At 41.8% G+C, this 131,396-nt stretch overlaps 3 protein-coding genes across 8 annotated transcripts in view; all 3 read right to left on the bottom strand.

Annotated features, from left to right (window-relative positions):
- TAGLN3 (transgelin 3) overlaps positions 1–3,207 on the bottom strand; it is a 10,151-nt gene extending 6,944 nt beyond the window's left edge. The window contains exons 1-3 of the mRNA XM_072340076.1: positions 2,776–3,207; positions 2,159–2,340; positions 1,123–1,297 (exon numbers count right to left, since the gene is read on the bottom strand). Coding sequence (XP_072196177.1) covers positions 1,123–1,297; positions 2,159–2,338 — 355 coding nt within the window. The 5' untranslated portion in view covers positions 2,339–2,340; positions 2,776–3,207. The remainder of the gene's footprint in view (positions 1–1,122; positions 1,298–2,158; positions 2,341–2,775) is intronic.
- Positions 3,208–10,510: 7,303 nt separating this feature from the next.
- Positions 10,511–16,838, bottom strand: ABHD10 (abhydrolase domain containing 10, depalmitoylase; the record flags this gene model as incomplete). Its single annotated transcript, XM_072337650.1, has 5 exons — positions 10,511–11,336; positions 11,799–11,936; positions 13,039–13,150; positions 13,921–14,097; positions 16,639–16,838. Coding segments are annotated over 5 exons (969 nt in total), but the record flags the coding sequence as incomplete, so codon positions are not given.
- A 1,098-nt stretch (positions 16,839–17,936) lies between these two features.
- PHLDB2 (pleckstrin homology like domain family B member 2) lies at positions 17,937–82,389 on the bottom strand. Of its 6 annotated transcripts, XM_072351294.1 has the most exons (20): positions 82,277–82,389; positions 74,642–74,732; positions 70,062–71,410; positions 61,585–61,968; positions 59,427–59,570; positions 58,450–58,587; positions 47,922–48,050; positions 42,433–42,588; positions 41,544–41,654; positions 40,980–41,069; positions 38,271–38,414; positions 37,309–37,482; positions 36,485–36,625; positions 35,832–35,931; positions 29,103–29,310; positions 26,838–26,928; positions 25,254–25,400; positions 22,886–23,105; positions 20,527–20,612; positions 17,937–19,836 (listed from the first exon to the last, which is right to left on the bottom strand). In XM_072351294.1, the coding sequence occupies exons 2-20, from the start codon at positions 74,688–74,690 to the stop codon at positions 19,696–19,698; spliced, it is 4,002 nt and encodes a 1,333-aa protein (XP_072207395.1). In that variant the 5' UTR covers positions 74,691–74,732; positions 82,277–82,389; the 3' UTR covers positions 17,937–19,695. The 6 variants fall into 6 exon arrangements, with proteins under 6 accessions (XP_072207395.1, XP_072207414.1, XP_072207404.1 ...); XM_072351313.1 differs by lacking the exon at positions 37,309–37,482; XM_072351303.1 differs by lacking the exon at positions 47,922–48,050.
- Between the last annotated feature and the right edge of the window lie 49,007 nt (positions 82,390–131,396).

The raw sequence follows: 131,396 nt of genomic DNA, 5'->3' as shown, positions 1-131,396 counted from the left end.
TACAGATGGAGCTTATGACCTGGAAGAAACAACCCAGCTCTTACATCCAAAGGTGAGATATGCCCAGTAAACCCAGTACCTGAGAGCCTAGTAATAGTCTGTCAGCACATCCTCCTATTCTAACCTATCTGCAAAGAGCTCCCTCGTGTTTTAAGCCTCAAGCTGTCCCTGAGAGAAGTGATCTCTTCCACGTATCCCAACAGCCTGTGAAAACATATCACAGTGTTTTCACTCCACCTGTGTTCCTACACAAAAGATACTGATTGGCTCTCTCAATAGACTGCTCTCCTTCCACCTTTTCATTCTCACAACAGATTTTTGACCCTTCCAGTTCTCTGCATACCTGCCTTTCGCTATCCTGGCACTGTCTTTGCTTTGAGTCCCTGCATTTTGTCCTGAGAGGTGCAGGATACACACTGCATTTCACAAGAGCACCAGGAAGGGTGCATCACCACAGAGGTGGCAAAAGCAGCCATGCAAACACTCAAATGACTCAGCTCTTCGGCAGCTGCAATGCACAGTGTCCACTATGAGCCTGGGATGGAGAGTGTTCACCTCCACTTGAATATACAGGGCACTCAGATTTTTGCTGTTGCCATAGTGACTTTTCTTGGCAAGACTGTATTGTTGCAGAGAGATGCTCAGCTAACACACTAGCAGTGAGCTCTGCTGTCATAAAGGAGCTCATCTGCTCTACAGAGGCATGTATGCTCCTGGGAATGCGCTTTATGGCTCTAATTTAAGCTTTGCTTATAATTTGAAAACTGTAATAAAAGCTCGTCATCGCAGAATAAGGGTTTCCCCTCTTTGCTCTTAGAAGCTATTTACTTGCAAATAATTAGAATAGAGAGCAGTTGTTTTATTATGTCTGTGGATTTCTGTCAAAATGATGGGCTTTTGGATAACACATGAGCTTGGAAAAGCTCCACTATGCCCTCAGGGTAATATAAATCCCTCAGAGGAGATAATGCACCACCAGAAGAACATGGTAATGAGATAAGGCAAACAGAAACAAAAGATAATTACATTAGAGAATATGCCTTAGACAAAATGCACTATTACAACACATCAAAGCAGAGTAAAATGAAGACTGCAAGCTGACTTCCAGTTTATTATCTTTACCTTCCCATAAATCCACTGTCTGGAAAATATCTGTTGTTCTTACTCCGTAGATTTCAGCAGCTTTTAAGAACTGAGAAATTTGTTCCATCTGCTTGAAAGCCATTTTTGATTCAGAGATCTTTGCAATGGGTTCGTTCCCCTTTGGATGTAAACTGTTTATTAACTTGCATAACAGCTGGAAGAGAAACACAGAAACAAAATGAGAAAGCAATCACCAAACTAGAAGGCAATTTCTGCACATGAAACGATGCTGTAAAATGCTTTCAATATAGACAGTTTCTGTCAGGGACGTAATTCCTTCTATCAGGAACAAATAAGAGATTGATAACAGTCAAAGCATGTTAGAAAGGTATTTGAGCTTTCATTAACCAATGGCAATAGCCTGACTGAATAAATCCTCATCTGCTAGAAGCAACAAAGCAATCACTGGTAGGTTATGTAACAACCGACAGAGAAGAAACCACATGCTCGAGCCAAAAAAATAAGCAACGTCAATTGAAATATTGTTGAAGTCACTTTGGCAGAGAGTCAATGATTAGCGTATTCCTACAGCCCTCTGCAAACAGCAGCATCTGCCTGTTGTTCAATAAACCAAAAGGGTACAACGTTGTAGCCACAGAAAGATTTGCAAGAAGAAAACAGCTTTTCAGCACCTGTCCTCCTTTTTTTCTTTTCCTGTAAACGCTGATTATTTCTTAGAGAGAAAATTATACACCTAATTTTAAAAGCAGATCTCATTTAACTGCATGAAGAAAGGCACCGAAGGAATGAGTCATAGCCATATATAATGTGCATGACTCATAAGAATCATAAGCACAGCACTAATTCCAGTGCCCCAGCAGAATAATTATTTTCTGAGATTAGGATTCACAGGCAAAAGGAAATCAGTCAGATGCTAGGTCACCTCTTTCTGTACTGCCCATGAGCTCTGACCAATCTTGCCGGATGGAGACAGAAAACAAGGACATGTAGTAATATATACTAAGTCACTGCATGCATAAAGATACCCAAGCACAGAGTTAAACAGATAGCTCACCGTTCCATCCATCAGCCAGGTCTGGAAATGCTGCCTTCCAGGAGGAGGGGGTTCGATCTGTTCCTCACACTGCACGATAATCCAGTTCGCCAGCCTAGACTCTAATTCCGGGTCATATTTCTGCTCAATCTTTTCCTGAACTTCTCGGCTTAAGCCATAGCTTGGTCCTCTGTTAGCCATCTCTGGAAGCAGAGCAGAACTTGGTTAGTGGGGAAGGTCTTGGTGCGCAGCTGTCAGGTAGACACCGGAAAATTAGAGAATAAAGGAGAGAGCAGCCTGCCTTATACATTAGGCAGTTGAGCAGATGTTCATCAACACTGAAAGTCACTGTATGGCACTGCTTATAGCTGTTCTGCAGAGCAGGGGAGGGATCAGCGGGGGAATATCATTTTCCAAAAGCATACATCAGCCACAACATTTCTTGCTTTTAAAAGAAGAGGGAAAAACAGAAATACCCTCCCCTAGCCCAGTGACAAAAACAGAAGGTGAAAATGAAGATTTAAAACAAAATAGGTTTCAGAGGGCGGCTTCTGCTGTGATTACAGAGAATATAATAGAGTTCTCAGGTCAATGTTACAAGCTGCCTGCAAATCCAGAAGCGCTTTAAAATTGCCTACCTAATGCTTGCCAGTAAGAAGAAGGTTATACATGGGAGAGCTCCGGGAATCCTTTTGAGATGCAGTCAGGTTCTTCTTCAGCAGAGATGCAGGGATGGATATCCAGATCAGCAACCAGAAAAGCGTCAATGGATTTAAGAGACAGAGGCTGCCACAATGCCCTGCTGCCGCTGCAGCATCGTGGTTTGAAGAACAGTGTATTGATTTGATTTTCCTCACATGTGAGGAGGGTCAGAGCAGGGGCGTTGCTAAGAGCCATTAAAGAGGCCTGCCTCCTCCGTTTCAGCAGGGAGATCTGTTTATCTCACTCATCTGCAGGCTGCTCTCAGGCATGTTTTCTCAGTCCTGTGCTGTTCATCCTGCAGATTCAGCTTTACTCCACCTAGTCTGCATCACCCCAAACTACAGCAAGCATCCCAGCTCCCGATAGTTAGCAATGCGAACAGAGGGGAATGTTTCATTATATACCCGGTTACACAAAGGTAACACAAATTACCACACGTCTCATTTATTTTTAATTGTGAAGCAAAAAAAAACCCCTTTTTTCTCCCTGTTCTGCAGCATGATGCTGGCAGGCTTACAGCATGAAACATAATTTCTCCTTCACTCTCCCAAGTGGTCAAAAAAGTTTCAGTTTGGGGAAAATAAGATAGAAAGCCAATGAAGAGAAAGCAGGCAGCAGAGTGTTACCATCACCCTATCAGTGATATACAATAGGCTACCACATATCATCCCAAGAAAATAACTTGAGCCACTAAAAACAAGGGGGAATCACTGAAAATTAACTACACTGTAAAGCACAGAGACTGTGCTTTCTGTGGGTGTGAGTCAGCATACCTCCAGCAATAGCAAGGGAGTCACGGCCATGTACGGAGGTTTAATTTTGATTGTACCACTGCAGTGGTGGGAGGAAATGAGAAGACAGGAAAGAGAAGAGACTCTCCATCAGATGTCATTTGCACAGGTCTACTCTTTGTTAAACAGCGTCATTTCACTCCAGTCTGAGTTGCATCAGCCCTGCTACGAAACAGCTCCCATTTGGCAAATGAATTGCGATCAGCTGGATCTGAAAGGAGGCTGATAAACCCAAGATGGATTCACAGTCAGCATTACCAGCAAAACTCTTTCTTCTACAGCCTTGAAAAGGAAAGGAGTGCAGCTGCTTGTATATCTGTCTCATAATGGTCTCCTCATCCATTATTTCCTTATTTTAAGACCACAAATTCTCAGATTTATACTGCTCAGGGTGCTCCTGGGCATGAAAGGACTCAAGAGATGAAAAATTTAATAGATGACCTGATTTACCGTTGTCTTCCACAGGCATTTCATTTAGTGCTTTCTCTTCTGTGCACTGGTAGTTTTAAACCCCCATGAAATATTGGATTACATAACTCAGAGCCTGCTACGTGACAAGGCCATTACTTGAACACTTTCCGTTCCAGAGAACACGCTGTTGGATGCAAAGCAAATGTGCAGGACCAAGAGTGCAAACCAGGCCTAAGGACTGGAGTAGGAGCAAATTGCGGCTGCAACAGTAAAATGCAGCACAAGGCAGCTAAGGACCTTACACTCTTTGGTCAGTCCCACAAAAAATAAGAAACTACATTTTGTACTATAAGATCTTTTTGTATTCTTCTGTTTAAAATAGAGCTCCCACGACCGCTTATCTGTTTCTGGTCACATCAGGGTGCTGCGTGCTTAGCAGCAATGGGATTTCACTAAAGCCATGCTTCTTTGCACAAGCCTCTGACCTTCTTTCTGTCTAGGGGGCAGCAGCAGGTAATTGAACCCCTCTGAGCTGCAGAGCAAAGGTCTCTCCCTTCACAGATGCTGGCTCTGCAACATGTTCTCGAGGGATCATTCCATGCCAAGGAAGATGAAAAGCCATCCTGTCCTTCAAGATCAATTTTTAATAAGGCTTTGAAACCCAGGAAAGCTGCAGAAGATTGGAAAAACACCAGACTCATACCAATGTTTTCAAAGCACAAGTAATCAAATTGTAAGCCTGCTATTGTGTCATCGAGCCACAGAAAAACAACGGAATGAGTTTGGCTTGAAAAGAGATAATGATGATACAACTCACCAAGAGCTCTGCAATTCAGCATTAGTGACGGCACACTATTGATCAGGGAGCTAAACTGATTCTGAAGCAACACGACACAGTAAAGAAATTAAAGCTAACTGTAATGGCTGTAATTGAGAAATTAATTATCAGGTGTATTTTCATTGAGTTTGTACAGTTTCCAGGCCTGAGCTATTCAGTGTGTTATCAGCAAACACAAAAGCAGCCCAAACTCTTAGTAACATAAGCTTCACAAGCTTCAATGGCTAAACAACAAAAATAATGAAAACTCCTTGAAAACAGTCTACCTGGAAGCGGATAAAATGGTGTCTCAACATAGCCAGAGCCAGGAAAGTGCTTTATAGACTGTAGCACTGTTCTGCGGAGCAGCAGATGCTGAAGTGCAGAGGGTGTTGGAAGATCACCAGGTGGGCACAAGCTCTGGGTAAGACACTGTGACCAAAGGATTCCACTGAGCAAAGTGAGGAAGGTGCAGCAGCAATGAGAAACACTACAGCTGGTTCGGACAACCACTACCCACAGAAAGTGCTGAAAGAATGCAGGAAATTCAAATAGTCACTCCAATGACCAGGGGACTGAAAAGGGGACTTTGCAGTAAATAGGGAGTAAGAAGAATTACCTGCTTAGCTCACCAAAACTAGAGGAAACAGCAGGCACACGTTGTTTCAAAGCAAAGGAGAACTTAAGTTTCTTCTCTTGGACAGATGCATACAACAGACTGATGGTCAGAATCATGACATGGAAGAAAGGGTCAGACTTTCAGCAGCAAAGGCATTACCATTAGAACATCCCACTTACAGTTTCAAATAGGTTTTATCTCATTTATTTTTCCTTGGTAACCCAAGGTTGGAACTTACAACTAAAACAGAATTCTATTTAACGAATGGAGATAGAGCTTGAAGACTTGTAATGCCTGTAAACCCCACGGTTCATCTTATGCTTCAAATAATACAGATAATCACAATGTTCCAAGTTTCAAAATCTTCATAAATCTGTGAATGGCTGCCAGCAATGGTAAAGCCAACATTACTTCCCTCACTGCCCATGTTTAGACTCATAGCTTTCAATGCCTTTTAACTGGGACACAAAGAGAAAAGTATACCTTGCTTTCCCAAAAAGCAACCCTCAACTTTTGTTAGATTTGCTCTTTGTCAATTCATTCCATAGAAAGAGTCCGGTTGTTTCAGCCATCCCCAGCTGCTGTCTGTCAAAAGTATGATGGATCAACTCCTATCAGATAAAGCAATCCAGCAATTAGAATTAAAATTAAAAAATCCCTCAAATACACATTCTCTTCTTACTATTAGTGATTTCACTTTGCTGTTAGGGACTTCAAGAATTAGCATCTGAGGAGGAGAACACCCTGGCACGTGTTCTGCCCTGCAAACCGTGCTCAGAACAGAAGCAATGCAAAGGATCCTCCTAAGGCCCAACCAGCCCCAAGACAGCCCATGTCCCCCAAGTACTGCTTTCCCAGGCAGAAGGCCTGGGTGGCCCATTAACATCCCTTTAGCCCTCAGGCGTGCTGCTCCCCAGCATACCTTTACCCAGAGGCAGCACCTGCTCCCAGCCAACAGGCAGCACTGACCTTCTCACATTGCCACGTGGGAGGCAAGCAGGCCTCTTGGTGCAGGTCAGAAGGCTCAAGAAGAATACAACCTCTGAAGTGTCAGTCTAAAAACAATTTAAATCTGTATTTTTGTTTCAGAACCAAGCGACTGGAAGTTTTAGCAGCTGCCATTTGCTTTTTGTTTCAGATATAAGCATAGAGCCAGCCAGAGCTCCTTGCCAAACAAAAAGCAAGGCACTGCAGCAGGCTGGGAACATGCCTTTTCCTTGCGAGCAGATCACAAGTCACAGCTACCAACCATACAGAGGATAACCACTTCTCTTTAATAAGGCAGAAGCACTGGACCGTGTAACATAGAAATGCAGGGCTTGAAAGAGAAATACAAGGACAAGCCTACAACAAGGCTGCAATAGGTCCTGTAATTTAGATTTATGCCTAACATGTCCAAGGCTCTAACTTTTTTTTTTGTTCTGAAGGACAGTCAGCTGAATAAGAGCCAGCAGTGTGCCCAGGTGGCCAAGAAGGCCAATGGCATCCTGGCTTGTATCAGGAATGGTGTGGTGAGCAGGACTGGGGAAGGGCTATTAAGTACTGGAATAGGCTCCCCAGGGAGGTTGTTGAGCCACCACCTCTGAACGTGTTTAAAATCTATCTGGATGCAGTGCTCAGGGACATGATTTAGCAGAGGGTTGTTAGAGTTCAGGTAGTATGGTTAGGCTGCGGTTGGACTTGGTGATGTCTAAGGTCTTTTCCAACCCTGGGCTATTCTGTGATTCTATAAATACATACCGAACAGAGATGAGATGCTGCAGCAACGAAGTCAACTGGATGAACTGACCTACGAGGCCATAAAGCTTTAACATAATTGTTTACTTTCTTTTTTTTTCTTTTATAAATAATTCTGAAGTGGAAGGCACAACTGAGTAACACTTAACAATCAGCTTCACATCTTAGTATTCCCCAAGGCAGTTTTCCTTCCGCTCTCGCACTCGTTCAGAAAATGCTTTAGCCATCTATGGCGGTACAACCAGAGCACTAAAAACATGAGAGCAGCTGTGAACATCACTAGTTGAAAGTTGATATGAAAATCAGTGTACCATACATCTCTTTGTTCCATGGAGTAACCATGTCCAAGGGAAAGCACGTAATCAAAATTAACATAAGAAAGAAGCAGCAGGAGGCAGTTCCTCTCTCTCAGGCCTGTCCAGCTAGGATGTTTTTGTACTCAGTGTTTGTGCAAGAGAAAATAAACTGCCTACACTGGACCTATATGGTACACTTCATAACATGGAACTCAAGCAAGAAAGAAAATAAGAGGCTGCTGCATGTACTACAAATCCGAACAACAGAAGGCACAGAACAAGTGGAATACAAGACAAGATAAGAAGTTACATTAGCACAGCTCAATAAACAGAGGCTAAGAGCACTTGCCTGATAGGAAACCAGTTTAATATGCTTTATAGACTTTTTCAGTACATAATGGTCTATTGCAGGGCTTAATCACACACTCACGCAAACAAATCCACCACTTCCCTCCCTTCAGAAAACAGAATAATCTGTGGTTTCACACCATTCAAGTAGCTCCACAGATTTTCCTGCAGCAAATTGGGAACAAAAATATCTTTAAGGAGCAGGGACAACTGAAGTCAGGTGGTTAATGCTTCTGTTTCTTTTGGTGACATCTATCACTTGCTTCTTTGGTATCATATGGTAATCAAGCTTCTGTGACTTGCTATAATAAAGGCTTTTTGTTACTTACTCATGAAACTTGATTCCTTGGCGGGAGTTAATGATCTGTATGTTAAGCTTTACATAGAAGAAAAACACCCCAGGTGCTTATTCAGTGAGTACTGCTTGATCAAGATCAACAAGATGCTCTGTTTGTGTCCAGAGCTTCCATGTACTGTGGCAGCTGTATCACTCCCAGCATCTGTATAACACTCAGTGATGGACGAGGCCAGAAACCATTTTCAGACCTGCTGAAAGTGAAGGATAATGAAGACGCTAACAGCTTAACCTACGGGTACTAGCAAAAATCATTAAGGATAGATTAAGGTACTCAGAGAAAACCAATGCTCCAAGAGCCACAAGACAGAGCTGTTTACATTGATAAATCTGAAAGCATAAAAGACCCCGTTTAAATGTGCATAACACACATCCATAAAATACACTTTGTACTTGGCAGCAAATTAGATGTATGTAAAAAATAAAGAGGCTAACAATTCATTACAAAAGATTCCTCTTCCCAAATGCGTGATACCCTAGTTTAATAGAGCATTCCCACAAAAGTTTATTTGTACTTATTTTTTACTTAGTATACTTACTTTTAAACATGACTAACATTGAAAACAATTCACTATCCAGACATCTACTGGCAAAGATGAAGGAGATGCCACATGCAGTAATTCTGGGGACAGATACAGGATAGAAAATAAAATGACAACACTCTAACATACAAATATTGCATTACTTAAGATTGTCAAGACTTCCTGAGAGGTCAAGAGCTGGCCATGTGTAGGATGTAAATCTCTGGTTTCAGGAGTGCTACAGCATTTGGAAAGCTATGCCATAATGTTGTTTTCCTTCAGACTTTCTGTTATTGCAATTAGCAGCAGAGCTTTGACAACATCAGCATGGCAACAGAGAACGTGTTGGAGCTTATTGGTTATCATCTATCCCTTCTTCCTGGCATCTGAACATATGCTGGCAGTGATCAAAATGCTGGCAGTTTCCAGCATGAACACAAGGATAAATGCAGTGCCTGCAATGAGAACAGAACTATGGTGGTAAATTCAGAGGAAAAAACATCTGTCTACAAAAAGTCTGCCTCTTCGTATGTATGGGAATACATACCGAATTAATAAAGTGGTAAGGGAGTACAGAGAGGGGCACTAGTGTTCACTGATTCTCAACACACTGTCTGGAATACTATCTCTATTAAGGAAGTACAACCCGTCTTTGCATTTACACTGTACATAATAAGTTGGGGCTGTAACTGTAAAGAAAATGACAACACTAACCGCCATTTAGCAAGGAGAAAGGTAAAGAAAACAGGCAAATCAACCAAACAACTAGCACAAAAATACCCCTATCATTACCCTTTGGTAACGCTGACATTAAGGCAACTGATGCTGCAATTTCATATCCTCAACAATTATGCTCACCCGCCTTCTCTCACCAAAAAGCCGCTATAAGAGAACAGCGGATAGACAAAAACACACTCTCCAAAGCACTCACACAACAGCCCCTTTCACACCTGTTTTCCACTGTCTTGCTCAGAGGAACCACAACTACTACAGTTGAACTGAATGTTTATAGGCGTAAGCCTCAATTCAAAACCAACCAACCAACAAAACCCTAAAAGACACCCATCATAATTGCTAATTTTAGGCCTTAATTGACATTAACTATTCCTGAATTCCTGCACTGCACCTTTTTCAGCTTTTTCTTCTCTTAAGAAACAAAGCAATCTAACTGATGTGACAGAAACACAATTAAAGAAATAATCATGGGTAATCGACAAGCAGAAAGTTTTGAATCAACTTAATCCTGATTTCCCTCCATCTTCATAACTCACAAAACTTTTATTATGTGCAACAGTCCCATGAGTACACATAGATGGCAAGTGCTCAACAATACATAAACACACTGAGCCTTCAGGATGGAATGGGCTGAGCAATTTGCACATGTTGTCTTTGCTCATTTTCCTCAAAAGTACATCTTCAAGAGGTTGGAAAGCTCCAAAACTTAAGGAAGACATGAAATCGCTGACTTTACACCAAGATCATGTATTATTCCCTTAAAAGTAGTCCCATAAATTATTTCTTAAGAAAGACATGAAGAGGTAAGTAGTTCTCATGAGCATATATAAAAGAGTTCTACCTGTACTTTCAGGCTGCGTGTCCTTAAGCTCTTAAAACCTTTGCAACAGGAGCGGGGGCATTCATCTTTCTTAAGCTTAGTCTTAACCTACTATAAGGGAATCCCAAATTAACACATTCCTTATGCATCACCCGAAGCGCACTATCAGGCTGTGCCTTTCATTTCACAATTTAAACACTGCTTAAGAACACTGCCATCAGTTATGAGGAAGCTGTTTACTTCACAGTGTTTGCTATTTCTAACATAAGTAACTTTAGTAAACGCTTATACTGTGCACTGCCTTGCACAGGTGGATGAAGTACAACAACATTATAGCAAAACGACTGTACTGAAACAGCATAAAAAAACATGGGAGATTGAAGCTGTACTATACAAGGTCAGCAGTAACAAAACTGAAGGAATATTTCAGTACAAAAGGGTAGGAAGCTCATGGGAAAAAAAAGAGATTTAAGAGGTAAAGCAGAGGTTCTACATCCAGCACTTCCTTACATTTTGGTCTATCTGTACAAACGCAGCATTAAAAAAATACCTGTATTTACGAAACAGAGGTAAGGAAAGAGCAGACTGAGCTCCGCTCCTACTGTGATAGTCACACTGCTAGAATAATCTCATTAAGAACAGCGTTTCTGCTACTGATGGAAAAGAGTCAGGTGTAGGCTTCATCTATTTATGCTGCTCTGCAGATTATGTTAGCGTTGCCAACTTGTCAATTAAATCATCGACAGTATTCACAAGAAGTTTTGTGTCTTCCTTCTCACTCATTCGATGCTGGCCAGTTTTGCGGAGAATAACATCCACATCTTTGCTCAGAACACGATCAGCGACTTGCATAGAGATCTGCCAAGGGACATCACTATCCTTCATGCCGTGGATAAGACGGATGGGACACGTTACAGGGATAGGGCTATTTAGCAGACAGTGATTTTCTGCTTCTCTAATGAAGTCATAGGTCAAGGAGTAATATCCTTCCTCGTTATGCTTCGTTGGAAACTTCCATTCACCTTTCTCTTCTATTTCTTTTTGTGCCTGTAAAAAGTGCAAAGTATACAAGACAGAAGTTACTGTGGGTTTTTTTTAGAATGTTTTGATTTATTCCTGCTCTAAACTCACTAAAACTTTGCCCCTTGAAAGCATGATCCTATTCAAAATATATACAGTTAGCTGAATAGGATTCAACCCAATTTCAATGCAAATATAAGATATTTTAACACTGAAATCTAATAAGACTGTTGAACTACAGCAATCTGACTTCACATCCCATATGCCACAGTAACATAAACATACTGTAGATTCACACCAGCATCACAGTAGAAGCACAGTATTTTTCAGACACTTCAATAATCATAAATTTTCTGCTTACCTCCACCACAAACATAAAGAAATACTGGGAAGTCTTGAAGGGAAAGTACAGCTTGAACAACAGAATTTTTTTCAAGCGTTTACCTTGCCAAATGTTTTGATTGCACAACAGACAACCATCAGCTTTACCTCAATGGAAAGCCTCTTAAAGGCTGTTACAAGATGGTCTGCTGCTACAGCTACTCCAACTAGAGCAGCTACTTTATCAGGGCGTGCTATCGCGGCATGGAGCATCAGCCATCCTCCCATGCTGGAGCCCACCAGAATCTTAAAAGAGAAGAAATCAGATGTTATTTTATAGGAAACAGATTTTATTTTCTATTTACAAAGTGTCGGCTTTCATCTCATTTAACTACTTAAACCTTGGACATAATCCTGCTGTCCTTACCCAGGCAGAACTGTTGTCACCTCCAGTGGAAATTTTGCCTGAGTAAGCACTGCAGAATCTGGAATGTTATTACTCTTTCTGTTTGACACGGCTGGCTATTGCTCTCTGAGACTGAAACACTGCAAACAAAATGAGAGTTGAAACAATTCAGTATCGCTTCCATACTTTTCTTAAAATAAAGGCCCATCACAAAGGCTCTGTGCTGCAAGAGGTCAACAAAAGCAACTCAGAATATAAAATGTTTTTCAAATACAATAGTAGGTTTTTCTGGGATGCAGACTGACTTTCTGACGGTCATTTCAAAAGTAAATGAAGAAGCCAAACACCATTTCTGCTCGCTTTTGTTAAGCTATTTTATTATATAGAGCATCTTAACTTCCAACATTCCTGCAAATCCTTCAGTTAGTGCATCAGCAGTGGGACAAAGCCTCACTCTTCCATGAGGAGAACTGCAAAGCACTGAACAGCTCCTTGTCATCATCATCATCATAGAATCACAAGGTTGGATAGGATCTACAAGATCATCTAGTCCATCCATCCTCCCTTTACCACACCTACAGAAAAACCCCTAAACCATATCTCCTAGATCCCTATCCAGACACTTCTTGAATACTGCCAGGGATGGCGACTCCACCACCTCCCTGGGCAGGCTTGTCCCTCATTAGGTGGAACCTCCTCCACAAGCCTTTCCCAAACCTCTTGGGACCGGGCCAGGGCTCATGTAACCTAGTGCCAGTGACAGCTCTGCTCTACTGAACCATCTCCTGCCAACCCACGCCTTCACAAAGTTGTGATCGACCTATTTGCAAAAGAAGCCCTACAAATAATGTCATTTCAAATAGGCCTGCTTGACAGCTAGCAGGTGCAAACTGTTAAACAGAAGCTACTCTAGGCAGGATCTACTACAGTGTATTTTTCATTACACAATATTCCACCTTCAGGAAAAAAAAAAAAGTTTTCTATTTAAGGATGAAATACAACCTGTGGTCCATCTGTAAGTTCATCCAGTATAGACAGAACATCTTTCCTCCACTTCCCAATCGTACACTCCTCAAAGTTCCCCTGTGAACTTCCACATCCTGTATAATCAAATCTGAAAAAGCAATCATCAAAAAGTTGTGGTACTACCTATACAACACAGAAACTAAGCAGCATTGCTGAACACAAATTAAACAGAGGACAATATGCTGCACTGCATATTTTCTTCCTTGGTCCCACATATCACTAGCAACGTTAAGTCACATGAAAAGAAGTTTATATACATTAACAACTATTCAATCACTTCACGTAGCCACGTCCAAATTTATCTGGGTGTTTCCCAAACAAGGAATCTGACAAATTCCGTTACAACTAAAAAACCAACATACTTCAATATGAAAGGTACTTTAGAAGTGTGAAAGCTCTTCTAAATGCTATATGTCGTCAGGAAGACTTAGAAAGCTCAGCATTCAGCTGGAATAATCAAAACACATTACGAAGCATGTGTATGTTTCTCTACAGTGACAGAAGGCATGGGACAGCTCAGTTCAATTCAGCAATTAAAAACCACGCTTACAGTCATAATTTAGAAACAGAATAGTATTCCACATGCTAAAATGAACATTTCTAAATGTTTTCTTTCTTTTCCTTTGTTGTCCCCTTAGCTTTAACATGCAACACTGGCCAGACCACAGAAATTTAGACAGATTTCTTTCAAGATACATTGTCCTGACATACCTCAGCCCAACAGACTGAAGTTCTATGTCTGAAATGCAAGGGAGACACTCATTAGCTTGCATACAGAACAGCAAACACTTCATATCAAACACCCAACTCTACATATGATGCCTATTTCATATTCTCAAGAACAACGCTTCTATGTACCTGACAAAGGCATGACCTAGAGAGCTGCAGAAATCTTCAAGGGCAGTTGCTTTCTGACCATTCATATTTGACTGGAAGCCTGGAAGGAAAACAACCCCTGGATTCCTGCCTTTCAGCTTACGGTAGGCTAGATTTGGTCGATCTGGTCGAGTAAGAAAGCTGACTGATGACTTCCACCTGCAAACTAATAAAGAGAGCTATGAAGTACCACTGCCAAGACAGCTCTGGCAGAAATAATAGCATTTTATAAAATGAGAATTCAGTAAATATATGTATGTTATGTGAAATTACAGTACTTAGGCTCAGGAGAAAAGAAAAATAGAATTGTCTTCTATACTCTTCAATACCGTAATGTAATGATTTGAAGGCACTCAACAGTAACATCAGTCATGTAAAGAGTCCACTCAGCAACGAACAAAGTGGCGGACAGAAACCGAGCACTAAGATATTCTATGCTTCATCTGTCCTCACGTTGTATATCATCTGGAATATTTACTTATTGCTCATAAAATGACAGCTTCTTCATCAGCTTAACTTAGTTGTGTGTGTGTTTGAAAGGTGAATGTCAAATAATTTCCATGCTGAACCTAAAGCACCGCATGCGATGAAATATATAACACACATAACACACAGCCTCTCTCACCGTGCCACTCACGGCTATTGCTGCTTGAAGACTATTGTCAGTAACACTGAAAATTAGCAGGGTGATAAGCTCTGAGTCAAGATCCTCAGAACTGTTTCATCTTAACAGCACTCTCTTCCTTAGACACAAAACACAGGAGGTTAAAAAAAACAAAGCTGTGTTTTCTGTAAATCCAGAAAAAAAAATGTATTAAATACAACTCACATGGAGAAAGAGTTGACTGTTGTAGAAATATACATTTCTCATGCATCTCCTAAAGAGGCAAAGATCTGCTGAACTCAGCAGCCAGTTGTACCTCTACTGTGGATGAAGATAAGTGGTTTGTAGAGGCTTTATAAGGAATTAATCCACTCTATTATCCCTCTCAGCAAGATCATGTGTTAAACTGAAAGCTTGGGCAAGACTTCTGATAAGACTCTAACCCTCTTAATCTTTAGATTAGAGGAGGACTGGTTCTTGAATACTATTAACCAACAGTGGAGGACAAAAACTACACAACCCCCCAAAAACACATCAGGACACCTTGGTGGTATAACTGCTGGTCAACACACTGCAAAAACCAGCCTTGAGAATGCCACAACACGTAGCTATTCTATTGCTTCCTCTCACAAAGATATTATATTCAAGCCTTTTATCTCAATTTGCATGTGCATGAGTAAAAGAGCCATTTTATCTCTCATAAAAAGATGGGACAAATCTTTATCCCACTGATGCACGAAGTGGAATAGACACCACATTTGTTTAGATACATTCACACTATGCACTGTCTCTATCAGTAAGGCAAACAGTTCTTTGCCTGTCAGTAAGAGATGCACCACTAACTGCTAAACTTCATAGAAAGAAGTGAGGAGTATGTTGCTCCCATAGGTACTCATAACCATCTTCCAGACCATTACATTTCCATCCTAGCATCCTACAGTGCTCCAGAACTGACCTCAAGCTGCCTAAGGCAAGGCAGTTTAAACTGAGCCACAAGAGAATTAAACTCCATGAATGAGTCCCGTGCAATCCGCGAGTTACTGCACATGCACCAGCAGCAATCTGAACTCAAATAATCCAAAAGCCTATAGAAACCACCTCAGCCAGACAACTACAATGCATACTTCCCTGGAGTCACATACTAGGACTTCTCTTTCAGCAGCTGAGAACATAATTATCTGCACAGCTACCCCAGTACTTTCTTCTCCTTATTTCATAGAATCATCACCGTTGAATCACTGAAGACCACTAAGGCTATCTAGTTCAACCATCAGCTCCTAAACATGCCCGCTAACCATGTTCCTCAGTGCCACATGCACACAGCTCTTGAACGCCCCCAGGGATGGTGACCCCACCACCTCCCTGGGCAGCCTGTGCTAATGCTTCACCGCTCCTCCTGAAACGTTTCCTAATGTCCAGCCTGAACCCCCCCTGCTGCAACATAAGGCCATTCTCTCTCATCCTATCACTGTTATATGGGAGAAGAGGCTGACTCTACCTTACCACGTCCTCCTTTCAGGCAGCTGTAGAGGGCAATAAGGTCTCTCCTGAGTCTCCTCGAGACTGAACAATCCCAGTTCCCTCAGCTGCTCTCCTTAAGACTTGTGCTCCACACCCTTCACAGCTTTGTTGCCCTTCTCTATACACACTCCAGGGCACTGATGTTTTTCTTATAGTGAGGATCCCAAAACTGAACAGAGTACTTGAGATGCGGCCTGACCAGAGCTGAGTACAGGGGAACCATCACCTCTCTGCTCCTGCTGGCTGCACTATTTCTGATATAAGCCAGCATTCCGTTAGCCGCAGCCACCCGGGCACTCAGCCGGCGCACACTCCGCTCTCAATAACACCCCCAGCCCCTTTTACCCCGCGCAGCTTTCCAGCAGCTCCGCCCGCAGCCTGCAGCAATGCACGCGGCTGCAGTGCCCCAAGCGTGGGACCCCCCAAAGGAACACATCCACCCCCTCCTCTTCGCGCTTCCTCAGGCAGCGAAGCGGCTCCATTCCCACCCCAGGAAACGGCGACTAGACACCCCTATCTCGCCCGGGCTGGTGGCAAAGGAGCGCCAGCAGGGCAGCCCCGGGGCCCCTCCTTACCCGGGAGCCCCAGAGCCGCGCTCAGCAGCGGCAACCCCAACAGCGGGACTGAGGCGCGGCCACCGCTTCGCCGCAACCCCAACGCCGCCGCCATGTCCGCATCCACGCGCATGCGCCTCCGCGGCGCTGAATGGCGGACGCTTGAGGAGGGGCGTCCGACGCTTCATGGGCTGCTGTGGTGAGCGGGTGCAGTACGGATATCAGGGCTGCCCCGGCCGAGCTGCGTTTTGTCGAGACCTGGATGTAGCTCGTAGACCGATAGCTCTGGAAATAAGATGTTTGAATAATAAACCTTTTCAGTTGTCACGTCCTTTTAGTCCTTCACTCGTTCATTCATTTAATGGTGAAATCGCAGATTGAATTTTATCTCTCAGAAGGGAGTTGAAACAGCAGTACTAACATCAATTTAATGGCTTTCTATTTCAGTCAGGCTCTGGATAATTAGCCATAGAGAGTGAAAGACTGGATGATGTTGTTTTAGGAATGTGAAACGCTCTGTAATTAAGCAAACCAAGCAGATAAGAGCCTCTTTGGAACGAAGGACAATGGCTGAAACTGAAATATGGAGGGCATGGCCGGAGGGTGATATCACACTCCCCCAAACTCACCATGTGCTTACCATGGTGGAAGCAACCACCAGGTGGCTGAAAACGTATCCCATACTCCACACAACTGCCCCAAATCCTATCCTGGGCCTTGAAATGCAAGTCTTGTGGTGACAAGGCACCCCGGAACAAGCTGAGTCAGGCAATAGGATGCGTTTCCAAAATAACCTCCTGGAAGCTTTAAGCCAAGGAGCGTGGCACTGAGTGGGTATATCACATGTGCTATCATGCACCGGCCTCTGGGAAAGTCAGACAATACAATGAACTGTCAGGGCCTACACTGAGGACAATCATTACTATGGTTGTTGTGTGCCTTATCAACAGTACTGCAGTAAGAACCACCCAGATTAAAGAATAATGAATTCTATTGGAACCAGAACTATATCCCAGCATGCAGTAGACCAACACCATCCATCATTCCACCTGCCCTGAGAGACTTTTATGGCAAGAGACTATGGAGCCCAAAGTCATGGACTAGCGAACTCCACGGACATTACAATGGGATGGCCTGTAGACCACAAGAATGCTATGTGTGTTTATACATCAAAAAGCAAGATAGGTGATGGCAGTTAGTTGGGATGTATGGGAAACTGTGGGACCACGCAACATTTCTTGCACAAGTGTATAAAATAACAAAAAGACAAGCAGAAACGCATCAAGAATGGAGCGAACATTTAAAACAAGTGTATTTTTAAAAACATTTATTGAAATGCCTTCATTGCATCATGCAGGATACAAAAATCATGATTAGAAAACCTTTATAACTATGCTAAGAAGTAAAATCAAGATACGTCAGGGAAAAAGAATAATTACAGATACCAAAGCAATTTATTCTGATAGTGTTTTTAAATCGCTGGATTATAAGATGTGATCTGCACAGATGATAACAGTTACCTTGTGATAACTGTCCCTCCTTTCATTGATTCAAGTCAAAACTGACCGATGTCATGCTAGTAGAGCAACCATATCACCTGTGTGTACCACACAAGGAAGAATGCATCCCCTTCTTTACAGATATGGGGAGTACAACAAAAATATTTTGCCAGCAAACTTGTTTTGCTTTCAGTTTCTCATCTGCTTCATCAAAAGCCATTAGCTTTTCATCGTGAAAAAGGCCTAATGTGCTTTCTCTTATTACACAAATTACATAGCACAAGTATTGACTACTGAAATAGAACCTCATTAAAGTCAAAGAATAAGAGACTTTCTTGAAGTTCAATTCACTTAAGCTTCGCAGTATTTCTCAAGGATTTGGAATTTGGGATTTTTAAATAGGAGACCATTGAATCCTCCTTATTTTCATTGTTTTAGGAATCTCAGTCCCTGATGCTTAAAATTTTCATGCTTTTTTACCCATACGCTGCTCAGTGTAAACCCTCAGAGCCTGCCTTTCTATTTTAATTCTGATAGCGTTATTCTGAGTAGATACACTTCTCCTTGGCTAAAAACAAAGAATTTAGACAGGTAGATACTTCAGTCTTTGCTTCATGGAGAACCAACATTTGAGGTTTCAGCAAAGTGTTCGTTTGGCACAGAGAAAGATCAGAACCACATCAGGTGGGACCTGACTACATAAAATCGCTGCAGGGTCCAGAATCAGCTCAGTCCATTCAGCACAGAAAATGACAAGAGTCCTCCTAATGACAAAGTTAATCCTTGTTTCCATTTCGTATCCTTGTGGATAAATCCATCTGTATAAGGCTCTCCTTTTCTCGTTGAGCTTCATAGATACAGACTTTAAACTTAACAGTCGGTATCACTGGGTGGTTTAACACAGTTGTGTAAAAATTTAATTGCTTTACAAGTCATGAAGAGTTTTGGCACTGTCCCCTTATAGGAAGTTAAATACACCTAACAATCTGAAATATTACAATAAGGGAGTCATATAACTCTTTGGCTCTGTTGTAATACTTAACTACTAAGGCAAGGACCGTGTGTACCTTAGGGCAGCTGTTTAATTCATACTTTCATAAAATACTTGACTAAAAGTTTTTTAAAAGTCACCTACTCACCTATAAACATCAATTGCTGCATATTAAAATATATGCCATTACACCTTTTTGTTCCGTTACTAGAGTTTCTGCATACCGATGAGAGCACAGGCATTCGTCAACTGTTGATGAAGACATTCTCTGTTTAAGTGAATTGGTACAAAATCAGCGTTGAATCCTGATGTTGTCATGTTAAATGGCCGGTTTATTTGTTTCGGAGCACTTTGACTCTCTCAACAGCTTTAGCTCTTTTGTCTCTACAAAGATCAACTAAAATAAGTAGCAAGTCCCCCTTTTCAATGCATTTAGAAAACCCTTCTGTTCCGAGGCTTTGGCTGCACATCATAAGGAGGATATTTCCAGAGTGTTCACTGGTATTTCATGTGGCTTTTCAGATTTTACTACATATGGCTAACTTCATACGTTAACGTTATTGCAGTATGCCCTATTGCCCCATTTTGTTATAACATGAAGTGGGTGTAGCCTTCCGCGCCTGTAACAATAACATCCATCCATATCCTCATGGCTTCCGGTGTAGGAGCGACCATGTAGTATATTCGGTCATGTGTCTTAACACTGAAAGTGAGTAGTGGGTTGGGACTCTAAAAGAAGAAAGAAGCAGAAAGAAGGATGTCAAGACAAAGGAAAATCAAATTGGCAACAGAAATAAAATTACTTACAGGGAGATTTAAAGCAGGGTTAGGGGGGGGGAAAGGCACCATATCCTACACTGCAGCACTGGGAACAAAGATGTGTTTATCGCATATGCATCCAGTATAAATGTTTTAATATTTCCATTAGACTGTCACGTAGCAATACAGGTGTCCCAACTTCATACCCAAACAAGTCCTCTCGAGCAGGGATTATGTCCAGTGGTCAAAACCGCTTTGGCTTTCACAAATCCACGTATTGAAGATAATCAGATTGTTCATATTCAGACTGACATCTCAATTACAGATGTGACCAGCAGGTAGCAGGTACCTCCCTCCCTATGATAGTCGCATGCAGCCACCCCTTACTTTGCCAGAGCTACTGATTTTAGTGGTCTTGGCAGCAGACGATGGAACTCCTCACAGCAGATACCAATGTGGGTCCATCATGTGGCAGGAAGGCTCTTTCTTATTTCCACTTCACCAGTATAAACAAACAGTGCTTGTCACTGCTCTGGCCTCATCTCCACTTTGTTTTTTGTTTGTTGTTTTTATAATGTCAACTCCCTTTGATTTTACTGCAGTTACTGCACTCAGAGTACTGCCATATGACTGATACTCAGTCAAAATAACAAAGCTTACCTTATACGCATTCTTTAGATGATCATAATAGACCTCTTCAATAGCTTGAAAATAAATTACACCTTTTAATTTAGTTTCATGTTTGTCTGAAATGGAAAAGAGAGAACAGCTCTTGAAAACTGAAATGAATGGTACTTCAAGAGGCAAAATGTTATTCTGCATTTTCACACACGTTCAGCAGGTAAGTAACTGGATTAACACTTCTGCTTGTGAAATACCCCACAAATCTTCACTCTCAAGAGATGCATTTCCTGCTTGCTCTTCTTTTCTGGCTGCTTTCTGAGAAAACAAGGCTTCTGCAATTTGACTGTTTTCAAGGCAGATCCTCACTGAAGCACTTAAACCTTGCAGCCAGCAATAGCCAATAGATGGAGAGATGTTCCTGGGATGCATCCAGTCTTCCAGTTCCAAGAACACCAGACAGACTTCAGATACTGCTGAAGTCTTACAACACAGCTAGCAGGCTAAAGTCTACAGTTTTCCTTCAGAGTAATGCTATGGAAAGCAAATTTGAAATACAGTTTGACAGCAAAAGCCTTACATTCAGTTAGCATTTACTCTTGCAATTTAAAATGCTTCTTCCTGTTACAATTCTCCCTCAGTGTCTTCTGCTTTACTGCAACGTTAAGTATTCCCAGAGGGTGTCCTGGAGCATCAGAACTGCATGCAATACTGGAGGGCAAACTTCCTCCCATGCCCACTACTCTTGTACATGGGGACTGTAATGCCCTGTGATGCCATGTTAGTATCGCCTTAGCACTGACCAATCAAACAGAACATCTTAATTAGTCACATGAGAGATTCTGCTGTCACTGTGAATGCTCCTGGCCTCAGCTTACACCCTATCAGTAACTGCCATCAGTTTCCAAAGCTTTAGATGATTAATAGCAAAAAGAAATGCTAGGTACCAAATGATGCTATGCTGGGAATCCCCCTGACAGCCCCCAAGAGAGGCCGACAGAAGTACTGAGGTATAAGACTGTGACATTATAGCATATGCTATGAAAAGCTAAATACAATACTATACAGCAAAATATATTATTTATGCAGCATAGGCAACTGCACTAGATTTTAGGGCAAGCACTTGGTTTAAGTAGACTCGTGGAACTAAAACAACCTACCAGTACTTAGAATTCAATTACACTGAATTTACAGCACCAAAATTTATATTGGAAGTCTACTGTATAATTAAGGTCTGGGCAGATCCTCACTCATACAAGCAGCTGCATTTTTGCTTAGCTGGTACAGAATTCTCATGAAAGTGTTTGTTGAGACTTAGGAGAAGTTTTCTTTAGTAGCTGAAGTTGCATTATGGCAGCTGTGCTGCACTCAAAACCAAAACTATTAACTATTTAAGAAAAAAAAGTAATCAGTACCTGACGGGGATGGTACTGTATGTTATAGGCCTTGCTAACCAATAAAGCAGATGTTAAGAACAAAGTAAAATAGCATGTTTGCTCATCACATTCTTCCAAGTATTACTGCAGATTTGTAAGGAATCGACACTGGATATCTAGTTAATTCCAACGATGTATTTTTAAGATGACATGCAATTCATTACTCTGCCATCAAATTTAAGTTCCTCATGACTTGTTGGAAAGCAACAATGTCATAAAATGAAATGGAACAGCTTGGGTGGTTTTTTTTTGGTACTAGATGTTTTCTTGTGATGCTTAGAAATCAACATACCCCTGTCTGGTGTCTTTTAACAGCAAAAAATTAGAACGTAACATCATTTTTCCACCTTCCTCTGAAGCTCAGAAATTAAACTGTATGTAGATTCACACAGCAAGCTGTCAGACATGTGCCTAAATTCCAAATCTGGTCTTAACCTAAGGTAACAGTGCAACGTCTGTATAATGGCTCCAGATACCATAACACATTTTTGCCTACTCAAAACGTGGCAAATGCTAAGTCTATTCTTGTGTATTAAATACCTTGAAACCCTTCTTAGCACATCAAATGAGGGGACTGCAGAAACATTCAGTTTAATTGTAATGGTAAATATCACAACTGTTACTCTTTTACAAAGGATACAATAAATCGCTCTGTCATTAGGGGGAGTATATAACATTTAAAAATAAATTAGGTGGAGCTACTATACTGTGTACTAGAAATCCGGTGATCTTTTTTTCCTCCTCTTGCCTATCCACATCTCCTTTTGACTGCTAGGCACTACTGCATCATTAGGTTTAAACTCTATAGGAAAGCAATTGCACCAGCCCCAAGAGTGTTAGTAAAATACTCAATAAAATGGAATTATAAGTTTTACTTGGGACTCCACACATGCTCATATCACAGCTGAGTTGAGAGTGAAATAGAGAGACAGATGTAGCCTAACAGCGATCCTGCAACCTACCTGCATAATATGTAAAAGTTCTCTTGTTTCTGTCAAAAACAAACCATCGTTTTTTCCATGTTTTAATTTTCCCTCCCATCTTAATCAGAAAGCCTCGGCAGGTCTTCTCTGTGAGGGAGACGTGGTAACAGGTCTCTATGTTGTGACCAGCTGTTTCAATATGACTTCGTAGATCAAAGTCTTCCTTTCTAATAGGCAAATAGCGAGTCAGTGGACGAGCCTGAAACGAAGAAAAGAAAACCTTATTATTTTAATGGAAGCCTTCACTTCTCTTTCACTCTTTCTGCTACAAGGACATACGTGTCAACTGCCTGTACATTCTCACAATGAAGATAACAGAAAGAACCTTTAAAAATGCAACTTTATAGAAGTGGATTTAGGGTATGGAAATTTCTTGAAATCATTGGTTGATGAGCTGGCAAATCAGAATGGCTGCTTTAGAACTAAAACACGAATTAAATGTGAAAGGAGCGTTACTGATTTAGATGGAACGTGAGAACTTCACTGGCATGAGGTTAAGCAAACCCATCACCTCCCTGGGCTAGATGTATCTACATTTAAGTATTATGGTATCTTCATGTAAAATATAAATACTAAGAACATACTGTTACAGGAAAATTCGGAAGAAAGAGTGAACTGTAACCTAACAAATACTGCTGTAAACAAAACAGAATTGCTTACAAACTAGTTAAACATGGTATCTGGTTTGCAGTCAGCTATACAGTATGGATAACTGAAGTGTATCCCTCTGCAAGAAACAGCAGAGCAGCACAGGAAATGGTGCCTCAATTTTGGTCACAGTGCAGGACAATGTTGGCATTAAGACAGATAGGATAAACTTGGAAAACAAATTGGAGCAACTTGAAATCTCTGCCCACTAAAGAGAGCGTGCCTGTTTTCTGTACCTAGAGGGACTAGGCACAGAAATTCATTTTAAATGCAGAAGACCACTTGTCTCCCAAGGTTTGTGCTACAGCCAAGGCAGACAGGCTACAACATAGGGCTATTCAGAACAGAAGCTTAGGTTAGCTGCCCTGAATGACCCATGGAAGCAGTTTCTCACTCAACAGTGACTTCACAGAACATGGATAACATAATCTGCCCCTGCTCCATGTCTAAAGTTAGCATTTTAAATACCACCGTGAGTCACAAATCTAAGGGACTTTCTCTCGCTGCATTCTCAAGAAATCTCTCTGAGCAATGGGAGATGTGTTGCTTGCGAGAACACCCTTCTAAAATTATGCAGTCCTGTACGATACAAGTTGGAACTAGCTTTGGCAAGCGTGAAGATGGAATTCCTTCCCCTAGTTGACATTTCTAAGCATCAGGAAGTACAGGAGGGGAAAAGTCTGGAAATTGGGTCTCACTGTATAAAAGAAAGAAAAAAAAGCAAAGAAAATGATCACTGTTTCTGACAGGTAGGGTTTGTCTTCCTGCCAATCCAGTCTACAGTCTTGCTGCTAAGTCTCCCAATTAGCAGCACCCAATAGGGCATTTTATTACAACACATGGCACGCTCCAACTTCAGATATTGATATCAGCATGAGATTGTTGATTATGTCATTCTTGAGTTATCATTAAACTCTCAGAGATAAAGAAGAAATTATGCATACCATTTAATATTCTTCTATTACATTTTATTATGAAAACAAAGGAATAAGCTGTTTCAGGTTAAGAATCTTTAAAGTTCCTTTGGGGTTGCTCTGGTGTTATCAGTTAAATTTAGATTAAAAAAACCAACAACACATAGTAACTCATAAAACAACGATTTAGCAAAAGCAGCACCAATGAAAGCAGAAATGTATTCAAATATGGCATGAGATCTTCTGTACTCATCTAATTAAGATGGAGACATTGTCTTGCTATACTAACAATAAAATGTCTGAATAGTCTATTTGCTGTACCATGAAGATCCCCTTAGCTGTAGCAGAATAAAGAAACAGGTAAGAAAGAAAGCTCAAACATGTCTAAATCCTAACCTGAAACAAAGATGTCAGAGATAATACTAATGTTACTAAATAATGTTTCCCACACTGTACAGTCCCAAGAACATTAAAGAAAACAGTTTCTTCTCCAGAGAAGACATGGAGCTGAGAAAGTGTCTTTATCTTTTTTCCAGTCAAATATTTGGGAATTAACAATTCTTTAGATATAAGATGCTGAATAGATCTAAGCTAATATTTAGATTTAAATAAATACCCAGACATCTACGACTCCAATAGCTCAAACATAGCTCTAGTGACTCAGGTGCACCTCAGAAATACTAAATCCATTTCTTTAAACGGAAGTAACTCTGTTTACCATTTGCAGAAGTACCCTCAGTTCCTCTACAGTAGGAGTCCTGCACTTTCGTGTCAATGTATCTCACCTGTGCTCTTTGTTTCTCTCGTATCTTCACTTCCTTTTCAATTAGTTTTTGCCTCTGGCTAGTTTCTTCTTCCAGTCTTTTTTCCAGTTGCTCTCTGCGGCGTTTCTCTTCTTCCAGAGCTCGCTTTTTAGCTTCCATCTCCCGTTCCTAAGTACCACAGCACATGCAGGACGATTATATGTGAAACTACACCTCATATGTCATTTCTAGCTAGGATTAAACTCCTTTTTGCCTCTTGGGTTGTCAGGAATACACATCCAGCAAAGCAGACTAAGAACCGGAATTAGAAATGCAAATATCACCATTCTAGAAATGACGGTTCTTCATAAGCAAGTCTCTTAGCAGGTATGGGAGCAATGCTGATTAGCTTCTGATGGATTTTTGCCCTGAACTCACAGAATCACAGAATTGCAGGGGTTGGATTTGAACGCAAAAGATCATCAAGTCCAACCCTGCGAGTAAAGCAGTTCCCTACAGTAGGTCACACAGGTAGGCATCCAGATGAGTCTTGAGTATCTCCACAACCTCTCTGGGCAGCCTGTGCCAGTACTGAGTTACACTTAGCATAAAGAAGCTCTTCTGCATATTTGTGTGGAACTTAAGAGTGTTCCAGTTTTTGGCCATTTGCTCCTTATCATATCACTACAGACCACTGAAATCCAGCACCATCCACTTGACTCACGTACTTTAGATATCTGTAAACACTGATCAGATACCCTCTCAGTCTTCACTTTTTTAGGCTGAACAGTCCCAGATCTCTCAGACTTTCCTCATACAGGAGATGCTCCAGGCCCTTTATCACCTTTGTTGCCCTCCACTGGACTCCTTTGAGGAGTTCCCTGCCTTTTTTGATCTGAGGAAACCAGTACTGGACACAGTATTCTAAACATGGCCTCACCAGGGCAGAGTAGAGGGGGAGAATCAAATCCCTTGACCTGCTGGCCATGTTCTTTTTAATACATCCTAGGATACTGATGGTCTTCTTGGCCACAAGGATACACTGCTGACTCATGGCCAACTTGTTGTCCACCAAGACCCCTAGGTCCTCCTCTGCGTAGCTCCTCTCCAGCATGTCATCCTCTAACCTGCACTGATGCATGTAGTTATTTCTCCCTCAGGCTTGCTTTTATAGAACCTCATCAGGTTCCTCTCTGCTCAGCTGTGCAGTCTGTCCAGATCTCACTGAATGGCAGCACAGCCTTCTGGTGTGTCAGTCACTCCTCCCAGCTTTTTGTCATTAGTAAACTTGGAGAGGGTGGACTCCATCCCTTAAGCCAGGTTGCTGATGAAGATATTGAACAAGACCATAACCAGCACTAAATTCTGGGGAACACAGCTAGTTACAGGCCTCCAACTAGACTCTATGCCACCGTTCATAACTCTCTCTGAGCTCAACCACTGAAATAGCAGTTAATGCATATAGGCTCAAAGATGTAGAAGGAGAACAAAACCAGACAAAACTAAAGGAGGAGAGGCAATTCTAAGACTCAGTTAGGGGGTAAGCTATTTAGGGTCCAATCTTTAGGAGGTTATTACCTAACTAAGATGTCTATTCTTATTTTTACTCATAAAATTAAATTTTACCCTGGACTCAAGCAGCCTAGTCTTTTCAGCATGTGCTTGTTTCAGAAGTCTCTCCATCTCTTCTATTCTTGCAACATTTGATGTGCTAGCACTGTATGGGGAAAAAAAAAACAAAACATACACAATAACACTGCAGTTATTTAAAGGAGTATTTGATATTTAAAACCACATGAACCATTTATAAATTGATACTGTCCTTATCCAATTCAGTGCAGTAGCCACTAACAAAAATGACTTATAAAAGTGTATGATACACACTCTCCACACAGAGTTGTGAAAAACTCAGCCTCAAGTACCTAAAATGGATCCTGACAATCCACTGGGATCCATCATCTTCTCTCAGATAACAGGATATAGATGGTGGCAGTTATCATGTCCTAGCAGAACACATTACTGATTGTCAGAGGTCGGATGAGTAGCCATCTGAATATATGATTCAGAACTTTCTGGCTGTGAACTGTCCATTTTATCTCACTTAGCTCATCATCAGAAAATACTTGATACAGATAAGGTTCACTACTAAGTATCCCTAAAAGCTATTCAGTGACAGAGCAGTGTCTGATAGTGTCTGGCAGTTAAAATAACCGGCAAGCCAAAGAAACAAAGGTGATCCCAAAGAGTGCTAGATCCTGGCCCACCACAACATAGAGCCAAAATGGCAAAGGTTATAGCTATCTTGCAATAAAAGGGTGCTTGGATGACACTTTCAGCTTGCTGTCAAAAGCAGTGTCATTTCTACATCCTGTATCCAAAGGCTCTGCAGTGCTCAAATCAGAGCAAAGGGATCCTAATGTGCAGATGATAAAGATATTTACAGTGCATCCTACAGTCACTGCTGAATCACCACACAAGATCAGTACACAGACTCTCTACATTTCTGGCTTCATTTGATGGCAGTTTTCTCATTAAATCTCCTTTTACAGATTTACGATACTCACTGCTGCAGAAAGTTCCAGCTTACTGCAATGACTAATTGTTCCTTTAAACGCAATTATAAATACCTTAAAATGTCAAAGATACGTGATGTTAAGAATATCTTTTATGCCCTTTGATTCACAGTGATGTTTTGCTTCTAGTACAGGCACCCTAGCCTTTCAGGATTTGACAACACTTTTGTGGTTAACAATTCAGACAAGTCCATCAAAAAGGAGTGTTTTTCTATTTCATATGATCTGCCAGAATTTTAATCTGTTAAGTAAACTCCAGTGTGGCTCAGCAGATACTCATTTGATAATATAGAAGTTGTTTTGTACTCTTTGAGAAGTTGCTTCCATCTCACTCTTAGCTTCCACAACAAGGTATGTATTTAGGAGTGGGAGTATTTGCTTCAGATACTCTGCTAACATTCTGAAAGCCTCTGCTAAAATGTATTCTCTTCCTTGCAAAGGGCACCATCTCCTGCCTATAGGCAGCTGATAAGCAATACTATGCATCTTTCTTCCAATACAGATTGTGGCACTTCACCTCAATTTAAGAACCGTGGCATTTTTATGATATGCTGTCTATTTTATTTTTCATTTTATGCTGTTTGGGATGAACAGTTTATGTTACATACTAGCTGTGTTGTCATTGCCAAAGTCAATAGACAATACAAGGAAACTGAATGGATTCAAATGTTTAGGGTACAGAGAAACTTGACCTGGGGTTATTCTGGAAATGCTAACTGATTACTCAAGCATCAGTGGGTGCCAAGTGGTATGTTTATTTGTGCTGCTCAGTAGCACACAGACTAACTATGATGGACTGAAGTAGAATGGGAGTAGTCCAAATACGTGCAGACCACAAAAGCAACCGGGCCATCAATAAAAATTCATTTTAATGAACAAATTTGGAATTTCATTAATTGAAGTAGGTTTTCCCATGTAAAAATGGGAAAATACTTCAGCTTAGTTAAATTCTTCCATCTTTGATGCACTTATCACTGCAGAGATCATTCCCAGCCTGTGTGCACTATCAGAAACTATCCACATATCTGTCTGAAACAGAAATCCTCAGAACCCGAGTCCTAATGTGATTTTGCAAACAAGCAAAATCTCAGCCAGCAGAATCAATGCCACAGGTATTTTCTAAGCTCTAAACACTGCAGTGATAAAGACTACAAGAGGAAATCTGTGGGTTGATCCCCTGTTACAGGAAACAGATGCTGATTATAACAACAAAGTAGCTCAAAAAGCCATCCTTGTGTTTGCCAGAGATTCTAAATCCACTCTTGTTTAATTATAACCTTGTGACCACCACACAACAACAGAAGTGAAGATTATTTACCTGGAAATGTTATCTGGTGAGCATGCTGATATGCTTGTCTCCATACTGTCAGAACTGTCTAAGCTTAATGTATCAAAGGCATGGTCCTTGTAGCTACGATCTGGGTAATGGAAGCTATTCAAATACACGTTGGATTCAGATGCTGTTCTGCTGTAGAATTCAGGAGACTTCTGCCTTTGGTTTTCACATATACGTTGATGGTTATACCCTATAGAGCACAGAGGAAACGTCTATATTACAGAGAAATTCTGGGACTTGGACATAGAGTGTTAAAAACACAAGCATTTAGAACACCAGCTCAGACTTAATTGTTATGTGATCAAGATACTATCATGACTGAAGGAAGACGTAGGTTAGTACAGCTGACTTTTCAAGATATATTACTGTATGTGTATTACAAGTATGTAATACACATAAACTAGATGTAACCCTGAAAGGAAAGTGGCTGAATTCAGAGCTCTAAGAAAATTATCACAAATTAAGTTTAAAAAAAAACAAAACAACAAACTCTTGATACTCAAAGACTTTATCAGTATTTGTTTGGCTGCTCTAATTGAACATGCATTACTTGTTGTCTGCGTGGGGAACTCTGGCTTCTGATAACCGTGTTTTGAACACAAGCTACCTGTCACTTCATCGCAGTCAGTAGCGTGGGGGTTATCCCTTGGAGTTCTGAAACTGCATTACACTTAATGGGATTAACACAGATCCCTATGGCTTAATGACTCGAAATAAAAGCGTAAATGAAGTTCTGCAATATTCAAGTTCTTTGCTCTTTTACTTTTCTATGAAGTCATCCCTTCTAAAAACCCACCCCTTCTTGACCACTGAGAGTTTCTTTCTTTTTTTTACTATGTCTCCTTTATAAACATCCATTGTCCTTGGTGAATAAAGCAGCAGTATTTATACTGACTTACAGAAAGACTGGAATGCAGTGTAGAGTAGAATGATAACTGTTGTCTTAAGGTTTAATTTACAAATTTGATAACGAATGCAACTTCACTGTCCATCTTATCTTTGAATCCATGCAAGAATAGCACTTATAGTTTTGATCCTAAGAGTTTATAATATGGTTTGCACAATTCTGACTCAAAATGGGAGCTTGTGGCTGATCTGGAGTCTGACAGTGACTGTCGACTAAAGGAAAACCTTCCATTCAGACAGGAAAACAGATTTAAAGTAATACACAAACATGGAAGAAATATGGACAAGCACCCAAAGGCAGCAATGTTCACATACAAATTTTTACTGGACACCATTAAGATGCTGCTTTTAGGCAAACACGTTTGAAGTGGAAATGCTCTCCTGCCTTATTCTCTACCTGAGTTTACACAGTAACTGCCCGCTATGGGACATATCAGCAGGGAGAATTTCATTTCAAGGGCCGAAGAAACACAGCTCTACCTTAGAAAGGTTGTAATATTCTCCAAAGCGTCATAAAAGCATGACTAAAGCTGTATAATTAAAGCATATTTATTAAGGAAATGAGGCCTACAAGCATTCCCGAAGCATATCAATTGTTTCCCCTTTCTTCCATTTCACTTCCCTCCATACAGTACAAAGACTTCTTGCAGACAATTTAGGCTGGTTTCCAATGAACTAATAGAACTGCGCTTGCCATTTGAGAGAACAATAAATTTCAACAGAAGTTCAATTGCTCTGATTAGTAAAAAAAAGATGAAAAGGATACAAATACACTTCAGCACTTACAGATAATAGCATCACACAACACAGATGTTACTGATTTAGGTGTGCAGTTTGCTTTCCTCCCATTATTATGGTAAATGCTGCTGTTACAGCAGATACACAATTACCTTTCACACTTGAACCTTTGGAATGACTAATAGCTCCTGTGAAATGGTTTTCAATTATTCATGATGGAAAAAGAGAAAAAATAAATTACTGAAAGAAACTGCATTCAAATGAATGTTTTTCTATCAAGCCTTTTGCAAATGTTAGTTTCATAGTTAATATTACACTGAAAAATAGGCCCATCTTAAAGGTACAGAGCAACATACCGGTTTTACGCTTTCCCTAAAGGAAAGTCAACTTTCTAGGAAGATAAAGAACCCATTTTTAAGTAAAACATTAGTCAAATTTATGCAATCATGCAAATGTAATTAAACACTGCAAGGCATGTCTCTATCTAGCCCAGGGGTTTGGTTGCAAAATGGCATGTGCTTCCAGAAACGATGCAGAATGCAATGCTTTCATTTGCTCCTCATGCCCTAGGGAATGGGCAGCTCACAGCTTGGGATGAGCTGTGCACTGACCCCCAAGATGCCTCTCAGTCTCATTTCCAGCCTCATTGACGCATCACACGTGCAAAATCAATGTGCTAGAGAATTAACTGCTCAACTGTCTATTCACAGAACATGCAATTAAAAAACTCCCTTTAGAAGCCACTAAAAGTTACCCACGTGCCAACATCGCAAGTCTAAGTTAATACAGGAACTAAAAAAAAAACGTTTCCTGCTGCATAAGTTTGCATTCCCAATAGTAAAATAGTAAGCTTAACACTTATCAGCCATGCTGTTCAGCAAAACAGGACAAGTATCCATAAAGCCGTAGCATCAAAAAAATCCTTAGTATTTGTCATGTAATTCCAAAACTAACCCAAATATACCGCTACAGAGAAATCATGGAGAGGTCAGAACTACAGGCAAAAGCTGTTATTAACAACAGCACTGTCAAGTACGTTAAAATACAGCACTTCATAAAATAAAGGTCCAGGCATAACATTTTATTTCTATTCTATCTTCTTTTTTTTTTTTTTTTTTTAACATTTTTGACATTAACATGTCAAAATATACATATTTTTTGTATGGACGCATTCCCAAAGTAGGAAACTCAAATCTTCCTCCCCACTGTCACCTACAGATCTGCAAAGAATCCCAGATTTTCTGCTCTACTTGTTTAGCTGTGAGCAAAGAAGCAAAAAATTAGGCCTGCACCAAGCTGCAGCTCGGCAGATATTAGCATTACTCAGAAGTTTTGTTGTGACAGTCTGCGTGACATTAAAAAAGAAAGAACTTTTGAAGAACCGTCATTATTTAACAATTAACACAAGAATTTCCAAGATGTCAGAAACTACTTGACAGTGCGGATGCGATCAGTACTTTCGCCAAATGACAACAGTTGCAGCCATGGAAAGGGATGCTTTCATACCTTTTCTAGATTTTCCTGAGAAAAAGAGTAAAAAGAAAAAGAAAACCACTTTGAAAATCTCATAGTTTGTCTTTAAATGTAGACATTGCCCTCCGCCTACTCTTCTTTGGTAGAGCCTAAGAAGCATATGAATAACCATTTCTCTGGTATCCAGCATGTCTCAGCTGTTACTCCCAGAACTGTGTGCAGTTTTTTGTTTCATCTCACCACTTGCCATCCTCTCCACCCCTGGGACTGAGCTGTCCAATGGGCCCCCACTCCTGCTGTCCTCACACAGGCTCCTGGTGACCAAAACCCATGGGACCCTTTTGGGCCCCCATTTCTACCTGTGCAGTGACTTGTCTCTAGATTGTGCCAAATAACTTGGCTGTTAAGAAACAGACATTCCCATGAATGACTTATGTCAAAGATAAGATAGATATCTATCTTCAATATAAGTTGTTTGTAACTCTGGGAATGATTATCTGGGAATGATTATTGACAGTCACTATTGGTTGTTGAGAAGGTCCAGAGGAGGACCATGAAGATGATCAGAAGGGTACAGCAACGCCCCTATGAGAACGGGCTGAGCTGGGGATCTTCAGTCTGCAGAAGAGAAGGCTCCAAGGAGACCTGCCAGCAGCCTTCCAGTACCTGAAGGAGGCTTACAAGAAAGATAAAGGGTAGATTTAGACTTGAAATTAGGAAGCAATTTTTTACTGTGAGGGTGGTGAGACACTGGAACAGATTGCCCAAGGAGGTTGTGGATGGCCCCCTCCTTGGAGGTATTCAAGGCCAAGCTGAATGGGGCTTTGAGCAACCTGATCTGGTGGGAGGTATCCCTGCCTATTGCAGGGGGGTTGGAACTAGGTGATCTTAAAGGTCCCTTCCAACCCAAACCATTCCATGATTCTATTTATTAAAATATTTTTAAATGTTATTTATTAAAAGTACAGAATTTCCATGGGTTCTGATCTCCAACTTACTCGTAGACATTACTTGCTCCTGCACAGAGAAAACCATGTTCAAACTTGAGTTGCTGTTCTTCATTTCCTGACTTCATTTTTAACTTTGAATTATTAGTCACAAACTTTCATACTAACTTCTTAGACAGAAGTAAGAAAAACTGGAGAAAGCCAGTCAGAGAGAATTCATACCATTATTCATTTGGTAACTCTCTCATAACACCCACGACTAGCTGGGCTGCCCAGGGAAGTGCTGGAGCCTCTTATCTTGAGGTATTTAAGATATGTATTTGTGGCACTGAGGGATATGGATTAGTGATATTGGACTGAGGGGGTAAGATGGATGATTAGACTTGATTATCTTGAACATATCTCCATTCTAGATGACTCTATGGCTGCATTACAGCCCATGGACTAGGCCATGACCAGCTACCTGGCTGGGTTCTGCACTGTAACAGGATTCCTAGGAACCTGGAGAAAGAGCAAGGCGGAAACTTCTGTGATACGCTGCTGAGACAAAGCAGCTTTCTGCAATCAAGAACCACTGTGCTTTAAGGACTAGAGAATGCAACTACACTCTTTGCGTTCCTCTGACACAAGTAAATTGAGGGTGTTCTGTTGTTGAATGCAAAGACAGTAGAACTGTAGAATGGCTTGGGTTGGAAGGGACCCCAAGGATCAAGTTCCAACCCCTCTGCCACAGGCATGGCTGTCAGCTGCCAGATTAAGCACTAGATCAGCTTGCCTAGGGCCACACCTAACCTGGTCTCAGACACCTCCAGGGATGTGTCATCCACAGCCTCTTTGGACAGCATGTTCCAGCACACACTCTCAGTAAAAAAACGCCCCCATGAATAAGTCCTTGTATTCCTGCATTTGTGTTTCGATGGCCACTCTTACTGAGCAAATCTGAATGTTCAAATAAAGCTCTTGACAGCAACATTTCCCTCTCATAAAGCCCATGTGTCAGAATAAGCTGTTAAGAACCATCCTCTTTCCCAGTATGAATCAATCACCAAAGGTTCTCTTTATAATTTGATATTTCTATTCAAACTGTTGAATCATTTAAAGAATAATGATCATCTTCCAGTATGGAGGACAGTGCAGCACACATACTGTTCCTGGCATATGACAAGTATTGTGGCAAGAGCCTTAACCAGTACATCACACTCTATCCTGCTTTACTTTTTTGTCAATCCAGAATTCAGTTTTGGTTTGGGGAGTTTCTTTCTTTTTCACTCTTAAGATAAAAAAAATCTGCCTATGCTCTTAGGCCAATTTTTTTAACTGTTGACAAAAATGGAACAGAAAAATATAATAACCATTTTAAAAACTTTGATTAGGTTTTGTCATAGTGTTTCAGGCCACACATCATTTTTTGCAGTCATTTACTAGAAATAGTTTCAATATAACACATGATCTTTTGCCATCAGAATTTAGTCAAGCAGCCCTTACTTATTTTCAGAACGAAATAAAGCTTTTTCAGAACAAGAGCATAACGGTGAGTCTCAATGTACTTTCAGGCTATTCCACCCAGGCAAATGCATTGTAACACAAAAGCTTTCTAAGCTGGGTATGAAGCTCCTTTTGTATTGCATCTGAAATATATCAAGCTACACTGGCCACCACAGTAGGTCTGTGGAGGGCCTGTTGCACAAATAAAGATCAAAAAGAACAAATCCCTACTGGAGCAGATCTATGAAGTGAATGTATTAAGTCATGATCTCTTCTCAGCAAGTTTGTTCCTTACAGGCACTTAGAACCTCAGTGAGTATAGCTGACTTCAGTTGTGCTTTTTTACTTTTACAATCTGCTAGCTCTGACAGCACCTATAAAGACAGGATGGATGCTGCCTCAGCTCAGTCTTAGCACTAGGTAAGGCTTTCTTACACTAACTTTGTAATGATGCAGAAACCACAAAGAAAAGAAACTAACAGATGGAGCTGAGGAGCAATTCCTTTTGAAGAGGGGATAATTACCAAACATGCATTTTGTTATAACAAAAAAAAATTAAGTGTATCAATTCAACTAGACAAACAGCAGACAATTCTACACTTTAAGAGACCACATCTCAAAGATTAAGTACTTTTTGCACCACAACTGTCACGTTCCTGTTACAAATAAGCAACTATCTATGCAAGGTAAACATCTTTGCTACATTGTAGCCCAAATATCTAAGGGAAGTTACAATACTACAACTACACATGCTCCAAGTCACCATGTTGAATGACTTTCTGGGGAATTACTTTATCTAGGAAAAAAATACATGCCAGTGAAAAAATCTTTTTCTGAAACTGTAAAATGAAAAGACTTAAACTAAATAAATAAGACAGCATGAAATATTTTTAATGAATTGTCCCCAAATTAGTCAAGTTATCCAGTTAGCAGAAAATGAAAGAATACACATTGAGTTGAGTATATTTAATGATCGTATCCTTCAAATCTGTATACACGACTGCGCCACAACCTTCACATCTTATTTTGTCTAAATCTGTAAACAACATTGAGAGCTTATGTTTTTCAACACGGAGCAATTTTTGATTTTACAGCCCCATTCATTATACTAATATCAATTTCACGTTTATTTTCTGAAAACTGAAACTAATTTAAGTCTTACCTTTATGCATTCTTCTTGATTCTGACTCTTTGGTCATGGTTGCCAGGCAGTGAGGAAGTACGCTGCCACAGCTGTTGCTCTGTCCTAATGGTAAATGTCCCTGCAGGCAATAATATGTGCTTAAAACTTGTGTTGAATCAGCAACTAATGTTAAAATAAGTTGCCTTGTCCTTAATATCGTTGTCATCTCAGAGGAGTCAGCTATTAATATTTTAGTTTTGAACAGTCTCTAATTAAACAAAAATGTTTGCCTATTATTATCTCCCTCTTGCTTTTGTTTTCTTTTTTAACCATGTCACAAATAAGGAGTATTCTCACATAATCTCCACATTACTGGCTGGAAGTTGAAAGGAAAGCAGCCTGCTGAGTCTCTACAATCAATTTAAACTAACCTGCCAGTAAGGTTCTTGAAATACATTGACTGTAAATATGTGATGACTATTCTATCACCATATTTCCAGATGTGAATATAAAGGCTGGAAGCATGGAAGGTTTCATGCCTCTTCCCACATTAACCCAAATTTCTTTCACAGCCAATGTCAGACATGAATTTGAGGGATTACACGATACTACAGTGCTGTTCAACATTTCCTCCAACACAGTATGCTTTTCATATAAAATTGGAAGGCTATTAATAGCATGCAACTACGTACTTTAGATGTAATGCTTCGTCCAAGAGTAGAACTATTGAAGTGTGGTGACACAGTTGGAGCTGTTTTCTTGCGAGGCAAAGTATCGCTCATGTACATGCATTCCCTGTGCTGTTTCTTTCGCTCTTCCAGATTTCTGAAATGCTTCAAATGTAATTTGTTTAACAGTTTTGACATAAGGAATTGACCTACTTGCTCAGTTATGCACTATACGAAATATAGTGAAGGCAATAGTCTGAGATTTCACTGGAAAGAATGAAATACCTCCCACTTCACAGTGTTACATAGGATTTATACAACTGTCACAATAAAAAAGCATTCTGATTAAGAAAACATACTAAATTCATGTGCACTTTTTGTATACATGTCCCTGTATCTATCTATCTATCTATATTTAACTTGAGTCCAGTGTAAAGCAGAATCCAAATAAAAGAGGAAAACCATTTCTTTGCAAGTTATTCTAATGAAGTGGCAGCTTAAAAACAATACAGCTTTTGAAAGGCGTAGTTTAAATGTATAACAAAGATTAACTTTAGGATTTCAAATGAAGCCGGAGGTATATTATTGCCGCGAGTCTTCTGACAATTATAATGGCTCCTAAACATGAATATTTGCCTCTGGATTATTCATATAAAGGAGAATTTTTAATCATTACCATTCTATAACCCATTGTATTTATTTTTACATGAGCAATGTTTTAACAATCAGAAAGCATCACAAGCTTACGATCTAACAAGTCATTTAAAAAAACTTTCCATGTAGATCAACTTCACGGCCACCATAACAATAACAAAAAAATCCCAAGTTATCAGCTTTGAGTCTGTTACCTGTTGTTGCCTGCGGTGTTTCTTAGCTGGCAGAGGAGGAGGTGTATCAGATAAAGGAATAGGATCTACATGAGTAGCCATGACCTCAGGCCAATGGACTGATGGAAGTTGAGCAATAGAGCGAGGAGAAAGAGAGTGAGGAAACACAAATCCAGAACAGAGAGGTGATCTTAGCTTTATAGAAAAAAGAGAAATTACACACAGAGTTTTCTTTTTGGAATTGCTCAAAAGATACGGCACATACAAGCTGCAGTTTTAGCACTGTGTTTGTGGATCATTTAGCAGGAAAGATTTGTTGCGTTGGAAATCTTAAGGCACAGCTATCTTTCAGAAGCAGCACAGAAACACTAAGTTTGTAAACTAGCTGCTGCCTCCTTGCCACACAAAGGTAGGCATGTTTACAGGTCATAAGACAAATTCATTCTATAAAATGTGGATTTATTAAAAATGCTGCAATCACTACAAAGGTAAAAGGAGCACAAAGAAAGAAAAAAAGGAAGAGTAAACTATAGACACAGACTGTGGAATAGCTAACATAAGTAGAAGTTACCCATCTCTCCCAAATATCCAAGATATACTTTCCTCCATAACAGGGAGAAAAACACACGAAAGGAACACCTAAACACCACTGAATGAGTAATAATTAAATGTGTTCACAGACCATATATCCACAGGTGCATTATGTTAGTGTTTGACAGGCAAAGACTGTCACTTATTGCTGCTTGGGTCATAATCATTTAGGTTTGTTGGCCTTTGAAGTACCGCCTACAACATCAACTGGACCATTCCTCCAGCTTTACTATGAAGCCATTATCTGATTTGATAACTGGCAGATGAGAGTTTGCCTCAGGGTCAGTTTATTACATATTAAATTAAAACAAAACAAAACAAAAAAAGGAAAAAAAAAAAAAGGCAGCAATGAAAGAACAATGCAAACAAAGGGAAATGTCTCTCAAACAAACCTCTTTATTTTGTGGCTGGCTCGTCAGCACAGCCGTGGAAGGCTCAGTGGTACCTGCGTCAGCATCTGTGGGGGGCTGAGTGGAAGGGGATATATTCGTGGAATTGCCATACAGCTCACTAATTTCACTTACACTGATATAGCCCTAAAAGGAGGAATTCAGAAGTTAAAAGGAGCAAAAGCAAAAAGACGTGCAAGGGTATTAATGTATTCAGTACGATGAAAGTTAGTTTAAAGCGATACAGCCAAATATTTGTTACCATTGAGATACTTCATCATAAAACAAAACAAAAATCATCGTCGGGCTTCTCAAATGTTGAATGCTTGGATTCTGAAAATTGCTGTCCATTTAATTCCAAATACATTTATGTGATCAAAAGGCAAATATACATTAAGTGAACAGAAGCCTTCAGTATAATTTAAACACCCTTCACATAGTTCTCTCTTGGGATAACAGATGCAGAGTTTGTTTGGTTTGTTTCTTAACTACTTGGCTACTTTAAGTGAACCAAATGACTAACAGAACTGGGAAGAACTTACATAAAGATATGCCATTGTTGCTCCACACATTACTCTGACAAAACACCTTCCTTTGCACTGTCTGGAAGTCACTTCCAACTTACAGATGTTACCAGGAAACTGATACTGTAGGTGTTGTCACTGTTAGCTACACAGTCTCTTCAAATTACCTCTCAAACAGCAATCACACAGGAGGTGGCAGAAGTTTTCCTCTCAAAACATGTGGCCATATTACAGTAAAAGAGAATCCAGTATGAATTAATATAAATCCTGCTTAACTATCTTTTAGCATGAGTGTATTAATCACCAAAACCTGGCAAGTCTATGAATGTAATATTAGGTTCATTTTTATAGACAATAAAAGCATTTTCCATTAAAAAAAGTATTCATTTCACACTCATAACACCCACGGAGATTCTCCATGGGGGTAAGTGAATGAAAAAAAAGAAGCAAACAAATGACTTCATGATGCCTTAGCTCAGGCCTTATTACATTAGGTTACAGAAATGGCTTCAGGTCAGACTAGAGATCCAACTCACTTTGCCAATACTGAACTTTCAAACAGCACTGATTTTTTTTCCCCCACTTAAGTACTGGGATAAGCGCTTTGCCTTATCTATGCAGCAGTGTTACTCTCCACTGCTACAGGAAACTTCAGGATGGACAGGAGTGAGTTACAAATGCATGCTTTGTTGAGGAAAGCATGGGAAATGTGAGACCACAGACTTAAGTTCTCATCTGATGTATGAGCAACTGCATGGTGAAATATACTCCAGGGTACAGAGAACCCGTTTTAGCCTGTGTCCCATTTGGTGCTTTGTTTTTAAAGGTGCCGGAACAGTCAGAAAAACGTTGAGTTGAAGTGAGACAAAATACCATGTCTGGGAAGGAAAGACATTTCTTAGAGAAGAGAATGCCTGTGGGGACACTGCATAAAACAGATCATTTGCACTGGTCTTTTTCTCATTTACCTTACAGTAAATCCTAATTGATCTCACTGCAGGGAACAGAATCACACTGCTTAATTATCCATTTCAACAAAAGGTGCATCAGGTTCACTTAATGTAGTTGCATTTTGAAACATCTGTGATTAAATAAATCGTGGATATGAAGATAAAATCAGAGATGATAAATGAATGGAACAATCAAAAAAGAACAAAAAGGAAGCCTGGAGTTGCCAGATGTCCTGGTGAGAGATGAGATGTCCAGATCAGAGTGCTATCTGGGACACTAAGTCCAAGCATCAGCAACACTGTTTGCAGTGAGGAAGAATGCTTAACCCCACTGGCACATTCTGCAGCCCATCCTGGTTCACCAGGAGCTCTAAGGCCAATTACGCAAAATTTCACATTTCCCAAGCTTCAAGAATCCAACTTCCCACAGTGACACCTACATCATTAGATGAGCAGACTGTGTTCAGGAGTCATCCAGCAAGTCCAGTCAGACCTCTTAATCAGAAGTCAATGAAGCAGCCATAGATACCTGTCTGCATATTTTAAATGCTGTTCCTTCTGCTTTCATTTATAACTGTGCAATTTTCAGATCCATTAAGTCAAGCAAAGAGGATAAACATGGGTGCTTAAAGACGATACTGTATACCCTGGCCAAATTTTTGTAATGGGATGTGGCTTACCTTACACTGACCTTACAGTTCTCAAGTAGGTTAATGTGGTATCCTCAAACTTACAAAGCCTTGACAGCTGCAGGTAAGCTCTGAGACTCACCCAAACTAACTCAAAATTTCAGCAAAAAATATTTGACACCTTTACTCTTAACTATTTACCATGTTTAAATCAATAGCTTAATAAACACATGAGGACCACAACAGCTTGAAGTCTTCAATTCACTGTGGTTTTTTTTTTTAAAGATCAAAATGTGCATTTACCAGGCATTTCTGAAGAACCTTAAAACAGAAGTGAGTGTGGTGGGAAAACATCTGATAAAATTGACAGTACAAAAATAAAGACTATAATATATTGGTACTTGAACAGTTATCCCCAGACCTCGTTTTTCTTCATTTCAATGAGGTTTAATTGTCCACTTTGAGAAAACACAGACACAGAAATGTTCATTTTTCCAGGGCAAGAGTTTAAAGTGAGACCAGACAAAACTGGGACTTCACTAAATACTTTTTCAGAAAGAGCTATTAAAAGTTACTCATGGTAAAGTAATAGACAGTGAAACTATTTACCTCTTTTAGACTATTGGGACTGACAGGAAATCCTTTTCCTCCGGAGAGTGTGGAATACTTCTTTTCCAGATTACAGAGATTCTCTTTTTCCTGTTAATATTAGAAATAAAGTTGTATTAAATACCAATAACAGTGTCTTCTTTCAGCATTCTGAAAATGCTGATTCTTTTTAAAGAGCTAAATACGATTTCCCTTATGGTCAAAACCAAACCAAACCAAATGAGACATTAGTTTCACATAAATTTCCAAAGGAGGCCTACAAAGATGGCAAAGGGCAGACCCTTTGCCCTCCAGAGAGCGCAAGGCACATCAGGAGCAGCTGAGGCCCCCTGGTTGGTTCAGCACAGAGCAGAGGAGCTGAGGGGAGGCCTGATGGCAGCTGCAGCCCCTCACAGGGAGCGAAGTGGCAGTGCTGAGTTCTGCTCTGTGTGACAGCAACAGGGCCCAAGGGAATGGCATGGAGCTGGCAGGGGAGGGGCAGGGGGGGGCTCATATTCTGTGTTCTTTTATTACATGAAATGTTGTTTCACAATGCATTAAAAATATGTAAAAGACAATACTTACCCTCTGCAGCATCATTATTAGGTTATTTTTCTCTTTTACAAAATGATCTTGTTCTCTTTGTGCTTGTTGGACAATATGATTAGCTTGTTTTTTGAGAGCAGAAATCTTTTCCTAAAATATATATTTATGTATGTATCACCTTTTATATATTTCATTTTCAAAGCACAATACAGCCAACTGCAAAGATAACGTTCTTAATACCTCATTCATTCATAAGAGCTAAGTAGTAGGAAAAGAAGTTATAGCACAGCTCATTTCTTCTCTGAAGGAGACGAATCAAACAAGATTTAGACAGCAAAGAGAAATTTCTTCGAGAGACAAAACAGAAGAACAACAGCATATGTGCTTAGATAACATAGTGACTAAGGTCTCTATACTGAAAGTAAATGGCTTGGAAACACAACTTTCGATCTATGAAAAGTTCATATTTAACCAGTTCAAACAAGATCTTTACAATTGATCTTAAGAATTACAATTTATTCTTAATTTGGTGTCCTATTATTATTAAATAATTTTAAATCCTACGATATCACTTAATATCAATCATCAACCAAAAATAACTGCAGTTTTGTCCATAAAAAATTAACCACCTTGTTTTATAATGTGAGAACAGTACTTCAGTGCCTTTTGTGAAAAATTTAAGGGTTTTATTTTCATATTTTTATTCAAATATGCAAAGAAGGCATTGAACGTTATCCATTTATTTCCTCTCAGAGAAGCACCTGATTCAGTACGCGTTACATCAGCGGGATGTCAGTTTTGCTCTGCTTCGTTTTCTCAGAGAGAAACATTTTGTATCATTTCTTGCAACTACAACCTGACAATCTGTATTTCATCTCCTTTATGCGCAGCAACAAAGAACAAATGGATTTAGTGTTAGTGCTCTTACCTTTCTACTGACAATGCTGCGCTGATATTCAGCTACCTCACGCAGGAGTTGTTGTGTCAGATTTTCTTTCTCTTCATCTAACCTGCTTTCATGTTCAAGCTGCTGAAATTCCAAGTCTTCAAAGTGTTTGCTTTCTATGTCCAATAGATCAGCATCCTTAAGCCAAAAAAAAAAAAAAAAGGAAAAGAAAAAAGTGACATTTCACTCATTGATAACAGAATAAACAGACTTACAAATAGGAAAAACGTCAAAGAAATACTGTTTTAGACTGTATCTCATGTAACAGGCTCGGAAGCTCAAGGCTTTCAATTACCTACTGTCATGAGAGAACAAATAGGCCTACTTGCTATTTTAATGAAGCTTTCTCCATTATTCCTAGTGTTCTCCCACTGAAAAATGACAGCTGTATTGTAAAGGAGTTGTCTTTCAATGTTTAGAGCAGAACGGAGCCTCTGCAGCACTCCAGCCTAGCTGCCATGCAACTAAGTGCAAATGAATTCATTGAGGTTGCCACATGCCAAACTGATCCCAGCATCTGCTCATCAACCAAAAAAAACCAAACAACTCAGGAAGTATCATCCCAGTTGATGAACTTGAGAACTGCATGCTGAACTAACTAATCATGGCAATACACATTCAAATGAAGGAGCCTGGACAGCACTTAGAATTTTCTTAAGTCCAGCCCAAGCCTTACTACTGTTTTTTAGTAGCAGACATACAAATACAAGTAAAGACAAAGTGTAGCTGTCTCTTATGTACACTGCCATCCATGAGCAATACTGTCCAGCTATGCTGGTTGTGCAGCCAGTGGCTGTAGGGGCATCACTGAACTGGAGCTGACAATCTCTCCCTATACAAACACACAAATAAGAGCTGTCCTCATACACACAGACACTAGTCAGTAGGTATATTGCTTCACAAATGGTATCAAACCAATTTTATGCATTCTACTGGATGAAAGCCAGATTTCTTCAAGGGGCTGAAAGCTTCAAAAGAGACCCAAGAAATAAAAACAAATCTGCCTTCCACCTAACAGAGGATGAGACAAAACTTCCAGTGCTTTTCAGCACAAGAACTGAGTAAAAACCTTTCTCACAAAATATCCGTGTATTCATAACATCAATCCCCACTTCCAGATTTCTGAAGAAAAAAGAATTTTTAATAATCATGGTATTGTTAATTATTAAAGCTCTCTAAAATAAACACATTGTACATCATTTGATACAGGTTTTCCTACATAACCTGTAACAATTTATTTTACTGTGGAGAACTGCTAACTTAGTCATTTTAACCTAAGGCAAATAGAGAGTGACTGATGATGTCCACAGAAGTCTCCATAAAGGCTTTTTAAAAACAGCTTTCAATGTATCAGGGAAGTTGCAAAAGTTCATGAATTCAAAAAACTATATAAAATATCAACATATTCTCATTATTTTCCAAAGATGTGCTTTTCACTTGAAGTAAATAGCAAAGAGATCCAAAGTAAAGACATGGGTTACAAATGACAAGAAAGCAGTTACCTCCAGTACGGAATCACCTCATTCACACTTGCTACCCACCTTCAGCTTTTGAAATAAATGGAAGGGCCTTGATGAGGCAGGAAAATCAGGAAGTTCAGGCTACTTGGTATCAAATAAACTGTTACTTGGGCAGAAGATGAGACAGATTCCAGAGAAGGCAACTGACAGTTGCATAGGATTTGTAGAACAATTAAACTCACTGTATGTAATGACTTCCTGAGCAAAGAGGAGACTATCTCCACTCCTGCCCCTATTACTAAAACAAATATACATTAAAATACTTTAACTTAAAAAAAAAACTCTTAACAAACCACAAACATGATGTCTCTTTAGTGAACTCTGAAATCACAGGCTTCTCCAGCATTACTACTACTTGTCATGGCACTGGACAAAAGTCAATGGCAGAGTACCAAGTCCTTCCATCCAGAGTCTTGCAAAATCTGAAAAAATTAGTGTTTTCTCTGAATAGTTAAATATTTCTTAGCAACTGGCACTGTCTTTTCAGATCTTTGCAGGACTCTAGGCATCTAGTTTAATCCACCATTCATGTATAATAAATACATACAAATGCATAAATGCATTATGGAAATAAGCTTTACATGAGGCATCAGAAAGATTACTGCTCTCCCTGTGTGCCTTCTAGAAAGTCTCAGGTTTCATCAGGCTTCAATGAAGCGTTCTCCCTGTCCAGCAGGAAAGGTGCTTGTCTGTGATGGGCACTGGGAAGCAGCCCACCAGTCAATAGTTTACACAGACACTGCCAATTGCCTGCTTCCCATCTCAGTCCAAACTCCAGACCCACACCACAGTCAGATGCTATAGGGAAATACGCTGCTCTCACCCTGGGCACAAATCATGAAGTTACCCAAGTCCACAAGTTAAAACAAAAATTCACCACCTACACATCTACTATTCTGGCAATGAAGTACCACAACATAAGGTCTCTCAAGTTTATGTATTTAATTCTATACTCCTTATGCTTGGGGAAGAAGAGATTTTTTTTTCTTTTCTATATAGATAGAATGCTTACAAAAAAGCCATAACTTTTCTCACCCTTGATATCACAATACTGTGCATAATTTTAGCGAAAACAACTACTACTCCAAGCACAGCAGCCTCAGCTAACTCCCACTACAACTGGCATAGAATAATATGCAACAGAAGCAAATTTACATCAAGCTGAACCCCACTTTTCAAGTTTTGTCCCACTTTCAAATCCAAAATTGATACTAAGCCAGCCTAAATGAAAATATATATATTCCATTGGCCCAAACAGATGGAAGTCAGAAGGCAGCAAATTCAGACTACATGGTGGGTGTGGTAGGGCAGTCCAGCCAAGACTGGCAATGTGCTCCACAGTCTTCCAGTTGGGGTCTGATGTTATCATGTTGCAACAGAAAGGCTGTCTCCTCTGGCCTGAGTCTGCAAGTTTAAGCCTTCAGCTTAGTCAGCATTGCAATGTAGCTGTCAAAGTTGATGGCTTGCCCAGGTTCCAGGAAATCCAGAAGGATCCAGAAGACCGAAAAGCTGTGTGGAGTAAAAGTATCTGGGGGTATTAGTCAACAGATGGCAGAACATTAGTGTGTGCAGGTGGCCAAGCAGGCCAGTGGCATCTTGGCTCGTATCAGAAATCGCATTGCCAGCAGGAGCAGGAAGGCAATTGTCTCTCTGTACTTGGTGCTGGTGAGGCCACCTCGAGTACTGTGCTCAGTTTTGGGCCCCTCACTATAAGACACGGAGGCCCTAGAGCATGTCCAGAGAAAGGCAAAGCTGGTGAAGGGTCTGGAGTGCAAGTCTTATAGGGAGTAGCTGAGGGAACCGGGATTGTTTGGTCTGGAGAAGAGGAGCTTCAGGAGAAAGAGACTTCATTGTTCTTTAAAACTCCCTCATAGAAGGCTGTGCTGAGGCAGTGGCTGATCTCCCACACAACAGCAATAGACAGAATGGCTTTGAGTTGTGCCATTGGAGGGTTAGGTTGGATATCAGGAAAACACTGATCTCAGAAAGAATGGTGAGGCATTGGGACAGGCTGCCCAGGGAGTCACTGTCCCTCAAGGTTTTCAAGAAAAGGGTAGATGTGGCACATAGGGACATGGTTTAGTGGGCACAGTGGTGACTAGATGTTGGACTAGATGATCTTAGTGATCTTTCCTAATTGATTCCACGATCAATCACAAAAAGACACTGCACATCATTTTACCCACTGAGGGCTGGATCTTGAACTTTTTCACGTCACCACTCCACTGGCTGCCAACTTGACTCCTACTCATAGTGATAACACCAGATCTCACCATCTCATCGCCAGTAATGATATTCAGTTTCATACACAGTTCCCTGGTTGTAATCTTCCAATTCAAAAGATGAACTGATAAAGGTGCTGTTCATCTTGTGTGTGACAGCTGTGCATGGACACCTGGAACATGGCTCGTCTTTCACATTACTGTTGCCACTGCTGAAACACAGAACCCACTGCCTCATTATGCTACACCCACCGTTTGGTCTCCAGAAATATTCAGCAAGTGCTGATGAACATCAATGAGTGCAATTTTTTCCACAATGAGGAATTCAACAGCACACCTCCCTTCACCCACATTTCCCTGTCAGATGCCGTTTTGTCAGGCTGCCCCTCTGCTGCCATCTGTCGTGCAGCAACAACACGTAAGGGAGTATTTATGGGAATGTTTAACCTCTGCTATACCACCAACATCCATCTCTGACATCATGGGCCAACATAATAAAGAGGAAGCATTACTTTCTGAGCAGCCCTCAGAAATGACTGCAAAGGAAAGGATTTCTTTTAAAACTTATGAGTTACTGCTTAAGGTTTCTTTTTCATTTGCTCGTTTTTGTTGTTGACTGTGTGTTTTTTTTTGTTTTTAATGTAACTTACAAAAAAAAAAAAAAAAAGCTTGTATTTCTCAAAGGCATCAAACAAACACCTTAGTTACTACAGAAGAATTTAAACTTGTGTTTTCTGAAGCTGGATTTCTTTACTTCAGGCTCCTTGAAAAACAAAATAGAATTCTACAAATAAAACAATTATTATACATTTTTTAAAAAGCGCCAAGAATATTTTCTATAAAACAAAGGACTTTTTATGGTCACTGCTATTCAAAATTTTCTTACTGATATAAAAATGCTCAACTCAGAAAAACTGAAGTTTCATTTTCTGATGTTATTTTGAACGCACAGTATTGAAGCTTTGTAAGTGATCTCCCCCATTATAGCCAACTACATATGCTGCATAAGCTATATAATATTGACACTACAATCTTCCACAGAAAATAAATGCACTTAAACTGACAATACTGTAGCTTTTTCTGTTACAAATTATTTATAATAAAATCAAGTTGCAAGTAGACTTCAAAGTTTAAACAAAAGAACAAAAATACAACTAATGTGAAGCTAATGAAAATGTAGAAAAAATAAAACCATTAAAAAAAGTGATATAATCTTCACAATGGAAAATTCAAAGCACAGTTCAGCTTAACAGCTAATGTACAGAAGAAAGGATGTTATCCATAGTGCGAGACAGCAATTCAGAGCAATGCAAAGAAAAAGCACGTAAAACAAAATTAAACAACATTGCTAGTAAAGTGTTAAAATGGTTCATTTCTCTAGCCAAAGTTCAATATTATCTGTGTGAGAAGAATAATAGAGCGATGCTCTACTATTCATCTGAACACCACCATTCCAAGACTCTTCATGCAATCCAGCAGGCCCTTAGGTGCTAATTACAGGTAAGCAGCCCAAAGCTTTAGAATCTGTTCAACACAAAATGCTTTCTAATCCACCCGTTTGCACTCTACTTGGTTGCCACTATGCAAAATATTTATTGCAAGCATTCTATGAAAAGGAAACTCTCGTGCAAATATCTTCAGGCACCTCATAGGATACCTGAAGCAGAATATGTTAGACTTAACTCTAAAATCAACAACAGAAAAGTTAATCTTGAAACTCGCTACTGACCCTCTTCAGCTGCTGCTGTAATTGTTCCCTCATGGACTCAGGGCAATTATCAAGCTGCGTCTTCTGCTCGGAGTAAAGCTCCTGAAGCCTCTCTAGTTTTTCCCTCTCAGCATCAAGTTTTAATTTTTCCTGAAGCATGAACCAGAAAATAAACAGAATTACCTTCAAACTGAAGCAGTTGTTAGTGATTATGACAGCGTGTGGCAAAAACTTAACCAACAGTTGAAGCGTGTAGGTCAATGACAGATACTGCTTGTAAGCTGAAACACAATCATGGGATGCGAAATGATAGAAACAAAACATTAATAATTTTAGTAGGGTAATTAATTCTCTCCCTCATCACTGCACTTTGTTCCCACATCTGGATGATGCCTCTACTGCCCGCTGCTCAAATGCTTGTCTCACCTAATGAAAAAAAAAAAATGGAAATGATATCCATGTTAGTCAGGTAACATAGGAAGGAGAGAGAAAACAGCAGCTTTTAGAAAGGAAAATGGATGGAAAATGACTGTACTTCAGCAGTGAGCAGAAAATGGATTTTCCCAAGAAAACGAATCACATGTTTACATGCTTCTGGACAGATAAGTACCTTTAGGAAGCAGTGAAAACATAGAATGAGACAGAGCTTTATAAAGAAACAACTATGGGACAGGAAGTCCTGTTGCAACAGAAACACCAAATGATTTAACAAATAAATTCATTTGCTTCAGGATACAGGAACTGTAACCACTCCCTGGAATCAAAGCCGATGCTCTGCCTTCCTGGTCTCTTTTAACTAGCTCAGCTTTCTTCTTGTTCCACTAGAGCAGCAGTACTCACCACACTGCTTATTACCATCAAAAGCCTCTACCCTTTTCAACCTTCAATCAAAGGCTACTTGTTTTGTGTGCAGCCCTACTCTCAAGACTGGCTGCAAATCACTTCAAGTCACCTTGCAGATTATTTGGCTTCGGACTCAGATTCAGGAACCAATAAATTGGAATTCAGAGAATTCTTTCGGTGCCTTTTACTTGCATGTACCCTGGCCAGCACAGCAGATACATTTTCTTCAAGAGAGTAATTAATAGCTTAAAAAAACAAATTGCCTGATATGCCATAAGAACTGAAGGTACCAGTAAGTCTCTGGAGACCACTCTCTACTTCCTCCTAGAGTCACACCAGTACAGCTCCTTTTACCCACTTTTTCTTCTGTACCTAGGCATCTTTTCTCAAATTGTGTTTCTAACTCTCCAATAATCTACAGCTCAGTATCAGCCCAAACATTCCAGCTGCCTCCTCTGCATGCTCCAAGAACAGTTCAAGTTTGCCACAGCATCCACTCACTCATCTCTTTCAGTCCCAGCCGTTATTAAAGTCAAACACGTAGCTCAGCAGGTACAACATACTCAGCTTTGCAGCACCCCTACAACACACACCATAGAAAATTACTTTTGTATGTAGAACTTGCCACTTTAAACTCTGAAATGGGCCTTCCCCAAAATCTTCTCTTTGTTAACAAAGTTGTCAAACTCTTCCACACAGTCAAGGCACAACAACAAATCCACAATAGCTCCATGCTTTCTTTACAGTTGTATCTCTGAGCAGGATAATTGGCTGGGATTACTTTTCCCTAGTATTTAAAAATAACAGGAGGAAATATTCTCATTCAGTCTCACTGTGAATCAAATTGCCAGCTCTGCTGTTTCCATTTACACGTGCAGTTTCCCAGCACATATAATTAGATGAACAAAGTGCTGAACACAACAGTTGGTTGGTATTTGTTCTTAAGCTTGTAAAAGTGAGCAACTGGGCCAGCATATTCAATTACCTGCACTTCCTTTACTGGTTTTTGTCTTGCAGCAGCATAAACAGGCTCAGAAACACAGAGGATGAAGTGTGCAAATGGGAAAAATAAGGGAAAATCATGCAGCTCTTGAGATGTCACCTCCAGATCTCTGTCCCTAAGGAACCCCCATTTGCTAAATCATCTGTACTTCAGTGCAGAAGGAATCTTGAATAAACCAGTAGTCCCCCTCCTCACAAACCTTGCTGTTCAACCTATGGTCTGCCACATTGCTAGGCAAGTAGAAAGAGGAAGATGGAATAAAATCTAAAGCTTCAAGGACTCCTGTGACCTTACATACAGTACTGTTCCTCTGAAGCTATTAATAGGTCCCTACATGTCTATGTGCTGCGACAAGCACACTCACTTGTTAACAACCAATTCAAACTTTGTGTATGAAGAGATATCATCAGCAAGAATAAAACTCACTGAGAATCATGCCAGAGATACTATTACTTCCTCGAGAAATTAGGAATGTATTCCTTTGAGATTGAAAGTGATCCTCATTTGTCCTATATATAGCATAGGAAGTGCTCACATCCCACCAAACTGTCTCCCTCCAAATTGTGCAGTCTTACAGGAAATATCGCTTTCAGCAGTGAGAAGCTTTACGCGTTTTGCAGCTGTGGAATTCAGTTCATCAACATCCCTAAGTTTGCATTGGTAAAGATAATTTAATTCACAAAAGTAGTCAAATAAATAAATGAACAATCGGATTTATTTATTTTTTTTCATCCAGACTCATTTATAAATGAATCCAGGTAAACTCCTTCAGAGGGAAAAAGATCAAGGACTTTAAGCTGTGTCCCTGTAAGCAGGACACAGCTGAGGCAGACTACTGGGTACTGTGTGCTTAAGACAAGCCAGGACACAGCTGTGAATAGAGCCCATATACTCAAGCTGCTCATCCTCACCTTAGCCATAGAGACTTGTGCCCATTAAACACTTTTCTGCAGACAACTGCCTCTGATCTCCAGTGCCCATCTTAGAACCAAGCTATCCACAGTCTGAATTGTTGCCAGTCTCTACAGAAGAGAAATAGAGCTCAGTAAAACACAGCATTTAGTCTTAGCTGGCAAACCAGCTCGTGCCATGTGCTGCCTCCCATTACAGGTTATGTGAACTTGGGATCAGCCAAGACAGACAATAGGACTGACTGGTGTTTTGATGATCCTGGGGCACAGCTTGGACCAGTTTTGAAGGGTATCTGAATACCATGCAGGACAGCAGCAGAAAGAAGTGGGCTGTTATCATCCCCTGAAAGCAAGACAGGACGGCAGCAAAGCACCCATGCTATTGAAGACAGAGACTACAAAAGTTACAAAAGGAATTCTGATATGGTAGAACTGATTTTATGGGCAAAACGGAGAAAACAAAGAAAATCTATTCAGCACACATAAAACATTTCACAGATAGCCATAGAATCACAGAACCATTAAGGCTGGTAAAGACCACTAAGTTCATCTAGTCCAACTGTCAACATGTCTCCACCATGCCCACTAACCCATGGTTCTCAGTGCCAGACCTACACAGTTCCTGCACACCCCCAGTGATGGTGACTCCCCCACCTCCCTGGGCAGTCTGTTCCAGTGCCTCACCACACCTTCAGAGAAGTAATCTTTTTGTAATATCCAACCCGAACCTCCCTTGCTGCAACTTAAGGTCACTACCTATAGTTACCTGGGAAAAGAGGCGATTAAAGACAGTCATAGCCTCTATAAGAATGGGAAGAAGGAAAGGAGAGATTAATTGCTTATGTGTTATCTCCTGCAGTTAAGGATGCCCTGTGTCTGATCAACACTGCTACTAGCTCACAGCAAAATGGACAGAATGGCTGGGTGAATAGAGTCATTCTACAACCTGAAAGAAAGAGAAACTGCAAAGAAATCCCCTTCCATTCAGCAGGTTCTCCTCATCAAAATGCTCCCCCTAGAGCGCTCCAGGACCATCCTCATTCTAACTCACCTGCAACTCATGTTAAGGTAGCAAGGTCTTATTACCCACATCAATCCTCGTATGCATGCTGTCTCTTTGTATGGAGCAGGCTAGTTTCGCAGCTCTCACAGGTTTCTCAGAGTAAGGAGAAACATACACAGCTGTTTGTTCCGAACAGCATCTCCATTTCATCTCCATGTTCTCACCCCTAGTCAAATTTCCTTCTTTTACACTCCAAAAGAACATTCCACCCTACTTCCCCCAAGACTACAGAAAACAGAAGGACCACATGTGCTAGAAGTGGAGGAGGAAAACAGGCTACAGAAATAATTCCTTTGCGATTGGATGCAGTGTCAAGTTACAAAGTTTTCCGATTCAGTAAAACATTTTTTGGTAAGAAGCAAGAAAATCTAACATTATCTGCTCACTGATAAAACTGGTCTAAACCCTGCTGTGAATTAAGAAAGTAGTCTACTCCCTAACAAGAAGCAGGCTAGGAAACATTATATGTGCTGAAAAATGTTGCAGGAAGTATTAAATCTGTACCCCTGCAAACTGAAAGCACTTCCAGCACAATGGCTGAATTAAAAATAGATAAATAAATAGATAAACAGATAAATAAATCAGACTGTTTAAATTAAGCAGATCCTCCTGTAAACGAGCACATGCTCCTCTTTATTTTCAGACAACTCTTTACTGCACTCTTTGGCCTCTTTCAGGAGAAAAAAGCTTGTTGTGATTTGGTCTCTAAATCTCTACACGTTTCATGAAAGAAACCATTAAAGGACCAAACAACAACAAAAGTATGCCAGGCCTATGAAAAGGAACATAATGTGATGGACGAAGGTATTTTCACGATAGTTATTTTTACTGTACAAGTAGTAACTAGCGCAAGAAGGACATGGAGCTTATGGAGTGGGTCCAGAGGAGGAAAGATGATCTCCTGTGAGGAAAGGTTGAGGGAACTGGGCTTGTTTAGCTTGGAGAAGAGAAGGCTCTGGGGAGACCTCAGTGTGGCCATCCAGTACTTGAAGGGAGTGTATAAGCAGGAGGGGGAATGACTGTTTATGAAGGGTAGATGGTGATAGGAAGGGGGAATAGTTTTAAACTGAGACAGGGGAGAATTAGGTTAGATACTTGGAGGAAGCTTTTTACTCAGAGGGTGGTGATGCACTGGAACAGGTTGCCCATGAAGGTTGTGGAGGCCCCATCCCTGGAGGCATTCAAGGCCAGGCTGGATGTGGCTCTGGGCAGCCTGGTCTGGTGGTTGGTGACCCTGCACACAGCAGGGCGGCTGAAACCAGATGATCATTGTAGTCCTTTTCAACCCAGGCCATTCTATGATTCTATGATTTTATGGTATGATCATAGCAGACAGCAATGGAGTCTGTATGAGATCTCAATGGTTTTATTTCACATGCAAACATAAAGGTAATGCTTAAAAGCATTCTGCATCAGAGTAAGCCATAACAATGCTGTAAGTAATCGTAATAGTTACACACATTAATTTGATCCCAAGATAACTCAAAGCTTTTCTGAACTTCTACGCTCATCCTCTGAGCACTGCAATGTGTTGTCTTATTGAAGGAATGAAGAAGCAAATGAAAACCCCCGTTACTAATGCACCGTTCCTTCATGAGCATAGATGAGGAGAAAACAATCATCCAAATCAGAAGGGGAAAAAATAAAATAAATCAAGTCAGAAAACAAATTCTGCAACACATAGTTGACAACAAAAGGATCCAGGCAGCCTGGTCTATTGATTGGTGACCCTGCACATAATAAGGAGGATTGAAACTAGATGATCATTACAGTCCTTCTCAACCCAAGCCATACTATGATTCTATGATTTTATCACTCTCACGACTGTTTTTAAAGAGAAGACAGGAGTTCAGAGTTTTCTCCTTAATTCTTGTAGTCATCTTTTTCCTTATTAGTGTCTTCTCTACAGGGTATCTTTATTTTGATATCCAGAGGATGCAAGTATTCCTCAGAATACTTAACCTTATATCTTGACTTAAGGAGGTTAATCATCATTTAATCATAAAGAATCACCAAATGGCCTGAGTTGAAAATTGAAAGGATCATAATGATCATGAGAATCATGAGAATTTTGAATCCATAAGAGAAAGGAATCATGAGAGACAACTAGTATCTTTGACTGCTGTAGTCTCCTTCCACGTGAATTATTAGAGAGATGTTATTTCCCTGTCTCCATTCAACTTTACAGCACTAGTTCAGAAAAGAGGCTGAGCTTCAAATGCTTTGGCATACCTGGGATATTCTGCTAATCACTAAAAAACATTTCCACAAAAGCATGCAGACAAAAATCTCATGTATTCCAAAAGAAGATGAGTTACCCATTGCCAGCTGCTCCTGATTTCTGCTCTTGAAAAGGAAAAGGAAACCCTGCCTGATAAAGGAGTTCCAGGGTATGTACTTCCACCATGACATAAGGCAAAGGTCCTCTGGAAGCAACTAAATAAGCTCCCTCATGTAAAATGCAGTCTAAACCTAGATAATTGTTTTGAAACTCACTGCCAAAAGTTCCATTTAACTGTGATTACCTCCCACGGCACTTCTGCTGGATTCATTAATCATTTTCACTTATCCCTGTTTATTCATTAATCCATTCCTTCTTCCGACAGCTATGTTGTTATTTTCATGCTCTTTCTTCGAGATAAAAGGCATAGCAAATCATTAAGTAATCGTCTCCACATATGCTAGACTGCATGTTCAAAATGTAATTTGGACTAAGAAAGCACCGTATGGGGAAAACAAAAGTACTTTGCAATCTGGATAACATCGTATTGAGCAAATAAAATTTTCTCCAACTTCCTTGTAAACAAATCTGAATTCTGAAGAAAGGCTAATGAGCCACAGAGACAGCACTAGGAAGCTGTGACTGGGAAAAGCACCACAGTTCCACCCTGCTATTGAACTGGGAAGAGCATCATTACTGTATACCTACAGTACAGCAATATGACATTACAAAGGGCTGGGGTTTGATAGAAGGGACAAAAGGAGACTGGCTGACAGGCCTATCTGTTTCTGAGGGCTATCCATTTCCGTTCTCTCCAAAGGAGGCAGGGCTCAAAAACACTGTCAATATCTGTAGCAAAGCTCTTTCCCAGAGAGCTTCAAGCTATGCGTGTCAAATTGTGTTAGTAGTGATTTATCAGGATTCTTCCTGTGTAACTGCAGCTTGTAACTAATAGCCTAGATGCTACTATTCAAATACGTAGTTGGTCATCATCTTCAGTGGAAGAAAGAAGACAGGTATGTTCAGGAAGCATGACCACAGAGGTAAAGCCAAATCTCCATCCATACACTACCAGAATTTCTAGCACAGCTGAGAGCCCAGACAGCAGAAAGCACAGACCATGCCCAATCCCCAGCAGTGAAAGCAGCTATCTCTGCCAGGAGAAGTGAGTACTTCTCAGCACTTGCATCATGCACAGTCACACAACCACCAGAGCAATGCTAATTCCTGTAGCGGCACTGAAAGGCTCTATCTTTTTCGTTGCAAAATGGAACTGCTCATAGCTCCTCTTTCTAAAACCTAACTAAATTGACACAAATTGCTTAGTACCTTGCAACACCTGTAGCAGCATACTCCCAAGAGCAAGAGCAATGCTTTGAACTCACCACAGAACATTCGCTACATCATCTTCCTCACTGACTCCTTCGTTCTTTTTCACTGTTAGCCCTGCCATGTATTCAGGTGGAACTGAACACATGGCCTTCAATAAAATGAAAATGCAACATACCATGGTAACATAAACACAATTGCAAATATGCAGGGACACAAACACAATGTACCACAGCAAACAGCTCACCGGCACAGCCAGGAACTGAACTCACAAGTCTCTTTGCCTTCTGTCTTTAAGTACATTTTCCATCTGATGCACCTGCATAGCAAACACCTCCCTGTTTTCTCAGGGGCTAGAAATTTCCTTTTAAACTATGGCTTTAAGACTGTGCAAACGTTGGTAAAACTGTGCTCTCATCTATGTGAACTATCCAAAAACCATGGAAACAGTCACAGACTCAGGTAGAACGTAATACAAGTAAAATAGCTATACTCTATTTCAAGAACATAACACAGTCCAAAAATTAGGCTGTACATCATGATCTCTCTTTTTAAGAATTTCACAAGATTTTCAAACAGGTGCATCAGTAAGGATGAAATGCAATCAGGCAGGGGTTTCCTGTCAAACAGGTGCTGAGATCAGTGACAAATTCCAGGAGATACTCAAGTCATTCCAGAAACAAGTGCCATCATGCCCAGCGCTAATGCCCCAGCATCATTTCAAGAAGGCACCCCACAGCAAATTCAGGTGTCAGTCCCCTGCCCTAACAAAAAATGTAACCACTGTATGAATGAATGGACCCAACAACTTCTTGCTAGGACACACCACCAACACCAAGCCACCTGCATTATTACAAGTAAAAACATAAAGGCAACTGCAAAAAACTACAACCACTGTGCAGATACTAAAGCACTTGCTCTTACAACAAACAGTGCAGAAGTAACACCAGAAGACAGGCAATTATCAGCCAAAAGCTGAGCCTTCATTCTGTTAAGGAAGTCATTAGTTTCCAATTATTTAAACAAAACGTACCACCTAGCGCTTCCACCTGAGCACCACTTCCCTTGCGGAGTCTGGTCCTGCACTACTAAAAAGCCAAGATTTTTCCTACCGTGAACGAGATGTGAAGGTGATGTGTAAGGTTGTATCCATCAAGCTTCAAAAAAAATACTGCTCTCTAAAGCCAGCCACAGCATCATTAATTGACATGGTGAGTGCTGGCTGTTTCGCTGGTTGACACTAATTTTTCCAGAGCACTTCCAGGTATTTCACTTAAGATTTTTTTTTCTTTTACACTTTCACTTCTATTTCTTCAAAAGTACTCCCAGTATTAACTGAGCCATGGCTCTAAATCTACTACAACCACTCACATTTTGTTTGTGAGAAAAAATTACTAAAATAAAGCAACTAATTTCACCAGTATGCTGAGGAAAAAAAATATACATATTTGGAATGAATTTGCCTCCTCTAGGCTGCTTTCCATGTCTCAGTTTGACTGAAATTTTAAGTCAGATGTAGTACTGTAATTTTCTGTTTCTAACAAGCTAATGCAAAGATGTTATCTGTTACATATTTGATTGCATGGAAATGTAAACAACATACAGGATATAAGATAATTTCCATGAATTCTGTTGAACTTTGAGTCTACCAGAGAACAAATACAAAAGACAAAAGATCTGTTATTTGTTACCAATGAAACCAAACTCTGTCTGCAAAAGGATATTGCTGTACCTGCTTGCATCACCCCTCCTGCTTTTACCAACTTTACATTCCTCTTCATAGTAAAAAAAAACAAACCCAACAACTATGAAACATGTTCCACAGACAGCTTAAAATGTGACCAGAGACACTGCTGAAAGCTGAAGAATCACTGAGGACTATTTGAGAACAAGGCAGGAAAGCTCATGAAAATTTAAGCTTGAATTGGATGTGTGCTGTCACTTTAGTCTGTAAAGAGGTGGGAGCACCATTCTCAAACATAGGTTTACTGAGAGCAGATGCAAAATAATGTTCAGGCTCATGACAGCATCGACAGTCACTGAAGACAACAAACTCAAAATAAAACAATGCGTGCTGTAAGGCTTAAATTAAATGGGAAGTGCAAGAAAGCTAAAAATGCATGGCTTGTCTAAACAAGAGCAAATAGTGAAGACGACTTTCAGATATTTCTAGAAAGCTGGAAGGAGGGGAGAGAGTAGCTGGAGTACTTTCACAGTGACAGGCTTAAATTATGAGGCAGAGGATGAAATTTAAAAAGGAACCATTACTGGCTGAAAGCCCTGGAAAAACTTCCTGACCTTGAGATATTATTGGCTGTGGCACATCCCCTGTGGAGAAAGGAACTGCTGGCCTGGGTTGCCAGCAGAGAGCGTGCTGGAGGAGATGAATTCCCTCTGGTTGGGAGGGGCAGATTCATCTCAAGAGCTTTTTTCCTTTCTGTACTTAAATCATAGTGCTATCCTTTTTGCTAACAGTAATGTATTTGACAGCAATAAAGAATCTGACTCTAGAGGAGAACCAAATAATTTCTTTGACTTAATCTCAGGTAGAATTATTCCACAGTACTAAAAATGTTAGTCAACAAGCAAAATGGACCAATATAATTACTTTAAAACTATGTATTTTACAGATGGTTTCATGAATCAACTATATACTCTATAGAGAGAGAGAGAAAGAGTGTGTGTGTATATATATATATATATATATGAAACCATCATGTATATGTGTGTATATATATATATATATATATATGAAACCATCTTCTGAAACTTCAACCTCTTCATACCACTCCTTCACTGAGAAAGGATTTAAAAAACAAACAAACTCAAAACATACAACAGAAGGCTGAAGAACAGTTCAATTAATGCTGTTCTTTTAAACACCGGGCAACTCAAGGCCAAGCCCTGTATGGATTCTTTATTAATCAAAAATATCTTCAGAGTAGGTAAGGTCTCCTTACTTAGGCATACTTTGTTCTGCCTGTCAAGTAATATTTTGGGAAACAAGACTGTTAGAAGGAGATAATTGATCACTATTATTTTTTCTTCCACATTCATCAAATAGATTTACTTAGTGCAACTACTTCAGAAAATAGCTTCTACCAGTATGTTAATCATGTAAATGCAATTTAAAGATTAATAGGAACAGAGCACACAGATAGCCAAGATAACTTGATTACCTTTGCCTTTTCACCAATAACATTCCTCTCCAGCTCAGCTATTTTTCTGTTTAGATGATCCAGTATTTCCTTCTCTTTGAGCAGCTCTGTTGTTTCAGATTTCTGTTCCCCATCCAAAAGGGCACATTCCATATCCAGCTAGGAACACAAAACATTTTTCAGAAGCAGTCCAAATTAAGAAGAAATCTTGATACACGTTATTTTCTGGGGGAAGGGGAGTGAGTTGTTGATAATTCACAACAGAGAAACATTTATAAAAGGGGAAAAAAAAAGTCAATGTTACATCCACAAAGTTAAAAAGGGATCACAAAATTGAGAAAAAGTAAAACTGAAATATAAAATACTGCAAAATAAAGTCCAAACCAACTTCAGTCTGAAGGTTTATTTTTTTTCTTTTCTAACTCTTCTCCGTGCTTCCTCCTGTTGTGACACTATACCAAGTATCTGTGCCCAGGCTCAGTAGGAAACCCATTTGGAACAGCTGTTTCTTTCCTGTTGCTGATAACTGGAGCGAGCACAGCCCAAATGCCTGATCAGCTAAGTCCGCAACTGTGAGATTCCAGAAGCTGAGAGATAGCCATATAACTTTGCCACCATAAAGACAAGGATGTTGAATAGGAAGTTACCTAACTTCCTTTCTCTTTCAAGGGTCACATGAGACACGCTATAAAACACTCAAGTGACACAAGGTATTTAGATCAATCCGAGTGACCATTCAGCAAGAAGATTGTTCCAATTCCACTTATGAGTATAATGGTTATAGTTGGAAAAGGCTAATCTGAGCATCACAACCATCCCTCTGTTTGGAAATAAATAACCTTCACAGCAGGAGACTACCAGGTTCATGATTCTGTACCTGATTCTAGTGAAAAAGCACAGAATACATGCATGAACTCCCTGTGTACTTGCTGAACCAATCTATGCTATGTAGAAATATGAAACAAGCACGACATTTAAAACCAAAACGTATGTCATACCTCTCTTGAGGATTCATCCATCTGGTCATTTAAATCTTTGATCTTCTGTTCAAGCTCTTCTAAGTTATTTAATATTACTATGCGCTCCTCTTCTAGTCGGGTGAGCTCCTGTCCTCTTTGATCATCACTTGTGCATTCTGGCATCTGCAGTTGCACATTACAAGAGGTTTATCAGAAAGAGGTTAAATACTGTGTTTCCTTTCCCCATTAATATTGTGATCATTTTAAATAAATACTGCATGCTGGTTTTGAACCTGGTACATATTTCATCCCTACTATATTACTACCTCTATATTTAGAAAGTATAGAAGAGAAACAAACATGATACTTTACTTCCAAGCACTAGAATTAAATACTATACTGAACATTAAATACTATTCATACCATACAATTATTAAAATCTGACCCTTGAGAATACTTTACCAACTGTGCTATTTAGCCTTTAAAAATCCAATTTTTCCTTTAAAATGAATAAAGAAAATATGATGAAGGTTTTTATGCAGAGATCAACTATTCATGTAATAAAATCCAGGATGTAGAATAGCACATTTCTGCAAACAGCCAGTAAGATGGATAGCTTCTGTAAAATGGGACATCGGTTGGCCATCAGGAGGCATTACCTTCAACACGGCTTTTCTCATTGCCATTTAATTACCAGACAACTATGTCAAGAATTAAAAAGCATTATTAAAAAAATACTTGTGATCTCATTAGAGCAGCAAAGGTTAGATCAAAGAGTGTTGAGTTTCAAACATATTCTTCACGTTCACCTGATCCCAGGGGCTCGCGATCAAATTACTTTTGTAAGGCTGCTCACTCATTGCCTCCAACCCAAATGAGTAGTGGGCTGCACACAGAGCTTTGCATTAACCACTAGACTACACAGCCATGCAGCAGAGAGGCTCAGGTCAGCTCCTGAATGGCTGTTCTGAGAGCAGGCATGGACAAATCATCATGGACAGATCTGATCCCGATATTTTGAAACAATGAGCTGTGTTTCCTTAATGCAGTTGCTCATTTATTGCTTTTCTCAGGGCTTAGCAGAGCACCCTTTACAATGAACGAAAGGTATTCCTTGATTAGCATTAGTAATCCTAGCAGGAAAGCCTCATTTGTCCGGCATCCCGCTTGGGCAATGCTGACGTAATGTCTTCAATTTCAACTTCCTAAACAAGATTTAAATTAGAATTTCTGACCTGCAGGAAGAAACAAATGGGGAAGAAAGGCAAGACCAGAGTAACTTGTAAATTAAACGTCTCACTACCTTTTGTACATAGAAAGGCCTAGTAAGACCAAGTAAAACCTTAATGTCAAGTTTGTTTTAACATTTAACATTAAGCTCTTCACTCTAATTACTGGATATACCTATTTAGGATATTAACACACCATCTCTCCCCAGAACCAGCTGCACTGCTCATCTGGCACAGCAGAGCCCAGGCACTGATCCAAAAGGAGGAGAGTCCATTCCCCACCCCAGACCAGGCTGCCTTCTAGCTGAAGGAAATTATTAGGAACACTGTTAGCTCATTTTTTAAAGGACAACTCCCCTTCAGTAACAGAACAGCAGGATGAAGCAGACAAGAAAGAAGCTCTATCTCAGCAAGCGTAGGAGATGCATTTGAGTGCCAGGAGGCAGGCTGCCACCACATGCCTCATGAGAGGCAGCAGCTGATGTGACAAGTGGCTCAGGTCCAGCCCAGGGACAGCCGACAGGCCAGCAAACACAGCCCACGCAATTCCTCCTCACCTCCTCTGCAACTGGTTTACCAATGAGAAAATATCCTCCTCTTTCAGGAAATGGGAGCCTCAGTCTAGGAGAGCTTGGTAGCACTTCTCTCTCTTCCATCTCAGCACAGCTCTGATTCCTGAAACCTTGCTTATTTAAGTAGCTCTAACTTGTTCAGACAAGCCATTCTCCCCTAGAAACTCCTTACAGTCTTCCCAAACCCCGCATCCTCCAGAAAAATAAACTTCTAGCACCAACAGTTTTCACAGAAAATGAAATTATCTGCTGCTGGGTGCTAAGTTATGTGAGCTCTGAGATAAATACTTGTATCTAAACCATCCCAGTTGGGACCCATGCTGTGAAATCCAGCTTCCACAGGAGGACTTCATGCCATCCAAGCAGACTGCTCCGTGTCCTCCTACACGGCATTACCTTTGGTGTGATGCTTAGATATGAAGACTCGGTGGAATCCTTCAAGAAGCCAGGGGTAGCTAAAGGTGGAGACTTCATGTTTTCAGTGAAGTGCTCATCAGCTCTCAGCCCCCGGGAGGAAAGGAAAGAAGCAGTGCTGCGACTGTGGTTACTTGGCTCTGAGAAATCCGAATCACTCGCAGACGATTTCAAGTGGTTTCTAAACCTCGTTTCTAGATTCATCTGCGAGTCTTCAAACACCGAGTCCTCGTCTGAGAGCTGAAGCTTTTCAAGTTCTTTGTTAATCTTCTGAACATCAGCGACTGTTGTAGTTGCAGCAGGGTCACTGTCGGACTTGGAGTATTCTGCACACAGATTGAGGATCGTCTCCAGCCGCTGTCGTTCCTAGTTTAGGAAAAGATAGCAGCACTGAGCTTCACGTGTGAACCAAAGTAAAGATGAAGTCAGAAAAATACACTGCTTGTTTTTAGAGCAACTGATTTCAAGTCATCCAATTTCAAGTATGCCTTTAACTCTCTGAGACAGTGAACAGATCTACGTAAGTAAATCGCTGTGCAGAACACAGAATCAAAGGTAATAGAGGGGAAAACCAAATCAAACCCAACACGGAATAAAACTCTAAAATATATTTCACAGAAATTAATACTTACTTAACTTAGGGCATCCTTACACTGGCTTCTCATTCCAATGAAGAAAATTAATATTGCTTATTCAGATTGCTGTAACCACACTCGATTTGTACGTATGTGTCAAGCAAGCTCACTGCATAAAGCACTAATTATTCTGTTTTTCACTTAATGCTACACGCCTACCAAGCTGCAAAACATGCACAGATTTTCCATGAACTCATTAATTCCTGACTTTTTTGGATTTTCTGTTTCCTTTGATTCTTTTTTTTGAGGGACAATTAGTCCATATTTCAAAGCACACAGTTCAGGGAGCATCGCATCTAAAACAGAACATACGTGAAACATACAGAAATTGGGTGAATTTTTATTCACCAGTTAAATCAAACTCCATACGGGTTCATATGAACTAGTTTGACCTGACACGCTTCAAGATGCTTTAGATATTTAATTCCTGGAAGTCCTCTGGATATCTATAATACTTTATAACAGCATCAGGAAGCTGCATTATTTTACTATATGCACAGCCTACAGTAACTTTTATTTCAGATGAAAGTGTTTGACCTTCTCACTTTTAAGAGGTGATGCTTTCATGTTATTCCAAATTCCCACTGCTAGAAGAAAATAATGTAAACAAAAAATTGCTTACCATAGATCTATTGAAAATTCTGCTGGGAAAAAAAAAAAGAAATGAACAAACAAATAAAAACCATCACTGTGAAAGCTTCACGTTTGGCATTAATACCCACGCTAAAGATCCCATTTCTTCTAGGAAGTCCTTTTTCCTTTTTTAATCCTATTTAGAAAGAAAGCCAAAACACCAAACCCCTCAACCTCCATCCTCAAAAAGTACTGCAAATATACTCAGTTTCCAGACTCCACCAGGCAGTACATTTGCAAAGCAGCTATTCCTTGTGGTCGTAACGTTCTACGTGCAGTAGCAAGTGAGAGAACGTGAGCTAAGCAGAGCACTAAGGGCACTGCATTGCTTCTCCTCTCCCTGAAGCAAGCCACTGGAATTTTATGACAATTTAATTCTGGTTTACAAGCACCCCACTTTTCATATAGTCACCATGTTATGCGGTTACAGTCACTACATGCTCATATCCCCCGCCCCCCCCCACATCGTTCATGTTAACTGCAGAGCTACGTTTCCATCCTTCATAAAGAGCCCAAGCCCATTCAAAGCCCTACCCAACCCGGAGCCTTTGGGCAGCCTGCTCCCAGGCCTCTTCAGCAGGTTTCTTGCAATGAGGCAGCAGGGCTGAGCTTTCTAACACGCCAAGCCCCAGGCAGCGACCACCGGCTCAGATTTTCCACCAAATGGGTTCAGCAGCTTCTGCAGTTGTCCTTCAAGCCCAAACATCCAACATAATTATGACTCCACTGAGCCCCGCTCCCTCCACATGACTACTGCCAGCCCCCCCCCCCGTCCACTCCCTCATCCCACCAAAGCCATTACCCTCCCTCTCAGCAAGACTTGGCCACACAACCCAATTCCTAAAGCGCTGTGCAAGTGCTGGCTGGGATTGTTGGTCTCAATGGTCCTTATGGGTCCCTTCCAACGTGGGATATTCTGTGATCCTATGACGCCGCTCTCGCTGGTGTGACAGCACAGGGCCTGGCCCCTCAATACAATCACCCTGATGGTTATAGACGGGAAATGCAGCACCAGGACACAAAGTCCCATCCTTCCCTGCTACGAAAGGATATATATATCATGTTACCCCAGGCCAGCCTCACAGCAATCATAGCAAACAGCACGCTTCCAAGTACAGCTGCTGCTCATCCCAACCCAGGCACAAAGGTAAGGAGCTCCTAATGCAAACCTCTCCTTTCGTCAGCAGGTCAGTGGAGGGATTCTTTCTTCCCCAAGTCTCACATGGTCAGGAAAACTCAAAATAAATAAATAAATAAATAGAAAAACAGGAAAACCTCTGCTAGGCTTCAGAAACTTTTGGACACGTTACAGAAATGCCGCTATCTCTCACTTCTATTTTGACATGCACCGACAGGCTTACAGACAGGAAGCCGAGTGGTTATTTTATACACTCTATTCTCATCACTTTATTTCAGCCAGCTTGCTCCAGCTCCAGCACACCTGCACTCAGCTGTTCCAGAACACGCTTCCAAGTCAAGCGGCTAACTAGCAAAGCACCCCTGCAATGAAAAGCACAGGAGCAGGAACCCATGAAAGTCCAAGCAATAATTTTTGCAAGAAATACTCAACAACTTAATTGTGACACTGAACACAGCAGATAAAAAAAGGTATGTCAAACAACATTAATTTGGCTTAAAATTGGGAGGGATAATTAATCAAGCCTGATGAATCTTCTTTCAGCCTGTTTCCTGAAAAAAAAAAAAAGCTCTTTCTAACAAACTAAAAACATCCTTGTATATTTTCAGTGGATCTTTTCAGGCTTTAGGCAGAGTAGCTGGAAAGCTAAATGGAAGAAAAGGATCTGGGGGTGTTAGTTGACAGCCAGCTGAACAGGAGCCAGCAGAGAGCCCAGGTAGCCAAGAAGGCCAGTGGCATGCTGGCTTGAATCAGAAATAGTGCAGCCAGCAGGAGCAGAGAGGTGATCGTTCCCCTGCACTCAACTCTGGTGAGGCTGCATCTCAAGTACTGTGTTCAGTTTTGGGTCCCTCACTAGAGGAAAGCCATCAATACCCTGGAGCACATCCAGAGAAAGGCAACAAAGCTATGAAGGGTCTCCTGGAGCACAAGTCTTAAGCAGAGCAGCTGAGGGAACTGGGACTGTTCAGTCCGGAGAAGAGGAGACTCGGGGAAGACCTCATCACTCTACAACTGCCTGAAAAGAGCCTGTGGTGAGGTGGGGGTCAGCCTCTTCTCCCAGGTAGCAGTGATAGCATGAGAGGGAATGACCTTAACCTGAATCTTCCATGCTTCAACTTGAAGACTAGGAAAACTTTCTTCTCAGAATTGGTGAGGCAGTAGCATAGGCTGCCCAGGGAGGTGGTGGAGTCACCATCCCTGGAGGTGTTTAAGAGCCATACAGATATGGGACTGAGAGAGATGTTTTAGTGGGCATGGGCTGATGGTTGGACTAAATGATCTTAGAATTGTTAAAGGTAGAAAAAGACCTCTATGATTCTATCACCTTCCCTGCTGTGATAAGGGATATACAAGCCTTGTGCTTTTGCTGCTTTAGCAGTTTCACCAGTACCAGCTTTGATAAATCGACATACACATCTGAGTGGATGGAAATTTAGGTGCTAAAGGAAGATAAAACAAAGGGAAAACAACCCTGTTCTGTTGCTGCAGAGCAATGACATTAGGAGACAACTCTAGCATCTTGTTAAGAAAAATAGTGTGAAATAACAGAAACAAGTAACTCCCCAAAGCAACCATGTCAGCAATCCCTGGATTTGGTCATCTTCTGCACAACACCTACAAGGATTTGACAAATGCATAGAGGCTGGGTGGTATCTAGGTATCATGGCAAGACTTGGTTAATCAGCTGTGACAAGCAGGAAGCTTTTAAGGTAAGTGCCATTAGCAACTGCACAACCCAAGATTTCATTAAAAATACATGTGCAGTCTGTCCTCTGTGACTGAAACTAACGAGATTTGCAGCTAATCAGTGCAGCCACAGCTCCCTTTGTCTGCAGAGGAAGCTGCTGTTCTTTCCTGCTTCCATTGCTCTTTAAAACCCCCGTGGGCAGGGAAAACCACAGCTCTGCAGCAAAAGGGCTGAGCAGCAGCAAGTCGAAAAGGAAGAGGAAAAAGAAGGAAAGGGAACATGGAGGAGAGCAGTCAAGTCCAGAGGCCTTCTCACTTCAAGTAAGGTTCCAAGCCAGACTGCCAACTGATGCTGAGAGCAACTCTCTTGCTATTGTTGCTCTTCCCTCTAATATGCAGAACTTTCTCATTCTAGTCTCACTTATTCTACCCTTTTCAGTCCTTGTTTTTCTATGTTCAGTCTTGTGGTCACGAGGCTATCAACACCAGATTCACAGAAAGTGCTCGTGTTTCACATTGGCTTCTCCTGGCAGATACCCAGGGAGCCTTGCACAGCAAGGCACCATAAGCAAGAGAGCTGCAGGAAAGCAGCAAAGGAACAAAGCAAAAAAGCAATGGGCAAAGGGCTCAGGAGTACTCTGAAGATTTTTTGTTTGCTTTTATTATATGGTACTTTTTTAATTTCCTAAACCAAACTATCATTAAACAGCTACTCTGTAACACCACCAGGACTGCCCAATGCTAGTGGTAGGAAAAGTCATCCTCATCCAGCCTTTATCTGCTTGCCTGGGGGTCCTGTAAAAGGCAAGTCGCTAACGTTTTTAAATACAGCTTGGCCACTTCATTTTTAAAGGATCTGAAAAAAGACACTGTGCCAAAATAAATTAATAAAACACATCTGGGAGATTTTTCCAATCTACATCGATGTTTATATAGGCTCCATAACTGTAATTTTAAAGCAGTACCACCTTGACGGTTCCAGAGTATTTCCATTTAGTACCCCCTCGCATTAATTCATCTTGCTAAACTGTAATGAATCAATGCAAAGTGCTTGACAGACTCAGAGTAATTCCATATTAATTCCTACTTGCTGAACACACGTAATGAAATACAGTACTCCTCTGTCTACGTGGGCTGTGGAATAAGCTCTCCTAATTCTATTGCTGCTTGTTAGGTCAATGGCCACATAAGCTGAAATTTCTCCCAGCATGACTCGCAAATTCAGTAAAACTTAATTTACAGCCATATGCTTTAGATCCAGACCGACAGCTGGCCTATGGTCGGATAGGGCCGACACTTCACTACTCATTTTTGGGTATCTACTACCACCTAGAGGAAGAGCACTGCATTACCCCAAAACAGCAGCACGAAGCCGAGGCTGCTGCTATTCAAATAAAGAGTGTCAAACACAACAGATGGCCTTACTATCTATCTCTAGCCCTGCTGCCCGTGCCAGTGCACCGCCAGCTCCTTACAGACCGAGGATAATGACAGCCTTTCAGTTCCAGCAGCCACTACAATCTGCCTTTTATCTCAGACAAGGGAAAAAAAAGAGATTTCCTCTTAAAAATCAATAGCTGCATTTCACTGACTATTCTTAGATCCCAGTGCTAAGTTTTTCCCTTGTTTATAAAGTGGATCAACCATCTCCAGCAACAGCTCACTCTGCCATGTACTCATGCAAAGCTTGTATGCAAATCCAGGTGACAAGATGGGTCTGGCTGTATCTGGATAAGAGGAGGCTGAGGTGAAGACCTCTCAGCCTCTCCTTGTACTGGAGATACTCCAGGCTTCCTCATAATCTTTGTGCCCCCCCCATGGGACTCTTTCCAGCAGTTCCCCTGTGCTTCTTGAACCAGTAGTCAAGAGGGTATCTAAGAAAAGACTCACCAGTGCGGAGGCTTTCAGTTGAGATGGATGCTCAACAATGTCAAGGCTCGCCACAAAAACTCTACACAAGAGCAACCTCCAGAAAGAGATGCTACCTTAGTGGTGGTCTGCCCTTAAATGGGATCTAGGAGAGGTGGAGTCGAGCTCCAACCCTTCCAAGAGCACAGCTGGATTACCTTCATCTGTGCTCCCGCAACTGACTTGTCTCTTGCCTCAGATAGTTAATCAGAGGTTCAGGCTGTGATCAACAGTTTACCTTACAAAAGAGTACTCCAGAAGCAGCCTCACCAGGCAGAGAAGAGGGGAAGGACCACCTCCCTGGACCTGCTGGCAATGCTGTTTTGAACGCACCTCAAAGAACATGAGCTGGCAGGAGCAACGCTCACATCAGCTCCATGCCAGCAGGACAGCTACAGAGTGCCAGCCAGGATGCTCACCACTTCCTGTCTGCATTGTACCATGGTCTGATCCTCTGCAAGGAGGCTGGTGTTTCTGAAGAAGTCTCCAACTAGTCCTTCAAACTTTGCAAGTTCAGACTAGGTACTTGAGGACTCTGGACAGACTCGTGTTTCCATCCTCCCAGAAGGACAAAAATAAAACAGCAGAGTTTGTGGATAAGCACTATGTGACTGGATTTAAAGAAAATAAAGAAAATAATAAAATACATTCCTTCCTTTCAGAGCTCTGAAAAATTATCTGGAGGCTACTCAAGCCAGGAAGGAGGTGCTCTCCCGACATGCAGCTCTTCAACCAGCTAACTCAGGAAAACAAAAGGGGGGGGGGAGGAATATTGAGCAGAAACCCGAGCAGAAGATAAACTCAAGCAGAGGGAATTTCTTTTATGTTCAAATTACACGACATGCACAAAATACAACCGCTTTTTCATGAACTTTGACGTGCTTGGAAAAGTGTGAGGCAAATTCTCTTCAAAAAGAGACAGAACTTGAAGGGACTATTTTCCTGTGAGTAAAGAAACAGTAGAAGGAAAATTAAGCAGCCATCACATCCAGACATAAAACCATAACAATTTTTAACAGAAACAACCCTGTATCTTCAGTTCTTCACCACAAAAAAAGACCCCAAACTCTTCTCTTTGAAATACAAATACACCCCTCTGTAGTGTCTTTCAGGACTAACTACCACTAGAGTTTTATATCAGCACCGTCTGGAACACTCTCTGATAACAAGTCAACACCACTTTGCACACGTCAAGCACCACGACTGGGAATAGAGGGAAGATTTCTAAAAGGAGTGGAATGACAGCAGGGAGAGGGAGGGAGACAGTCCTCAGGCAGTTCTCCTGTGTGCAGAAACCTTTGTCTCAGGGCCTCATCTGGCAGCTGGGCCTCCCCACCTTTCACAGCACATCCCAAGACACCAGAATGAAGCCAGCAGTGAGCAGCACTTGTCCCAGGAAGGAGAGGACCACGCTGACCACTTGGCTGTGTCTGAGTACATGAAGCTGAGCATCTTCGCAGTGCCTTACAAAGGAGAGCATAGACAACAGCTCTGTAGGCCAACCAGACAGGCATAACAACATCTCATGGCCATTTTGCTCAAACCTACCAACATTGGAATTAAAGCACACATATGAAGTTAATGTCACAAATTTAAGACTCAACAGCACAAACTGTCTCAGTTTCCTTGTGGATGGTAAAATCAGCACACTATGAGTGTGTGTAAATAGGGCCAGACGGTCTCTGTAGTCACTGCAAGAACTTTCAAGAATTACTAAGCGTTCTCTTAAGGAGATTCAACATGACAACTTCTTTGACTATTCTGAAGACTGTTACTCATTTATTTTTAGACTAAAAGTTGTTTCAGTAACACACAGAAGTCACACCTCACTACCACCGTACTTCAGGGCTGAGGCCATACGTGGTTTCAGTTGACCACAGATTTTTGCTGAGAGAGAAGCTCTGTCCCATTTTGCTCCTCTCTGCTCAGAGCAAGAGAAAAGCAAGAACAGCTGCATTTTAATACAAATACTCAGACAGTAAAACCACAGGCACGGTAAGCTGACGACAAACGTCAAGCCAACACCAACGTATACGTGACTTCATAGCACAACACACAGGATTCTGAGCTGCTTACAGGAGATGGGTTCATCCTACCCACTCGCCACAAAGCTGTGCCATCAACTAAAACCAAAGTGCTGGATCCCTACACAGTAACTTGTGGGTTTTACCAGAGCCCACAGTATAAATGAACACAATTTATGCATGTTCCAACTTTTCTTTTTCCTTTAAGATGGTTGAACAGTATCATCTATCTGAGCTAACAGAGTAGTATGCCATTTAATCATTAGCTTCATGGACCACAATCATTAAAAAAAAAAGAAAAAGAAAAAATGCATCTGACATCAACAAAATTAACATTTAAAAAGACAACTGCTTATGCTTTGCTATACTCTCACAATGGATAGAACTGGAAATACCATCTGCCGTGAAAAAACTGAAAGGAAAAGAAGAAATTACCAAGCGTTCCATCTCCTGCTCCCGAAGCCGCTCTTCCCTCTGCCTCCGGTGATAGTCCATGAGGTCTTCTCTCCCTGAAATGGAGCTGATGCTGTTCTTACGTTCTCTCATAGAAGTCTGCAGTGAGTTTGGTGTCTGTCTGTAACTTTCCAAGTCTGCATCATCAAATTCCATGGAACTGGTGGAGAGGTTTCTCCTGACAGAGAATGATCTGTCAAAGTCCACAGGGGAAAACGAACTACTGGGACTCGTTCCTGAGAGTCCAAGTCTATCAAAATCATCAGGAATATATGGGGAAGAAGATGCTAAAAGCATTTTTTTAGCAATTCGAGGGCTTGCAGGAACGCTAAGAGTTGAACTAACATAGGGATTATTCCCAGAGAACGAATTTGCATGTGGTAAAACCCCTGAGCTGCATGAAGAAAAATTCAGGTAATTATCAGCATCTAAAACATTCTGAGGTAGTTCCTTTTCTCCGAGTTTTTTCCTTTTAGTATTACCCAAAGAGTTTCTTGGAGGCAAACTTAACGGCATCAACTGGCTTTCTGTTGATTTATGAAGCCTGGGTAGGGAACGGCTGTACATTCCCATATGACTTAGAGATCCACCAGAGTATTTCCTAGGGCGTGAGGCCAGAGTCTCCATCATCACATCCTTGTGTTTAACTGGCTTTGCATGAAGGACCAGACCATCTTCAATATTCATCCTCCGACCTTGCTTTGGACTAGAAGGCATGCTGGCTGCCCCTGAATTGCTAACAGGGGAAAGCATCAGTTCGCTCCCTGAGCTGCCATTCCACATCGTAAGAAGAGAGCCTGAGATCTTCTTTGCTTCCAGCATTCCTGGCAAGTAGACATTGTCATACGATTTGTTTTTCTGGCTATACTTAGAGTAGTAAAACTTATCTGCATGTCCAAGAGCTTTTTCATTTTCTCTGTTGGCATGAATGTCAAAGTCTGTCCTTCCTAAATTGTACCCACTGAGGGATGGAGATGTGCCCGACAGGGAACTCAGATGCTTTACAGAGAAGCTTTTATCTGGAAGATATGGACTTTCACAAGGGAAGAGCTTGCCTCCTTGAATTTTGGTAACAGAATGTATATTTTTAACACTAGTGGAAGGACTGGGTTTAGCCATCATAGGTTGTGAAAGGGTTAAGTAAGAACCGGCACAGTCCCCGTTTGCTTTAAATTTGAGACTTGATGAATATTTCTTCGTGTTGAGGTTTTCCATAATATCCTGGAGACCGTTTTCAAGGGAATTCACCACAGAACCCTTTCCCAAACTAGCATTTTGTAATTCCATCTGGTTTTGTGTATGGTTATACTCTGCCATAATCTTACTGGAATCTGTAAGGAAGAGAAAACAGGAAGAAAAAGTTCTTGGCAAATAAGTAACCTCTTGTATATGTACGTCTGCATATTAACTTGAAAAGAATGCTTTTCCTAAACATTATCATGCTCGTAAAGAATGTCTCAGATCATTAGAGAAAGCAAGGTATAAGCAATCTTCTAATCTCTAGCAAAAAATGTAGCATAACAGAACAAAAAAAGAGATGGACTCATTACCAAAAATCACATCACAGACCAGCAGTAGGGCCGGGAAGAGATCGGATTCTTTGTTGTCTCATCCACTGCAGGACTTTGAGCCTTTGTAAGCCTGAGCCTCATAAGATGTTACTTTCCTGAATTTTTACAGCTGAGGAACTGAGGTACACAGAGAAGATACAAAGCTGACAGCAAAGAAATGAAGTGACTGCAGTTCTTTCAGGATACAGGTACTGTTCTGGGTGACTTTTTCTTTTAACTTGTGCAGCTAATGCATTTGAGCCCTCAATAAGGCTCAGTTCAAAGCTCACTAAGCATTGGTAACGTTTCTGCTTACTCTGAAGTCTGCCATGCAAAGCCTCGTGGAAAATCAGCACCTGTTTTTAAAGGTGCTTCAGCTCAGCATTCTGATGTTCTTAAAATAAAAAGCTGTGCAACTACACCTGCAGAGAACATCTGAAAGGACTGTCCCAAGCAAGTATAACATTAGGATCCATGAACAATAACAATCATATGAACGTTTAAAAACAAACAAACAAGCAAACAAACATGGACAGGGTTTTCAACATGCAAGCCCACTACCTAAGCTTAGAACTGTAACTTATATGCTGGTGTTGGACACAGACAAGAAAAGGATTTTGTTGCACTGGATGTTATTGTTCAGTGACACATCAAGCTCCAGCCTACAGCTACGAGTCCCACTCTGCAGACAGCAGATAAAAGAATTCAGCTCCTGACAGCATCAGTCACTGCAGGAGATAAACGGGCCCTTGATGTAAAAATGGCACCATAAACATTTCCAGCAGCTCCCTGGATGTGCCAGGTTGTGCTTTGAGCTAATAAGGCAACCACTCTTCAGTGTCAGTTCCTGCTGTGTCCCTGAGCACAGCTTCTGAAACGTGGGTCAGCTCTGGGATTTTCTCTTGGCTGTCACATGTCACCAGTGATACCAAACCATCTCAGGAGAAACCTAATCTCAGAATGTCTGAGACCCTGCAAGAGAACCTAACATCCTAACCTGTAAAGTGTTTTTAAAACCCTCTGAGGTGATCCTTTAATCCTCTTCTGAGTATCACTTCAAGCAATTATACAAACCCTGACACAGAATTTGGATTTCTGCCCCCCACTGGAACTGAGATGATCCAGTTTCACTGCAGCTCACACTCCACGTGGAAAGTGGCAATGCATTCTTTGAGTGAGTCCGTGTCTCTGGGACCTTTGTTGCTAACAATCTCCTGGATTACTGTCCTGGACATCATTCAATATCTACCTGTTCAACATGCTTCTGGAAATGAGTTCTCACTGTACACCACGTATGGCGAGTCCAAATGCATAACAAAATATTCTCCTCACTTCCTAAGGAACAAATCTGTACATTTAAGAACAAAGGTAACCATCACCAATAACATAATTCAATAGGCAGAAAAATGGTCAAAATTATGAACACAAAGTCTTCTTGTGCATGTCATATCTGCCTAACCATGTGTTAACCACAAGTCCTACTACTGTCAGAAAACGTTATCTTGCAGCTTCAGGTCCAAACCTCAGATTTATCACTGCACAGAGTTTAGTATTTTTCTTACACTGACTGATTTTATTTGCTGTAATTTTAACACATTCATTTTGATGATACAATTAACTTGCCTTTGAACGAGTAAGTTCAAAGAACTCTGTCAGATCATCACTGCTGTGAGTCAGCTTTTTATAATGTGCCATTTTACTTGGCATTTTTAACTACTTTCTTAAGTTTTGATGAACAGCAGCGATGAAGTGTCAATGAACAAAAGGAGGGATGTGACCATATTCAAGACAAAGCAAAGCATCTGAAAAAGATTAAGCACTCATCATATTACTGATGTTATAAGGAAGAAACTATAAGAGATGTTGGAGAAAACAAAGCACAATGTATATGACTTGTATGCTTACCCTTCCATTGTACAACATAACCTAACTTCCATCTTCCCTCTTCCAGATCTCTCTTAAAGTTAACTGAGAGTTAATCTCACATCAAGAACGTACTGTCCAAACTGTAACTTGAACACAGCTGAATTTCAACTGGCTTTGCATAAATTCCACTGACTCCTATGTAAATAGCTTAGCAGACACATTAATGGGACATTATAATTGTTTATTACTCCCTTGCAACACCAGCGGGGCACATCTCATTCTGCGAAGAGAGACTGCTTTTGCCAAAAAACAAGTTAGCTCATGGAAACTTTCAGGCTCGTTCACTACAGCAATGAAGGGTTCATTGTACTTTAAATACAAACATGTATAATAAAAAAAGGTCACAATACCTTCATGTACTCATGTGGATTCAACTTTTCTCTACAGTACCTAATGCAAATTCTGCCAAGTTTTCAGTTCCTATATAAGTGCCCTCAGCCTTAAGGTTAAATCCCAACTGGACTGCAGCACATGCTTAACTGAACCTTAACTTCTTCCCACAAGCCAGATCATGTTTTGTTTTGTTAATTTGCAAGGTAATGCCTGGGATGAGGCTTCATGAATAAGCCATGATTTGTTATATGTTCTATCTTATGCTGCCTTCATAGCAACCAGGGCAAGGAGCTCCAGCCCATGAACTGTGCAGGATTTGTCCTGCCCCAAGGTCATCCCAAGCTCATACTTGGTAACCCTTCAATGCACAGTTCAAGGTTTCTCTGCTCAGCAAAGCACTCACAGCCAGGGGCTATACAGAAGGAAATTCTTTTTTTCTTCTTTTTTTTTTTTTTTTTTCCCCTCTCTTCTTTTTCCCCTCATTCCTTTCCCTTTCTGTCATTCCCAAGTTCTTTAGCTGGGGGTCACTGATTTATATTCCAGCCAGACATTAAACGGATGGGGGAGGGCTGGCTGGCTGTAGTGTATCCAGCTGTGGCCCTGTTTTGGCTGGTGAAATGAGTCAGAGACAGAAGAACAGGGCACTGATCTTATCTATGTGTAAGTGGAAGGAGAGGACCAAAATAAATAATAAATCGTGAAATACCTCAGTAAGTTTACAAAAAAAAGCCTTCATTTCTATTAATTGATTACCTGACCCAACATTCTGAAAGGATGAGGCGTTGCTTCTGTTTGGCATCATATTCGTCTTCTATGTGACAGTTAAAAGAAACTTAATTTTGACCTGCAAATAAAATAAAGAAGAAAAAAGCACTGCTTTAAGAAAGGTATTCTGAGAACATCTTTCAAGTGCACAGCACAGACCAAAACTGACTTTTCTTCACGTAACATTTCCACATGCAACTCAAAAAGAAACAAGTCAAAAGATGTTTAGAAAGTAAGTGCACTCCGTGTTTAATGTGGAGGCTGTGGAAAAAAGCGACTGGGGGTGTTTTATCAGTTTAGAAGTCCATAAAATTTCATTTGATAATCTGCCGTTATCTACGATCCCTGACTCTGTGCAGGCAGTTACTAGTCACAGCTCCCGAGCTCTGTTTGCATTCCTGTGGTTTCCTTAAGAAATTGTTAGGAAGGTTGGACTCTTCTGCAGAAGATTTTGAGAGCCATAAGCCCAAATTCAGCCCACGCAGTGCCAGCATCCTGCAATCATGATGAAACCTACATTGAAACAGGTATGCAACCCAAAAAACATTTTGGCAAGACTTGATTTCTGAGATTCCAAGGGAGCCGAGCAAGGAAAGCAAAGAGGTTCTTTAAAGTTTATTAGAAATAAATACATAAATTGATGCGGCTGCAAGAGAAACTCGGCTTAGCAGAAATGCCAAAACTGTATCCCAGCCACTAAAGACTAAAATTAAATTTAAATCCAAATAGAACGTCTCAAGAGGGTTACTCTGTTTATGAAAGGTTGAAAAATAGGCTTTAAAGGAATTGAGGCCAGCGACAAAATTAATGGTGACTGCCTGTAGGTCCTCTGTGTTTTAATTCTGGGTGAGCAAACAGAAACATGGCAGAAGAACAAGTGAGGAACGGAGACAGATGACTGATGCTGCCTACAGATGAGCCACCTATTTGTCCTCGGTGGTCACAGCCTCAGCATTTCAGGTCTCCACTGCACAGAATCTTCTTGCCATGCTTTTTCACTGGAGAACAGCCTTAAAGCTGCCTACCATATCCCTCTAGAGAGAAGCTTCCTTGCAGCAACCTCTGACTTTCCCCCACCCTGCTGCTCCCCTCCCTTGCTGTGCCAGGCAAGCCCTGCCCCTCCCCTCTTACTTCATGAATCACATCTGGGCTGATCTCACTTCACAGCACTTTCTCTCACTACAGAGGTCATTCCCCACTCCTTCTAAGGAGAGAGTTTCCACTCTGTCAGGCATCTCTCCTCACAGCAAGAGGCCGCCTTCACGCTGACAGCCCTCTCCAGGAACAGGAGACATGGGCACTGTGAATGCAGCGCTGCTCTCAGAAGGCCTCCGCTTGGGCCTGTGGCACCATAGGTTTTGCATGCTCCAGGGCAGACGGTGTGAAATAGCCTGGAAAGCAGACAGTTTTCCAGCCACAAGTGTCACGTTCAGTGGGCAATTTTGTTGACATTGAATGTCTGCCATCCCTGAGACCCAGACCTTGAACATCTATCATCCCCTAGACTCAGTAAGGTCTCCCACCCCATGGAGAGATCCCTTCCTGCACTCCTTGCCTCCTCTTATGAGTGGCTGGCAATCATGAACTCCCCCAGCCCAAAGCTCTGAGGCCTTAGAGGCTTCTCCACCAGGAAGGACTAGCTGGTACTCTGTCTTTTGCCTGCTGGCAAGATGTTAAGCAACAGGACAGAAATGCCATTAAAGCAGCTGCGACCTTCCCATCTTTGCACAGTGTGTGCAAGCAAGGTGCTGTAAAAAGCCATTTTCAGACCATTGCTCCTCAAAAAGGAGGTGGACCTTAACCTTCACAGCACAGGTACAACTTCACATAGAAAACTAGTGACTTGCAACCTTTCACACTGTTCTGTAACAGAGAGCGTAACTGTATCATTGATCAGAAATCTAAACTACAGACAACTTGGAATGAAAAGACAGAGGAAAGGGTTGCTTTGAAAGGAAGGATGAGAAATATCTCTAATACCTTTCTGCACCTCTAGCATTACTGCTTTATGATTAAGATGACTGGTAAGATCACTAAAAACTAATTTAACAGCCCATCCCTTCTACCCTGTAAGATGATAGCTACCACTTGATCAATACACAGCTGAGAGGAAAGGATTTCTATGTAATTGAAAATTCCATCTTCCATTTGGTGAACTCATTTTGCCAATAGTCAAAAGGAAGAACGTATTTTTTAAGGTTAAATATTTATGCAGCTTCAGTTCCAGTTTGAGAATTCAATACATAACTCTCTCCTCAGAGAATGAGAGATCAGAGAGGTGATCACTTAACAGCAATTGGACCTGGGGAGAGAAAAACCAAAATTTTTCTACCGTGAACATAAGCAACAAACTTCAAATGAACTTGGGAGTTAAACTAACAGCTCAAACCCAATCGTTCTTCTGCTCACACAAAATCACACTCTTTCAGGTCAGGATTAAGCAGGGCCTCATCCAGCAACCAGCAAGGCTGATCCTCACAACAGAGCACACACTGCACTCAGCCTTGTCTGGAATGAACTAAAGTGACTTCATCTGGGATTTATGGTCATCTGAAGTGAATGTCGACAGCATTACCAATCACGTTTCATCCCTGCAGTGCCCAGGCCAAATTAAGTTTTGTTTTACTAACAACCAGGAGACACAGTGATTCATGGCTCAAACAGGCGGCAAGACAAACAAAAGATTCCACTTCTAAGGTATTATAACACAGGGTTTCTTTATACCAAACATCCATCCACTCAGCTGAGCAAAAGAGATCTACAGCTCCACATAACACAGGTACAGCTTTGCACAGTGTTTATTGCAAACATTTAGGGTGGTCTTTCCTCACTGCGTGGACTCCGTCCCCTTCCTTCAGTCCAGCCTGAGCTGACTGCCTCAGGACAAGCTGCTGCAGCACGCTGGTCACTTTTGTGTTACCAGCAAGCCCCTTGCAGTGCCTCAGGAATAGTTACTGCGTTCCTCTGACTGAAAATAAACAGCCATTTTTAAACAAAGTTCTTAAAATTGACCATCTGCTCTCTCAGGCTTCTCTGCACTTCATTGTTTCTTCATTCCTGGTTTCCCAAACAACACCACAAGTAGCTCCCGGCAGCTCCTGTCCCCTCTCATGTCCCTGACATTTCTCTTCAGGAGCTCACACTGCAGCAGCATATGGTCACCCATGGAAAAGAGATGAAACTCCACTGCGCTCTGGAAACAAGCAATTTTTCTGCTAAGTTTTCCCAACCCAAACTAAATTTGATGAATGACTACCCATGGCTTCAGTGCCTGGTGTTGCAACTTTTACTGTGGAATAGATCACCTGTACCCAAAAATGGGCTGCTCCCATCCCAAGTCCATTTACTTTTTTTCCTGCAGAATCTTAGGACAACGCACTTGTTCCTGATTAAAGCAAGACTCTTACTTCCTCTTCCACCCTCCCCCCTCATTCTTTATTCATGAAAAATCCTGATAGGCTTGCTCACATGGATAGGAAAATCAACTTTATGGAGCTCTGTAGTTTACCTCCAAAAACAACGAAGTGTAAATCAGCCAGTCCCTTAAAGCCTGCTGTCAAACAACAGCAATACATTCACAGCAAGGCACTTGCATAACTCAGCTGAAGCTGATGTTATACCCAAGACCTAGAGAATGAGCTCATACTTAAGAGGGACCATGGCCACCTCAGCCAAAAGGAACTCATCAAGGCTGCTATCTTAAAGTCCACTTAAACATCTCAATTTCCTCCTTCTCCCCCACAACCTAGTACAACAGACCTTAAGCTACAGCTAATTTCCTGCCAGCACAGCCCTGAAAATCTTCCAGTCCCTCACTTTCCACAATATAGAATAGATTATAGCCTACATCATGTCAGTGTGACTGACCACAAGGTCTGGTTATGGAGCTTTTATTCCCAATGCTCACTCTCTGGCACATTCACTAGACTAAATACATTAAAAGGCAAATATCTGATTTGATGAAGTCCTTCCCTTGTAACCCTGCAGGTTTCCGATGCGGAAAAAGGAGTGGCAGAGGAAGTCACTCTTACAACTTATCTCTTCCTTTGAGAAATCATTGTGCTGGATATTGGAGAAGGAGCAGAAAAAGGGAAATGCAGCAACAGAAAAAAATCCTACACAGTTTCATCCTCACAATAAACCACATGTATTTTTCTGGTGTAACTACACCAATGATTCCAAAAGCTGCACCAGATTGCACAACTACTCAAGATTTTTTAATTGTTCTGCCTTAATGCATAAGCATAAGTCTCTCCTTTATTAGGGCTGATGTAAATCATTTACTCTTTCCAGTAAACTGAAACCACACATACATTTTTATCAGGTCAGGAAAGCTGACAGTTTTAAACACCCATCAAAACCAAAAAACATTTATTGCCATTTAAGTACCACAGTTTGATTGCAAATAGAAGACCTTATTAGAATGTCCGCGTGAAAAATTCAGTGCAAATGGTGAAGCTTCATTACAGAAGTTGCACTGTAACATCTACTCTTACCCCGAATTGAAATCGTTCAAGTTCACATCTTAAAGAACCTTATCTCACTCCTATGCACAGGCAGGATAAGAGATCAAACCACTTATTCAAACAACATTATTTCAGCAGACATCCTTATCCCTCCCTTACTTCTCGATCACACAAACCACTGTTTCATCTGGATTTGCTCACTGAGCTAAGCAGAGGTTAAGATTGCTATTTTAAAAGGAGAGTTTGTTGTTTTCCGCCCAAACAAGATCCACCAAGAGGCAGAAATGTTTTAGAAGAAATTCCTGTTAAAACAATGAACTCCTTTCTTCGTGCCGAAAAACAGGGCTGGCAAAGGACAAGCCAGCCTCGAATCAGCTTGGTATCTCTCTGGCAGTAAAGCCTAGGAGCCAGCAACCCGGCTCACACCAGCCTACCACCATGCACCAATATCAAGGAGCTCCCAGGCCTTTGTCAAGCACTGTTTCATCAATTCTGCTTTAAAAAAAAAATATTGAGCGTGCTAAATCAGGATGTAAAAATTCACACGGACTTGGCAAACAGAGAGCTCTGCTGGTGGTTAATGGCCTATGGCTGCTTGTATCTAATTGCACAGACTAACAAAAAACAAACAACATCTGGTGTAGCAGGAAAAGTACATAAATATGTTCGCTTTCCACATCTGAAACCCAGGAAATGCAGACTTTCTTGATCGAAAATTTGAGAAAGGAGGGTGGGTGAAAAAAAATTATGAATCTAAATGCATATGCCATAGAGGAGCAAAAAGTCTTTTAAGAGAAGATCCTTCCTTCCTAACCTGACAGGATACATTTGCTGTGAGGATGCCCCTAATACATTCAATAAGAACTTGCCATAGACAGCACGTGAGTCCCAGAAAATCTAAGAGGCTAGAAAAACTACTCAGAGCAACTCCTAAGTTAGATTTATCTTTTTTCCTCTGAGGTTGGGGTAGATGCCAGGTTGCTTGTTGGACATCCTTACCATTTTTCCCCTATCTTCCCATTGCATTTTCCCACTCTCTCAGCCAACCTTTGCCCATGATCTGCTTCCCTCTCTGCTGATTTCTTTCACTGCCACTTTGTGCCTGTCAGTTCCTTTGTTAATCAGCAGCCTTCACTGCCCACTTACTCTGACAGTTTCTCTTATTCCATTTGTCCCTTTCTCCTCAATTTGTCTCCTTCCTGAGACGCCTGCCCTGTATTTCCAAACATCCCCTCCAGCTCTTCAGCAAGTCTCCATTTTCCAGCACTCTCAGTGCGGCAGAGATGCCCCCAAACTAAACACATCACATCACAATAGCTCGGCAAACCACATCGTGACAGTGGCAGCTGGAGAAGCTTCAAATTGTCGGGATGTGCCCGCTGCGGGCAGCAGTGCTACCAAACCGCAGGCCTGTCTACATGACACACCACAGCACATATCAGCAGGATTTTGTTCCCTTGAGTGAGGAATACAGGTGCTATACCTGTAGTTATAGCACTTAATATAATGAAGGCAGTTAGCTAAATAGTTTGCTGAAAATCTGATCCCGCTTGCATGAGACTTGAGGAGGAGAAAAACAAGCCTCACATTTATAGAATCCCCTCCTACACTGAGGTGTGTGTGTGGAGGACCTTCTACAGGGAAGAACTCCCAGATTTCCTCATTTGTGCCCCACTGCTCCGAAACAAAAGCTGAGTGACAAGCATCTGCTCCAAGCACGCTAAGCAGGGCATCACCTTACAGCTGGTTGGCTAATGCACTGGGATGCACTGCTTGCGGTGCTGGCTGTTCTACACACCAGCATTATCTGTTTGCTTTAACAAATGAAGATGGAGAGTATGCACTACACATGCAGTGAGCACAGCGTTAACTCTTTCACCAGCAATCAGCACTTTTCCCCCCACTTTCATTATTACAGCTGTTCTCAGGATCTTGAAGCAGAAAAGGCAGACCAGACCTCCCCATCTAAAATCCCCTGGTCCTTCTGATCCGTAACTCAATTCTCCTGGTCCCAGCCAAGGCAGACCTGCAATCTTCATCCCCCCCCTCCCCACCTTAACAAAAAATACTCTAAGTCTGGACTTTGTTCCTTCCCTGAAATGGTCAACTTCACACACATTCAAGAAACCAGTTGCTGACGGTATCCGGCAAGCCCTGATAAGAACCTATTTGGAAAAAAATGACTGCTCTTCCTGTCCTGGATGCTGTCAAAGGTTTCCATTCTCTCAGTGAGAGCATGGACACACAAAAGAGCCAATTTAGCATTTGACAAAACGGAAAGACATTTCTGGAGCAGAAAAGGAACCACTTAAAGCGACCATGGGAAATGTATCAGTGGCTCCAGTAACAGTTAAGTGTTGCTATCTGAAGCCTCTAAAAGCTAACACTCCCTCAGCTCCCTCTGACAGCACAGGTGAGGACTCCCGTGCTCTGCTAACTTCTTTTTCTCCCACATCCTTTCCTTCTTCTAGAGCAAAGCAAGCCCACTTCCGTGCCAGCAATCCCACCTGGCTTTACCACACCTTTCCACACCCTGCATCTCTTCCTTCTCCCTTATTTATCAGAACCGTGAGGGCTTGGGGCTTCCTACCTTCCTCTCTCCCCCAAATAGAGGTGTACACACAACACAAATCAGTCGCTGCCCTGTTCCTATGGGCAGTGCGCCCACCAACCGCCCTGGAGATGGCACGCGTGGCATCGAGGTGCGCAGCCACGGTGACAAGAGAAGCATTTGACAGAAAGGTACTGGAGACAAAAGCAATGTGCTTAAGCTCACGGAGGCAGAACCCCATCCCTCCAGCCTTTATGCAAGCACCGCTAGCCCGTTCGCACTTCTCCACACAGTGAAACGTCTCGGGCAGTTCAGAGGTGGGAAACAAAACGCAGGGGAGGATGTGACCCGTCGGCTGCCCTCCACGAGGGGGCCGGCTGGGCTGCCCGGCTCTCGCAGGGCGCTCAGGTGCGAGGCTGTACCCGGCTGTGCCGGCTCCCGGCGGAGCCCCGCAGCCGGCAGCCGAACAAAGAGGCACGGACAAAGAGCGCCGTCCCCGCGCCAGGTACGAGAGCGGAGGGAAACGCGAGGCACCGAGACAAAACTACGCCGTCCACCCGCGCACCCACCGAGCCCCGCGGGACGCCGGCCCCGGCCCGCACTCACCACCGCCGCCGCGCATCCCGCCGCCGCTGCCGCCCCGTCCCGGCCCCGCGCCGCCGCCGCCGGGAGCCGCCCCCCGCACCGCGCAGCACAGCCCAGCAGCCAGCACCGCCCCCGGCGGGGCTCGGCCGTGGGGTACCCCCGCGGGCGGAATGGTTCGCTCCCCGCAGGCTGGGGTCGCGGGAGCGGGGCAGGCGAAGAGGAGCCGGAATAGGGGGGTGGGGCTGGGAGGAGGCGATCGGGAGAAAAGAGCGGAAAGAGCGATAGGGCGAGGGTTGGAGGCGGCCGGCTGGGTCCTGCCCCGCCGCGCCTCCGCAGCCGGGGGTAAGCGGCGCGGCGTGAGGGGCAGCGCTGAGGCCGCCCGCCAGAGCGGTCCGGCCCCCGGGGGCCGCCGCGGGCGTTTTTCGAAGCATAAATATTAATCATGAAGCAATTTCCTGCCCGTGAGATTAGCTGAGCAAATAGGGCGGCTACCGGGAAGGCGCGGGCTTGCTTTTCTACGCCTGGGGACGGGGGTGCTCTTACCTGGGCTCTCCTGGGAGCCCTGAGGGCAAGGCTGCACCCTGAGCCCCAGGAATGAAAGGGGCTTCCCTGGGGCTGAGCCTGGCTGCCACCTGCGGGACCTTCCAACAGTTTGTCCCCACCTGGAAAAACACCAGAACCAAGCACCACGTGTGCACGCACACGCTTGTGGCCTCCTGGAGAGGCCCCACGTTTCCACGAAGGCTGTGCGGCTGCTTTGCCCTGCTAGCTGTCCCAGGGCAGGGAGCCCAGCTGACCCAGCAGCCCATGGACCTGCACACGAGGCAGGGTGTGTGCACTGAAATGATGTGCCCAGCCCACAACATGTTTGTCCAAGAAGGCTGGGGACGCTGGTCCAAGCAACTCCAGAGGACTGGGAGGCTGCTAAGTGATAAGCAGCAGGGCTGCCGCTGTCACTAGGGCAAACCAAGGCATCTCTGTGGTCTCTGAGACCTGCAAGAGCCAGACACGCAGCCAGCACTGTTCCTTCAGCATGTATGCACCCTCAGCTTCATGAAGAAAACCTTAGCAATCAGAGAACTAACCCCATCCCATGACATGGGGGCAGCAGGCCAGGGTGTCCTGGATAACAGTCTCGCTTAGCACAGCGTGGCCTTGATGCCCTGATGCTTCCTGTTTGTGTCTCAATAAGCAAGAGAGGACTGTGCACACACCTACCGCACAAGGGCCTGGGGAGCACCCCACAGACTTGACACACTACAGAAACTGCATTGGTCCTGATTGCAGCATTAGTTACGATCTTGCATTTTCCAGGGGATATTTGACTTGGCTAAAACAATCACTTTATCACCATATAAACTCAGTAATCACTCTTTAAAATCTCAAATCGGTGTTATAACACCCTCAGTTCCTGAGAACACTAAAGAAGTAATGGCTGACCTGGTGTCTACTGCAATTTTCATAGAAAACGATGAGCTTTTAAAATGAGTTAATCCAAGAGACCAGAACCTAGCTGAGCTCTCCCCCTGTGATGTCTGGGGGCTTCATCTACTGCTTGTGTTGAACCTTGCTCTTCTGCTCTGTCTCTCGCCAGACAAACAGTAAGTCCAAGCGGTTAAACAAATAAAGCCACGTACACTTCAGGAATGCAAAGTTAAGGACGGGCTCACAGCTGGAAGAAGTGGGAATGGCCTTTAACAGTGCCTGTAGTCAGAGCCAAATCAGCCAGCCCTCTCTTCATCTCAGGGTGTTTTCTTTTGTTATTTTGAGTGGGAAAACTATAATAGTAGTCTGCAAAAACCTCCCTAGGGAAAAATGAAGCCTAATAATATGGAAAGGAGTAACTTACAAAGGTACAAACCTTTCCTCTGAATGGATTTAGAAATGGCTGTTGGATTGTTCCTGTGGTTAGCTCCTACACAGTAGGTGGGATGTCAGCAAAGCTGGATGAGGCTGAGCATGTGTTTCCCCTCATAGATGTAGGTAGGTCACTCCAAAAGAGGTGCCTCCTCTTTATATCTATGGAAACTACAACACATACAAAGTACATTTGTGTTTGATAGAGTACATTCCCTGCTACTAAACACTGTGAATTTTCTCCAGCAATGAACAAGAGTCTGTATGGCATACTTGTAAAAATCTACGTGGCTGTCCAGAATGTGGCTCATCTTTCACATTGTTGTCACCACCACTGAAACACACTGCCTGTTTGATCTCTGCAAGGTGGAATGATACAAAGATGGTAACAGATATTCAAAAGTTATTTATGAGAAAAGACTCACCGATATGGATGCCTTCACTGGGAAATCCTGAGGCAGTCTCCACCAACGAGCAATCTCCAAGAGATGCTGCCTTAGTGGTGGTCAGCCCTTAAATGAGGTGTAGGGGAGGTGGAATCAATCTGCACCCCTTCCAGGAGCACAGCTCAATTACTCTCACCTGTGCTCCCACAGCTGACCCAACACTTGCCTCAGCTGATTAATCAGAGGTTCAGGCTGTGATTACCAGTTTCCCATACACTGTCCATCAACATTCAGCAGGCACTGATGAATGCCAATGTCTGCAATTTTTTTCTGCATGAAGGAATTCAGTGACACACCTTTGCTAAGCACTTCCACATCAGATGTTATTTTGTCAGACTGCTCCTCTGCTACCATCTGTCACACAGCAACTGAGTGTATTGTAATACTGATGGGAAGGTTCAGCCTCTCCTACTGTACCATCAACACCCACCACTGATGTTGTGGGTTGAAATAGGAGGCATTACTTTCAGGACAGTCCTTGTATGGGAAAACATTACCCAAATTATCATCTGTTTCTTGGCAGGAAAAGAATATAGAAGGAGGGATTAGAGCTTGTTTCCAAAATAACAAGAAATACACAAAGCCACCCATAGCTACAGCCATGAAATAAGTTGATAAGCCGGAATGTCTAACAAGCAAGACTGGCAACTTGTAACAAAAACTACACATCTGAATCTTTTATGATTGAGAAATACTCAAAAATGAGCAAAGAAGCAAAACTCCAAAAACTGAAGAGGTGCAACCTGCCTGCTCTCGTTGTAACAAAAGCAACAAAGCGCTTCTTATTAAAGAAAATCAGGAAAAACGATATGGAAACTTGCACACGAGCTAGGAGTTTCAAATGGGTTCACTCGTCCACCTAGATAGCTTGAGGTGTCATGGCGGTGTCATTGCTACATCAATTGTATAGCAAATCATGGAGGCCTTTAAAACTCTCCACCCTTGAGTATGCAGCACACTCAATAAGGGTTTAGTGGTTTCCATGGTAATTCATATAAGTAAAAATCGACTGTTGGAAAGCTTGCAGGAAGTATATTTTAATCGGGAGCATTGAAAACAGTAATAAAAATATCTCATTAGCATGCTCCTGTAACAGGGAAGAAGAAATCTCTTCAGCCAGTTCTAAACTGAAGTCACCTCTCAGTGGGCACTCATAGTCACTGTCTCTCCCTTAACCAGTCCCTTAGCAATACAGATTTTATCCACATCAGGTCTGGTGCATGACTGCATTTCTGTACAATGAGCCAGAGCCCACAGCTAAGAGTTGGTTCTGGCTTTGTGCTGCCTGCAGGAGAAGAGACAACACTGACCTGCCAAAGTCATACAAGATAAAGCTATCTGTTGATGACACCGGGCATAGTTACACCCAGTTTTTTTCTTTGGTGGCAAAACTGGTCCAGTTTCTTCCCTTTCCTGCCTTAAGCATTCATTTAGGTTCCCAGTCTATAGTCTGTGGCTTTCTTTGGTGGGCGGATGCAGTTACTGGTGGTGGAAACCAGGTCAAGAAAATGATCCAGGTGAATACTTCTTTCCCTGCCCCCTTCTTCTGAAAAAGGTCCAATATGTCCTCGTGCTAGAGCGACTGATGAGAAGAAGAACCACGGCACAGCACAGATCTGAGATGCTGTGCTGGAGACTAAGCTACATTTCTCAAAATAGCATCACCAACACACCAATGAAATTTTTCAAGTGCACCCTTCTTGAGCTGTGCATGGCAACAAATGGGACTGTACTGACTCAGTGCTTTGCAGCATGTGACCAGAGCATTTGGAACCACGGCCTCAGTAAGGGAACCCAGCTGTTGTTGAATAATACTAGCACAATTGCTTATAGCTCAAAAATAATAACATTTTTCACTACCAGAGTTTCTGAAAGCAAGTGGTAATTCTTCTGTAACGTCATCAGAGACATTTTGAGGCAGTGTAGTAGGCTGGGTCTGGTTCTGAAGTTTGGTTTTCAAGGCTCACTGGGAATCTCTACTAAATAAAAAGGCAACTTGGAGCACAACTGCATTCATTATTACCATTCTGGTGAAAAAAAGGATAATCATTCCTGATAATTCCGTTTGTCATCTTTGCTACAATCTGGAAATCTGTTAATCCAGCACACAGAATAGAGGTATATCAAACAACAAGAAAAATAGGATGACATTCAGCCAGCAAGGAGTTTCTGTGAGCTGCCCTAAAACTTGATTGAATTGTCACACAAGAGTTATCAACAACAAACCGCCTTAGGAAAATAAGTTACATGAGTAATCAAATCTCATGCTCCAGGGCACAAGTCAATTGCTGGAAGGGTCAGGAAAGGAATTTCCTCACTCTCTTCCTTTGCGCAGTTGTACACAATTAACTAGGTTGTAATTGCAAGGCAAGAAAGTGGTTAGGCTTTGCATTCCTCTGAATCATCAAATGCTGCCTGCTTTTGCAGCTGAGTTCTGAGTTTAAAGGACCAGGCTGGCAAGGTTTGCTCTTAGTTGCTCTTCTGTGAGGCTTTGCTGATGTTTGCATTGCAGTTGTAGGATCTGCTCTTTTCATGCTTGTGCAGTATGGCTGTATTTCAGAACAACCATGAAAGAGGACTTAGTTTTCTGTTAATGAGTTGTCACCTTAAAATGTCTTTATCAGTAAGTTGCGTAACTGTTAATTACTCACATAAGTAGTAGCAGTGTTGTAGCCATAATGACCTAGAGATATAAACAAGACAAGAGTTATTGGAAAGGCAACCATTTTTGTTAAAGCAAGCGTACCATTTAGTGTAATAAAGGGTCTTGCTAGTTCCTACGTAAGTAATTCATTTTAGTAGTCGAAAAGATCTTTACTAACACAGGCCAGACATGACTTTTCATATCACAAGAGCACTACCCTATTAGTTGGAGCATGGCTGTCTTTGTAGCTGATTAATTGCTTCCCTTTACCAGAAGCAGCATGCGTTTGTGAATGAGAGAGGCTTATGATTTGATTATTCAACCCTTGATACTGTAGCTAAACTCAGTATAGTTTGATGGAAGTTGTTTTCTACACACAGATACATGTTTGGTACACGATAGCCAGTTCTGTGAACAAACAGACTGATAACCCCAAGCATGGGGTCTACAGGCAGCACCTTGTTCAGCGTCCCTTATAGATGTTAAGGCAGCTGACAAAGAAGACATGGTGTGAATACAATAGCTGCAGTGTTTCACAACTACAATCACAGATGAGGGCAGCGATTCATTCTGAAGTTGGTTGGATACAAGGGCTATCTATGTCCTGCGGTCGCTCCTTCTAGACATTTTTTCCCAGCAAGAAATAAGTTGATTAATAGGTTCCCATACATGCCTTTATTTGTCTCTGATGCCAAGCCAGGAAACTATGCTGTTCCCATTTGGTCTCTATTATGAAATCTGAATGCACAAATGTTTTTGTATCTCTCTCTATAACAATGCAGTGGGTTGTCTGAGCAAGGTAGTGCTTTCTTTAGTAGGGAAATTGAAGAAATCTGAAAATGCTTAAACCACATGACCAAAGTTATGCACAACATCTCAGCTAGAGCAGAACATTGAAAAACCCGCAATACTTCTTTGATTTTAAAGTTAATTCATGTAAAGCTTGATCTCAGTGTAGAAATAAATTCTTATTTGGGTCCTTCCTCCTGCAAAAACTTTCTTCCTCTTTGGATGAAATTCAGTTAACCAGTAGAGTCAAAAGAAATAAAACAGTGCCTTCCTACCAAGAGGGCAAATGGTTGTCAAAAAGTTCTTCCTTCTCTTCAGAGTAATTTGGGCTACAATTGAGTTAATGGCTTTCTTAAGGCTGAAAGCTCATCCTAACGAAGGTTAGATAAAATACATCTTCACAATGGCTTCACGGAGCTGCCTTTGCTAACAAATTTTTATGTCTGCATTGAAGACAGTTGTAGAGGATTTTCTTAGCAGATGGCCCTCAAATGTGAAATTAACTCTCATTAGCAATGCAAAGGATGACACAATATCACTACTGCTTTCCTCCACTAGTAGGGGTAGAAAAAGATGCAGACAAACTTCATCCTTAGTTGTGTGTGTGTGTTTGTTGTTGTTGTTTTTCCTCCAAGCAGGGAGGGGATTAAAGCAACAAAAAATAAATACAAATTACCATTTTCTCCCTATCTGCCCTTTACTCAAAGCTGCTTCTGTGCTTAGATAAACAAGGTATGCAAAACCCAAAGACAAACATCCTGGAGAGTCACTAACGCCTAACACAGACTCAGCCTAACAAGAACAGTAGTCCAAGCACCTAACTCCCCGACTGCCATTGCAACTCCTTCAACAAACTTCTAACAATGAAGCAGGGTGGGGAAAAATGTTGCAGAATGGAGTGTGTTCCATCCTGTCAGCATGGCCCAAAAAGGGAGATGGACCAATGCCTCCCTACATTTATAAACTGGTCAATACTATAGCAAGCCAGCTCCTAACAGCCAAGACAACTTTGATACCAAGCTGCTCACTTCAGAGCATCTGTGCCTGTCCTACATCACTGAGTGCCAGCAGCCCAGGCTGCTTGTTTACAGAGCAGTCCCATGCATGCTTTTCCATCTGGGTCTGCCCTGTTGCGACCACGATCCCATGTGCTCCCAATGAAATTCACACCGACTGATGTAGAATTAGGCCAACAGGAAGCAATAAAATACGCTTGCTGATCCCTGAGCATCCCAGGAAATTAACATATGACATTTTTTAACACATTGTTTTAATAAATTATAATTATTTTGTACTGTAGTTTAAAGAGGACTGTGAAATCTGAGATAGGACGCTGGGGGTGGTCTCTCTTCAGTTTCATAATGCCTTGTTTGCACATTGCATCTTTTTTCCCCCCTCCTCCTTTGTGCTACCAAAACATTGTAACAGTCACAGAAGCATCCCAGCATTTCATGAACAACACCATTCATCTTGATTCCTTGCTCCCATGAGGCTGTCCTCTAACCTTATCTGAGAAGCCCTTCACAACCAAGAAGAGAAATACACCATCTTAGCTAACAGCACGTGAACTAGGTAGCAATACGAAAAGAGGACACAAAAGCAGCCAGCCAATAAATGCACAAAGAGGAAAGGGTTGATGTTGGATCCTCATTAGGCTTCTAAATAGTTTATCATTAGCTTGCTAGTAAAACTTCAGAGGCTTTATAGGAGAAAAATATTTCTTCATGCAGAATGCCCGAGATATCTTCTTTTGAGAGTGGAAGTTTCAGGTTCCCCCTCCCCCTTCATTTCTGGAGAGGCTGCCAAGTTTTCCAAGAGCTAAAAGCAACAGCTTTCTGTTCAGCGTTACTTCATGCTTCTGGTATTAATCTAATAGAGGACTAGAAGGGGAGGAGGGGAAAGAAGCAATGAAAGCTGATTTCCTTCCATGCAGCAGGAAATCCATAGAAAATTCAGATCTAACACTAATTTTAACAGCTGGATGACTGCTTTTACTTGCAATAGGAACATACAACAATGTATTTTCTTACTATAAAAAGAAAACAGGCATCAAGCAAAAGGAAAAATAAAAACAAGACATTTAGTTGTAAATACCTCTATTAACCCATCCTCTTCAACCAGCCAGGCTAGAAGTATTAACACCTTTTGCAAATTACCCCTTATTTTCATTAACATTGCTAATAACAACATTCATGAAAACAAAATATAGAACAAGATCATCTTGCTAATAAGCACATCAACAAATATTTGCTTGGGAAGCGCTCCAGTAGCCACTTTGAAAAGAGTCTTACCAAATCACACAACCGAGATGTTGAACTAAAACTCCGTGATGAAGGCTAAAAATTGTTAGCAAAAACAGATCACAAACAAGCAATATGCAACTCAAACACATCAGCCCTGAAGCAATCCACAGCCACGTATAGCATAGGCCAAATAATTGTTAGTAACACCTTTCTAAAGAATGCTGCATGCTGGCAGATAATTTCTTGTATTCAGCCTACAATCATGAGTAATTACTGGGAAAGGCTTGCTTATTTATTCTGGTAATAATTGCTGGGAGGGTGATGGTCACAAGTGTAGTCCTTTATCTTGATTATGTGATTCATTTTTTTCTTCCTTTCATGCTTTTCGCTCAGGCTTTGCTCTACCTGTTTCTCATGCACCATATGGCTCAAATCATGTCATACTGCAGAACTCAAGATTTTATGGTTTTTTTTAATGTTGATGCAGAGAAAGCTTAATAGAGTACACATGCTGAAATGGAACCCTGCTTTGTAGATGAAACAGGACTGTTTCATGTTCATGCGTGTTTCATGTACTGGGAAGGATTCATTCTACAGTCTGATTTCTCTGTTTTAGCAAATGATGGTGATGAGAATGCTTTACCTGCCCACTGATGCATGAGATCAACAGAGTGAACATGACAGCTGGTTTTAATGTCACTAGCTGCAGCCAGCTGTTACACTGAAAGCGTTAATAACCATTTTCATCAGTCATGGGCTTGGATTAAACAGACTGCAAGACTCAAGGATTCTCAAGGGTTAGCGATGGCAGAAAAAAAAACCCAGAAGCTAACACCCAAAACACCAAGTAGGAGCCACACAGTGTGAGCAGGGAGGCTCCTCTCGGGGCAGATAAGCACAGGGCTGGAACGCTTCATAGCTATAACTTGAAGTACTGATGGGCTGCACAGACAGAAAATAAGGCCTTGAAAAGAAATGGGGGAATGAGAAAAGTTGTGGTGGATATTAGACTAGAAAGAAGTTTAAAAAGATGGAGCTCCTTAGGTGTTAGTACTGCTGACAAGGCAGAGATAGTTAAGAAGAAAACGTTTCACTTTCTTTATTCCACGTTCATAAAACCCAGGCTTTTGTGCACATTTTTTTAAGTCAACAGGACCATTGCAGTCACTCCCTCTGTACTGCAAAAATTCCAGCTGGTATCACGTTTTCCTTGTAATGGAAACAAGCTGGCAGAACTTCAAAAACTTGATAGCGGCTTCTATAGAGAAAGGACAACAATGGTTATACTTTGCTATTAAAATGTTGTTCTGATTCCCTTTAATATATACATATACATAGTTGGAATTAATAAATAAATAATACATAAAAAGAGAATAAGTTGGATAGAATTTGACAGTGCTTACAATGATGGCATTTGTATCCAGTAGCGGATCAGAAAGAGAATGCAAAGATGTGGCTGCTTTGGAATTTGTTCAAAGAATGATATCTAACAGCTCAACTTTCATCAGACATGCCATGGTCGGGGATGTGAGCCCCGTGAAATTCCTGTGTTCAGTCAGACATTTTCAGTGACTGAGAAACTGAAAGGGAAGTTTTGGAAACGACAGATATGTGAACAGCTTTGTTTTATTTCATTATTTGAAGGCACAGATATCAGCCAGCCCCTGATAACATTGTCTTAAGAGCACAAATGCTCTGAAGAGCCTAGGAAACTGGATGTAAAAACATTGAGCAAGTGGAAATAACCTTTGGTGGACAAATCCAGGCCAAGTCTTTCCCTCTCAGGCTTAATTTTGCATGTTTCCTTTTCTTTTTTTTTCCTTCCTTCCACAGTACTGTAGGTTCAGTTTCAAGAGAATCCTAACTTTACTTGGCTTCCGTTCTCTGTTAAAGCCATGTGATCTGTGCTGCTTCTCATAGATTTAAGAATTATGCGGGTCTCACAATAACCAGAAGCTGAGTGTCTATATGAATCAGACATTTATACTTCTCTGAAAAGAAAAAAGAAAAAAGTTTCTCTTTTAGAAGTATCACAGTCCCTCCTTTTTCTCCTCTCCTCCTTCTTTCCTGCCCATATGCAACCAAAGAAATGGCCTTTGTTAGTTATTCTGAGCTGGCAAGAAGCCCAAAGATCCAGCTGACAAAAACTTCAAGTCAGCAAATGCAGTGGGAGGAATGTCCTTTTCAGAGACCCGTTTCACAGCCTTGCTGTCACTGAACATCACAGTAGCTCTGTGCAGAAGCACCTCGCCTCGCCCTTCGTTACAAGGTGAATCGCCCTTACTCTGTTCTCTGTGCTGAAGTAATTAACTCTTGTTACCCACCACCAGCACAGCCGCCCAGTCTGTGGGTGTTGAGCTCTGAGGGAAGCTGATATCACAGCAACAGTCCGAACTGAAGCTGCCGTCGGTGGATTTGTGGAGAAATAACAAAGCTTGGTTGGGTTTCTCTACCACACCACATTACTCCTGTAATGTACCATCCCATAGAGTAAAACAGCTTGAGAGGAAAGAGTTAGCCTAGACAATGTATATCCAGCAAAAGGTCCACACTTGTGTGCTGCTGTTAGTGCTGGCCCACTATGGGATCACTGAGTGGACCAGAATGCTCAACACAAGGCCAGGGGCTTCACAGAAGCTACTGGTTCCCAGTGGTCAGTAGTCAGAAAAATAGGTGCAGAGAACAAATTGAAGGGTCTCTCATTAGTTGGATATGATTTTTTAATGAGATTTTCTTCCTCAAAGAAGTGAATAAAGGAGAAAATAAAGACATGGTAATTGAAGGATTCACCAGGAGGCACAGCAATTTGCATACAGCACAGAAGTGATTCGTTCTGCAATAAGAGCTCTTCAGATAATCTAGAAAGAAACACTTTTTTCTCACGCAATTTTCTTCCCTCAGCCTGTGGAACAAGTGAACACTGTTCTTTCTGATCCTCCCCTTCCCTCAGCGGTCCTTTGGTATTTTCCTCTTCTTATTTTGAATTTCCTGTCTGCACTCTAGGGAAAGGATTTTCCTGTGAGAAACAAATGTCACACTGCTGATTTGTTCGGATGCCAACAGGCTAAGGCTGTCCTTCGTGTGGAGCAAGTTCTCATCTACCTGTTACCAGAAGAGTACTGAGCTAAGATTCTTCTTAATTTTATTTGGAGGTATCCCTAGAGAATTAGCTTTCTGTAGGATCCTCTGTAGGGCACGTCCTTTAGGTTACCATATTTGATATTTTGTTTTGAGAGAGGGAGAAAAAGAAGCGTGCATACTCCCCATCTGTGCACACCTACAGCGAACAGGATACAGCAGCTCAGCCAGAAACATGCAGATATGATGATAGCAAACATACGCTGATGTTTCTGAAACTACTGAAGGTGCATTGTCAGGAGAGGCAATCTTCCTGGCAATTCACATCTAATTATTCATGGAAATGAAGACTGTCAGTGGAACACAGGAGGAAGGAAGCTCACAGACATAAGGATTTCAGACTTGCACCTGAGCAGTGCAGTTCTTAGGAGGATGTGTCTGCTCAGATGGCTGTGACCCCAGATTTGCTTCACTTCAAGCACGAATGAGAAGATCACAGGAGAATGTGTTTACATGTGTGCATGTTCAAGTGCAAAGTGTGCATGCTGTATAGAAACTTTCTCTTTGAACCCATGCGATAGCAACAGAGTGCAAAAGTCTAGCTGAAGGATGTGGTAGGATATATTGTTTACTGCATTTTACTTGAGAATCCTTCAAGGTGTCTGGTACTTAGGACACTGAAAATGCCTTGGTTGTCTTGCTAGCCTCTTACAGTACATTAAAGGAGATGCTAGATGCTGGTCCCCATGATTGCAGCAGCAGAACTGTGCTACTCACCAGTTTGTGGCTTGGAATGGGATAAATAATATGTCTTCAAGTCATTACAGAGCATTGGGGAGTGTTCTGTGGCTTGTGGTATATGCAGAATGCGTGATTTGTAGAACTTTTGGGTCTAACCATCTATTACCCTTGTGCTTGTGAGGCACTGTATTGGATGACCCAAGTGGCTTATTTCATGCATCTTTGTGGTATATTGTACTGTTCATTATTTTGTGTGAAATAAAGAATTGCCTTCATTATATAATCACTTTGAAAGCTTACTAAGAACTTCTTTATTATACGTGAACTAATTTTGGATGACAAAAATCTAGAAGTTTAACATTGGGGAATACAAGCTGGAAAGGTTAGGTACAAGGGGGAATGGTTTTAAGCTCAAGGAGGGAAGGTTTAGATTGAATGTCAGAGGAAACTTTTTACAGAAAGCATGGAGAGGTGCTGGCACAGGCTGCCCAGAGAGCTTGCGGATGCCCTGTCCCTGGAGGTGCTCAAGGCCAGGCTGGATGGGGCCCTGGGCAACCTAGTCTAGGAGGTTGGTGACTCTGTCTGTGGTAGAGGGGTTGAAACGTGATGATCCTTCGGGTCCCTTCCAACCCAAGCCATTCTGTGATTCTATGAAAGCTATGAAAAAACAGGACTCTGCCTGATGCTTCATCAGAGAGCTGGCTGAGCTTCTGAAGGATGCAACAGAATGATGTACAGCATGAATTTAGTTTTGTCTTAAGCCCATTTCCTTTGCGTTTTGTGCAGTATAAGTGTAAGAAGTATCTAAATCAGCACTTGGCCATCATTCATGGAAACAATGCAAATCAAATTGAGACAGTGCTTTAATAAGTCAGGCTTGGTTGTACAGGAAATTAGATGGAGCCTGCTGACGCTTTAAAGACAAAGAAACTATCTATGGCAGGCGCTGCTTCAGTATTCTTGAACTTTGTCTCAGTTGTAATCCAAATTCGTTATGTTAGAAATCTTTTAAGTTCAAGCCTAAGGGATTTTTTCAAACAAAGACATAAGATAACCCTTCTATCAAAGACAGAAGAGGTGTTCATATGACAAATCTAGTCAACAAAGCTAACATTGTGCCTAAAATCTGAATCACCTAAAAGAAGGTGGCAAGATAGGTGAGTAGTGAATAAGTAAAGTTCGTACAAGAGAAAGCACATGAGACCCTGTAGTAATCAGAAAGTTGTGTAAAAGTGAACGATGGTCAAACTGACCGTGTGATCAAGAGAAAAGGCAAACCTCCAAACCTAAATGCATTTCTCATTTTGCCAAATTCAGCTCTGTATCCAGTAAGCAATGCTACATGGAAAGCAGCAGTAGGCTAGCTGGGCCAGGTTTGTATTTCATTTTGACTTAGCTTTTCCCTTGCCATTGATTTTCATTGATATTTTCTGCCATGAAATCTGAAGTTGCATCCCCTATAACAGATTCACTTATCTACAGCTGGAAGCAGAGATCCCTTCTTCTTTAACACTGCAGTAATGGAGATCTATCTGAGTGTTTCCATATGCTGAGCTGAGCCCGATATTTCTGCATCATTTCTCCCAGGCAGATGGACAGATGGTGGAACGTGGTCCTGTTATTTTTATTTATTTATCTATTTTGAAACAAAACCTTTTGATTTCATTGCAACTCCATAAACATCCATTTCCTTGTATCAGTGAGAACACCGGAGAAGGTAGCACCTCATTTGCTTCCCTTGAGCTCCAGGTTGCTGGATTCCTGGTGACTCTCTTGGCTTTTATTCTGTTAGACAGCAAGTATTTTTATTTTGCTGGGACTTTCTTGATGTCTTCCCTATGCGTCTGCTTTGATGTCTTTCTGGTTTATCTCCCACGTGAACTATGTTCAGCCACCTGCACCTTAATTCAGCATGTTATCAAACCCTCCACCCACACAGCACAGGTTTTTGAACAGCTTTGCGTGTACCCATAGTTTTGGGGTGGTGGCTCCTATTGTTTCAGCTATCTATTCCATAAAACCTAATTGCACTTTACAAATGAAATGAAGAGTGGTTGTTACACCCACTACCTTCAGCAAGTCCTCACACAGCTGCCAGCATCACAATACGTGTGTTTTCTGTACCCAGACAAGCCATTGCAATTACAGTCCTCAGAAGTGCTCAACAGGACACTAACCACTGAGATCTCAAGTTTTCTCAGACACACTAATATGCTCCCACGAAACTCCTGAAACTGCAGAGCTTTTTCTTCCATCTTCTTGTAGCAAGGAAGTCCTGTACTTATGTGCACCATCTCCTTTACCCTGATAGTGACTAAATCCTACAGCAAAACCATCCCTTCCACTCTTTAAATCACTCTCCCCAGATATTTCTCCAGTTTAATCTACCAGCGGCCTTTTCTTTTTGCTGCACAAGCTGAACTTTCCTTATCCATAGGTGCATAACTTTGTGAAACACAGTTCAAAAATGTCTGGCACTGTCAGCTAGTGTCAGTGTGGCCAGCTGGAAGCATAGCCAGAGCACTTTTGGCAATGAATGGAAGTGTTTTATATATCTGGTGAGCTCTCAGCCATGGGACACCAATGTTCACGTTCTTGCTCTGTCCATCTGAGAGGGTCTGCAGTCTAAACCTATGAGGTGTGCAGAACTCCCACAGTAAAGTGGGATGCCTCCTGCATCAAGGCAGTGTTTGATACCACAAAATACCTTTTCACCAATTTAAATGTCCTGTTAAGAGGACATAAAGGCAAGAAAAGTATATATGTAAAGATCTGTAGCATTTCAAAGGGTTCTCCTTTCACTCCAGTATAGAATAAACAAATGTAAAAGCCTCAGGATCTGCTAAGGAACAAGCATCATACTCCAGCAGCAATAGAACTGCAGCCTGAATAGCAACAGGATGCTAGCGAAAGCATCCTGGCCTAGAACAGAGATGTCCTTTATCTGACACAGGAAATTTATCAACTTTGGAGCTTTTCCACATAAAACAGAGACATGCATGAGTGCTGCTTGCCAAGACCTGCTGCATGCAGCACACAAAAGAACAGCGTGTCATGGAAATAAACGAGCCGCTTCCTTGCACAAGTGCTGTATTCTTCAGCCCGGCGGTCATGCCCTGGCAGGAACCTCACCTGGCACCTATTTTTGTCAGCCAACCGGTCATAACCCTGAGGCAACATGTTGCTCAGGAGAGATTCAAATAAACGATTCACAGTAACAAAGGGAATTCATTGCACAGGCAGGCTTTGGAAATCCCATGGAAGGTTTCTCTGGTGAGTGATGAGAGGGTTGCAAAAATGCTTAAGTGCATCAGGGAAGTACCAGAACCCACACCTGGTCCACCCCAGGAAATTGCCTCATCATCAAACAAAACAGTCGTGCTCCCTCTTGCTTTATCTCCCTGTGGCTTGATGAGTCTTCCTTCGCTGGCTGGATCATGACTCCACATCAATAGGTGAGGTGGGGAGTGTCTCCGTGCCAGATCACACCCTAGGTAAGCAAATTACCTTGCACATGCAGTCTCAATTTGAACTGCCTGAGGCAGGGATGTGGTCCACGCTGTACTGATTCTGATATCCCTCGCACCCTGGATGAGAATTAGGTGTTGCCACAGCTCAGACAAGGACAACACACTTCCCATGTACAGAGATACCGTAGATGCCTGAGCTCAAACCATGAATCCTGATTTCAAATCATTCCTGGTTTCAAAGTCATAAGCATGCACTTGATCCATGAGAACACAGGAACTTCTGACACATTTGTGTTTACACTCTTTTCTTGTTCATCTGCAATCCACAATAGGCTATGAATCCCCTCTTTGGTTAGCTGGACCAGGACTGAAATCCAATACAAACACTAGCTATTCAAGAGTTAGACATTTAGCAACTCCATGCACCCACATCTGTGCTGCTGTTGTCTGTAATGGCATGTGCTGTAATGCAGCTCTGCAAAGGGTGTGTGCTGCTAGCTGGGAATTTTCTAACTTTCAAGTGCTCAGTTCTTTTTTAACAAGGCTTTAAAATACACCTTGATGTTTTTCTAAGAGAAAGTTCAGAAAAGTAGGGAAATGATATCACATGGAAACTTCAGAACTTAGCACAAAACTCTACAGCTCTGGATCCCTGGTAAAATACACTTGTGAGCCAATTTCACCTCTCTGCTTTAAGCAAAAGGTACTAATACTTCCCTCCGAAAAGGCTCAAAGATTTCTTACCACAAATACTTGCATTTCCCACTCTATGTTCGGTAGCCCCTGGTGCAATATTTAGTGAATTCAGCTTGTGGCAAGTGCCCCATTTACTGAAGTGTTCACCCTTGGTTTGTGAAGTCTATCAAATACAAAACAATTACATTAAAAGCCAAGGCAGCCTCAGAAGGTTAGGAGATTGATAGCAGTGTGGTGGAGCTGAGCCAGCGTGAAACCATCACAATGTCGGTACCTGCTCTTTCACTAACAACATAGCTCTCCTCAAAACATGACTGAATGCACGATCCTTACAGTGCTTTAAAAATGGGCAGAATAGAAAGAGCTTTTGCCTCATGATCACACATGAGCTGGATAAAGAGAACAGGCAACAGAACTGGCTGTTCTACCTTGGCAACACATCGTCCCCCCGAATTATCCATGCCTTCTGCAATCTCTTATTACACTGGCTGACCTGAGAAACAACAGCCTCTCCTCCAAGACAAAGACAGCAGAGAGAGTCCTCATCAACAAAAGGTTTGAGCTCACCTTCACAACCCCACGGTGATCATTCACACAAGGGATCTGCACCCATCCAATCTCACCATCGCATTCAGAAAGCTGGGGCTAAGATTCAGGACTTCATAGATGAAGACGCAGAAAAAGTTCTCCAGCTCAGAACACTCACTGAAGCTGCTTGAAGGCAGAATAATCATAGAGAGGGAGCCAAGTCATACTGATATTGTATGGAGCCTATTTGGAGGCTTGGCCTCAATTAGCATATAAATGAAGCGGTACACGCAGTCGCAGCTTGCCAGAAAATGAGACAGAATAATCTCCCCAATTTGGCAGCTCTCTAGAGCATTTAGTTTGTGAATGAGGAGCCAGGCACTCTTTGAAGCCAAGCCGGGTCGGCAGCTTACAGCCAATTGACTTTACATGGTGAAAATGGGTCTTGGAAAACAGTGAAGCAGACCAGCACTACTTCTGCTCTTGAACTAAGTTTCTATTAAAGGAAAGTGACTTTAAAGTTATTCATCACAGTTCCACCTGATAGCATTTCACCTACTGCCTGTGCAGGCCCAGATGAGATGTGGCACGGACTTCCGACTGAAGAGTCCTGGCCATTAACAGAGTGCTTGATTTTATTCCAAGTAAAGGAGAAGGAACTGAAAGTTCACAGGAAAAATGATATGAAGAAGATGTGACCACCGAGCTGCTGAGCTTAGACAGGCAGAAATTGTACTTACTTACAGATCTTTATTTGGATAACGAGTAAGGAGACAAAAATAGAAATGAATACTTTCAAAAACTGGCGTACATAGAGAGAATGAGTAGTTGCATTTACTGGTATAGCCTATACAGTCCTTTTAAGGTATTTCTATTAAGACAGAAGGAAGACGGCTTGTATTTTTGTGCAAACGCCTTTCACATTCATTAGGGTTTAGTTTTCCTTCTTTAAATATTTTCAATTGTCAGGAGCTCGGCTCAGACGCAAAAGCAAGGAAATCTAAGCACAATGGCATGCAGATTTTTCCAAGAGCAGTGCAGTCTTGCTCCTATAGCTACACAGTCTACGCTTTGGGGGAGATCAGATTTCTAGGAGAGAAAGGAAAACAGATTTAAACATAGGTAAAACATATGAGGAAAATCAATACCAGGCAAAGATAGTCTTTTTCTTTTTCCCTTCCGACATTTTAAATATACTCTGATTTAAGAAAGCTGACTTGAAAAGAAATATCCATTCTCCATTTGCATTAGCAAGCACAGTCAAGCCTAGATGTAACTGTACCTTCTGTTTTTCATCCCGGAAGAAACGTTTCTCTTCATTAGAATCTTGGAGTTACAGGAAAATCTTACAGGTCTCAAGGTGGCTGTTGAATTAAAAACCTCATTACATCCCTTAGCTAGCTCGTGGCTCCCTCGTGCACCAGCTTAGTCCCTTCTCATGTTTGAGCTCCAATTTAGTGCTTTGTTATGATGCTGTAGCAGCTGCAGCCTAGAATTGCGCAGATGGCTGGTTCTTTGCAGATGTTCTGGGCTGGCTTCGCAGCACCTGTGAGTGAGGTGATACGCTCAGAGTCCCCCTTGCCCGCTTTGTTAATGCTACCACCCCCTGGGCAATCTGCTTTCCCGGTAAGGCATTTCTGGCAGAGCTGGTATGTCAAGGGTAGTTTCTGAGCCGAGTTTCTGGAAAATATCCCATTCAAGTTTCAACAAGGGAGAAATATTTCATTGAGGAATTACTGTTTAACCCTCCCTCACAAAACAAGGAGCAAAGTGGTTCATCAAAAAAGAATACAGCAGAATGAGACAATCCCATGACTCAGTGTTGAACCAGAGTTATGATGTAAATCTGCTAGTGACTCCAACACGCATCTGTTTAAATTAAAGGGCAAAACCACTCTAATCTTGTTAGGTCTTGTATATTCTGACAACAAGACCTGAACTGGAACGGCAACATAATTTTCCACTTTTCTCCACACTTTGCTTTCTTGTGGTCAAAATCTAAGAGTGGCTCTGGCAAAAGAAAAACAAAGAAAAAAGAGTGGGCTGCTTCCCAAAATTTCCCCTTCATAAATAGGTTTCTGATTAGTGCTTCTAGGCACGTAACATCACCTCCAAAAGTCATGAAAGTCTTATGACCATGACCTACAGCTTGGAAATTACAGCTTATTACGAAGATACCAGCTCTGTCCTAAATGCACCCACAAAATGTCCTGCAAAAATCTTGTCTCTTCCTTTTACTTTTCCCTCTCCCTTCTTCACCTCAGAAAAAAAAAAAAAAAAAAAAAAAAAAAGAGCAGAAAGCAGAGCAATATTGCTTAGTAGGCATAAGTAATAGCCATTACATGGAGTGCACAAGGTGCCTAGAGAAGCTGAAAAGCTATAGATGCTCCATCACTGGTGGTGTTCAAGGCCAGACGGGTTGAGGCCCTGCATAGTCTGACCTGGGGGGCAGCAGCCCTGCCCACAACTGAGGGCTGGAACTAGATGATCTTTTATGTCCCTTCCAACCTGAGCCATCCTATGATTCTGATTTGCTTTATATTGTCTCAGTCCTTCAAGGCCCCAGTTCCATCTACAGTCCAGGAGTGCTCCAGGAACTGTCCCAATTTGGCCAAACCTTTTCCTTAGTAGCAAATTAAGATCAAGCAACACAAACACCACTTTATAAGCTTAAGCTATCCATTTCAATTGGGGCAAGTAATAAGCCACAAAGGAAGTCTAGCACTGAGCTACCCATAGTCCTTATAGGTGCCATTACCAAGCATATGACTAATGATCTCCGCATGAGGTACAGCCTGGGAACAAGTGCAGTGAGTGCTGTTACACTGTGGACAAGTGCCACACAGGTCTCTCCTGTCCGACGTGATTTCCAGCCTCTGGCTCATCCCAGTTTCCATTGCTTCCTTTGCTCTGCAAGGTCAGGAAAGCAGCAGAGGCTTCTAACAGGACACGTGCCATCACTTCCAAGCTGTGTCCAGCCCTGCCTCCAGATGCTGCTTCTGGTGCAGCGGTTGCTCAGGTGAACTTGCCTGTGAGCAGCTTGCAAACCTTCAACCTACACCAATATTTTAATGAGCTTCTCCATACCTACTGCTTGCAGAATTGCCTGCTGAGAAATGTCAGAAATAGGGATGATTTTTCATTCAAAAAGAACTAACGTGCTAAAAATTAAGATTTCAGATAAGCTAACAACCTTCTGTGAGGTTTAGCATATGATGCAGAGACCATCTGCAAAATAACAATTGGATTTCTGCTATAAACAGACTGAGTTTTACAGTGGGGTTACGTATCTATTTTGGTGAAGTTATTTATTCAACAGGAAAAATGCTATTTGTAAATCACTTTGTGGGGGGAGGGAAGAGGGAAAGGAAGTCCTGCTTGTGTCATTAGAAGCTTCACTTCTACACTGGGACATAGATTCTAAAATTAACATTTCACAAAGCCACAGATTTGGAGAGTGTCCAAGAAAAGCACGTTGGGTTGTTTGGGGTTTTTTGTTTGTTTGTTTGTTTAAATAAAAGATCTTACAGCCATCAAAGGACTTAAAGCTACTTTCCTGCCCGTTTTTTGCACACCCTGTTTTTCTGCTTCCTGGCTGGTGGATGGGAAAAAAAAAAAGAAAGCAAAAAAGCCATAAGCTACTGCTCAAGGTCATTAAGAATAGCATGCGTTATAGGGTCTGCATGAGACACATGTGAGGCAAATGGAGTGAAAAGTGTATTGAGTGTAAAGAGAGGAAACAGAAAGCCCAGGTGGGAGATTCTGAGAAGATCCAGATTAAAAGCTGTTAAGAAAGAAAAATCTGCAAGAAGCTGTAAGTTTTGTGCAGCCCGAATGTAAACTGCATACTTTAAATGAGTGAAAGTCACACCTTAAATTGCTGCGTATGGGTGAAGTACACACTGAGACAAGGGTGGTTCTAACCAAAAGAGTCTTCCAAATGAAATCAAGCGATATCTGACATCTTTATCCGCTGCAAACAAACAAATGGTAAAAACATGTTATTTCTCCTTGCTATTTCGTTTGATCTCTCAAAAAAAGTCCAGCTGACTCTTTTGGTTTCTGTAAAAACACTTCAAGTGGAAAACAAAAGATGAGGTATTTGTTTTTTTTATTCTCAGATTTCTCCAAAACATGAACGTGGACAAAACAGGCTGGAAACCCAACCATGAATTGCAGGCATCCAAACAGCACCAAAACAGGAAACATTTCCAGAAGTTCTCAAGCCCATAGAGTCCAGGGAGACTAGCACAGCTCTCACTGAAGGACTGGCTGCCATAGGTTGTAAGTCTAAGATTATGTTAAACGTTGACTTGTCAGTTACTTGTTATCCTCTCCCACAAAGAGCTGTTCTAGATTCATCTACCTTTTAATGTTTTTAGTCAGACTCAGCAGTAACACATATTAGTGAGGCAGAAATTATGGAAAAACAGAGCATCTTTTGCTCAACGTGTCCTAAAAAAGTTGTTGTCATTTGAGTCATTCAAAAAAGCCAGCCATCTGTCCACAAGGCAAGATACACATTCAAGTAAATGTGCATTTCCTCCTCTGAAAGCCATTGTGAATCACTACATTATAAACATATTATTATATGTTGTTCCCAGGCAAAATTATACCAAAATTAAAACCACCATCGTGTCTTAGACTTCACCCTACAAGATACCAGGCGCTCTGTTCTTGCTGCAAATAGCTATCTAGACCTTAATAAGGAAGACCAAAATATATTTCTTCCTCATGCCTCAGAGTTTTGCATGGTAATTGTACTTAATTCACAGTGTGAGTATATTCAAGTTTAAGTAGTGTATTTTGGCTTTACGACAACCAGTGACCAGCGTGAGTCCTGGAAGTGTTTGCTTCCAGATCCCAGCTTTATCAAATGCCCAACTTTACTAAATTCCTTTCGTTCTTTTTGCTGCAGCAAACAGCAAGCAGAAGAACCTCTCTGCCAAACGCAAGAATGCTCATAGGAACTCAGGCTCACATGAGTTCTTCTCTCTTCACAAAATGTTTTCTTATTCGGTTCAGTTTTTGACAATTAACAACATTTATTTTAATTTGCCCTAAATGTCTTTAACATCTTGGTATAAAGCAGAAAAAAATCCCTTCTTTGAACATCTGTTGCTCAGTTGTCACATCTGCAAAAGCTAATACTTGAAAGTCTTGGTACACATCACTTAGTTTTTGATCTGTATTATATAAAGAACAATACAGAAAAAGATTGCAAAAAAGACTGCACCATTTAGCCAAACTTCTCTCTAATTCTGATATACAAAACAAGCAAAGGCTGGACATTTTGCTCAATACAACTGGAGAAAAGATGGCTTTCAAAACAAATACGATTTTCTGCATATTGTATTAGTTGAAGGCATTATAATGCTCCCGTTGCTTTGGCACTGACAGTAATGAATCTCAAAGACCAACAACTTCTATGTAAGTGGAGATGTCACCGGAATTATTCCCAGAAATTAAAAGATGAATAATTCCATTTGAAATATTCCAGTCAACGTGTTCTAAAGTAATGGTGGGTTTGAATCTCTGATTCTGCTTATTTAACGCAGAGAACCTCAGAAGGCTTTCAGACTTCACTTAATACTCCCCTCTGAAAACCCAGCCCCTGCATGGTGAGTCATTCATGATCCACATGCAGATTAATGTGACAAAGCCCTAAAATCTGAGCAGCTGTTCTGATTGCCAAAGGAAGGACTGAGTTGTTGCACTTACCTGGGGGTCTACTACAGCAGGCCCTACCTATCCCTTCTGACATAAAGGAAATGGATGAGTCCTTCTCTGAAGCAATATTCCTACTCTGAACTGCCTTATCAAGAGAAGGCTTTTCCTTCATTCCCTTACCAACTATTTGGTAGGAAGAGCACTCCAGGTGCTTAGATGAGCTGTCTGAGAGTCCTGTACACGTCCAGTGCAAGCCCTGGCTTTTCTGGCCAGATGACATTTGCATTCAGGCATGTCATCATCAACTTTCATAGCATCCAATGTGCATAGCGTTTTACCAGGCCCCTCAGCCTCCCACCACCCCACATCTGCTCTACTTTCCTGGCCAGATACATTGAAAAGACCAGGAGCACCTTTTGGAGCAACAAAGAAGATGTGTCAGAAATATAAATTATTAAAGATAACTGAAATGAGGAATGAGTTTTAAAACCAGAACCAGATATTGTGTAAGTTAAGAACTGATCCTACACAAAGTTTTATCTGTCAGCAGAAACAGCCTCAGGAATGTTTCTATTGATTAAAGTCCTAAATTGGCTGCAGGCTTTGTGCCAGTGCATCTTATGTTTTTGTAAAGCTGTGAAAAGACTGTCTTTCTGATTGACATTTTAGTGGCCACATACCTATATGACAGAGTCATAGAATGGTTTGGGTTGGAAGGGACCTGCAAGATCATCTAGTTTCAATATATTTACATACATATGTATTAATCAACATGGAAGCAAACAGTCCTAGAGGCTGGGAGGTATCAGGCAAAGTTACTGGCTTGTAAACACTGGGAATCTAATCTTCTAATTGGCACCAGAGAATCCTAAGCTAGACATCATGAGCAGACAATTCCTATCAGTAACAGGCCACATTCAGGCATTTCAGAGTCCATCCTCTCTCTTTTCTTAATCTTCCTTTATTAAAAGATGACAAATACAATATTCTCTTCCTGTCTACTGGTTCACAAACCAAATCAGCTCAGAAAACATCCTCAGATTCTATCCATCAACATAAAATCATTATGTACCTATGCCAAATGAGTCAGCAAATAACCCTTTCCAAGCAGATGCAGTGGCTTGCCAAAAACATACGCTCTCTTTTAGGTAAACTTTACTGCTTATTACAGACAAGCACACACACAATTATCAAAACTGATGACACTGGAAGAATTCAGACAGTGATGTAATAATATCTTAGTACCAGTTACTCTGCAAAGGTTGCAAGATTACATTTTCCCCCATATGCCAGTACTTTCTCCACAAGTATATCATACGCCAACATGGAAAAATGGATACTATCAATATATTCCTTTTCCCAATTTATCACCCATGACTGCAGTAATATTACAGTTCTAAAGACTGGCACTTCAACTCATGTGTTCAATGGATCATCATAATTTGTTTGCAAAACTATCCATTAAAACAAGGCATCGTTTTACAAGAAGAAGAATCACATGCTTAGTAGGCTTCCCTGAAACAAGCTGAGGTAATTGCTAAGCACCTTGTATTGATGACTACTCTATACACAGGCCTGAAAGGAGAAATGAGTCTGAGGTGTATTCAAGATGGAAATGCAGAGAGCAGTGGCAATGTAATCAGAGCTGTTTTTCTTATATGAAGAAAGATTACTCAGCAAGTGCTGACTGTTTAAGAAGCATTTGAAAACTACATCTAGAAGGAAATAAGTAACACGTTCAGCTGCACACTGTTGCAGTCCAGTAGTGGAGAATGAACTTGCTACTCCTAATCACCTAATCACATTTGCCCCTTAAGCATAGCAAGCATGGACCATTCTGGGATGGAGCCATTTCTCTACAGCTGAAACTCAATGGGAGATTTACTGTGCTCTTGTACATCACACACTTCCAAAACATCATGCAAAGCTGTACGTAGATGAAAGGAGGTCTCAGCTAGGCACTGTTTTCTTGTCTGATATTGTAAAGCTGTATTTTCCTCCTCAGGTTAGTGGAACTAACATAAACGTCACTTCCAGTTTCCAAAGGCTACTGAAGCACTTACAGTTCTATATCCTCTTCAGCCCACATTTCAAATAAGTAACCCAGAACTTCAAAAGCCACACAGATGTATGGAACCAAAATCCCAAGAGGCTACACAGTAAAAATTCTTGCACAGTTTTGAGCCTGCACCTCTTTGTTGTCTATTCCACTCTGAAAATCTCCTTTGCTGTTGATTATAAAAGCCGCTGCTAACATGCCAGGAAGGGATGTGCAAGACAGATGTCACTTATTTCTTAATGTTTTTTGTTTGTTTGTTTTTTCTCCAGGGCTCAAGAAAAGCAGAGAATATTTGAGTTCTGGCATCATGAGCAAGTGCTTACAGCTGAGGCTATAGGGCTAGGTCTGACATCTCTTCAACTCCAGCTACGGAGGAGCAATGCTGTTGGACTTGAATAGTCTTAATTATGGTTTTCCAGACAAGTTGCATGCATCAGATGTTTCCAAACCCCTGCCTGAGCAGGCAAGCACTGCTTTCTGCTTTTGCATAAAGTGCAGAGCCCAGAGCTGCTGCCATCACTGGCAGTATTGAAATACACTGAGTTTGGGAACCCTGCATGAGCAAAGATGTAAAGATCTAATGTCATTGGCAAACAGTTCAGAGATGAGGAGTGCAGATGGAGGTCCAGTGGGAAGGTTCAGGGCAGGTGTGGGAAGGTGGTGCTTGCTGCTGGCAGGTGTCAGAACTGCCTGGAAGCACCTGTGCTTTACACACTGGCCAACAGATCCATAAGGGCAACTGCCAGTGCCATTACAGTGTACAGCAATGCAGCAGAAGATCTCCCTGCCCAGGAACCCAAAGGCTTGTAGCTTCCCGTGTAAAATGACAGCCTATGAGAACATGAATGCTTATGGCTAACTGCAGTTTCATCAAATAGAGCAGGATGAGAACAGAGAAGAAAGCTAAAAATAAAGTGCAACATAATAAATAAAATAAAATAAAATAAAAATTAAAAATGTAAACCCCATATCTTAGTTTGTGCTCATTTATCAAATCAGAATGTTAATTATTTGCAAATATTTGGAGACTGCCAACTTTCCATGAGAGCATTTGTGGCTCCTACAACACTGACTAATATCAACAGGAATATTAAACTTGGAATGCCCTGTTTCTTCTCTTGCCCTAATGTTCTCTCCCGAGTGTTTCAGTCATGTAGCGTGGAAAAGAATAAAGAATAGTAAATAATAAAAGAATAATGTTAAGTAAACTAAGTATACCAGATAAAAATGACTAATGTCACATACGTCTGAAGGAAATTAGAGCTAATTTGAAATAATGAACTAATTAAGCAGGGCCAACTTCATAGCTGGAATTATCTGTGGTGACCAGCACTGGTCACAGCATCAAAAGATATGTCCATATTTGTATGCTTGATTTCTCAGCTGTCACTGCAGCCTTCCATAATTAATTCTGTCACATCCTTGCTCATCCAGACACGTTGCCTAATATGTAAATATGAACTGCTGCATTTCTTCTCAGCTTTTCCCCATCCAAACCACAGATATCTCTCGTATGCAGCATATTATTAAAACCACTATGAAAGCAAAAGATAACAGCTAGTCTCTCCATAGGAAAACATTTTATCCCGCAAAGAGATTTACTATCTGAAGTCAGACAGTCTGCAAAGTTTCCTGATGAGAAGCAAGCCCTCTGCCATATTCAACTGTTTTGACAACTGTTAAAGGTGATGACACACTTGAAATACCTAGTCTGAAATAAGATAAGATGGATACTGCACATTAAAAGGTTTCTTGCACTCATGTCTGGCTTTTTGCATGTATTAGTGTCAATAGTAGAACAGCATTTGGTATAGATAAAAGTTGAACTGGAGTTTTAACCTTTAACTTGAGTCAGGAGAGATTCGTAGCTCAAACTATGTAATTCCTCTCTTATTCTTTGCTTATATTATAATAAAAACTGACTATTAAGCTGATAATTATAATAAGTTATTAATATATTTATATATATATAAAATAAAAAATGGACTCCTTAAATAATGCCTAACCAGTGTGGAAATCCCTGCACTCAGTTACGAGACTCACTCAAGGTGACCACAGCTCTCCAGCATCTCTCCAGAAGTTCCTCAAGGACATGGCATGCCAGAAAGAAGCCCTGAAACACACCTCAGTGCATGGACTCATTATACAACATGTAAAAATATATGCCCGAGTAATGGGATAGGAAAGGACAGTATGCAACCAGAATGGAATCTCTTTGTAGGTAGCTTGCCAATGCCCTACACGATAGTGCATGCAAAGTGAATAGTGAAAAGAAAAAAAGTAGGTTTGTTTGTAAAGGCCAGGGGCAAGTCTCAGGGAATGAATAATAGTAATGACAGGTATCAACTTTATTTGTTGTATAGCATTTTATAAGTGGGTGGAGAACACCATTACGTCCTCAGACAAAGCAATGGCTATTAAGCAGTCCACCAGACCAAAGCTAAGGGGGTGTTGTTTGTTTTGTATTGTTTTTTAATTGTATGGATTTCTTTAAGTTTCCAGTCCTAGCTGGCCAAATAGGCTTATTTTCTTTATACCAACCATCAAGATCTCCTGAGTATTCTTACACATTCAAGCCCAAGCAAATACAGACAAAGCCAAGTGCTTGCAAGTAGCCAGTTACAGCAAACAGAGCTATGAATGTGTGTGTTTGTGGGATCACTCTCTAAAGACAATGGTACAATGCCAGTACACTAAGATTAAAACACATTGTTAAAACCAAAACATTCACTCAGCAACTTCCAGAGCCAGAAAGTGGTTCTTTTCAGTCTGGAGAGCCCCCATAAATGGTCAGATAACCAGGAAAATGTCTAGAGAGCAAATGCAAGTGAAGAAGCAACAGTAAGTTTCCACTTGGTATTTCGGTGACAATGACTATTAGTTGTAAGCTCTTACTAAGTACACATTTCAGCTTGAAACGCTCAAAATTCACATTGCTGGTACTATCTTCTTTAGTCTTACAAGCTTGCCTGTAGTGGATTCACTTAGATGTATGAAATATAGAAACACTAGGATCTGGTAAACCATTTCTATTTTGGGCAAAGTTGATACCTACTTATCAGTTCAGAACAACACCATAATGTGTCCTCAATTCCACCCTAAGGCAGGCAGAAAGGGAGGGATTCCTTCCTCACTGCTGCTGCTACAGCAGTCTGAGCAGCACTAAAGAAGATGCAACAGACTGCAGCATCAAAGTCTCATCAGCTCCCCTCACAACATAACTCATTGGCCTCAGCACGGATGGATGGCAATGGTTAAAGGAGCAAGCAGATTCAAAAAGTAATTTAAAAATAAAATTAAAATAACCTAAAAAATTAAGCTGTAATTAATATAATAATAATAATAATAAAATTAAGCTGTAATGGCACATAAGTGACAGCACATAAATGTGCCTGCTCCACAAAGACATGCAGAAGCAGCTCGCAGTGCCCATTTTCCCCTCCCTCACACAAGCCAAAGACCTGAGCCTTTCCTTACAGCCCCCTAACTCAAACACAGGACAAGGGTAATCACATTTCATGCTTCATGCTTTAAACTGATCACCACATGGATTAGGAAAGAAACTTTGTCTCTCATTGCATATAAAGCTACCACATGCTCTCAGAGCTCACTTTCAGGGGATTCTTTGCTACAGTCTCAAGAAACTGGTGGCTGCCACTGGGAAAGGTGTACAGCTGGACATGCACATCTTTTCCTCTCTCCTTTATTCCATGCATTCCCTAGCGCAGAGCACAGATCACAAAGGCAGCTTTGTTGCTCTGAGCTGAGCATACTTCATAGATATTTAGCATGCTGCACTTTCACATAATAACAGTAGGCTGCCAGGAAATTCCCTTGCTGTGCTGGTTAGAATGCGCTGGAAGAGTGGCTTTGATCATCTTCAGAGGTTTTCTGCATTTAACCTTTGAGGCAGCGTTACCATTTCAGAATAAGACTCAACACAGTTCCCATTAGGACATTTAGCCCCATATTTTGTTTTGCAGTCAACCACCCAGGTGGCCATCCTCAATAGCACTGAGACAGCACAGATTAACCAGCTGGGGACCTCCTCTATAACTCTCACCACTTAGAGGGGAGCATAACAATGGGTTGCAAGGCCTGGATCACCCTTCATGAGATGCTGCACCCTCAGCTGCTGCCAGGCTGTAGCAATAGCAACAGCAAAGCACTTGGAAATGTGGCAGATGGAATGAATAGTCAGGCACAACTTCTCCCCACCAGCACAGAAAGGAAGATTTTGGCAGACTAGTTCCTCAAAGAAACGTAGCTGTATGTTCTCCAGCGCTTTGCCTATCTGGTGCTCAAGCAGCAGAGCACGGGTCAGGGTTGCTTCTCTTCATGCCCTGCATCTTGTTTGCTCTGCCATCATTATTGTACTTTTCTGCTCACGTCACCAACTCCAGCATAACCTCCCCTTCTTGCAAGCTGGCTCCTGCAGCCCCCTTTCACTTGGTTGGAGTTTTTGTTCACTTTAAGAGGACTGCACATCTATTTCACACAATAGGCACAAGCTCCAGGACACTGCACGCAGTCTGCACAAGAAAGAGCTGTGAGTTTGCCACATAACTCCTTCCATGTAATCGATTTTCATGCCAACATTTCTGGGCCACAGCAAGCCCTCATGTTCTGGGGAGCCTTTCATAACCAAATGACTTCAGACTGCTCTGAGCTGAATAATCTATTCTAACAATAGGTATTGCTTATGCTTGAAGCTCCAGTCAGGACTGGAGTCCTGCTGATGCTAGATAAACAGGCAGGTAAACACAGCTCCTACCTGAAAGAACTTGCTGTATAATTTATGGCAACAAGTAGGTAGAGAAAAGAGAAGGTGCTCCCATTCAGGGATTGGAACACTGGGTTGAAGAAAGGCTGAAGAAAACACTAGCCAAAATGTTGCATCACCAAGGTAAAGGCTTTTCCCCCCAGCTACCACTGCTGGATTGTAGACTCACAAGATGGAGTGGGACCTCACAAATTCACACCACATAGCCGTTCCTGCATGCAGGATTGGTTACACCTATGTACGTCCTGATGGATGTGATCTGTGTGGCTGGAATGAAGATTCTGTGAGTTTACTGTTCCAGGTCCTCTTCCTCACAGAAAAAATAAATAAATAAATTAAAATCTTAATTTCTACCAGAGAACAGATTATTGTTTGTCTTTGCAAATGATTCATCTATTTGAAAGCTTACGCTTCCCTCAGTCTTCCCAAAATTACAACCCCCATTTGGGTTTCATGGTTCTAGGGCTCTGCTCTTTCTCCTTAATTACTGGGAGCTCCCCCAGTTGGCCTTACCAAGGAGTTGCCACTATCATCTCCACGTGGAGCAGGATCACACTGTATGCCCTGTCGCCTTCACCTGTGTAACCTTGTGGAACAACTGACTTCTTCACCATAATTCCTTGCCGCAGCCAGTGTCATTCTCAGATCTCATTCTGTAGAACTACAGCGTAGCCACATGTTTCCTGCCTTATAGACCTATTGCTTGTTGCAATGCAAGAATTCATATCTGGATCTGGTACATTCTGATGTTTGGATGTTGCTGAATGACTACTTTAAGAGCACTTTTCTGGTCTGTGATTATATTATATGCAGTGTAATATACTTGCTTGGTAATAGTATAGTACTGCCAAGCAAGGTAGTACAAACACCTGATTAAGTTTGGCTTAAAAAAAAGGACTAAATGTTTATATTGATTTTATCATGTTCTAAAGGCTGATGTAAAGACATTTTCAGCAAGCATGGGTTTACCAAGTAGAGGGGTAGTGACAAGTGCCTCCTGTTGTCTTTGTCAAGATTCAGCCTTCCCCTCCAAAACCTGATCCCCTGATCTGACCCAAGTGCTCTCTGAAGCAAATCAGGTTAGCCACTGCTCAGCCTATTTTTTCCCTGTGCAAAGAAAAGGCCCCATGATGTCCTTCAAGAGGATGAGAGAGGTTTGATTTGCTGCAGCATCAACCAAAAGCTCTCTTCCCCAGCCCAAGTGTTGCTGGGTGACAACCAAGACCACTCCAACTGGGAACTGAGGCCAGGTCTATGGAGCCAGCCTGGGACTAACCTGCCACACAGGCAGCGTCGCAATGCTGGATCCCACTATGCTTCAAAATGCTAGGCCAGGCTTGAGGCCTGAGCTAGACGGATCACAAGCATTACTTCTCTTGCTGTGTGCTGCAGAAGGAAGGGAAGAAAAAAAGAACTGCACCCAAAAATGCAATGTTCAATGCATTTTTGGTTCAATGAGTTTCAGCAAAGCCACAATCCAAACAAAAATTAGGAAAGGAACAGTGACAGAAATACCATGTAGCTTAATTTGAAAAACATTAGCTCATACGACGCATCAACATGGCCTGCACATGTTCAGCTTTACTCCCCACTCATTTCTGACGAGATGCAACAGCACAATGAAACCAGAGATATGAGAGATCTGGACCTAACACGAACATTCTGTACACGCAGAAAATCCATCACCTCACTCTTAGAGAAACTTGAAACCTAAGTTTCTAAAACTGCTAAATTATATCCTATTGCAGTAAAGCTCTGTTTTACTGCTCACAGTTGCATCATTCTCTTCTACAGTCAAATATGGCATTGGAGATACTATTCATTCTCAAGCCTAATAGGATTATTTCTCATTAACACTCATTAATGGATCTTTCTCTTTGAAGACCAAAGTGAGCATGCTCATTTGAGTTGTGTGAAAAGCAACCATCTCTGCCTTCAAAGACATCCAGAGCTAGAAGTCCAGAGAGGCACCTCACCACAATGAAAACCTACAGAACACCCCAATCACTTTCAAATAGATATAAAATCTGCCTAATACAATTCCCTGTCATTATTGGGTTTTTTTCCATTATAAAACTCTTTGTTTCATAAATCTTTCTGTTCTGCTAAAGCCAAAAAATTTAACACTGTTACGAATTACTCCATAAAACAATATGGCTAGCACACCATTTCCACAACATAGGAAATGAACCGTAAAGTGGTAACATGGTCTTTATGGGAATCTTTTAAAAGAACACAGCTTTTCCACTGTGAAAACTGTCAGCAGTGAAACTTTCATTAACATCATACTGCTGCTTTAGTGGGATTTTCTGCCACAGCACACTATTCCTATTTTGGCCATAATCAGGCATATGCAAGCTCTGCTTGCTTAAGTAGAGGCTTCACACCATTTCAGAACTCATCCACCACGACATGGGATGCTAATTTCCCTCTTGCTGAGCAGTGTCCCAGCACTGCCACATCCTAGCCTCACACAGCATAGGAAACTTTGGAGCAGCCTTCTTCCCTGCTTGAGAATGGTCAGACTTAGATCAGCCATGAGGAAGTACCAGCAACAGCCTCATCATCCAGCACTGAACCCCTGCCATACAAACCACTACAAGCATTCATTTCTGCCTCTCCCAAAGACTTACCCTCCCACTGAAGATCTGCAGATACACATAGCACCTGAAGGCAAACACAGCTGACCCTCATGGCAAACTGAATTGTCTGCTCTGGGATTGAGTGCTACAGTGAGGTATTTGAGAGCCTGTACCTCTCCTGTGCTGGTCCAGCAAACCTCTCCACCATCTTAATACTGGGAAGGCTGTACTAGGAGGAGCATGCAGAAGTGTTTGCATCCATATCTGTCCAACACAACACTGTGCATTCCCTTCCTCCACCCCTTTTTTTTCCCCTCCTTCTCATTTTCTACACATTTACAGAATTTTTAAAGACAGAGGTAGTCTTAAAGTCAAATTATTCCCGCAGAATGACCATTAATAATATTTATTAAACAATGTGTTTGTATAAAAAGCAACTGATCTTACCTGCTAGGACTCTGCGTATGTAATACTCCTGGGCTTGTATGGAGATCCAGTTTGGCAATGCTCATCACCATTGCTGCAGCCTTGCATGCCCTCGCACCTCTGCTCTCACACAAACCAGGGCTCTGCTCTGTGCATTGCCATGTGAGCAACCCACCAGCTATAACCTCAAAGAGAAGGGCACACCTCCAGGATAAAGGAGGCAGCAGCTGTTTTCATGTTGATCCTGACAAGATGGGGAATCATGTGGAACACCAACCACGGACACATGGGAGGCAGGGATAGCAATCAACATTAATTGCACACAGAGCTATCTGTGTTAGAATTGTTTCTTTTTATTTACTTTTCACTGCTTCTTTTCATTCTTTTCCACTCAATTGCTTCTTTCTGTTTATTTTACAAAGCCCCATGGCATCTCCACAAGGTGTTACATACAGCCTGTGCTCCATTCTCACTACGCAGGAACTTCTCCATTAAGCTGAGAGTGTTTCCCAAGGTGGTGGGGCTCACAAAGGCAGCAAGAGGAACAGCAAGCTCCAGAGGCAGCTTTCCTGCAGCAGCAGCGTGCACAAGGCTTCTCCCTGCCTGGATTCTCTGGCGCCTATGAAGATTGCAATCACCTCTAAGCACTCTCTGGGGGACAGCAATGACTTCTCCACCCTGCTGCTGGCTCTCTGCTCTCACAAACCTCGTCAGAACTTAATTTTGTTGAGTACCTTTCTCCATCTATCGTGCTTAACCGACGTTGGACAGCAGATGCTAAAAGTTTTCAGGCAGAAAAGACACAATAGCAGGCCTGATCAAACAGCCTGCTTCCTTAGGAAATCACGTTATTTCACACTTGTGTTAACCCTGTTTGTGCTGCTAGCTTACCTTTTAATTTCATTCTTACTGGACTTTCCTATTTCTAGGTGCAATGTAGGAATCCGTGCTTGATTTGCAGCACTTCACAGTGCCAAAACACATTTAAAAATAACCACTAAAACATTTCCTTTTATATTAAGGCCTATAATCTGTCCTTCCTATTTGAAAGTTAAGGCTATATTTTAGCTCTAACTGCTCTAGGTCATATTTACAAAAGGCTGGTACATGTGAAATATGCAACATCGGCTGCAACTGGCTACAGGCTGGTGCCAATTTAGAATTTTTATGCAAGACAAGAATAGACAGAGGGAAATAGTTCTCCAAACCCGGTGTAGAATATGCCCTTTCCCAGGCCCTGTGTTATGCTTAACAGTCCGCTTGCAACCATTTTCCAGTCAGCTAGAGGCCCCTGGCCCAGCTGTTGGGGAGGGGGCTGCTGCTGACTCCTTCTGAAGCAAGGTACATGGGGCTGGAATTTCTCATTTCAATTCCCCTCTGTCTTGCTCACTCATTTCCCATCAAAAACATACTTTTAGTCTTTTCATCTTGTTTTTCCACCCAGCCCTGGAATCCTCCAAGATGACTACAGCATAAACAGAGCAGCCTCCTTGTTATCCTGCTTCAGAGGAGAACGGGCATGTCTAGTAGACAAAGCAGTGTCCATTAAAACGATAACATATAAGTATGTTCCCTGATGTTGCGGGAAGCTACTCAGCAAAGCTCTGTCCGTAACCTTCCTTCTTCCCCAGCAACACCTCTAGCAAATGCTTGCATTGTTCCCCTGAGGTTCAGCTCTCTGTCCAGGATGCTGCTCCCTCTGATTTCAAAAGCACAGTGTGCACAAAGCCTGAAACAACAGCTGTGCCTGGTCTGTACACAGACTCCTTGAAGTAATAATGATCATTTAGCTATCAACCCAGCCTACACATCATCATTCAGAGAAGAGCAGAAAAGGCGGTCACAGACCCACAGGGCCTCCTGTGGGTGGCATTTCCATTAGGCAGCCCTGACAGCCACCTCCTTCCTTCATCCCCTCTTTTGTTCCTACCCTGCCGACCAGGCCTAAGAGATGCGAGCTGCTGGATGCACGAGCTATCTGTAGCAGACAAGGGTAAGTACAGTCACGCTGCACTGACAAACAGCCATCTACATCCACTTAGTTTTGGTTGTCAGCATGGCAGGGGGTTTGGAGCCCACGCACCTTGCTCACACTACCCCATTTCTCCTTGCTGGGAATTCAAGCTCAAATTTAGAGGCTAGTCCAAATGAAAATCAAAAGACTAGAGTCCTGAAGGATCCAGCAGTTAGGTCAATATTTGGATTAAATACTTTAATATAGATAAGTCAGCCAAGAACCCATTTCTGTTCCTGGAAAACATGCTGATGTTTAAAAATAATTCAGTCTTCACAAGAATGTAAGGCTGAGAAGCTTTTCTATGTTACGGGCAACAGAGCATCTTCTTTAGAAGCAAATTGCTGATCTCAGTAAAGGGAAATACTGTCTCAAAAACCTTCTTCACCTTCAAATGTGTCTTAAAATATCAAATGCAGTTTGGTTTAAATGTAGTCTCCAAGAAATCAAATGAATGAATGTCCTCCAATAACATGGCTGCCCCATCCCTGGAGGCATTCAAGGCCAGGCTGGATGTGGCTCTGGGCAGCCTGGTCTGGTGGCTGGCGACCGTACACACAGCAGGGGGGTTGAAACTAGATGAGCATTGTGGTCCTTTTCAACCCAGGCCATTCTGTGACTCCTCAGACAGGGGTGTTGGTGATCATTGGGAGCACTGGGATTTTGACCTTAAACTGTCAGCATGCTCTGGCAGATGGCTATTGTGCCTGCATCAGCACAACCACTATCTGACAGCCCAAATCCCACATTATTGTTTCCAAAGGAAAAGCACGCTTCCCCTCTTTCTTCTCATTTCCTGAGAACAATAATTCCTTAATTCAAGATTCTTTTATCCAGGAGGCTGTTTCACAGTAACTATTCCGCTTGAAATTCATGTTCTACTTTACCACAGAATAACCAAACTCGTTGTTGTCATTGTTTTTAAAATGCTGGGCAAGCCCCCATTCCCTCAGCCTCCTTCTCTTCTTGCAGGACACCCCACATGATCGCCTGCTCCTTCCCATTCTACTCTGTCAGGAGCATCCGAAGAGCAGGAGCTTGGCCCACACTTGGATATTCCCCTCCAGTGCCACGCTTTGGCTGATGCGGCCAACCATCAGCGCCAAGACATGCTGTCTCCGGTTACCTCAGGGAGATGGAGCCGTGCCCATCTTTCCAATAGGAAGCCGGAAGGGTAACAGAGGTTATAAACAATGACTACCTTGTAATTAGCAGCAGTGCAATTACTCACACAAAACACTGGCTTTGAGGGGGCTATGTGGCTGCCTGATGAACCTTTGTGCCCAGTTTCAGTGCGCTGTGCTAATTAATGTCTTAAAACAGGCAGGAGAGCAGTTTCAGTGTTGCAAAGGAGCATCATTCAACCTCAGATACTGCACAAACAATTAACGCCATCCACCCACAACACAACGTGCCACAGACAGCTCCTTAGCACAGGTCAGAAGCTCGATGGGAGGCAGCATTCCACCCTACAGACATGCAGGTCACCCTTAATTAACTTATCAAAGGCTGCAAGGGCCCTTGGGGCCTCCTCTAGGCAGACAGGCGGTGGGAGTGGGTTTGTTGGCATGCGCCAAGCACGCCAGGCATGAATCCCAGCCCTGTCCCAGCTTCCCTCAGCATGTGGGCACAGCCAGCCGGCACGGAGGAGAAGGCCTCACAGAATGCGTGGGTGCTCCTTGGAGAAAAAAAAAAACAGGCAGTGTGCACAGCGATAACGTTAGTATTGCAAAAATCTGCTCACTGTGTTGGCTAAAGCTCACTAAAAAGCCCTCAGGGGCTGTAGAAGCATCTCCATTTCTATGGCATGCAGTGCCCAAGCTAGAGGATGGACCAGGTCCTGCCCAGGTCTTTGCCCTGTCAAGTACCTTTAGGCTGCTCCTTCCCCATCTCTATACACGTATATGGTTTTTTGACAGTCTCAGCTCACGTGAGAAGACAGAGCTAAATAAAATCTTACAGCTTAACTTTAGGCATGGTGCAAAAGTAGTCACAGTCATTGGTCTTGGGTAGTGGCCACAGCAAGCAAAACAAACAACTTTTTTTCATAACATCATTTGCATTGGAAGGAACCCTTGAAGGCCATCTAGTCCAACTACCCTGCAAGGTACAGGGACACCTACAGCTAGATCATGTTGCTTAGAGCCCCGTGCAGCCTGGCCTTGAGAGTCTCCAGGAATGGGGCATCCACCACCTCTCTGGGCAACCTGTTCTGGTACCTCACTACCCCTTATTATACTTCTTCCTTATATCTAACCTGAATCTTTCCTCTTTCAGCTTGAAACCAGTTCCGCTTGTCCCATTGCAATAGACTCTGCTAAAATGTCTGCCCCTTTCCTTCTTACAGACCCCCTTTAGATACAGAAAGGCCGCTTTCAGGTCTCCCCAGAGCCTTCTCTCCGAGCTGAACAGTTCCAGCTCTCTCAGCCTGTCTTGATAAGGGAGGTGTTCCATCCTTTGGATCATTTTTGTGGTCCTTCTCTGGACATGCTCCAACAGGTCCATGTCTCTCCTATTCTGAGGACTCCATATCTGGATGCAGTATAAGGACAGTGATAATACTGAGCTCTCAGCCTTTCACTCCACCCTTCTCCAGCCACCTCCAGGCCTCAGTCCTGAGCAAGCTCCTGAACAAATCACACATTTCATGTTATAATTGTCACACTGTCATAGAACAAAGTCTTTAATTCTGGAGTGGAGCCTGAGAAGCCTTGAACAGAACCCGAGACCAGTCCTAAACCATCTGCAACTCCATCACTCCTATCAACACCACTACTAATCGAGCGCAAAGCTGGGCATTAAAAAAACAGTGTTTTTTTTCTTTTGGAGATCTTTGCCCTCTGGCTTTCAAAACATCGATGAAAAGGCTGAAAATGTCATTCCCATCAAAAATAACACAGAGGTTTTGTAATAGTCCACATGTTCAAAGCACTGTCAAGACTTTAATCCACACACTGCTCCTGGGAACCAACATCCTTCTCCTTCATCCCATCACAAAGTACAAGTGTTCACAGGAAGTCTGAGGGCACATCTCATCAAGCTTAGAAATATTTATCCTCTTTTCATGGAAAATATTTTGTAGAGAGAGAAAGAAAACTCCAAATATCTGTCCAGGAAGGGTTTTCTATTTTCATGTGGAAGTTATTTTTCATTAAGATCCTTTTTTTGTGAGACTCTTCTCACAGAAATAATAATAATAATAATAATTCAGCCAACACTGCTTGAAAATACATACAATCCAGCAATTAAGACACAAACATTTCAGGGGACTGGTAAGTTTAAAATGACTATCTCAAGAGTAGATATCAGGTCAGGGCTGTAGCCATTGTGCAATTGATCCCCATCTGCTTCTACTCATGATGCAGCTGCATCTACATGCACTGTGTCATCACCACGCCTTTCAAGCTCATGGGGCTGCCTTAAGTTTTCAGCATATCTGAACAGCATTTTTGACTATTCATCTTTTCATCAGCTGCATAGTAAGCTTGTGAAGCAATGAAGCTGGAGCTGTAATGTGTTCCTAACCAACATCTCATTGGGACCTGCTGTCTCAGCCTTTTCTTGATGAGTCACACAAAGTCACGCTCAATGGAAGAGTTTAAGCCAGCAATTTGCCATTTTTTTCCTGAATTTCTTCTGTGAGAGGGGAGCCTGAGGCACACATCTACAGGGATTTGGGTCTGTAACTATTTCTGATAAGCTAACTCTCTGTTAACTAGAATGGGCATCCAGCTTATACTGTCACATCAGCAGCTCCCACCAGCAGAAGCTGTTTCACTACATGCAACTTGCTAACTCTAGCAGAGCTCACAGCAAAGCTTCTTGCCAGTTTCAGTGCAACTCAGGCTACTGCTGAAGGATGCTTTTGCCACTGGTTACAAACAAGCTCTCAAGCTTGATTCATCAAAATAATGACAGATCCACCACCATGCCTGTATCGATCAGAGCAATGGAGTATTTTAAAGAGTCTCAGATGTTGTTGTTAGGTTAAAACTCTGCTTGTACAGTTAATATTTTATATAACACATGCTCCCATAAGTCTATGCTTCTTAATTACTGTCCAGTTTATGCTCTCCCCTTCAATTGTGGTAAATGTCAGTAGTGCCCATCAATGATCTCAGCTTGAAAACTATTTCAGTCACAGCTCTCGTGAATGTGAAATTAAAAGGTGAGCAGGAAGAGGTTTTGTAATCTGACCCTTCTTCTTTACAAAGACACACCTCAGTTGTAACACTTAACCAATGCCAGATCCTGGATCACTATTTATTCCCTAAAGCTATGCACGTTATTTGGCTACCTTATGTTTATCAGGTGGAGGGTAGCTGCTCCCTGGAAAAACACCCCCAAACAAGCAAACAAACAAAAAATGCAAAGACAACACACTGTCTCGGTTCACAAAAATATTCAACTGTCATTCTCTACCTGCTTAGACTAATTTTATGTCTTTGTTTCTCACAAGCCTTTCTATCTTGCACAGAAAAGTCTGCATGAAATCAAAGCATGTATCGCCAATGTCAGCATCAGCGTATTCCTCCCTACCTCCGGCTTTCAAGGCAATTGCTGTCAAAGGTGCAGAGCCTGATGCTGAAGGACTGCTGTGAATTTGCCTTCTCAACTTGAGGGACGCTGGGGAGCTGAACCTCTGCCAGAAAGCAGCCTTGTTTGTTATTAACACAGCCCATATTTAGCAATGTGTCTCCAAAGGAAAAAAAGCACATACTTTCATCTGAACAAAACCCCCATCGCCGTACAGCCAGGTCCCCGGGGACCTCTGGATCCCATTTTGCATGGCCAAATAAGGTAAAGCAAGAATTTTAAAAATGCAAACCTGGCCTGAAATTGCCCACAGCTTCGAGGAGAGGTTTGTAGGACTTTTTAACCTTTTGTTAAACATCAGATGATGCCGCGAGGCTGCCTTTTTATTACTTCTTACTGAATACTTGACTTCCCACAGATATTTTAGAATACAATACAAGTGAGCTTTAAGGAGACAAAGAGGTTTGGAGACCAAGGCTGGAAGAAGCAATGGGAAGTGATAGTAAAGAAAAGAGTCTTAAAGCTTCACCTGAAATTAAAGTGGTGTGATTAGCCAACAGGAACTGAAAGGGCATTCTCTAGCGCTGTTCTGAAATGCACACGAGAGGGAAACCATCAGGCTGCGCACTATGAATTTCCCTGAGGCTTTTAATTCGAGCCCATTGCTCTTGAGCTGCACAACTTTTCTGTGAATGAGTAGCCAGAGAAATCAGTCTCTCTAACCAGCTAAACTGTTAGCCACTTATGGGAGGAAGGGCAGGATGAATGTTCCAATTCCACTGAAACACCTCTTTTGCAAAGATTTCCTAAGGAGGAACTCTGACTTGCTTTTCCTCTCTGCCTCTTTAACAACAAGCACATTACCTCTTGTCTGCCAGCACTCACTCTGTACCTCATGGCTTCCTATGTCCAAGAAGTATGTGGCTGTTTCATGGGAACCCAGAGATCAAAATCTACCTTATGAATGTGCATTGAAACCACAAGAATCTGGGACATGGGAAAAGCAAGCAGCTACATACCATTCTAATAGAATTACACATACACCAGAGTTACTCTGCTTTGTAAACAATAAGTGCAAGAAAAATCACTGAGGTGACAATGAACACGCGATCAAACCATCATTTAAGAGGGTGGAAGAAGCACAGACTTCTCAACAAGCTGAAGGTGACACCTTCAGTGAAGTGACCAGAAAAAAAACTAGTGGATTTTTGTTATTTTTTCTAACTTACTGAGGGATTTGGAGATGTGATGAGGCACGGTGGGCATCCTGCAACTGAAAAGCTTCTCTTGGCCTCCAGAGAAGTGAAAATGTGGTCAAAAAAACTAAGAAGTTCTGGCATTACCATCATTGATGGAGACTCTTGTAAGATCACCTTAATACAATTATTTCACTGTTGGCTGCTGATCTTTGTAGAAATGCCATACCATTTGAGTTATCTTGGTACACTGCTTGCTGGGCTCATGCAGATATCAAGGAAACATTGAGTATCCACACAGCTGAAGGCCATGAGGGAAAAGAAGCAGTTTCTCACATCCAAAAATACATGTTCTACAGCAGATTAGCAATCCAAGCTGTTAATGTGCTCACTAATCCATTCCAGCATTGTCATACGAGCAGCTTTCAGTTAGCTTTGCCCAAATTAAAGGTGAAAGGACAGCTTTAAGGGTTCTCTTTACCTCTCTCATGAAATAATTAAAATGAAAATTTAGCAAAAAGCAAAAATCAAGAAGCTGAAAAGTGAGAACATACCTTTTGCCACGCTGCATACAAGAGAACAGGGGCATAGGTCAGCTTTTTCCTGTGTTGCAGGGTTCAGGCTTCAAAACTTCAGTCTTCATCATACAGCGCTGTTCCTGAAGTCAAGACTGGTGCTTTACTCCAGGCCTTGAGCTGCTACATTGATGCAGCAAGACCATCCAGACTCCAAATGATTAAAAGGCTGAAGAGGAATCTCTTGTCCAAACTCATGAATTTGGCATAAGTCAGCGCAAGAATTAGGAAGAATCTTCCTCTATGTGCAAACTGCCACATGGTCCCACACACTTGACTTCTGTCAGTTGTGCTGACGCAAGAGCTTTAGGTTGGACCAAAAACTAATAGGTATTAGAAGCACAAGAATCTAGGGCTTTTTCATAGTCAGAAGTATGAAAACAGTGAAAGGCCTCTACCTGAACACTTCTGATGTCTTACTCAGCCAAAACACAGCCCTCAGTTTGAAGACTGCTACAATGGTTTTCATGCAGATGCGAGTCTGAGCATCCATTAGGGAGGCAGAGACATAAAAATCTCCCCATGCAATCAACACAGTATTTTTAAAATCCAACTAAGCTCTTAGAGCTGACGCAGCCTACAATGCTCCAAGGATCAACCTTTCCAAACTGACTTGGGCATGGCAAGACAGGTCCTAACAGCTACAGGGACCAGCTGCCTGAAGACCTTCCCCCTGCTTCTGGGAGATTTGCCTTGGGCTGGTGCATCCTTACCCAACAGCCTATGAGAGCCACAGGATGCCATACTACCCAGACACATAGAAGTGTGAGCTCTCAGAAAAACCACAGCACCTATGGTCTTGAAGCTCTTCAAATCTGCTGGGTAAAATTTTAACCTTTGCCTCCGACATAGAGGAACCTGCGTGGAATGACATTTAGCATTCCTTGCAAACCAAACCTAAGATACATCTCATGTATTGAGGCTCCCAAAAGTATTAAAAAGCTTTAGCCACAGCCTTTTCATGTTTTGGAAGTGTTTGTTTTTAAAATCAAGTCAAGCTGAGGAAGATAGCCATACCATAAATAGGGCCTCCTGTTAATAATTAACAGCTGTTTCCCTATTTAGTCTAATTGAAGATTCTGGGGGGGAAAAAATAAAAAACCAGCCATGTGGAAACAAATTCTATATATAAACTTCTGGTTCAGAGCCAGTGAGAGGAAAAGTGGACTGTACAGCTCTGTACATCATGTCATAATCCAGGACCTGAGCACAGCAGTGACCAAGGGTTCCAGCAGAACCAGGCTCCACCAGGCGTAATCATGAGCTGCTGTACTGGAAGCCATCTTGAAGGGGGAGCAGGGCAGGGAAAGCATTTGAATAAGAAGAGAAATATCTTCCTATAGTCAGCCACATCTGGAACCTCACCAGGTATGTGCCACCAGCAGTCAGTCCCACTGGATGTCCACAGGAAACTGCCAAGCTCAGTTCTTTCACTTGCATTTCTCACCCTACCACATCACATACAGCCCCACAAGGAAAACCACATCAGAACCGAACAAGAAAAACGAAGCACCAATACTTGTCCTACTTCTGCTAGCTGGAGCAAATGAAATTAAATAGATCTTTGTGTACATTTCACGTCTCTGTGCTTGGATACCACAGTGCAGTGCAGAACAAAAGGAAATTTTATGCCTAAAACATGCCCTATAAACTGTTCTCTACATCAGGATGAAGGAGAATGAGGATACATTTTTATGTGCCATGTGGGACTAGGGCTACGCACAAGCTTAATGTTAGGGGTGTGTTTATGTGACAGAGACTTGGGTCGTAGCTGGACAAGCTGCGAGGACTTCTTCCTCACACTGAGGCAGTGTGCTTGGCAAGAGCTTGAACTGCAGTGTCCAAGTGCATGTCTTAAGTTACCCAGTCAGAGCAAGCAGATCCGGGCTTTGGCTGAACACGGAGTCCAGGCTGGATTTCAGCTGGCGTTGCTCTAGGCCCATCTCTGCTTGCTATTGAGCTCAAGTTCAGCTCTCAGCCTTGGTCACAGGACTGTGCTTTTCTCCTTCATCTCCACATTTGCACACATTTGCACGCACATATTCAGTGGGTTTCCCAGGTAGCCTTCCTTCTTGTGCAGCCCGTCACAGTAAAATTCTCCAGAGACAAAAATGTCCCTGGGTAGTTTTATATCTGTCCTTTACAAAAAAGCAACATGGAGAAGGGAATCAATCCAGAGAAAGGAAGAAAACTAGCCAGAAGTCATCAAGTATAGGAAAGAAAGAAAACCAGAGGAGCGAGGATAGAAAAAGAGATGTAAAAAACCCACATCTAAAGACAGATTTATTTCATTTCTGAAAGCACATTTCTGGAAAAGAGATCTTTGGTTTGGACTTGGAGTAAATAATCGCTAACCCCCTGAGTTCCTACCCAAAGGATACACTGGGTCAGGTGTTCTCACAGCCAGGGGGATACAAAGAGCTAGTGGACCTGGGAGAGGGCCTAGAGAACACATCCCATTTGTGGGGTTGGGAATTCACAGCTCAATAACAAGGGGTAGCTTCAGGAAAAGCTGAAGACTGGAGAGGTTTGACAGTCCAAAGAGCTTGGGAAGCAGGACTTGGGATTGTAGCAGTGCTCTTTCTGAGCATCAGACAAGCATGCTTTAATTTGCTGAGCTTCCCAGATGAACTGCAGTTATGTACATGCCGGTTTATAGACAGAGGAAATCCTCCTTTTATGGTTTCCAGCCCCCACTCATTTCTCCTCCCAGTTTTCATCCTCTCAGCTGTGCCAAGCATCAAATGAGCTGCACATGTAGTTACCCTCCAAGACGGCAGGAGCCTTGGGGAAGTAGATCTGAGTGGGGAATCTGTGATCATCACCTTTTCTTTCTCTTAAGACTCCTGTCGAAGGCTATTCTAACATATCAAATTAACAGCTACTCACGATTCACAGCAGTTTTAAAGTGAAGAAGGTGTTAAATTCAAACCAAGTGCTTTGACATTCAACTGCAAAGATTAAAGAGTTGTTCTTTGCTGGTCACCTGAATCTGTTTTATGAAGACATCTGAAAAGTGTTTTTATCAACCACTGAGCAGTTTGTACTCACGAAGCTGTTCTAATTGCTTTGGAATGTGCACCCTGGCTGCTGGAACAGCTCGGTCCTGCTGATACACTGAGCAAAGTAATGCTGGCTCATAGGACATGCCGCTTTATATCTCACATTCTGAAGGTAAGCAGCATGAAATTTCAGAGAATGGTAATAAAGCAAAGGCTGCACAATTGTTAACCTTCACAAAGCTGCCTTACATGTTTAGGAGAACAAACTCATCAGGAAAAAAGAAACAAAAAACCAAAACCCCAAACCTACCACAACTGAAACACAGATCAGTAATTTCATACTAGATCTATTTTGCAGATGGAAATTGTACAGATGAAAATGTATTCCTGGTCCCCACTCAGTCTCTGGGATGCGAGGAGCCACAATCCCCGCCCACAGGTGATCCATGCCATTAGCCAGCCACCATGCCCTCCCTGCTGAGAAACAGTTGAGGTATCCTAGTGGAAGATCAGAGATGATCCACTTTGTCTTGCCTTCCCATTTTTTCCTGCCGCAAGGGACCTGATCTAGAGGAGAAAGCTTGGAGGCTGCAGAAGGGATCTTCCCCGTATGACCTTTTTAATCCTTGGCCTCCTCTGCTTCAGTCAACACCACAAGTGCCTTCTGCTATGACAATCCCCATTTGTTGCTTAGGAATTAAACATTGACTAAACACATCATTCTGCATAGGCCATTGAACTGGAAGAATGTTTGGTGAGCTCAGCAGCTAGAGCTTTATTAACCATCTCTAGTGACCTTCTCCTGCAGCGACGCAAATACAGAGCAGTGGTTTGGTTTCAGACCCATTCCACATTCTCCCTCTGTAAACCACAATACTCCTAAAAGCTCTAATGCCAACAAGGTAGTCCCTTACTTACCTATCTCACCAGAGTATAAAGCTTATGCAGCTGCATGCTTCACTGTTCCCTGCTCTCTCCAGACTGGTTTAGACCTTCTCAAAAGCACCGCCATCACCTGCGTCTGCTGCTTCTGTTGCCAGACTGGTAAGTGGAAATGCTTCAATCCCATTCCAAAGGGATTCGTTTAGTATGCCTGCAATGTTTAACAGCACTCTAGAGAACAGGTCAACTGAAGTTGTGTTGACACAAAACAGCCAAGAGATAAGACAACAAATGGAGCTTTACAAACATCAGCAAGTCCATCATCCAGCAGGATGATAACAGAAGTCCAGAAATCCCCCCTAGGGGTGAATACTCCCTACCCAAACAGCAAAATAACCATGAAATACATTCTGGAGTAATTACGTTCTGAATACAGGTCTGGAAAGGCTTCTTGGGCTTCTCACTCTCAGGCATTTAACGACAGGAAGAAAAAGAAATGAGAATTCTTTGCACTTTCTGAATTTTCCTTTAGTTTACAACCCCCCTTCCATGTTGAATTTAGTGCCATCAGAGGAGAAGAACACAGGAAAGAGCTCATATTTCCCTCAAATGCAGTGCCAATATTTCCTGCTGCCAGCTGATCAGGAGGGAAACACTTTGAATGCTAAGTGGCCTTCTGTGGTTGCCAATCAAGACAACAAAAAACCCCCAACAAACTAAGAACACCTTTATCACCTCACTGGACCTAGACTGCATCCCATCTGGTAGCATTTTGCCAGTGCTAATAGTTGATGACAATGGTTAAGTGCTTTTGAATTTCAAAGGCAGCTTTCAACACTCATCGTAGACTAATCAGCTCTAGAAATAATAATAATAATAATAATAAAAGTCAGTCTGAACACTGTCTCAACCTGGAGCCAGAAAGCCATACCTAATCTAATGAAATTCTCTTACAGAATACAGCCATACGCTCCAGCTATCTCTGAGCTAGGAAAACAACAGCACCAGTGTTAGTACTGAGACTCACTGGGCAGGGTAGGTATGTTGTGACCAACAGGAATCCAGCAAGACAGGAACAAAAGGGAAACGTGATAATAGATTTGAGGTTCCTAACATGAGACACTGTTTGTTCCCTCTCCTGCCCTATCTTACATAGGATTCTTTAAGAAGAGAATATGTGGTACACTGAAATGTTAGAGATGGTATCTTGGCATATATGTTGGAGCCTAACTGTGACCTGGGGGGTCAGCATTCCCCACGGAGGTGTGTCTCACATACTCAGGAGGAATAAGGTAGCACTTATACCCTTTGCAGAAGTCACTTCTGCGTTCATACGAAGGAGTCTGATTTCAGACTGCTCAACACAGAGCGTATGCAGACCTATATATTCGCAGCCCTTGGTACCATAGTAGGAGCATTCTCAAGCTTTAATGAACGTGGTGCAACATCATTGTGATCTGGGCAAGTATGAAAATCACCACTGCAATTTTCAGCATATTGGCAGTTATTTACTACTTCTTTTTCCCCCTAAGGCTGAAAATGCAATTTATTATTATTATTATTATTTTTTACCACTATCAACTTTTTTTTTTTCATGATTTTAGCAAGGTTTGAAGACATCGATGAAATAAGTCCCCACCTGTTGGCTCCACAGGCATCTTAGCATTTGGTTTCAGACCCATTCCACATTCTCCCTCTGTAAACCACAATACTCCTAAAGCTCTAATGCCCACAGGTAGTCCCTTACTTACCTATCCCACTAGAGTATAAAGCTTACGTGGCTCCTCGCTTTACTATTCCCTGCTCTCTCCAGACAAATGCATATTAAGCATTAGAATTAGCATTAATAGCATTAATGCTATTAAGCATTAGAATGATACAGACCCCAGAAAAGCAAGGCCCTAGGGAACAGGGCAGGGAACAGGGAACTCTCTAACAACAAGAAGGCAGGTGGTAGAGACCTGGCACACCTTTGCACCTCCTGGCCAGCACTGAGGAACAGAAGTATACACATGCTCTCATTTCTGTGAGCATGAGAATGGCAAAAAGAAACAAACAAACTCACATCCAGCATGGCAGGATAATGATAATTTCAAGTTGGCTGCTTGCTTGCCATCTACAAAGCATATGTTTTTAGTAGAAGCTCTGGTGTCCTCTGGAGGCTGGATTTCCAGCTTGTTTCTCACCCTCTGCTAAAGTCATTGCTGCAACAGCTTCTATAGCCTTTTCTGCTATGAAATCCGCAGTATATTGATATAGCAGAGAACAAATTCACTGTTCAATCTCATTTCACTCCTGAGTAAGCAGAATTTCACTACAATCATAATCTTGAGGTCTCTGGTGTTTACTGTTAACACTGCCTGCCTTGTTCGTCAGCTCTGGAAAGGGAACAACCTAGCCCCAAGACAAGAGGAAGGGACTAAATGCAGAAGGGAAATTAAACTACTCAGAATCCCTTGTTCTTTGCAGTAAAGACAAAAAGGAAAGAGTTTAACTATTGAGCTCATTGCCATAAGCAAGCATATTTTTAGAAGTCTAATTTTCAGTACTTTTTTTTTCCCAAGAGATAGCAGTCAAACAACTGTCTGAGAACACGATCCTCCTTGTGCAAAAAGTCCAGATGACATCACCAAATCTCCATCCAGATATAGCACTATGAAAACAAATGATTACCTGTTAGGAGACACCAAGGTCCTCAAAGTTACAGTACCATTTGCACATGTGAACTATTGCCTTGTTCTCCTTTTGTGAAGATCTCAATTCAACAACCCTACACCAAGTTTTGGATTTGCCTTGAAACTTACAGCTTGGAAAGGTTCGTCTGGTTTCGGGTACGACTGCCAACACTGTGCATGGCTACATACTGAACATATCATCCAGCATGCAGGAGAACAACAGCCTTGAGAAACACCAGCTCATGATTCTATAAACACATCCATGGTGTGCAACAAAAGTAGCAACACGGTGAGACAGCTTGCATCATTTATCTTCAGACAACCCTGTTACCAAGGGCTACTTTTCAAGACAGATTTATGGAGGGCCAGAAGAGGATTATCTTTGTGATGGCTTTCCATTTGGCAATGACCAAAGCACATTTTTTTTAGCAGTAACTGCTATCTCATGGGATATGACGGCTGTTTCTAATGCTGCAAAGTTCAAATCATGACTCCTCTACAAAAAGCAAACTTACAGGAAAAGCTCTGCCATGAGATACGTAGGCTGGAATACTAGCGATTGTTATTTCCCTCTGAAGAAATGCATGGCATGTTCTATTTTACTTGCTGCCAGCGTAGTCAAGTTCAGCACTTTCGTAATCATGACACTGTATTTAACTTATCAGATGAACTTTGCGCTGGATGTGATTCAAAGGATGAACTTCACGTAATAATTTGTACTGAAGAAACCCCCAAACCAAAAACAATATCATCATTATTTGTTTCAAAGGAAAAACTGCAACACAATTCCTGCTACATACCTTTCAGTTTTTGTTTCCTCCTTCCTTTCCCCTGCTCCAGTCTTTCCCTGAGGATGCTTTTTCTCTCTCCTTCACTTGTGATTTCAGGCTAATTTCAAGCTGGAAGACAATGCAAGAATACTGAAACCCAACCCTCTGCTACGTTGTGATGACTGAAAAGTGAACACTCAGTAGCAGAAAGATCAAGGAAAATATCTTCCCTATATTTAATTCTCATTTACAGACACTTCACCAAACAAACAAAGCATGCTTTTCTCCGCCCAGGCTGCCAGGTGATGACTTTGATGCAGGGAAGAACATCCCCTCAGGTAGGCTTTTATTTCCCTTTTCTTAAAGCATATTCACAAGAAGCAACATGTTACAAAAAACAGCCCAGTTATCAGTTTCTTCTGCAGTACAGACACCCACATTTTTGACCCAAGATGACTTGGTTTTAGAGCTGCAAAGAGATGTCAAAGGCCGAGCTGCTGCCTTGCAGCAGGGAGCTGGGGGCAGGGACACATCTCAGACTGCTGCTTGCAATTCTGCTCAGCAGCCACAAGCACATCTCCACAAACAGGATCAAAATATCACTGAGATTGTAACACAGGTGAAAATGACAAATGACATGTATGACAGTCAGCATTAGATTAAACATAAATTACCTTTCAGAGGCCAAGCAAGAGATGCCATCCATGCTTTGTATTTGCTGCGCAAGATTTTAAGTCATTTCAGTAAAATTTACAAGCATTTCCACAAAAAGTTACTTGTTCAGCATCTCCTGAGTCAACAGGACTTTTCTAGAGGTTCATCGTAAAGCAAAGATGCCTGCCACTACTGCAAAGTGATAGTGTGCAACAACACTGTGCCCCATACTTTCCCCTAAATGCAACTACTGCCTTGCTAATTCAATGCACCAGTGCCTGAGGGTGTTCACGCACTGGCTTCCCTTCTGACAGCATAGAATCATTGAATGGCCTGAGTTGAAAAAGGACAAAATATCGATCATTTAGTTTCAACCCACCTGCTGTGTGCAAGGTTGCCAAGCACTAGAACAGGGAACTAGGCTATGGAAGTGATCCTCCACTGCTAAAATCTGCCTTTAAGTTCAGCAGCATCTCCTAAAAGGCAAATATTCAGCCACATGCAACTCAGGAATGATTCTGATTAGAGAGCTACTCAGAGGTTTATGGCAACAGCAGAACTCTGCACATAAGGAAGGCATAAATTTGTCACAGAACACATGACTAGTTTCTGTAGTCTCATTATGTACTCTGTGAAGGATGTCTGCCTTCTACGTGTACCCACACATCTTTGTGCACCACTTCTGGTAGGCATTAGACTGCAGCATGGGCACCAAGAGCTATTGAATTCAGCAGGAAAGCAGGGTGATGAAACCATACTCAATCTTGCACTCAGAGTCCCCTCTGAGATATGTAATCTCTGACATGGGAAAAAAATATTTGGAGT

This window comes from Excalfactoria chinensis, chromosome 1 (genome assembly GCF_039878825.1).
Source record: "Excalfactoria chinensis isolate bCotChi1 chromosome 1, bCotChi1.hap2, whole genome shotgun sequence".
Classification (NCBI taxonomy): Eukaryota; Metazoa; Chordata; class Aves; order Galliformes; family Phasianidae; genus Excalfactoria; species Excalfactoria chinensis.
The sequence above is the reverse complement of the archived record's forward strand: the minus strand, read 5'-3'. Positions and strand labels throughout refer to the sequence as shown.

Bases quoted from the DNA above. Each gene is read 5' to 3' on its own strand.
- PHLDB2 (XM_072351294.1), bottom strand. From the start codon at position 74,690: ATGATGCCAAACAGAAGCAACGCCTCATCCTTTCAGAATGTTGGGTCA. The intron at 58,588-59,426 runs GTATGACATACG...TTGTGTTCCTAG, and splicing joins TGGATGAATCCTCAAGAGAG to CTGGATATGGAATGTGCCCT. The intron at 42,589-47,921 runs GTCAGTAGCGAG...TTTTGGCTTAAG, and splicing joins TACAGCAGCAGCTGAAGAGG to GATGCTGATCTATTGGACAT.